Source organism: Mus musculus, chromosome 2 (assembly GCF_000001635.26).
Source record: "Mus musculus strain C57BL/6J chromosome 2, GRCm38.p6 C57BL/6J".
Classification (NCBI taxonomy): Eukaryota; Metazoa; Chordata; class Mammalia; order Rodentia; family Muridae; genus Mus; species Mus musculus.
Genome location: NC_000068.7, coordinates 168,859,370 through 168,969,783, shown reverse-complemented (window position 1 = coordinate 168,969,783; position 110,414 = coordinate 168,859,370). Strand labels below are relative to the sequence as shown.

The 110,414-nt window shown below is 48.1% G+C and overlaps 1 protein-coding gene, 1 long non-coding RNA gene and 1 other non-coding gene across 5 annotated transcripts; 2 read left to right on the top strand and 1 right to left on the bottom strand.

Moving 5' to 3' along the window:
- Positions 1-11,535: 11,535 nt before the first annotated feature.
- Positions 11,536-13,701, bottom strand: Gm39993. The gene is made up of 2 exons (XR_867023.3): positions 13,138-13,701; positions 11,536-12,046 (listed from the first exon to the last, which is right to left on the bottom strand). It is a non-coding gene; the product is annotated as a predicted gene, 39993 (long non-coding RNA).
- A 495-nt stretch (positions 13,702-14,196) lies between these two features.
- Positions 14,197-76,453, top strand: Zfp64 (zinc finger protein 64). Of its 3 annotated transcripts, NM_001369059.1 has the most exons (9): positions 14,197-14,665; positions 18,006-18,239; positions 28,886-29,047; positions 29,751-29,813; positions 34,322-34,573; positions 62,795-62,944; positions 63,638-63,700; positions 69,748-69,999; positions 75,251-76,453. In NM_001369059.1, the coding sequence occupies exons 1-9, from the start codon at positions 14,620-14,622 to the stop codon at positions 75,958-75,960; spliced, it is 1,932 nt and encodes a 643-aa protein (NP_001355988.1). In that variant the 5' UTR covers positions 14,197-14,619; the 3' UTR covers positions 75,961-76,453. The 3 variants fall into 3 exon arrangements, with proteins under 3 accessions (NP_001355988.1, NP_033590.2, NP_001357875.1); NM_009564.2 differs by lacking the exons at positions 62,795-62,944; positions 63,638-63,700; positions 69,748-69,999; positions 75,251-76,453 and adding an exon at positions 42,851-44,423; NM_001370946.1 differs by lacking the exons at positions 14,197-14,665; positions 18,006-18,239; positions 28,886-29,047; positions 29,751-29,813; positions 34,322-34,573 and adding an exon at positions 57,181-57,550.
- Positions 76,454-87,615: 11,162 nt separating this feature from the next.
- Positions 87,616-87,744, top strand: Gm25214. Its single transcript, XR_003954225.1, has one exon. It is a non-coding gene; the product is annotated as a small nucleolar RNA SNORA17 (small nucleolar RNA).
- The last annotated feature ends 22,670 nt before the right edge of the window (positions 87,745-110,414 follow it).

Genomic DNA, 110,414 nt, shown 5'->3' with positions numbered 1-110,414 from the left:
TTAATAGGAATTCGGGACCCTCGACGCATTATTTTAAACTATAAGTGATGTCAGTACAGTAAGACCTTGCTTACTTCAGGTGGCGGACTCATTCGGAGCTCTTTGCCTGTAGTGAGATCATCACAAATGTCTCCATGGCAACTGCTTCATCGCAGACCACCTTCTCCTACCCAGGTTGCTTCCTATTCCCAAGCAGAGGAAGAGTTTTACGGTTTATGTTTAAGGTGGGGTGTTTTTTTGTTTTCCTTTCTTTCGAAACAGGGTCTCACTATGTAGCTGTGGCTGGCCTGGAACTTTCTATATAGACCAGGTTGGCTTTGAACTCACAGAAATTTGTCTGCCTCTTCCACCCGAGTGCTGGGATGAAAGACATGTGGCACCACTCCCATCCTGAAACTTATTTACTTTTTATTGAATGATTGCTTGATCGAATGTGTGTATGTCTGTGTGTGTGTGTGAGTGTGTGTGTGTGAGTGTGTGTGAGTGTGTGAGTGTGTGTGTGTGTGTGTGTGTGTGTGTGTGTATACATTACTGAGTGAGCCACATGGGTGCTGGGAATCTAACCTAAGTCTTCTGGAAGAGCGGCAAGGGCTCTTTTCTATTTTATTGCTTTGGGTTTTTTATTGTTGTTGGTGGTTGGTTTGGTTCCCTCCCACTTTAGTTCTTTTGATTTTTTTTTTTAAAACAAAGTTTTCTCATGTGGCCCTGGCTATCCTGGAAAGGGTTTTGTAGACCAGAGTGGCCTCGAAAGCAGAGATCTGCCTGTGTCTGCCTCCCAAGTGCTAGGATTAAAGGTGTGCAGCACCATGAGAAAGGGCTCCTGAGTACTGAGTACTGAGTCATCTCTCCAGTCCTTTAAGGTAATTTCCAGGCTAGCCTCAAACTTACGATCCTCTTGTGTCTACCTCTCCAGCATATCCTACCAGTGTGGGCTACCCCAATTACCTTGAAACTTCATTCTTGCACATGTGTGTTTGTATGCATATATACATGTGAATGCTGGTGCCCCTGGAGCCCGGAGGGAGGAGTCAGATTCCTTGGAGCTGGAACCAAACTCTGGTCTGCTGGAAGAACAGCAGGGGCTCCTAACTGAGGAGCCCTCTCTCTAGTCCCCAGAGTAACCCCGGGTTTGTTTTGGCTTTTGGTTTCTTCATTTGTTAAGTACTATAACAAACAACTCTGAACACAGAGGCTTGAAGCAATACACATTTGCAGTTGTGTGACAGACCCAGAGGCCAGAAGTCCAAGATCTCACCTGCCTCAAATTATGGCGCTAGTGGGGCTGGTTGGTTCCTCCACCACGTGGTACTGGGTTCAATTCAAAAGCAAATCCAAATGAACAGACCTTCCTAGGTAAGAACTATTGAAATGTGAGTTCCAGAGAGACTTGTGTTCCCATCTGCGAAGCACTTGGCGGCTCATCACCTCATAGGTGCCAAGGGCAGAAGGCCAGGAGGCGTGCAGAATTCCTCCTGGCGCCCCGTAAGAAGTCTGCCTTTCCAGCTTCTACAGGCTGCCTGTGGCCCTTGGCTCCTGGTCCTTCAGCAGCTTCGAGTCCTGCATGGAAGCCCACCTCACCTCTCCCCTCTTCCCACCTTCCATCCTGCCCTCTCCCGTGTCTGGTCAGTCATCTCTCCTGCTTCCCTCACACACCCACGGAGAATCTTGTCATGGCACTGAGAGCGCTAGTTGATCCAGGGTGCTCCCTAGAGTCTTCATTTAATCACATTTAGCCTGACCTGGTCGGTCCTTTCCTCTTAGCCCACTGGGCTCTTGGGTTCCAGGCATGCACAGCTATATCCAGCCTTGCCAAGTTCATTTGGCCATGTGAGATAATATATTCACCAGTTCCCAGCATACTGACCTTTCTTTCTTCCCTTCTTGGAGAGAAGACTGGTAACAGCAAACAGTCTAACCTTTGATACCATGCCGAGAAGGGGCCGGGTGTGGTTTTCCATTGCCGCACTCCTCCTCCTTTCAGTCCTAAATCTTGTCTCCAAAGAGCCCAGCCTACCTCATAGGCTTCTAAAGTTTCAAAGTATACTTTAATTTGCTTTCCATCCTATTTGATTATTTAAACAGCAAAAAGCTGCCTTGTCCTGTGGGCGATGGGTCTGTGAACCATTGAGTAGACAGCTGTGGGATCCAGCATGGCTCCTATGCCTGGACTGGCTTCACGAACCTAGACCTGTAGCCTGTCTTTGGCTACTTTGTGGGGTTTTCTTTCTTCCACCCTTCTCCACTCCTTTTCTTCCACCATTTCAACCCCCTAACACTAGATAGGAAAGAAAAATGGATAAAGAGGAAAGGAGCATCTTATTATTACACTACTTTGTGTTGATTAGGGGCATCAAGTTTCTTGGGGTAAGTTTGATCTTCACTATCAAGATATCTAATTTCTTCCTTTTCCTTCCCCTCCTTGTCTTCTTCTTTCTCTCTTTCCCTCTTTCTTTCTTTCTTTCTTTGCACATGACTACTTAACAAACTGTGACCAACAGCAACCAACCAACAATCCACAATTAAACTCCACACCCACAATATTAGAAAGATGTTAACTCTTTTTTTTTAAGATTTATTTATTATATGTAAGTACACTGTAGCTGTCTTCAGACACACCAGAAGAGGGCATCAGATCTCATTACGGATGGTTGTGAGCCACCATGTGGTTGCTGGGATTTGAACTCAGGACCTTTGGAAGAGCAGTCAGTGCTCTTAACCACTGAGCCATCTCACCAGCCCCCAAGATATTAACTCTTAAAATTCAAATAGCAGGGGCTGGAGAGATGGCTCAGTGCTTAAGAGTGTTTGCTGCTCTTCCAGAGGACCTGAGTTCATTTCCCAGTGTGTTCCCATGATGGGTGGCTTACAACTATCTGTAACTCCAACTCTGGGGGATCCAACGCCCTCTTCTGGCCTCTGTGAACACTTGTACCCACATGGTACACATACATACATACAGGGCATCCAAACATAAATAGGAACTTCAGGGTGACGCTGAAAACAGTATTCCAGGGTAGTTGCTTCCCGACTGCCCTCTACAGACTGAGGAACTGTCTTTTAAAAAACACAAAACCAACCGATACTGGCTTGTGTTTGAATACACTGAGCTGTTTGCATAGCCAACAGTGAGTAATTCAGATAAATGGCTGCATCGAAAAGCAAGCAGTCACAAGATGAAAAACTCCGATGAAAACAGAAACTACCACACAAAGTGCAGTGATCAGAACACACTCTAGATCAGCTGGGACCACTGGTTGCCTGATACAAACACTGAATATTTGTCTAAAAACACCCTGTCAGTCTGATAAATGAGGGTAAAAGACTGCCTTTTCATAACATTCAGAGTAAATCTTAAAATCTGGTGTCCTTCAAGCACAGGTGAGGATTGAAACTAAATTCAAGTGTTGTACAGGATAGAGTCTCTTTGTTTTTCTAAATCAAAACTAAGAAAGGGCCATTCCTATAATGTCACACCTGGAACCGTCTCTGACACTATTAATAGAACTGTAAGTTCCTCCATTGTATGAAACCAGTTTAAATTTGGGCTTCTCTCTCTGGAGACCAAAAGAATCCTGCCAAACATATCCAAGGCTCAGAGAACTTAACCGATGAGGGCGAAGAAAGAGCAGAAGAGAGGAAAGAAGGCACACACCATGGCAGATGCAGACTTCTAGGTGTGCTATGGTCCTTACACCCTTCAGTACACAGCAGCTGTGGTTTCCTGCACAGGATTCGTCCCTTCACCATCTCAACATGGATGTGGGAGGAGCTCTCGAGGCCACATCTCTCCCTGAGGATCTTCGAGCAGTTAAGTTGCTGGGGATGGGAAGAGGTGTTTTATCCCGTGTTGTAGTCAATGGTGATGGGTACACACTCCTGTGAACAACTTCTCAGCCATCTGCTGTAAGCAACACTAATGATGGTCACTGGATGCTTCCCATCAATAATATGAGAGACAGGAAGGGTGGGGAGAACAAGAGAGGGAAATACAGTCAAGCCACAGATACATGTATGAAACTGTCTCGGCGAAGTCCACTATTATGTACAGTGATATACATTAATTAAAATATTTTAATTTTTTTTAAAGAGACTTTCACTGTGTACCCCTGGCTAGCCTTAAACTCACAATATAGACCATAGGTCTGCCTCCCAAGTGTGGGATTAAAGGTGCATTCTACTGTGCCCAGCTAACAAAAATAATAAGAATTTGGTTTGTTTCATCTTTCAGGACAGGGTTTCTCTGTCAGCCTTGGCTTCCCTGGAACTCATTGTGTAAATCCAGCTGGTCTGGGACTCAGAGATCTTCCTGACTCTGCCTCCTAAACATCTGGATTAAAGGTATGTGCCACCATCACCCAACAACAACAAAATAATATTGTTTGGCATTGTTGTTGCTAATGTTATTAAGCTACAATCTAGTCTCTCTTTTTTTTTTTTTTTTTTTTGGTTTTTCGAGACAGAGTTTCTCTGTGTAGCCCTGGCTGTCCTGGAACTCACTCTGTAGACCAGGCTGGCCTCAAACTCAGAAATCCACCTGCCTCTGCCTCCCAAGTGCTGGGATTAAAGGCGTGCGCCACCATGCCCGGCTCTAGTCTTAGATTTTTATAAGCTATAGATTTCTATAATGATACACCACATAAAGGTCAAAAAGTTCCCAGTTCTCCTTATGGAGTATGTTTATAGATTGAAGGGTTTTGTTCTGACGCTCGAGGAGCTTCAATTCAAAATTGTGATTTTTAAGGCTCAAACCTAACAGGTTCTAGTCTCAAAAGCTACTGTAACAGTTTCAGTCTCATCAAAGCTATTGTACTTAAGAAATGCAAGTTGGTAGCCAGTAACCTTATAAATGAACATATCCTTTAATGTGCTCAAAATTATATTTAAAGTCATGTTGAGAACTGATGCAATTAATTTTTTAGTTTTATTTTTAAGATTTATTTATTTATTTAATGTATATGAGTACACTGTAGTTGTCTTCAGACGCACAAGAAAGGGTATCAGATCACACTGCAGATGGTTGTGAGCCACCATATGGTTGCTGGGAATTGAACTCAAGACCTTTGGAAGAGCAGTCAGTGCTCTCAACCACTGAGCCATCTCTCCAGCCCCTATTTCACTTTATTTAACCTTTTACTTTATGTTTACTAGGTATAGTTTAGAACAGATAACTAGAAATAAACAAATATTGTCTAACCCAGATATACTTAGTAGGTGTTAGCTCTCAAACGTGTCAGAGATCTGTTGAGTATGGCATTAAATGTTTAAAATTACTATGACAGACAGAGACTCCTAGATTCTAACCTAAAAGTGACCCCCCACACACACACACAAGGTCTCCAAGAAGATATGAACACAGCCACAAAGGACTCCACCTGGATTGTGGTATGTCAACTACTAGGAAAGACTGCCTCAATGTCTTGACCACTGCCAGGGCCCAGCCTGAACTATAGACAGAGGACAACTGGAGAATTGAATGTCTCATGTTGCCTAAGACACAATGAGGTTATCTCTTCCATGTTCCTGCCCCACAAAAAAAGACTTCGCATCTTCTGGTCCTGATGGCCAGACAGCCTCTGGCCACAATGCAATGGAGACCACAGGAACCTGGGAGAACTTCCTGGGTAGTAGACCGTGGATTAATCTCCGTCATTTTAATTAATATATGACACTTAGGTTATTATTTATCCTTCTCTGGTCTCTGATCACATGACGGCTAAGCTGTCATAACAGCTAGAGAATAGGCAACTAGCTCCTTACCCCAAGGTTAAGTTAACACCATGTTAGTTCATTAGTTGATCCATCAGCTAGTTAAACCTACCAGCTCTCTTATTAGAAATGTGAACAGGTTTGCCTTGCTCACAGGCTTTGTGATAAAAAATAAACAGGTTTCAGATTGAATATATATGTATATATATATGTATGTATATATATATATGTATGTGTGTGTGTGTACATATATATATATATTTTTTTTTTTTGCTATTCCTTTATCTAAAGGAGCTCCCTTTGCAGTGACAGCTCCCAATGATCGCCTTACCTGTGTCTCGCAAATAATTGGATAGGAAAAGGTGTAAAGCTTATTAAGGTCTGAGGCTATGAAAGCTTCTACAAAAGTCTCTGAGGGCCTAAGAAAGTGTTTGAAGGTTTAGGAAGATGCTTTGAGGTTGATAAATGCAAGTTAGGAAGGATTTATCTTTTTTAAAGTTAAAAAAAAATTCTTGTAAGCTTCATTCAAATCTGCCTCCCACAGTCAAATGGACTCCAGATGAGTCCTGTTTTCCTTCCCCACCTGCATATTCCTGAGGGTGGGATCTATTCTGCTTGCTCTGGTTCTGAGACCCCACTAGCACCCCTCCAACTACCAAGACCACGGGCCTAAGAGTTTCAGATGAGCCGGGCAGTGGTGGCACATGCCTTAAATCCCAGCACTTGGAAGGCAGAAGCAGGCAGATTTCTGAGTTCGAGGCCAACCTGGTCTACAAAGTGAGTTCTAGGACAGCCAGGGCTACACAGAGAAACCCTGTCTCAAATAACCAAAAAAAAAAAAAAAAAAAAAAAAAAAAGAGTTTCAGATGCACACCCAAGAAAATGGCTGTCTCCCTAAACTCCTTAGCTTTCTCTTCTGCTCCTGACATCCAGCTGTTCTCTCATAACCTGCATCCAGAACAGCTCCAAAACAGTTACCCACAGGTGCTCTGGCCCAGCCTCACACTGCTTCTGCTGTGCCTGCACTCGCCTACCCTCAGACGGTCCCACAGCCTGGACAGCAGAGAAACAACCAGCTCTTCTCGGACTTGGCCAACATCCCAGCTTTTGGCCCACACCTCAAAACTGTACCCCAATGTCAGCAGGAAGTAGCCATAGACGATTACATCGCCCCTTATTCATTTATTATCAACAAAGGCTAGGATATTTGGTTTCAGACCAAGGGACTGAGGTACATATTTTACGTATCAAAACAGACCTGGCTTCCAGACTCTCCCAGCATCCCTTGGCCCCTACGCAGCATAAATCTAAGGCTAAATTATAGCTTTACAACATTAGCAAAAACATGGCAGTGATCTTTAAGTTTTTAATGTTGTAAACCTCTAAAACTTTAAGAATTTAAAATCTCTCCATTTTGTCTTTAGTACTATTAAAGAGTAAAGAAAAACATAGAGAGTGCAACAAATTATCAAGACAGGACAGAAATAGTTTGGAGACCTGCTTTCCTGATATGCTCATGTCATGTGTTGCTGCCCTTAGGCAAGATGGCAGTCAAACCATAATTTCCCATAAGAGATGGCTGCCAGCGTATGACTGCCCTTAACCAAGATGGCGGTGAAACTCTGACCACACCATCTTCATCTCAAAGCCAAGATGGCCACCAGCCTTGTGCTGCTTACCCACTGTGTAAACTTTCCTGCTGCCAAAATGGCAGGAGACTTAAAATGAGCTGCTTAGTCATTCAGTAACACTGTTGCAAAGAGAGATGGTTACTATATTAAGGGCAGGTTTATTGGGAAGCAGGCAAGGAAGTTCAGTGGTCTCAAGGAAGGAAGCCAAGGAAATTGCCATGCTAAGGGAAAGAGAAGAGAGGAGGAAGGGAAAGAAAGAAAGAGTGTGTGCGCAGGGGGGAGAGGAGAGAGAAAGCACAAAGAGACCAAATGTCTGGATTCTATAGGGAGAGCCCCTGCAGGAAGGGCAGCCCAACCAGCCACTGGGCTGGGAAGTTTAGGGTTTGGGCAGGGTATGCTAAACAGGGCCTGGAGGATCCTGGGAGGACCTGGAGGCCAGATCTGTTGATATGTAAATTTTGTTCTTAGGGCCCCTAATCCCAATCTGAAAACAATTACTTTAAAAAAAAAAAAATCCAATTCCCAGCAACCATGTGGTGGGCTGACAACCATCTGTAATGGGATCCAAGGCCCTTTTCTGGTGTGTCTGAAGATAACAGTGTACTCACACAGAATAAATAAAACTTGTTTTAAAAATTTCTGGAATATAAACTAACTACAGCCACTCCATCCAAACATTAGTATCAATCTTCGAGTGGGTCCTCCCCTGAACAGCACCAAGGATGCTCCCTACATTGGAGTAGTGAAAAGGTGGCCCACCTAAAGGAGAGGCCACAAGGAGCTAGCACAGGGCTCTCCGCTGGGTACAATGGCCAAGGTCACTGGAGTTGCTGGAGGTGGTTGGTTTCCAGCTGCAAAGGAAAATGGTGCACAGGCCAAGGAGACTTGGTTGGGGGTCTGGTTGGAATTGGTAATAGTTGTCCCAGTGTCTGGCTTGATGTTAGTTATTTCTGTACACTCCTGTTTGTGCCCTTTTAGGACACGGGAGCTAGCTGCGGAACATCACTGTAACCACACTGATGGCTACCAGCTCCAGCATCATTGCTATGGCAAACCTATGATGTTCTATCTTATAGGTCGGACCATTTGAAGGATCACAAGAAAGTTCAACATTCATCAGTGAAAGCATGGGACATGTGTGTCTTAGTTGTGAAGAGACACTGTGACCTAAGCAATTCTTTAAAAACAAAAAACCATTTCATTGGGGCTGGCTTACAGTTTCAGAGAGTTAGTCCATTATCATCATGGAGGGATACATGCAACGTGAAGGTAGATATGGTGCTGGAGGAGCCAAGAAATCCGCCTACCTCTGCCTCCTAAGTGCTGGGATTAAAGGCTTGCACCACCACTGTCCAGCCTACATCTTTATCTACATCTTGATCCTAAGGCATCAAGGAAGAGACTTGTGTTCCACACTGGGTGGAGCTCAAACATAGGAGACCTCAAAGCCCACCCCCATAGTGACATACTTCCTCCAACAAGGCCACACCTCCTCATAGTGCCACTCCCCGTGGGCCAAAGTTTCAAACCCCTGATTCTATGGGGAGCCATTTCTATCAAACCACCACATGCTTGGTTGTTGATCTTTTTAGTGAAATGTTTATACTGGATGTTAATGGAAGAGTGTTTCAGAAGTAGTTTGTCATCTTCCACAGCCTTCCCGTGCTAGCCCACCTCTCACCTGATGGTGCTCACTAAAGATAAAACAATGTAGTCAATAAAAGGGCCTAACCAAGTGCCCAGAGTCACTTCAAGTATCAACTCTGACATGAAAAGATGTGTCTGTGTGTCTGTTAAGGGACAGGCAACTCCATTTTTCTTTTTAGTTAAACAATGTTAGACTTTGATCATGTCTTTAGCTAGGGGTCACCTCCATCCCCAGACCAATAATACTGTGAATCACACACTTTAAAGTGTTTCCATTGTTCTGAGAATTGACTAACCATAAAATATTTCATGATATGTTAATGGTCTGATCATAAACCCATAACGCGTTCTTTTTCCATGATCATAGAAAATAACTGCAAAATTCTGGGTTTTTGGTTTTTGTCTTGTTTTTTTCTTTCTTCTTTCTTGATCACTTCCTCGTTTTCCATAGAGAGACCTTTGTTTCTGATCCGGGCCACTTCATATCCTTGCCAGTGGAGGGTGTAAGTCTGTCCAAGCCATGAAAATAAAATTTTACCTTGAAACATCTGTGTCAGCTCCTGGTTTTTGACACTGTAACAGTGTCCACTGGAACCAGACTGAGTTCTCATGGCAGCCTCCGGCACATACTGAGCGAGGTATGATGGTACCACACCTGTAAGCTTTGCCTTGGGGATGCTGGGGCAGAAAGATTGCACGTTTGAGGTTAACCTGGACTACGTAGTGAGACACTATCTCAAAAATAACCAAAACCAGATAATAACCATACTAATAATAACCAAGCTAGCATTTGGCAACTAGAAGTTCTGTGATGTGGCATTATGGACTCTTTTCTAAAACTTCCTCGCCTATGTTTTCTATTTTAAGAGAGCAGCACACAGCAAGCAGCACAGCAGCTGTGGCTCACAGCAGTAGGATGTGCTGAGAAGCTGGGGCAGGAGGATTGCAACCCTGAGGCGCAGGCTGGCGAGCTTGCGCAGTGGACCAGGGCTTGTGGTGAAAGCTGGTGGACGGGGCGTGGAGACCATTTGTAAATCCAGCAGGAAGGTGGAATCCTGAGATCCCACTAAGCCACCTGCAGGCTGTCCTCTGACCTCCAGGGTTAAGAGAATGTGAAAGAAAGGGGAATCTAACTGTTCCTTGAACCCTGGGAGCAGACCTAGATTAACCGGAAGTGTTTCTCGGAAGTCTGAAATGAAACCGGAAGTTTGCCCAGTCTCATTGTTATGCAAAAAATACACAAAGGGGATTCTCTCTGCTTTGTAGCCATTTGTTTTCATTTTAAATTCCTGAATATGCACATGCCCTTTTGTGTATCTATAAAACCGTTTTTTAGTGTACAAATAAGAAAAAAGCGAAACCGGTCCCAGCGATCGGTTCCTGGGAGAGGATCTGGGGTCCCAGTCAGAATAATACAGGGAAACGGGTAGAGGGGTGTGGGGATGGGACTGAGAAAGGTTGGAGAAGAAATGTGTCCTTTCATTGTGTGCCCCATGGTAAGGTTTGGAGGTTTCCATGTCCCTTTAGCTATGCAAGAGACGCAAACGTGTGTGCGTTTGCTCTGTGTGAAGTTATTCCTGAGCACTCAAGAGAGCCCCAGGTGTGTGTGTGTCACCCTGCGTGTGGTGCCAGGTGGGACTCCAGGCCAGCTCTCAGGAAAGGAAATGGTTGTGGCCACCCAGTCCCCAGCAGGTTCGGTCTTGAACATTCCCATTACAGAGGTTTAGCCAGGATTTTAAGTCTCAAGACCCGTCTTTGCTGACACTTAGGTTTACACAAAAGATTCCAAGCCATTGCTAAACATTAGTAAACCCATTTTAGAATGGGAATTCCCCTTGGTCCCAGTCCAAGATATCAGCTCGAGTCACCTGGGGCATGTCTGGACCACAGCCCTGGCATTCTGTTCCAGCACATCTGGGTGGTACCCGAACCATGTGTGGCCTTGGAAAGTTCCCTGGGAAAGTGAGAAACACCCATCCAGGTTAACACCACTTGTGGTGGGGATCTAGATGCAAAAGCAAAATGAAAACTCCAGCGTGCCATGCCCTCCTCCCAGCTATGTCCTTCAGGGTCCAGCAGAGAAAAGAGAAGCAGCTCAGAGGATGGCAGTCCTCAAAAGGTGGAAAAACTGATACTGAGTGACAAGATAGCCCAGAGACAAATGACATCCAGGAGCTGCTGCCCTCCCTCCCCTAGAAATTGAGGAAAATGGAGATAAAGGGAGATGATGGCGTTTTTTCTGAAACCATTGACCAAAGTTATGTGGGAGCAGTGAGGCTACCGTGGGTCCATCCTGGAGGAAAGGGAGAGATGCAGCTGTGGAGACCAGACTAGAGATAAAGAAATCATCATAGACTTCTCCGTTCTCCCCACTAGACAAACCCAGCAGGAAGGTGGAAGCCTGGGTCGCAGACATGAGCATAGGATCCCCAAGATGCCAAGGACCCAGCTGGCTCACCAGCCATGGCTCAAGCGAGCAATGAAACATTAGACCACCATTTGGCCACAGCTAGTCATCACTGATAGCCTTCATCTAGAAAAACAAGGGACATTTAAAAGCAACAGCTATATTTTTAACTGCTGAGACATGTTAGCCAGGGGCTTTGATGCTGACTCCCTCTTCTGGGCATCTCTGGGCACACATGAGGTACACAGATATGCATGCAAACAAAACACCCATACACATAATTAATTAAAAATAAGAACAAGAGCTGCCATCAACGTTAAATGGGATCTCCAGTGCTCCGACGCTGTCCCGAGGCAGTTTTGCTCTTTACGAGAAGTGAAACGAGCTTCCGCAGAACAAAGGCTTGCTGCTTCAGTTATTGCTGATTTTCTCATTGCTGTGGCAGAATGACAGACAGAAGCAACTTGAGGACCAGGATTGCTCCTGGCTCGGGATTTCCAATGGTTTAGCCCACTGTGGTGGAGAAGGCAGGTCAGCTCTGTGAAGCTCTCTTCATGGCACCAACTATGGGAGCTTGGGCTGTGTTGTAGCATCAGAGAGGTCTGTCCCCAGTGGTCTCTTTTCCAGCTAGGCCTCATTTTTCAGGAGTTCCAATCTCCCAAAATAAAAGCACTAGTGGGTAGGGGAAGGGTCAAACTGGGGACTGAGCATTCAAAATGACCTCTGAGCTCATGTACCGGTTCTGACTCCGTCTTTCATCCATACCCTCCCTATCCCACTCCCTCCATTGGAACTCTGACATATGGAGATTCAGACTCAAGACACCCTCACTTATAGCAAAGTCCCTCCAAATAGGGTCAGGAAATTGTTTCATAGCAGGCTCTCAGGAGCCAGTTAGAATTCCCATCACCCCCATATCCACCTTCTCCTTCATTTTAATGATGTTTTTGTCTGCTCCCTCTATGGCCAGGCCAAAAAAAAAGTTATTGTAAAGAGTGGCCAGGCAGATATGGAGGCCACCCATACTATTCATCATATATACAAGCTCATCCTGATTCCCTCAGCCACCTACAAGATGGGGGGGGCCATCTGCCTCTAAATCCGGGACCCAGAGAATCCCAGGTAGGAAATGCACATCGCTGGTAAACTACCATCGCTTCAACCCCAGACACCCAGTGAGCACAATTAATATCAGAGAAAATACATCCCGACTGAGTACCCAACCTCTGGAGATAGGTGAAGGAGGTAATTAAACACTCCTCCAAGGTGTGTTTGACATCTTTGATGTGCCCTCTCCTAAATAATACAAACCTGTCTCCTGCTTCAGATCTGGCCTCAGCCTACTGACTCCTTAATGTCACCCAATGTGGCAGCTTTGGAGATGGCTGGCTGTGGAGACGGCCTCCTGGGACTAGCTCACAACTGCCTCTTATAGCTTCTCCTGTGACCCTGTCAAATAACCCTCCCTCCCCATTCACCAAATTCACTGAGCCTGGGGTCACTCTGACTCCCTTTTTTCATATCATCCTCTTTGGTGTGACAAACTGTCTTATGGCACCTGGGACACGTTCCCTAGACTGCAACAAAACCGTAACCTTGCTACCTCATCTCAGCCCCAGTGCCTGCCCGTTCATATCCCCTCGATTCTTTGTGGCACTCTGGCCTACCACCCTAGTTGGTCAGGAGTTTGCATGCTAATATTTCTCTTCCCCAAGTTGGGGGTGACACACGGAGAAGAGCTCTTACCAATTCCTGTTGCACGCAATAGCTGCCAGACATGATGAAAGGGCAGTTCAAATCTTGCCCCTCCTGGCTGTCATCGAACCCTCTTTTATCAATTTCTTCTCCTCTGGCATTTCTTCAACAACAAACTCAAAAAACTCTCTAATCAAACAACTAATTTACTGTTACGGGACTACGGGCTGCTAGCCACAAAGCCTGAGTCTCATGGTTACGGAGTGTGCCCTGATGGTGAGGATCAGCAATGCCCGAACATGCGACAACCCCGGACAACAGGAAATAGTCCAAATTGCTCTCCGGCCTCAACATCACCCCTTCTTAGTTCCTCCTCTTTTATATTGAACGAAAGGGAGGGATGGTAGTTACTAGACATCTTCCACAACCTACCCAGGGACCCTGAGACGGCAATTACGTCATCAGTAGGAGCCAAGTTGAGCCACATTCCTCCCCTGCGCATGTGCTATAGTCCCTAAAAGGCGGACTTTCTTCCCGCCTCTTTTTGATCAACGCCCTTGCTCACCTCCACCCTTCCCAGAGGCAGCCACTCTAAGCCCCTCCCCAATAAACCTCTCAGAGTCTGACCCTTGGAGTGACTTTGTGGCTTAGATCATAACAGGAAATAAAAAGGGGCTGTGGAACCTTCTGGGTAAGCTCAAGGTTAGAGCTAAGGTCAGTTCTTCAGTGCAGGATTCTCGGGGAAGAGTTGCAAATAGTTGTGAGTCACCTAATGTGGGCGCTGGGATTCGTTGCAAGAGCAGCACAGACTCTTAGCCACTATGCCTTCTTTCCAGTTCACCATCCCCAAGCAATTCTAACAAACCCTCCATGCTGCGTGAAATACTGAAGCCCCCGTGGAGCAGAGCCCCAATGAATTCTCCCATCTACTACACACTAATCTCTTTTTTTTTTTTTTTTAAGTTACTTATATTGTACATGCAGATGCTTGAGTCTGTTTCCACCATGTGAGCTGGCTGGCAGGAAACCAGGCTTGGTGACGTGTGCCCTACCCCTGCTGAGCCATCTCACCGGCTCAACCCAGCAGCAGGGCAAAGGCCCCGCCCCGGTGTTACGCTGCCGGATCTGCCCTAGGGGAGCACCCCGGGATTTGGGGCTCCACTCTCCCAGGCCGGCAGCGCATCCTCCTGGCATCTGCGAAGGAATGAGCGTCTCCAGGAGGGCAAGATGCAAAGGCGCAAGGCGACCACAGAGTCCCTGGCATGCCTGGGATAGGGTGGAGGGATCGGTGTACTCGGGTCTTAGACTCCACGACCTTTCCCGGTTCCTCGGGAGAGCACCGCCTGGGAGTCGGGCTGGGTGCAAGGGGCCAGCGCCCTCTAGGCAGCGGAAGTGGCGCTGGTTGTACATCCGTCCCCGCCTCACAGAGTTGGGAGAAGACTGGCTGGTGCGGGAAATATGCAGGAGAAAAGTCTTTGCATAATGTAGAGCGAGCCGTGGGGCTCCGGGAGCGGCGCCCCAAGGTCTGGGGCCATGAACGCGAGCGTGGAAGGAGACACCTTTTCTGGATCGATGCAAAGTAAGTACTGAACAGACGCAGCTGGGGCCTGGCCCGGACAGAGCCAGCAGGCCCCGGGATCGGGGTGACGGCGCACCTTGCATGCCTGTCCCCGCCAGCCCAGTCGGCGTGTCAGGTCGGGAGCCGCCTGGAACTCTTGCAGTACCCCAGGGGAGGCAAGACCAGGGGAGGCCACGCGGCGAGGAGACTGTCACCACCTCCCCTGCCCCGCCGGGTGGAGTTTGGGGCGCAGAGGAGAGGAGAAAGTGGGGTGATCCAGGCCAACTGGTAGGGAAACTTCTGCTTCAGTGGCTCAGGTTGGAGCATCCCTGAGGGGCTCGCGGACAGGTTTGCAGAGCCATCCTGGCACTCAGGGTAGGGGATGATATGGGTGTGAAAGACCTGGCTGGGGGTGACTTGCAGTGAGTTTGAGGTTCTGCTATTTTCCTGACATCCTATAAGCTATTGCTATCTCCATGTGCCTTTGTTCCCCAAAGTACGGGCCACGGACTGAACCGTGGACCGGCCACCTGGAGCGCATGTGTTCAAAACAGGCTGCTTGGTCCATCCCCTGCAGGTCTCCGAGGGAGGGTGGGGCCGGAATCCCAGGTCTTTCCTTGTGCCTGGAGCCTCAGATGTTTGAAAAGCTGTGGACAAGGTTCGCAAACACCTGAGTCACTTTGCTAACTGCAGATATTATAGCCATTGGCTCCCCAAACTTGCCTGAGTGTCCTCTGAACTCTAAACCCAGTCCCCACCCACCCCATGTGTCTCAGTGTCTTCCAGTGCTGTGGACTTCGGGTTGTGTTTTAAAGAGGGACGACCCCACCAGATGACTTACTCTGGAATGGGAAATCAGTCCCCACATCAGAGAATTTATCTATAAGGATCCTAAGGAGAGATCTGTCTTTGTTTTGTTGTTGTTGTTGTTGTTTGGTTTTGTTTTTTGGTTATTCGACAGGGTTTCTCTGCGAAGCCCTGGCTGTCCTGGAACTCACTCTATAGAGCAGGCTGGCTCAGGAAGAGATCATCTGTCTTGTCCCCATTTTGCAGATGAGAAAGCCTTGGGTAAAGTGCCTGTTGACTGTGACAGTTTCAGGGTGCTGAGAAAGGTCCCCATTGCAACTTGTTCCTTTTGTGAATACCAGAGCATAACTTAGCACCGAACTCCTTCACTCTGGACCCCAGTCTCCCACCACCACGAAGACACCCTTAGCTATGCAAATATGGCTTCCTTCCTCCGTGTTTCTCTAGTCCTGGGGCTATTCTTGCAGCCACCTGGCAGCAGCAGTCCCGAGCAGGAAGGCCTTCTGTTGCTTTCTAACGCCCATTGCAAGGTGACTTACAAAATGTCGGCCCTAGCATCTTTGTCCTTGGTATGTCTACCACAGGACACCATAACACGCAGATGCCATGTCTTAGTCCGGGAGGAAACGGGACAGAATCAAAGGAGTCTACAGAAAATCACATTGTACGCCCAGCCCCATCGTGTTACACGAATGTGGTTCTGTAGTATTTAATTTCACGGGTTACAGACGTTACCTTATGATGTGTAGATACCGTGGAGTGATACGGTGTGGCACACGCCTGTGTGGTACTATGTAGGAGAAAGATTAGCTTCAGAATTTTAAGCATAAATAGTAGAAAGTGTTTTTGCAATGTCCATGAAAGATACAATGGAAATATTATAATGAGGGTTTTTTTTTTCTGGCAATTCTTACCATTTCTCCCAGATGTTTCTACAAGTGTCAGAAACCTATACTGTTCTTTTTTTTTGGGGGGGGGGTAAGTTTTATTATACAAGAGGAAAAAAATCCAGTTTTTATTTTCAATTATTTGTAGCTAGAGATGGGCAATTGTTTGCGGTTACAAGTGCTCATGGAGGCCAGAAGAGGGTGTCAGATGCCCTGGAGCTAGAGTTGGGAGTGCTTGGTTATGAGCCGCCTACTGTGGGTTCTGGGGCCAGAACCCAGATCTTCTACAAGATCAGTACATACTCCTAACCACTGAGCCACCCCTACATACTCCTAACCACTGAGCCACCCCTACAACTCCACAAAAGAAAATTTTAAGAATAAAAGTTAAATTTCTCACATTGAGACTCACTAATTGTTATCTATTTAACAAACCTTTTCACAGTACTTTCTACAGTACTTTCTTTTGCTGTTGGTCTGAGACGGGGCCTGGGTGCTTTGAACTGTCCAAGACCCAGGAGAAATCTTAAGATTCAGTCTTTGAGCCTCTACCTCTGGAGTGACTGGAATTGTGTTACTGGCCTGCATGCCCCCACTGGCCCATTTTTAGAAGGTTCTGGGCGTCGGACTCAGGGCCTTTGAGTATGCAAAGCCAGTGCTCTACCCACTGAGCAGCATCTGAAACTATATTACTTTCCGATAGAGAACCAGGCACGGTGTTAGATGCTTTGACAGTCTCAATGCTGTATTGAGCTTAGTTCGTGTTTCTGACACTTGTAGACTGAATTCATCCTTACCTGACTGGGGTACCATTTTCCTACAGCAATGAAACAGCATTGCTCAATTCCTTGGTCCCTGTTGTGTTCAGGGACCAAGGAAGTGAGAATAAGAATCAGGGATTCTGGAATTTTCCCCGTAGTTATGAAATGGCTGCAGAAGCGCCAGCGTTATATCTGCATCCACATGAAAAAGCAGAGGAAGGTACAGCTGGCCTTCTTTGCTTCCTTTGTGGTGTGTGTGCTGAAAGAGTTCACGCACGCGAATCACTGTTGTACCTAGTAGGTCAGGAGATGGCCTCGGGCCTGTGAGGGGCTACGCACCCTGTACTTCAAAGGCACTCTCTTTTTCTACTGATTGTGGGAACATGGACACACCAGTATGTACAGCCCTGAGAACACGCATGTGGAGGCCAGAGGACAACCTCCGGGTTGTTCTTCAGGCACCATCCACCTTGTGTTTTGAGACAGGCTCCCTCCCTGGCCTGGAGCTTGCCGAATAGGCTAGGCCACTTGGCCAGCAAGCCCTGGGACCCTCCTGCCTCCTCTTCCTCTTCCTCCCCTATGCTGAGATTACAGACACTCCTCACATACAACGTGTTACATGGGTTCTAAGGATTGAACTCAGGGCCTCCCTCACGTTGCAAGGCAAACAATTTGTGGACTGTCTCCCCAGCCCCTGTAAAATAAACCCCAAGCTCTCAGTGGTCCTTGGGAGCAACACTGCCTTGTAGGACGTGACTCACATCTCGGGACACAGCTGCTAGGACGGAATTTGGAGTAGGTTTGCAAGAAGAAGCAACATAGACCATCCATTAGCCATGTATGCCCCCTGCCAGGAAGCTGGGCTGTTTGGAATTAATCTGTAACTTTTCCTTTGTCTCGGCGAAGTCCCAGGAGGCACCACGGTGCTGGTGGAGCTGGCACCGGACATCCACATCTGCGGCCTCTGTAAGCAGCACTTCAGCAATCTGGATGCCTTTGTGGCCCACAAACAGAGCGGCTGCCAGCTGACTACCACGCCGGTGACAGCCCCCAGCACGGTCCAGTTTGTGGCAGAGGAGACAGAGCCTGCCACCCAGACCACCACAACGACCATCAGTTCAGAGACTCAGACTATCACAGGTACAGTGCGGGGAGCGGGGAGGGTGGTGAGGGGTGGACAGAGGAGGCTGGCTATATCCCCCACCTCTTCGGGGCCGGGTAGGAAGGCCTGCTCAGGGTCCCTTGGTTACTCGTCACTATTATTGAGGATGTTGGGACAGTGTTTCTCCATGTAGCCCTGGCTGTCCTAGAACTCTCTTAATGTAGACCAGGCTGGCCTTGAACTCAGAGATCTGCCTGTCTCTGCCTCTGCCTCCTGGTGGCTGAGACTAATTATTTTTAACCAGCACCTCTGGGAAACAGCTGCTGTAGAAACAGCTGCTGGACCAGGCCCGGAAGCTGCTAGTTCAGATCGTGTGAGTAATGAGAAATGTCACATGTTTAAGCAAAACAAAAGCCAGGTTTCATTTTTTCTTTTTTTTTTTAAAGATTTATTTTTTTAATTCATGTATGTGAGTACATTGTAGCTATCTTCAGACACATCAGCAGAGGGCATAAGATCCCATTACAGATGGTTGTGAGCCACCATGTTGTTGCTGGGAATCGAACTCAGACCTCTGGAAGGGCAGTCAGTGCTCTTAACCACTGAGCCATCTCTCTAGCCCCAAAGACCAGGTTTCTAAGCCAAACCTCTGGATTCCAAGAAGCAGGTCCTTGCAGCTGTCTAGGGGTGGGGTACGCATGTGAGCCCTGTCTGTATTGGCATTGGTGTGTGACAAAACAAAAACATTGTGTGGATTTCGGCCTTCATCTCGTCTTGATTTTTAAATCTGTAAATGAACATCTGTCTGCCCCCCTTTAAACACCCTCTTTTCTCCATGCAGACAACATTAATTATATAATTAAAGTCATCAAAAAGTTGAATATAGACAGTCTAGAGGGGGCAGGCATGTAATCCCAGCGTTCAGAGGCAGAGACAGGAGGATTGAGAGTTCAAGGTCATCTCTGACCACACAGTGAATTCAGGGCCAGCCTGGGGGGGAAATTAATTAAGAAAAAAATGTACAGAATGAAACCATGAAGAGTTTGGGGTCTGGGGCTGAAGCGATGCCTCAGTGCTTAGAAGTGGTAGATGCTCCTACAGAGCGCCCACTATGGGCTGTTTACAAATGCCTGTAATTCCAGCTCCTGGGGATCCAATCCCCTCTCCTAGCCGTTGAGGGCATCTGCACACACGTGTGCATACACACACATTGACACACATGTATTTGTAAATAATAAAGTAAGTCTGTTATGTTCTAGAGTGCATGTTATCCACATAGTGACAGATACACACCTATCTACACACACTTAACACATCTATAACCTTCATAAAGTGAACAGACAGCAGCTTTATAAATGTATAGATCTCCAATATGGCGGGTGCTGTCGGAATTGGATGGTACAATCCTTCCTGACTGGCCTACCCTCCCCAGAGGAAGAAAATCAGAAGTGGACTGCAACTGAGGTTTCTTTCTCTCCAGAAAAATAAAAGTCTAAAGATGAGCATGTTAAGAAAAAGTTGGCCGCTCACAGCTCTAAGCATTCTTCCTATATAAAGACCATCTAAAAACCAACAAAAGTGGCAGAAAAGAAGCAAGTGGAAGAGTCAATACAAGATAGCAGATGGCTTATAAGGGTGTACTGAGCACATGGGGGGGAGGGGGGAGGGGGGCACAGGGTGAAAGCCAGACGGATTTAAACCGGGCATATGTGTTCTGCATACAAAAAACGCCTGTGCCCTGAGCCTCAGAAAGCGGACCAGGTCTGTGTGAATGGCAAGACAGATGTGTGCGTGTGGAACAGTGTTAATAGAAGCTTCTAGAACAGGAAGTGAAATCAATGAAAGCCTATAGGGGGCTATTAGGGCATAGCAGGGGACTGTGGTAAAGTGGGAAAATCATGCGCAAAGCGGCTGTTCTTTGGGTCTGCCCAGTATGTGCCCCAACATGTATGCTATATCACACAGGCAGAGGCAAGAGTTGGTTCTCTCCACCATGTAAGTCTTGGGAATTGAACTCGGGTCATCAGACTCGGCAGCAAGCATCTTTACCAGCCGAGCCATCTCCACAGCCCAAATGTCCTCAGTGTTTGAGAGGTCACTGGCTAAACACCATCACTGAGCCTGACCGTGCCTACAGGCTTCTTCTAGCCTTCTCTCAGAGAGCGTTGACCAGCTAGATCCACTCAAGTGGACAGGCAGCCAGCTTGCACTTTATAAGCATCCGTGTGCTGTTTAGAACTTGGGCCATGAGGGCTGGAGCGAGAGCTTGGTGGTTAGAAGCACTGGCTGCTCTTGCAGAGGACCTGAGTTCAGTTTCCAGCACCCACGTGGCGCCTCACAACTGTCTGAAATAGTTCCGGAAGATCCAGTGCCTTCTCTCTGGCTTTCCGAAGGCATTGCTGGAACATCATACAAACTACACTCGGGCCACCCACGTGCACGAAAAACAGTTTGGGGCAATAGCAGAATTTCAGGGGTATTTTTAATGCTCCCAACGTTTGTGTCCGGATAGTACACCAAAAATAAATCTTTAAGGAAGAGATCAAGAAAATGTAGAGGCAAGAAGTCACCTTGGAGGTGGCCTCCTGAGACCTGCTGTGACCTGTTTGGATCTCCGCTAGACAAGGAGAAACTGCCTGTTGGGAAGAGACATGTCCAGGAAGGCCCCACAGATCCAGCCTGCCCTGGGCTGAGGGCTTTGTCCCTTCTCAAGGGCATCTCCCTGAAGAGATTTTTGACCTCAAAATACAAAGCCCCAGTAAGAATTGAAAAAGGGAATTGTGAGGGACTCCTCCACATGGAGGCTCTGAGCTGCGTACTGCCAAAGGCCTTGGCAACTCTGATGTCTGCCTGTCAGACGTCTGCTCCCTCTGCTGGAAGTGCCTTTCCCAGCTTTGCCTGGCTGACGCCACCCGTTGACAAGAGACAGTCTACACACACAAGGCTCTGGCTTCTCTAGCACACGCATGCCCTCTGAGTGTGCAGCAGGGTGAACTCCTTGCAGTTTCTCCGGTGAACCCCATTTCTTAGCACCCTAGAGCCCTGGCAGGAGGTATTCCTCTGCCTGGAACTCAAAATTATTCTTATGCTTATATCTGAGCTTAGCTTGGAGGCATTTTCTCAAAGAGCACTTCACACGCGCGCGCGCACACACACACACACGTGCACACACACACGCGCGCACACACACCCACACGCGCGCGCGCGCACACATGCACACACACACACACGCACGCACACACGCGCACGCACACGGGCTTCCTCAGGCCAGGTCATTTCCCCTGGTGCACTGATCACTGGAGAGGCAGAGTTCAGGTCCACCCATGTCTGCCCTGTGAGGTCAAGGTTGACGTCTTAGACTTTGCACACCCATTGTCGACAGTGACAGTGGCCTCTGATGGGAGAATTTGTTACTTTTTGGGTCCAAACATCTTAAAATGTCCCATCCATGGGAAGCTGGCCCCACAACCAAATAGCAGGCTTCTCTTCACCCCACCTCGGCTTCACGCTGCCCTGTAGCCCTGTGGGTTTGCCCAACAGGCCAGCCCTGGGGTCCTCTTGGTACTCAGTTCAGGAATGGTGCAGACATCAATCTAAACCCCAGAGACAGACTCCAAGTGTCATATCCCACCACAGTCTGATGACTGGCCACAGGCAGACCTCTTCATGCCTGGGCTGCCACAGGAATTCTGTGATAGGCCACTAGAGGGCAAGAATGTCTGCTGAGGGCATTGTTCAAGGTGCAGAGTCTAAAGTGTGCTAATCTCAGGTGTCTAGCCTCAAGTGTCTAAGTGACTTAGCTGCCCCTCTTCAAACAACCAAACAGGTAGAGTCCTGCCCACCATCTCTGGACTCTGCACTGACCCCCACGCCCAGTTTGGACTTAGCTGCTCAGTTAGCTGTCAGCTCTGAGACCCACTTGTAGATCAGGGTCCTTGGGGGAACATGTTAAACACCAGCACTCAGACAGCATCCCAGAAGGAATCGCCAGCATCAGTGTGATATCATCAGTATCGTCAGTGTGATCAGAGCTCCCAGGCCACCCAAGTCTCTGGCAGGTTGGAAAGTCACTCACTTGCCCAGGGCCTCAAGACCATAACCCCTGATGGCTCCCAGGTCTGACATTGCCCCTGATGGAGCCAGGCCTTCTCTCAGGCAGTCCTGTGAAAAGTGGCGAGTACATTAGCAGCTTTCCGCACCTCATCTCTAACCCTCACGGCCTCTCCAGAGACAGGGAGGAAAAGCCCCATTTCCCAGACGAAGAAACTGAGGCCAGAGCCAGCAAAATGGCTCCGTAGGTAAAGCCTAACAGCCTGAATTTAATCCTGTGGAGGACCCATGTGGCAGAAGGAGAAAACAAATGCCCACAAGCTGACCTCTGACCTCCCCATATGTGCTATGGCGCACACATAAATAAGAAATGTAACAAAGAAAGAAACCAAGATATGGGGGGGGGGGGTGAAGATTTGCTCCTCAGTGCGCACTTTCTCTGGCCTGTGATTCTGCCTCAGGGTGACTCAATGATCCCAGGTGATTAGCACTGTCCCTAGAATGACCCCAGCTAGTACCTGGGCGTCCCTGCTGGGTTTCACTCACCCACCCACCCACCTTGACGTTCAGAGCAGCAATGGCCACAAAAAAAAAAAAAAAAAAAAAAAAGAAAAAGAGAGAGAAGATACTCCAAGATGGGGGATCGTAGCTAGAATATCGCCATGTCTCTCAGTGGGATGCTTCTGAAGAGGATACAGGCAGGATGGGAGGCAGTCAGGAGAAGCCCACTAGAAGTCTGACTCAGGAGGCCCATGCTTGCCTTTCAAGATGGTTGTAGGCATTGAGTGAGCTGACCTGTGGAGGTCGGACAGACACTACCCTGCTTTTCTACCACAGGAGCCTCCCGGTTAGGACAGCTGTGGAACAGGACATGGAAGGTCACGTTTTCAAACCCCACCAACCTGGTTTGAGTCCCATGTCTCAGGGAAACCCTCTGTGCCACCAATGGGCATCATGACTCCTTTTGATCCTGAGTGTGACAGTCAAGAGTTCAGTGTGTAGGGGATTTCAAGTCCAGGTCAGGCCAGCTTTAGTGGCTGGAGTACTGGTCAACCCAGAGCCACTACATTTCCTCCTTCAGCTTTGTAACTTTATGAGGTAGGCATAGAGGTGATCCCACTGACAGGAGAGGAAACTGGGGTCATTGTCATAGTTAGGGTCACTATTGCTGCCAAAACAACTTGAAGAGAAAGGGGCTTATTGGCTTACACTTGCACATCACTGTTTGTCATCAAAGGAAGTCTGGACAGGAACTCAAACAGGGCAGAAACCTGGTGCAGAGGCCATGGAGGGGTGCTGCTTACTGGCTTGCTCCTCATGGCTTGCTCAGCCTGCTTTCCTTTAGAACAGTGATTCTCAGCCTGTGTGTCGCGACCCCTTTGGGGATTAAACAGCCTTTACAGGGGTTGCCTAAGATCATCGGAAAACACATATTTACATTACTGTTCACAACTAGCAAAGTTACAGCTGTGAAGTAGCAATGAAAATAATTTCATGGTTGGGGGTCACCACACCTCGAGGAACGGTATTAAAGGGTTACAGCCTTAAGAAGGGTGAGAGCCGCTGTTATAGAACCTAGGAGGAGCTGGGCTCTCTCACATCATTCTCCAATTAGGAAACTGCCCAACGGGCTTGCCCACCGCACAGTCTTACAGAAGCCCGTTCTCAGGTGACGCTCCTTGTCCTGATGACTCCAGCTTGTGTTGAGTTGACATAAAACTTGCCAGTACAACCGGCCCCTCGCCAGCGTGACAAGGTCATCGCTTGTCACTTAGAACCTTGCATTTACCATTTAACCCCAAGATGACATGCTAATATTATACCATATAATATAATATAATATAATATAATACCACAGTATAAAACACAAATAACTTTAAAAGTCCTGTAGTCCTTATGAATTCAAACACGATAAATGTTCTGTCCATTCTCTTTAAAATAACCAATGTCTTTGAAAAAAAATCCCAAATCGCTTTTAAAAAGGTAACATCTTTCAGCTGTGGGCTCCTGTAAATCAGAGTTAAGTTAAATACTTTAAGAGGGACGAACCAAGCCGGGCAAGGTGGCGCACACCTTTAATCCCAGCACTCGGGAGGCAGAGGCAGGCAGATTTCTGAGTTCGAGGTCAGCCTGGTCTACAGAGTGAGTTCCAGGACAGCCAGGGCTATACAGAGAAACCCTGTCTTGAAAAACCAAAAAAAAATAAAAAAATAAAAATTTTTTAAAAAAGAGGGAAGGACCAGTACGTAGTCACAATCTGAACGGAGCAAACCCAAACTCCAACAGTGTCAACTGCTCAGCGTTCAATAATCTGGGGTTCACTCACGATCTGACTCCTCCAGGGGGTTTCGGTGGCTTCTCCAGCTCCGCCCTCTGCAGCACACACAGCTTGTCTTCCAGGCTCCGACTGGCTCCACTCCGCTGCTGCTGCTGGTCTTGGTGGTCATTCCGTGGCACTGGCATCTCCAAAATCTTGGACCCCTTGTGCGCAGCACTGTCACCAATAGCCTCTCCCGGAGTCTCTTCAGGGACTCGAGCCCTGCCAGACAGTGCCAAGCCTCAGGTGCTCTCCAAGAGCCCTTTATTCCTTCAAACAAGAACCATCTGGTGACGCTTACACCACCAAGTCCAGGTGCCAGCACAAAGCACAACCTTGGCCGGGTCTGGAACACAGCATCTATGTGCTGACTCTTGAGAAACATCTTCCGGAAGACTTTACCTCAGTGATGCTGGCCTCTTGGTAATCACCGCTAACTTCTCAGCTCCAGCCAACCAGCATCCACTGCCCCAGCAGAGCGAAGGTCTCATGCTAGTGGTTCTGGTCTCTTGCGGATCACAGCTGATTCTTCAGCCTCAGCTGACCAGAACCACAGGTTCTTCACGCAAATGGCCCGGGAGAGTCTTTGCTTCCCTCTGAGACTCCACAAGCCAGGCCTCCATCTTCTGCACTGCTCCCAACATTGTTATCCTCCAAGCTCCCACAGAACAGCTCATTGAACTCTCAACAGGAATGGCTTTCCTAGCCCAGAGCTCCAAAGTCCTTCCACAGTCCTCCCAAAAGCATGGTCAGGTCTGTCACAGCAATACCCCATTATCATGGTACCAATTTATCTTAGGGTTACTCGTTCTGTCGTCACAGAGCACCACGACCAAAACATCTTAGGGAGGAGAGGTTTATTTGGCTTACACTTCCATATCGATGCTCATCATAGAAGGAAGTCAGGACAAGAACCTGGAGGCAGGAGCTGATGCAGAAGTATGGTGTGTACCCAGACAGGCTGTTCCAAGCAATGACTCATACCCAGCAGGTGTCATTTAGGATGCTTTTTAGAACCCAGATCCATGGAGACACCACAAATGTCTGATCCAGTAGGTCTGGCATTCAGGCTGAGAATCTGCCATGGTCATGAGTCCTGAGGCCCCCTCTGCTTCCAGCTGGGACTGGGCCCTGAACATGCTCCTGTGAGCAGGAGCACACAGGCAGGTGAGCTGCCCAGAGACTGGCCTTGCAGAGGAGTGCTTGTCAGAACCAGGCAGCTGATTTTGAGCGGTGAGACATCTCAGGACATTTTTTTTTTCCATTGAGAAAAGTGGAGGCTGGGTTTGGTTTGCTCACTTGCCAAAAGCCATCAGAAGTCAGGTGTCATCTGATGCAAATCAGTGACGATCCTGAGGATGCTAGAAAGGTGCAGGTGGGTACACCTGGGCAAACCAGAGATCAGAGTGTGGGTTTAAGAAGTGTGATAGAGGGCTGAAGATATGGCTCAGCGGTTAAGAGCACTGACTGCTCTTCCCAGGGATTCAGAGTTCAATTCCCAGCAACCACATGGTGGCTCACAACCATGTGTAATGGGATCTGATGCCCTCTTCTGGTGTCTCTGAAGACAGCTACAGTGTACTAATAACATTAAATAAATAAAACTTAAAAAAATAAAAAAAGAAGTGTGATAGTAGAAGAATTTGAAGAAATGCCTGCTGTTGTTAAACCTGGTTCATTCTCCCAGCCCCATGCTCTCAGAAATAAGACTCAGACTCAAAATAAATTTTCAGATACCTTGGCCTTATAGCTAGGCTCTATTCTGAATAGATCATAACCAAAATAACCCAATTATTTTAACCTACATTCTGCCACATGGTACCATTCTGTGCTCAGGTACCATGCGTGCCTCTTGTCACCTCTTTTCAATGAGTGACCCTCCTGCCTTCTCTCTCCCACAATTCTTTCTCATCTCAGATACCCCACCTCTCTTTCCTGCCTAAGCCATAGGCCACAGGCTTTTTAATGGACACGTGATGCATCCATACAGTACACAGGATATTCTCTGTACAATAGCATGGTAGTAGGTGATTCCTGCGTGCTCGGTCTTTACTCGTTTTTCATTTGTTTATGTGCACCTATGTGTGCCTGTGTGAGTTTATACCCTGTGCATACCTCTGGAGTTACGAATGGTTGTGAGCTGCCTCGTGGTTGATGAGAACCAAACCCAGGGCCTTGGCAAGAACAGCCAGTGCTCTTAATCATGGGGACATCTCTCCAACCCCTCTCATGATTAGTTTTAAAGGGGTTCACATGGGCTCCATATGGATAATTGGTCTTCCCCCGTGAGGAACCCAGAATGGGATGGGATGCTGTGGGCACTGGAGGTGAGGGTGTGGACTTTGACGTGATGTAAAGACAAAAATCAAGCCAAGGCAGCTGCTCTTCAAAAACAAAAAAACAAAAAACAAACAAGGGGGAGGGTGAGGAGGAAACCACATGTTAAAATCAATGTGTAAGGGGCTGGAGAGATGGCTCAGTGGTTAAGAGCCCTTGCTGCCCTTACAGGGGACCCGAGTTCAAGTCCCAGCACCCACATGGTGGTTCACAGTCATCTGTAATTCCCATCCCAGGGGTCCAATGCCTTCTTCTGACCCACAAGAGTTCCAGGCACACATATGATGCCCAGACAGACACATCCAGGCAAAACTCTCTCACGCATAGAATATAAATAAATCTTTAACAGGACACCACCCTCCTTACTGTGACAGTTTCTCAGGCTTCATGTTTGATGACCTGGATGGTTTCTGGGGTGAAGTCTTCTCAGCTGGGATTTGTCTACTGTGAGTTAGCTGGGTCTGTGGGTTGGCGGGAAATGACTTGTGGCGCAGATTTCTTTGGCAGCGCAGAGCTAAGTAGGGCTAGCAGGTCAGGGAGGGTGGCTGCTGCGTGCTTGAGGTCTGAGGCTTAGAGCAGACAATGATGGCTCTCAAGACCATCACGGGGCCTTTCCACCTTGCCTGTTCCTCATGAACATAGATTTGCATTCCCTCTCATCTGGAACTAGGCCTCCCATGGGCAAGTGCTGTCTTAGTGAAGGAGACAAGACCTTTGCAAACCCCAAACCAAGAACATAGTTCACAAAGTGAGCACAAATATGTATAGTGTATATATATATAATATATACAATAAATACATATTATATAATTATTATGTAATTATGTGTAATGTGTATGATATATTCTATAATATATTGATATATAGATAAATATTAAATGTATAATTATATGTAATTTTTAGATTTATTTATTTATTTTATGTATATGAGTACGCTGTAGCTGTACTGATGGTTGTGAGCCTTCATGTGGTTGTTGGGAATTGAATTTTTAGGCCCTCTGCTTGCTCTAGTCAACCCCACTCGCTCTGGTCAGCCCCACTCGATCCAGTCAACTCCTCTCATTCAGTCCCTGCTCGCTCCAGCCCAAAGATTTATTATTATACACAAGAACACTGAAGCTGTCTTCAGTTGCTCCAGAAGAGGGCGTCAGATCTCATTCCGAGTGGTTGTGAGCCACCACGTGGTTGCTGGGATTTGAACTCAGAACCTTTGGAAGAGCAGTTAGTATTCTTACCTGCTGAGCCATCCTGACAGCCTGTTCTTTTTTTTTTTTTTTTTTTTTTTTAAAGATTTATTTATTGGTTATATGTAAGTACACTGTAGCTGTCTTCAGACACTCCAGAAGAGGGAGTCAGATCTCGTTACGGATGGTTGTGAGCCACCATGTGGTTGCTGGGATTTGAACTCCAGACCTTCGGAAGAGCAGTCGGGTGCTCTTACCCACTGAGCCATCTCACCAGCCCCAGCCTGTTCTTATATGTAATTATATATATATGCAAAAAATTCAAGACGACTTCTGTCTTACTTTTTATGATATCTTATTTGATATTTTGATTGTGTTTACGTTTTTTTCGTTTCCTTTTACCTCCTAATTGCAGAGAGACAACAGGGATGTCTCTGCCGTACTCAGGGGAGTTTTGAGAGAAGTCTAAGACCCAAGGAAAGTGCCTTGTGCCTAGAGTTAGCATTGTCTACATGGGATCAGTTTTTAAAACCTTTACTGCCAAGAGATCTGAAGGCAGGGCTTGGGCGATGGCTCAGCACTTAAGAGTACTTGCTGCTAAGTCATGAGGACGGGAGTTTGGACCCCAGCACACTCCAACTCTTAGTGATGACCTCTGGCCTCTTCATGCACGCACAGGCACTTGATTTTCGAATGAGAAAGGAAGTCCTTTCCACAGACATTCTCTCGCGCCTCATTGGCTGGGGTGAGTTATGTCCGTCATCCTGTGGAGATTCATACGCTCTGTACTCTTCAGTTTCAGCTCCAGAGTTCGTCTTTGAACATGGCTACCAAACTTACCTGCCCACGGAGAGCACTGACAACCAGACAGCCACCGTGATCTCTCTCCCCACCAAGTCACGCACCAAAAAGCCCACAGCACCCCCTGCTCAGAAGAGACTCGGCTGCTGCTATCCAGGTAAAGGGAGCGCCATGCATCGCATGTGCAGAAAGGGGTTCTTCATAGGATTTGTTTTAATGGTGGGGAGACGGAGGCCCGGCAGTGTAGATGAAACAGACCTGGAATTCACTATATATCTTTGGTAGGCTCTGAACTTATGATTGCCCTGCCTCAGCCTCCAAGTGCTGGAATCAGGGCCAGCATGCCCGGACTCTTTGAAAATTCTTTGTTTGTTTTTTCTGAAGATTTATGAATGCTTTGCTTACACACAATCTACACCTCGAGTGTGTCTGGTGCCCATCGGGTCAAAAGAGGGCATCAGATCCCCTGGCGTTAGAGTTACAGGTGGTTGTGAGCCTCTGTGGATGCTGGCAACTGAACCTGGGTCCTCGGGAGGAGCAGCCAGTGGTCTAACTGCCACCCCATCTCCACCCCTCAGTATCCTAGTTTTCCCAAGTCGTTAGTTTCCTGTAAACAGGAGAGTCAGGCATTGTCTGTCTCGGTCTTTCATGACAGCATCTTTCTAGCCTACGGGCCATGTTGTAAAGTGTGAGTCTGTGTGTCCCTCTGCTGGCTCCCTGTGTTTTTTTGAGGTTGTGCCAAAGCAATGTTGTTGTGTGTCGGGCACAAGGCATCGTGTCCTTCCTGTGTTGCTAGACATCTCCATATGGTGAGGGAAGTCTGCCATTTCCATCTGAATTTCTTCCCTTGGCCTTTTCAGGTTGCCAGTTCAAGACCGCCTATGGCATGAAGGACATGGAGCGACACCTGAAGATCCACACCGGTAAGCAGCAGATGGCCATTAGCTAGGTTACCCTGAACAGCCAGCCAGTGAGGAGCTGGGGATGTCAGATATGTGACAAGGCCCAAGACTCACAGAGAGCAAAGGAACATGGGAACAAAGTAAATTAAGATACTGTTTGTACATGTGATTCGGGCAGAAACATATCTAAAGCAATGGGTAAGCGCTCAGCCGGGGGAGAGGGGGTGGGGAACTGCCGTGGGAACTCATCACGTTCGTAATTCATTAGCGTCAGATCCAGATGGCTTCCATGCTGGAGATGAGGTGAATGTCTGTGTCTGCAAATCACATTAAGAGAGAGAAGAGTCTTTGTCAATGCTGGGGATCAAATGAGAGGGTACACACGGTACAGCAACTTTAGATTGATTTTGCACATCTTCTGAAGGCACCACTGGCTGCACAGCTGGCCTGAGGGTGCCCTTACTGGCCACTTTAAGGAGGGTACTTAATAGCCAGCCCCCAGGGGTTGGTGGCAGGGAGGCACCAATGTGGCTCCTGCCCAGCACTGCCACTGGAAACCAGCCACCGCAGCACCAGCAAGAAACACCAGTTGGTGCAAACTGACAATCCTGTAGGCACAGGGAACACCAGACAGCTGAGAGATGACCCAGCCAGGAATTTATAACCTGACTGCTAACAGTTTCAGTAAAATGATTTTATTTTTGCCACGTTGAGGGTCAAACTCACAAGTCCTCTGCCCACTGAGTTATAGCCCAGCTTAATAAAATTATGTTTTCTTGGTTTTTGTTGTTGTTGTTTTGGGTTTGTTTGTTTGTTTGTTTGTTTGTTTGTTTTTGGTGACAGGGTTTCTCTGTAGCCCTGGCTATCCTGGAACTTGCTGTGTACAAGACTAGGCTGGTCTCGAACTCAGAAATCTGTCTGCAGATATATTTTTTAATCATTTATTATATGTATATGAGTACACTGTCACTGCTTTTACACATATCAGAAGAGGGCATCAGATCCCATTACAGATGGTTGTGAGCCACCATGTGGTTGCTGGGATTTGAACTCAGGACCTTTGGAAGAGCAGTCAGTGCCCTTAACCACTGAGCCAGCTCTCCAGCTCCTGATACAGTCTTAACTGCCTAACCTTACTCTCACATAATGGTGATCAGCTTTGGCTGACAGTGTGCCAGCTCGAGGCTCGTTATGTACTTGGTCTACAGAGTACAAAGTGAAAATCTCACTGGAGTGGTAACACACAAAAACTGTAATCCCTGCACTCAGGAGGCAGAGGCAGGAGGGTCAGGAGTTCAAGGCCAACCCTGACTAGGTAGCAAGTTCAAGACTAACCTGAGTTACGTGAGGCACTATCTCAAAAGAAAGAAAGAAAGAAAGAAAGAAAGAAAGAAAGAAAGAAAGAAAGAAAGAAAGAAAGAAAGAAAGAAAGAAAGAAAGAAAGAAAGAAGAAAGAAAAAAAGAAAGGAAGGAAGAAAGGCAGGCAGGCAGGCAGGCTAGGCTTGGTGACTCATGCCTTTAACTCAGGAGGCAGAGGCAGGTGGATCTCTGTGAGTTCAAGGTTGGCCTGGTCTACAAAGTGAGTTCCAGGACAGTCAGGGCTATGTAAAAAGATCCTGTCTCAGGGGAGAAAAGAAAAAGGCAGGATAGAAGTCAAAGTCCCTATGTATAACATCCCAAAGTCATGATGGTCCACTACGCAGCCTTCTGAATTTTTTGCATGCAGATATAAGGCCTAAGACAGACACACCTTTTTGTTCCTGTTTTTGTTTTTGAGACACCATCTCACTATATAGCTCTGGCTGTCCTGGAAACAGCCAGGCCTCCTACTCACATAGATCTTCCTGCATGCACCTCCGAAATGCTGGGATTAAAGGCCACTACACCCAGCTCCAGGCATGCAGTTTTATCATCTCTTACTAAGTAAATAAGGTGTGCATCTTCCTGTTTAACATTGTCCTTATTTTAAATTTTAGCGTGTGTGTGTGTGTGTGTGTGTGTGTGTACACTACTGAGTCCTTGTGTAGGTCAGAGGTCAACTGTCATACTCCCATGGTCCTGCCACGTGTGGGTCCAAGAATTGGACTCGGGTTATAACAGGCGCCTTTAACCATTTGTCTTAGTCAGGGTCTCTATTCCTGCACAAACATCATGACCAAGAAGCAAGTTGGGGAGGAAAGGGTTTATTCTGCTTACACTTCCACTTTGCTGTTCATCACCAAGGAAGTCAGGACTGGAACTCGAGCAGGGCAGGAAGCAGGAGCTGATGCAGAGGCCATGGAGGGATGTTCTTTACTGGCTTGCTTCCCCTGGCTTGCTCAGCTTGCTCTCTTATAGAACCCAAGACTACCAGCCCAGGGATGGCTCTACCCACAAGGGGCCTTTCCCCCTTGATCACTAATTGAGAAAATGCCTTACAGTTGGATCTCATAGAGGCATTTCCTCAACTGAAGCTCCTTTCTCTGTGATAACTCCAGTTGTGTCAAGTTGACACAAAACTAGCCAATACACCCTTAGAGCCCTCTCATCTTAAGATTGCATGTCTTTGTGCTGTTGTGTGTGTGTCTCTCTGCTTCGTTCTTCTTAGTGGTCAACTGGGAAACTGATTCAGTCTTTTATGGCTCATCTATAAAGTGAAATCGCTCAACCTTAGCTGTTTAATGACGTGGAAAAGACAGAAATAACTATATAAAACGAAGTCAACGGGGAATGGTGTAGAACCTTTTGGAAAAGCCGGAGAGTTCTGGATCCTAGTCCCAGACTTATTTGGCTTTAATATGTATTTATGTATTTATTTATTTATTATGTAGACAGCATTCTGCCTGCATGTATGCCTGCAGGCCAGAAGAGGGCACCAGATCTCATTATACTTATAAGCCACCATGTTGTCGCTGAGAATGGGAACTCAGGACCTCTGGAAGAGCAGCCAGTGCTCTTAACCTCTGAGCCATCTCTCCAGCCCCCTAGTCCCAGCTTTGTAAAGAGGATGAAACAAAACAATCCTCAGATAGGACCTTGGATGTCAGGGGCTGGGGGCGTGGTACAGGGGCGGGGCTCAGGCTGTTTGTCGCTAATTTGACATGCAGGAGGTTCTGGCTTCCATCCTTAGAAAGGCATCAATGGGACTCGATGGTCCACGCCTGAATTCCCAACGCCCTGGAGATAGATTCGGGACTGTCAGAAGTTCAGTGTCATTTTTGGATTCTTAGCAAATTCAGAGCCAACCTGAGACTTTGTCTCAAAAAAATAAAAAGACATAAGCTGGCAAAGTTTTTTGTACTAAATGAAAAATAAGCCCATATACAAAAGTTAATTAATTAAAAAGAGGTGGGACTGTAACCCAGTTATAGAACACTTGGCTAGCAATCCCAAGACCCTAGCTCATTCCCTAACAACACACACACCTACTGCACTGGGCTGGTGAGATGGCTTAGTGGGGCTTCCTGACAAGTCTGAAGACATGAGTTCGATTACAAGATCCACACTGGTAAGGGGAAAAGAACCAAGTTCTGCGAGTTGCCCTCTGACCTCCACACATGCCCTGGTCACACACACACACACACACACACACACACTAAATAGGGACGATACAGATCATAGCCATTGCTCAAGCAAGGGTCAATGTGTTAGATTAAGCTGCTGTAACAGAGAAACCTAAACAGCACCTAGACAAGATGGCTGTTTGTCTGTCCTTCACATAACTGCACGGAGCGATCAGGCAGTTGAGGAAGGCAGGCCACTGTGGCTCAGATCTGGGAAAAGCGAATGGATATAAAAGATGGCTGTTTCCCATTGCATTAACGTCCTTCAGTGTGTGTGTTTGTGTATGGCAAAAAAAAAATAGTACTTTAGGATGGGAAAGAATTAAATATCAAAATATGCAGTTAAAAACTGTCAGGTATGGTGGATGCACACATTTAATCCCAGCACTTGGGAAGGCAAGTCTCTGTGAGTTCAGGCCAGCCTGGTCTACATGGTGAGATCCTGTCTGAAAATGGGAAAAAGGGGGGGCGGGGAATAATATGATAACCAAAGTTAGGAAGATGATAAACGTTGAGCTAGGTGGACAGAACATTTATACCAGACCCTGTAAGGCTTAGGGAACATCGAGTATCGGGGGCAGAAATACCATCCACGCCAGAAGAGGAGCAGAAAGCTGCTTTGTTTTAAAGCCTGGGTAGCGAGGCACGCCTGTAATACCAGAACTCTGGACTCGAAGGCAGGGAAACTAAAGCCAGCCTGGATTACATAACAAGTTTGAGACGTCTGGAAACAACAAAATATTTTTGCTTATTTATTTAGTTGCTGTGTGCTTTTAATTAATAAGGAATTCATACTCATCTTAGGGGGGGAAGCTTGAAAATTCTAATAAGCAATGCAGCGTAGCCACCACCCTTGCCCCGTGCCTGTGAGGTCTCTAAGCAACCTCACAGCCTGCGGGTTAGTCCCCTTCTAAGGTTGGGAAGCAAATATTAACCTTTCGGTCTTGCTTCCCCGCCGCTGCCCGCGGCTCGCGCGTGCACCGGAAGGTGACAAACCCCACAAGTGTGAGGTGTGCGGGAAGTGCTTCAGCCGGAAGGACAAGCTGAAGACGCACATGCGCTGCCACACGGGCGTCAAGCCCTACAAGTGCAAGACGTGCGACTACGCGGCGGCGGACAGCAGCAGCCTTAACAAGCACCTGCGCATCCACTCGGACGAGCGACCCTTCAAGTGCCAGATCTGTCCCTACGCCAGTCGCAACTCCAGCCAGCTCACCGTGCACCTGCGCTCGCACACGGGTAAGCAGCGGTGCGCTTCCAGCGGGCTCCTGCCTGCCAGGGGGCAGAGGGGGAAGGAGCTGGGGCTGGGGCTGGGGCCTGGTGGGCAGAGCACTTACCCAGCATGCACCGGGCCGCATCCTCAGCACCTTTAAAGGCACACCGCCTGTAACCGTAACACTGGAGAAGTGGAGGCAAGAGGATCGGGGGTTTTAGGCCGATCTGCACTATATGAATACCTGGTCTCCTTTTGGAAAATATGATTTTTATAATTATTATTTTTAATTCACAGCCTGGAGGTGTGACTGCCTTGGCAGTACAAAGCCCTGGGTGCCATCCCTAGTTACCACATAAACCAGGCGTGGCCAACCTGGGCTGTAAGAAAACCCTGTCTCTATAAACTACATTTTTAAAAATCACTGTTACTGTTGTTACCATTTTTAATTCAGGGGCTGGGGATGTGACTCCGTTGGTGGAACACTTGTGTGAAGCCCCGAGTTCAGTCCCCAACACCACATAAGCCAGGCATGGTGGAAGGAGCCTCCCTACTCAAAAGGCGAGGGCAGGAAGATCAGGAGTTCAAGGCTTTCCCTTGGCTGCATACAGAGCACAAGGTCAGCCCAGGCTCCGTGAGACCCTGTCTCAAAGAAACAATTTAAAAGGAGCTACGGTGGTCGCCCATCCTCTTCCCTACCACACCGTCCCAGTAACGGCGGAGCCGTTGTCGAGTTGATAGTTTTCTGTGTGTTTTTATGTAATTGTATAGTGTGGGGTTGAGGGACTATATATAGTCTGTGGAATAGATGCAAACAATGTGCTGTTAATTCATAGTCGTCTGCCTTGCAGTCCGTCAGTTCAGGCATTTTTAGATGATGCGCTCAGGGGTTAAGAGCACTGACTGCTCTTCTGAAGGTCCTGAGTTCAAATCCCAGCAACCACATGGTGGCTCACAACCATCCATAATGAAATCTGATGCCCTCTTCTGGGTGTCTGAAGACAGCTAAAATGTACTTAGATATAATAATAAAGAAGTCTTTAAAAAAAAAAAAAAGAATAGTTAGTGCACCTGGATCGCAAAGCATACAACGAGGGCTGAGGACGGACGTCACTCCGTGGTGACACTTGCCTGCCTGTGAGAGACCCCGGGCTGTGTAGACTCAGCTCTGCAAAACACAAACACACACACACAGCAAAGCCAGTAGAGCCAGAGGCTCTGATTACATAGTAGTGCTTCTTTTGGCTTATGTATCAGTAAGGTAAGCTAATGAGACAGCGGGCCCTCCTCACAACCATGTCTGGATGGTGGGTCGCAGCAGATATCACTTACCTGCCTCAGGGTAGCAGGAGTTGCTATTGATGTTGACTCAGATTAGCCACACAGGTAAGAAGGCTGGCACGTCTGCCTGTCTCTGCTGGGGGCAGCTGGATTGTGGGCTGGGCAGGTGTGTGCTGGTCTCAGCTGGGGTGACCAGGCAGTGGCTGGCCCAGGCTTGGCTTCATCATCATCACCATCACTATCACCATCATCACCACCACAGAGGAACAAGCAAGCAAGCCCAGTGGGGAAGCCCAATGAATCTTGTGGTTGTATGTGTTCACAAGCAATACAGTGGGCCTAAAGCAGGACACAGGGGTCAGGGACGGGATTGAGCTTAGCCATGGGCCAGGCCACCATCAGATTACATGCCAAAGGCCAGGCCTCCATCAGATTACATGGCAAAGGCCAGGCGCATGAGAGGGGTTTGGAGCCATTCATGCGAACAGTCACGGTCACCTTTGTCCCCACCACCAGGCTCAGCTCTGACATCTATTACATCTTCAGGACCCCCATAAATCTCAGGCAGCCACAGGATCAGGCCAAGAGATGGAGACTGACCGAGCTTCTCGGGTCAGAAAAGGATAAGGAGTCTCATTCTGATACGCCATGACACATGGTGTCACATGACAATGAGCCCCGGCATTGACAGAAATCCTGTTCTTAGGAAAGGGGGGATGAGAGCCTTAGCTATGACTGGTTCTCTCAGGGCGTATCCCCCTGGGAGACAAGGGGCACTTCTCAGTTCTGGGGGTGGTCTAGCTCTGGCTCCTAAGTCTTCCCGCTTGGCCCATGCTTTCCTGTTCCATTCCTTGGGAGGCACTGTCTCCCCGTGCTTGCTGCCTGCAGAAGGGCATACGCTGATGTACGTGTATGCCAAGGCCAGCGATGGGTCCTTTTCTGGTTTTGTTTTAGTGTAGATTTGTGTCCTTTTGCTACCAGAGCCATCTTTAAACTTTTGAGTTTACTGAGCTGGTAGTAGTGGCACACACTTTTAATCCCAGCACTGGGGAGGCAGAGGCAGGTGGTTCTCTGAGTTCGAGGCCAGCCTGGTCTACAGAGCGAGTTCCAGGATAACCAGAGCCACAAGAGAAACCCTGTCTCGAAGAAGAAAAAAAAAACACACACACACTTTGAGTTTCCTGTATATTTGTATGATTTAAGACTATCCGGGCATCCCTCCTTTGTCTGGGCTCAGTTGTAGACATTTCCTCTGACAGTGACCTCCTGGCATGAGCTTAATTCTTTTGGAGATTTGACCAGAATCGTGTGTTTCCCCTTCTTATTTGGTCTTCATCAGAGGACATGATCTTGGTTCCCATGCTTTTTTTTTTTTTTTTTTTTTTTTGCCTTACTTTAAGAAGCTAGTTGGAGGGGCTGGAGAGATGGCTCAGAGGTTTAAGGGCACTGGCTGCTCTTGCAGAGGTCCTGGGTTCGATTCCAGCATCTACATGGCAGCCCACAGTCATCTCTGACAATATCCTCTTGTGGTATGCATACCTGCAGACAAAACACCCATATAGATAGAATACATACCTAATATTTATCTTTTTTTTTTTAAGCTAGTTAAAGTAGCTGGAAAGATAGCTTGGAGGTTCAGGGCACTCACTGCTCTTCCAGAGGTCCAAGGACCAGAACCCACAGCTTACAACAAACCAGCTATAACTGTAGCTTTGGGGTCTCCATAGTCCTCATCTGAGTTCCATGGGTTGGTATATACACACCCGCACACACTTGTGTAAAAAACGTGTTTCGTTTTGTTTGGAAGCAAGGTCTCACCGTGTAGAGACCCACCTCTGCCTCCCAAGTTCTGGGACTAAAGATGTGAGCCAGCACGCCTGACCAAAGTGAAATGTTTAAAGAATCAGTAGGAGGTTTTCACAGATGCTGGCTGGACATGGACGGACCATGTCTAGAAAACCGTTGTGTGTCCTCCGGGCTCTTCTTGGGAGCTGCTGGCTCTTTAGTGAACTTCCCCGCTGTACCGCCAGCCAGACGCCCCCTGCAAGCCCTGGCTGCCTGGCTGTGTGCACCAGTGCGCAGATGGACTGTGCTAAGTTTAGCTGGTACATGTTTGCTTTTAAGCGTGAGTTACCATCTTTGGAGTTTGATTCCCAAACCCATGGTGAAGATTTTGGTCCTCTGCTTGACAGACTCAGTTCCCGGACCCCGATATCCTCCCCTCCCCGAAACCCTCTTTAATGTAGCGGCATCTTTTGTTCTTCATGCGCTGGGGTCCGCTGAGGCCCCTGTAAGTAACTCTCTGTCCTCAGCTGGGCTTTAATGGAGAAGCTGTTGGCTGTGACGAGAAGTCCCTGTACCCTGGGCTGGAGTGGTCTAACCTGTGCTCCACATGGCCACATCCTTCTGGGACCAGGGGACAAGCCAGGTGCGCAGCCTTCTCACGATGTGTGTCTCACACAACACTATCAAAGGTCGGTTTTGCCTTACCTGGTAAACTTGGTCATATTCGTGGCATCTTTAGATGCTGTAAAGGTGGCTCTCCTAACAGTGTCACGTGTGTCATCTCCATGAAATGCTCATTTTGTGTTCTAGCTGCTTGTGACACTTGTACGACTTTAAGTTAGTAGTACTGTGCTTCAGCTGCCAGTCGGTCTGACGCTTTATGCCAGGCCACCGATCATCTTAACTGAAAGCTGTGAGAGCTCTGTTGGTTTAAATACACCCAGCAGCATTTCGTAAGCTCTGGGATGCTGGGGGCAGAGGGTGCAGTCATTGGCTACTGAAGAATTTCGACCACTAACGCTTCATTTAAGAAATACACTGAAGGCACCAGCCAGAAATACATTTAGGCGGTGGTGGTGCACACCCTTAAGTCTCAGTGCTTGGGAGGCAGAGGCAGGAGGATCTCTGTGAGGACAGCCAGGTCTACACAATTAGCCCTGTCTCAAAAAGACAAACAAGAGCAAATTTAAAAAAAAAAAAACAAAGAAAAACATTTAGGGGTAGAGAGAGAGCTCTGTGAGTGAAAACACTCTCTTCTTGATACCCTGAGTTTAGTCCTCAGGACCCACATGGTAAAAAGAGGGACTGGCGCCCACAAGTTGTCCTCCATTCACACACCAAATTAACCAGTTAGTAAATATACAATAATCATAAACACCGGGATGTAATTAAAAGAAAGTTAGACAAATATTTACAGGGCCAGAGTGATAGCTTGGCTCTTCGGAGGGCCCTTCAGAGGCCTGAGCTTTGATCCACAGCCTGCACACGTACGATGTCTCTCCACCATGGAACTCCGGGCCTGGGGATCTGTGGGCACTGCACACATGTGCCGCACAGACATACGTGTGAGCAAAACACAGAACAGTCAAAGTAATTTCAAAAAAGAAATGTTTGCCTTGGAAATAAGAGGGTAGAGGGTCACATTGGTGTGTGTATGCCTGTGATCTCAGCACTTGGGGGAGTGAAAACAGGAGTTCATGGCCACCTTCAGCTATATAGGGAGTTAGAGGCTAGCCTGGGCTACAAAGGAGCTTATCTCAAAAACAAAAACAACAACAAAACTCCTCAATCTCTAGGAAATCAATGTTAACTTTTTTTTTTTTTTTTTTTTTTTTTGGTTTTTTAGAGACAGGGTTTCTCTGTATAGCCCTGGCAGTCCTGGAACTCACTTTGTAGACCAGGCTGGCCTCGAACTCAGAAATTCGCCTGTCTCTGCCTCCCAAGTGCTGGGATCAAAGGTGTGCGCCACCACCTCCCAGCCGATGTTAACTCTTCAACCTAGCTGTGAGATTTTGTTATCGTTTCTCTTCCTCCCCCAACCCCCTACACCTGGATTTTTGTCGCTAATGGAATTGATTAAAGAAAAGAAAAGAAAAGAAAAGAAAAGAAAAGAAAAGAAAAGAAAAGAAAAGAGAAAAGAAAAGAAGAGGGGGAGGAAATGTTTGCCATTCTAGTTTGAGCACGTGGCATGAACTTGTGACCCAAGGATCTCAGGGTTTCAAAGCAATGGGTTGCAGGTTGTGCAAACCTGTCTAGAAGAAGCCGTAGTTCCGAGACCCACCGCTAGGTGGCTACTTACTCACCGCCGAGAAACGTGTTGCCAAGGACAATTCTTTCAGTGGTTTTATTTTTAATACCCGTCTCAGTATAATAGGTTTCTTCTGGATTCCTGTTGCTTTATTTTAGTTTGTGCTATTTATCTTCCTGTAGAAGGGTTCTGTGAGTTTTGCCAAACGTTTGGAAAGGTGGGGGACGGGGAGTATGGAGGCAGGGAAGAGGCCAATGTTTAGCAAAAACACCAGTTAAGGGCCCGGAAATGGCTCAGTCCATGTCTGCCACTCAAGTACGAGGACCTGAGTTCGATTCCCAGAACTCACATAAAAAGCTGGGCATAGCGGCAGGCAGTGAGGGTAGACGGCTCCTGAGCAACGAGACTGGCCTCTAGCCACCACATACACCTGCACACCTACATTTTTATTAATGAAAAAGACTTCTTAGGAAATACATTGGGCTGTAAGGGCCAAATAGCTGCAGACCCAGCAGTTCCTCTGTGCATAGTCGGTGTTCATTTTCTCTCAGTTGCCGGGTGAGCACCATAACCTAAGGCAGTTTGAAGGAAGAAAGAGCTTACCCTTATCCATCCCAAGTCACTGAGGAAAGTCGGGGCAGGAACTGAAGCAGAAACCTGGAGGGATGCTGCTCGCTGGCACACCTGCTGGCTTGTTCACTGCTGGCTTTCTTGTACAGCTCGGACTCACGGGCCTCGGGATGGTGATGCCAGCAGGGCTGGCCCTTCCACATCAATCCTCAATCAAGATATTCCTCACAGGAATGGCCACAGACCAGTCTGAGGGAGGCAGCTCTTCAAGTGAGAGCCCCAAGTGTCTCTGGGTTGTGTCAAGTTGAAGATGAAAAACTAAGCAGGGGAAAAAAAAAAACAACTAAGCAGGGGGGCTGGAGAGATGGTTCAGTGGTTAAGAGCACTGACTGCTCTTCCAGAGGTCCTGAGTTCAAGTCCCAGCAACCACATGGTGACTCTCAACATCTGTATTGGGATCTGGTGCCCTCTTATGGTGTGTCTGAAGAGAGCAACAGTGTACTCCCATAAAATAAATAAATAGATTTTTTTTTTAAAGCTAAGCAGGGACGTGGCCAGGTTTACACAACTGTGCTGCCCGGCATGCGTGAGCCCTGGCTTCAGTTTTCAGCACAGGAAGAGATAGCCCTGACCCAACAAGCTTTATGAATCAGCAGTGGTCGGGGTTTGGGCCACAGGCTGGTGCTCCCAGCTTTCGGCTCAGTTAGCTTGCCTGATGTTAGTAGCATTCAACCATGTGAAGTATTGTTTGGTTCCCAAATTGCTGTTTTCTGAAATCGAGTTAACTTGATCCCTGCTGCCTCTTGTCGGGTGCATTAGGCAGCTCAGGGTGACGTTGGCCTTCTACCAAGGAGTGATGCATGATGGTGGTCTCGGAAGCCTGAGAGTGAGCGTGGGTCACAAACCAAGCCCTGGCACATGCTGCTAGATGAACATGAATGTGTCGTATGTGCAACCTCAGGACCTGAGCCGTGTGTACAGTACTGCTCAGAGGCTGTTGCCAGAAGACCACCCTGTATTGTGCTTGGCATGACTCCTACCGTCTCAGAACCAACCTTAGACCCCTACTGGCTGTTAGCTCACTTGCCTAAGCAATCGAAGCAGTCCTGGGGAAATGCCTCAGCTGATCCTAGATTCCACGTAAAAACGTCAGCCATGGGGCATAGCTGTGATCCCAGCACTTGGTTGGCAGAGACAGACGGATCCTTGGGACTCAGTGGCCAGTGGGGCCCAGTTTGTGACCAGATCGTTGAGAGATCCCGTCTCAAGGGAGGTGGTCCTGGGTGACCCCTGAGGTTGTCTTTTTTGTTTTGAGTTTTTTTTTTTTTTCCCCTTGAGACAGGGTTTCTCTGTGTAGCCCTGTCTGTCCTGAGACCAGGCTGGCCTTGAACTCAGAAATCCTCCTGCTTCTGCCTCTGCCTCCCAAGTTCTGGAAGTAAAGGCGTGTGCCACCACTGCCTGGTTCTGAGTTTGTCCTTAGACCTGCACATACACACACTTACTGCATACATACACAGGCGCACACGAAAGTACACCGAGCTGGAGAAGAAGGTCCTTGCTTGATGACCGACCTGGCAGCGGTTGAGTGAATAATTTGGGAAATCACACCCACTCAGATGTTTGCAGTTTCCCTTCATCCTTCAACAAACACAAATTCAAAAAAAAAAAACCACCAAGCAGCTGGATTTTGTGACCTCTCCCCAAGTAGAGAACACAGCTGGCGGTAAATGAAAAATAAATCTTGTGCAATAAACACGTCTCTATTAATAAAAATCTGCAAGAATTATCCTCGGGTGTAGCCATCATGTGGGGGGTGAGAGGGAGCCTCACGAATGCAGCTTGGCACTGACCTGTCGGAAATGTGTTACTAAGTCTCTGACTGACACTCAGTCACAATTCAGAAGGATAAAGTTGTGCAACCCTCAGCCCCCAGCTAGCAAACTGTCTTAACTAGAATACAGAGAAGGGGCTGGAGAGGTGGCTCCGCGCATAAAAGCATTGGCTGCTCCTCTAGAGGACCTGGGTTTAATTCCCAGTACACACCCCAGGCTGCTCACAGGAGATCCAGTACTCTCTTCTGGCCCCTATGCAAAATTAGAAATGACATCATTTTTAAAAAAACAAAAAAACAAAAAACAACGTGGAGTAGATTTGTACATCCTATCTAGGACATCTAAATGGCTCTTTTCAAAAATTCCGTTTTTTCCTTCTGGGTTTTCTAGGGGTAGGGGTGTGCCAGCACTCGGTGATGGCTCAGGTTTGGGGACCGAAGAGAATCCCAAGGGCTGCTGGGAGCTGCACCGAGGAGGGAGACCACCTTCCTGCCTTGGTACAAGGCATTTTCTGGTGTGCGCTTTGGGGGGATCCTCTGTAGTTGTTAACCTACCTGTTCTTATGGAAACTCACCTTGTGTTGACAGGGGACGCCCCCTTCCAGTGCTGGCTCTGTAGTGCCAAGTTCAAAATCAGCTCGGACTTGAAAAGGCACATGCGTGTGCACTCGGGGGAGAAGCCTTTCAAGTGCGAATTCTGCAATGTCCGCTGTACCATGAAGGGGAACCTCAAATCGCACATCCGCATCAAGCACAGTGGGAATAACTTCAAGTGTCCGCACTGCGACTTCCTGGGTGACAGCAAATCCACCCTGCGGAAGCACAGTCGCCTGCACCAGTCGGAGCACCCGGAGAAGTGTCCCGAGTGCAGCTACTCCTGTTCCAGCAAGGCTGCGCTGCGCGTGCACGAGCGCATCCACTGCACCGAGCGCCCGTTCAAGTGCAGCTACTGCAGCTTCGATACCAAGCAACCCAGCAACCTGAGCAAGCACATGAAGAAGTTCCACGCCGACATGCTCAAGAACGAGGCTCCGGAGAAGAAGGAGAGCGGCAGGCAGAGCAGCCGGCAGGTGGCCAGGCTGGATGCCAAGAAGACGTTCCACTGCGACATCTGTGACGCCTCGTTTATGCGGGAGGACTCGCTCCGCAGCCACAAACGGCAGCACAGTGAGTACCACAGTAAGAACTCGGACGTGACTGTAGTACAGCTTCACCTTGAACCCAGCAAGCAGCCGGCTGCGCCCCTCACCGTAGAGCAAATCCAGGTCCCCCTCCAGTCCAGCCAGGTGCCCCAGTTCAGCGAGGGGAGGGTCAAGATCATCGTGGGGCATCAGGTGCCTCAGACGAACGCCATAGTCCAAGCGGCCGCAGCTGCCGTCAACATTGTGCCCCCCACCCTGGTAGCCCAGACCCCAGAGGAGATCCCAGGGAACGGCCGGCTACAGATCCTTCGCCAGGTCAGTCTCATTGCCCCTCCTCAGTCCTCCGGGTGTCCCGGCGAAGCAGGTGCCCTGAGTCAGCCAACTGTCCTGCTGACCACCCATGATCAGACGGCAGGGGCCGCCCTGCAGCAGGCTCTGATCCCCACCACCCCGGTTGGGACCCAGGAAGGCACGGGAAACCAGACATTCATTGCCAGTTCGGGCATCACGTGCTCGGACTTGGAAGGCCTTAACGCTCTGATTCAGGAGGGAACGACGGAAGTGACTGTGGTGAGCGATGGGGACCAGAGCATCGCAGTGGCCACCACGGCACCCTCTATCTTCTCTACCCAGCAGGAACTGCCCAAGCAGACTTACTCCATCATCCACGGGGCGGCACACCCCGCCCTGCTCTGTCCCGCTGACTCCATTCCTGATTAGTCTGGAGGGAGGGGTGACAGACAAGACAAACTGCGAGAGGAGTACTGTGAGAGGCTCCTGGTCCCGTATAAATAATTGTATTTTATACAGTTTATGTAATTTTTTAACAGGGTATCAACGTGGAGACCATTCTCCCTCAAGCTCTTGTTGATTGTGTCTTAATGGTTACCAAGGCTGATTCCAATGTGGAGTTGGAATTCACCACAGTAGGACTGAATACATTCGTTTGTTTTTCCATGTTTCGGATTTAATTTTTTTCAACTGGAATAAAGGTGTTTGGGTTTGGGTTTTTCATCGTATAGTTTGTATTGTATAGTTTGTATGTACACAGTGTGTGTGTGTGTGTGTGTGAGAGAGAGAGAGAGAGAGAGAGAGAGACTGTGTGTGTGAGTTGGGGGAGCGAGAGAGACTGTGTGTGTGTGTGAGAGAGAGAGAGAGAGTGACTGTGTGTGTGAGTTGGGGGAGCGAGAGAGACTGTGTGTGTGTGTGTGTGTGTGTGTGTGAGAGAGAGAGAGAGACTGGGTGGGTGTGTAAGAGAGAATGTATGTGTGTGTGAGAGAAAGAGATTGGGTGTGTGGAGGGAGAGAGAGTCTGTGTGAGAGAGACTGAGTGGGTGTGTGTAAGAGAGAATATATGTGTGTGTGTGTGAGAGAGAGATTGGGGGGAGAGACTGTGTGTGTGTGTGTGTGTGTGTGTGTGTGTGTGTGTGTGTGTGTGTGTGTGTGTGTGTATGTCTGTTTGTCTGTGCCTGTGTGGACTACTTATGTCCCTACATGGATCCCTACTATGATGGACCATTTTCTAATGAGTGCTGGAGATGAGCCAAAAGGAACAGTGCCCTCACGCCTGGCTAAAACACACGGAACAGGGCTGGAGAGATGGCTCAGTGATTAAGAGCACTGACTGCTCTTCCAGAGGTTCTGAGTTCAAATCCCAGCCACCACATGGTGGCTCACAACCATCTGTAATGGGATCTGATGCACTCTTCTGGTGTGTCTGAAAACAGCTACAGTGTACTCAAATAAACAAATAAATCTTAAAACACACACACACACACACACACACACTGAATAGAGATACTTTGTTGCACTTCAAAATATGAGTAGAGAGGGTGAAGGATGAAGTTTCTTTTTCATTACGTATGTGCATGCGTGCACATCAGTGCAGGTACCCACAGAGGCTAGAAAGGATGTGAGATGCTCCTGGAGCTGGAGTTACCAGTGATTGGCTTGGGTGCTGGAACATAAACCTGGGCCCTCTGCAAGAGCAGTGCACACACTCTTAACTGATTAACCATCCCTCCTATGCTTTGTTACAGAATCAGGGAGCTTCAGCAGCAGGGGCTTGGGCTCATCTCATAAACACCTCCCTCCTTAGCAGACACCTACAGCCACCCAAACTGCCCTGTCTTTATTTTTGTTTTGGAGACAAAGTCTCTGTAGGCCAGGATGACCTTAGATAAGATCCAGGAGAATCAGCCTTCCTTCCGCCTGCAGGGATTATAGGGTTACAAGCTCGAGTGCCACTTGCCACATCTGGCTCCCACACATTTGAAACTTCGGACTTGAGGATTCTGACGTTTCTGCTTAGATGTTAATAAGATGTTGGATCCTATTAAGACTTGAAGGGGCTTTCTCAGACGTGGTTTCTTACATGTTCATCAAGCTTGGGGTCTAGAGGAGACCTTGCTCAAAAGCAAAAGGAAAAATTCTAACCGTTCCCTTTTGAGTCGGTCGTTAGGTGGCACCAAAGAGCAAGCCAGAATGCCCAAGAATGTGAAACAAAAGTCTAGGAGTGTCTCTCTGGTTTCCAGTGTCTGCCAGGATTGACAGATGAGAGCTGTCCGTTACTATGAACAACAACAAAAAAAATCGTCTTAGAATGTTGTGGGACTGCCTGGTCACGTCTTGGCCACAATGGCCTGCCTTCATTCTTCAGTAACATGAATTTATTTAATGAAAGTAGTCATGCAATCATCTCACTTTTATATGAAGAGATGATTTCTGCTTTGGGTAATAAACTGGGTGAGTCTAAAACAATTGTTCAAAGCTCTGAGGTTGTAGGCTCTGTCAATAAGAGTGCTTGCCTAATGTGCAAGAAGACCTGGGTCCCATCATACACACACACACATACAACCCCCACGGTGCATGCTTGTATTAAAAAAAAAAAAAAAAAAAAAAAAAAAAAAAAACACCTTCCAGTAGTCTGGGACTAAAGGCAGGAGGATCAGAAGTTGAAGGTTAACCCCAAATCTGTAGCAAGTTGAAGGCCAAACAGGGTCACAGAAGGAGGCTGGGGCTAAGGGATCACACTCAGGTCTTACCTTTGGAAAATGTGAAGTTCAAGATCCTGGGATCGCTGCCTTCTGAATCTGTCTCCTTCCTCTGTTTTCTTTTATCCTTTATCTGAGTGCAATTCTTATGATGTCACTGTCTCCACTCTTGGCCAGAAATTCTCTCTTTTCATATGAGCAAGAATAATGACTCGCTTACTTCAAATTGGGTAAAAATCAGAAAGCCCCACAGCATACAAGGTTCGTGGGAATCCGTTTGCCTGCTTGGACCTCCACCTCTGGGCTTCTGTCGTGTCCCTCCCCTGCACGTCCAGCTGCGTTGCTGTTTCTGTTTTAGGAAGCTGTTTAGAGGAGCTGCAATCCGGGGGCTAAAGCTGTGTTCCCTGGTTTTTAAGTAGCTCGAATTTGGGAAGGCATATTTTGTCTCTGCTCTCTAACGTTAATGGTTTGAGTCTGAGGATGTGACCTGGAAAATACATGGCATTTGTAATGACTTATTTTGTGTGTATACAGGTGGTTGTTTTGCTTTCCAAGATGGGGTTTCTCTGCGTAGCTCTGACCAGGCTAGTCTCAAACTCACATGATCGACCTGCCTCTGTCTCCTGAGTGCTTTGCACCACCACCTCCAACTTTACTCAGTTTTATTTTGTATGTGTTCTGACTGCACGCATGTCTGTGCACCATGTGTATGCAGTGCCTGTGGAGACCAGAAGAGGGCGCTGCATTGCCTGGAACTGGAAGCTGTGAGCCACCATGTGCTGCCAGGAACTAAACTGGGGTCCTCTGCAAAAGCAATAAGCATGTTGGTCACTAAACCGTCTCTCCAGCCCCCAAATCTGTCTTTTATACCAAAGTGCTTCCAAAGTATTTTCCTGTATGGTGATTTTATGCCCACTAAAATCCATACAATTCACAATCCTTTTTCTATTTGAAAATAGTCACAGGAAGTATTATAGTGCAGGAAGAGGAGGGGTTGGTTTCCCACAACCAGAATGGCAACCAATATTCTGAGTTAGTTACTGTCCGTTGGTCCTTTACACACATTTTCTCTTAAGCAATTTATTTGTATTTTTATTTTGTGTTTGTTTTGCCTGTGTATGTTTGTATACTGTGTGCGTGTAGTGCCCGTGGAGACCAGAAGAGGGCATTGGATGCCCTGGGACTAGAGTTACAAATGATTGCCAACTGCCATGTGGGTGCTGGGAACGAAACCCAGGGCCTCTGAAAGAGAGGCCAGTGCTCTTAATTTCTGAGCCACCTCTCCAGCCAGACACAGTTCCTCTTACTATCTGGAGAAACAGCTCACAGCTTAGGAACCTGGGGTTCATGGAGGTTGTGCGAGAGAGCTCAGTGGTCGAACCCCTGCCTAGAATGCACAAGGTCCTGGGTTCAATTCCCACCAGCATCAGACACACACACTCACTCATGCACTCATGCACACAACCAAAGTGGATGTTTCAAACCAGCCTTGCTGGGCATGGTGGTGCACGCCTTTAATCCCAGCACTCGGGAGGCAGAGGCAGGTGGATTTCTGAGTTCGAGGCCAGCCTGGTCTACAAAGTGAGTTCCAGGACAGCCAGGGCTATACAGAGAAACCCTGTCTCGAAAAAACAAACAAACAAACAAACCAGCCTTAACCCACAATGAGCCTCCATAAGTGTTAACTCTTTCCATCCTCATAGGCATGACCACTCTGACATTGCTAATTAGTCCTGTCCCTCAGGCTAGGGGCGATTGGGTCACCTTCCCAAACCTGGTGAGAGCCTATGTCTAGGGTTCAGCAGGAGATGAATGGTCGCCTTAGTCTGTTTAGGAGCTATAATCAATTGCCATAGATGGGGTGCTTACAGACAACAGAAAATGGTCTCTTGTCATCCTAACGACCAGGAAGTCAGAGTTTGAAGCATCAGAAGGTGGACTTCGGCACCTGAGCCAGAACTTTCCTCGCAGACATCTTCCAGTGTTGTCCTCGCCCCATATTTCTGAAGTCTCGTATTTATTTTAAATGATTTTTTTTATTTATTCCTTGAAAATTCCATTCACGTTTAAAATGTGCCTTAAGTATATCCACACACACACACCCTCCCATGGAGTCTCCTTTATAAGAACACAAGCCCATCCATCCAGTTGGACCCCATCTTTGTAACATAAACACTTCCTTCTCAAAATACGATTTTGAAGGGAAACAAACAGATCAAGACAGACGGGACAGAAGAGAAGGCAGTTTAATGACACTGAGCCATTGATCCAGCCGCACAAAGTGCCACCCATCCCATGCCTGCTCCTGACTTTGTCCCTTATCCACTAAGACTGTTCCTTTCTGCTCTGTTAGAGTCTGTGTTGCTTAGGGGGTCCCAGGGCAGGCATTTTTTGTGTCTTTTTTTTTTTTTTTTTTTTTTTGAGACAAGGTCTCAGGTAGCCCAGGTTGACTTTGAATTCTCTGTGTAGCTGAGAATAACGTTGAACTCACGATGTCCAGTGCTGCATCTCCTCCGTGCTGGGCTTGGACTCACAGCTGTGAGGCTCCGTTTCACGGGCTGCTGGGGACTGAACCCAGGGCTTCGTGCGTGCCAGGCTAGCACGCTGACGACCGCGCTACATGCCCAGCCCAAGCAGCCACTTTTAAAAATTCTTTGTTATTGTGTGGGAGTTTGGGGTACACGTGTGCTACTGTGTGTGTGTGGCGCTCACTGGACACCTTTGTGGGGTTGGTTCGCTCCTGTTACTGGGTTTCCTGGGGCTTGGGTGGCAAAGACTTTTTACTAAACTCCTAACTATCTTGTCAGCCCCCTTCCCCGATTATTTTCTTTTTAATCTAATAATAATGTGCAGATGGGAATGTAGAGTGGTAAAGCAGAGTTCTAAGCGGGTTTAACGTTTCCTAGGAAGGCTGAGAAGGACCTCGCGATCCTGCCGATCCGTGCCAATGTGGCGCTCTGGGGAACTTGTTAAAACTCAGATTCTGATCTCAGCGCTTCTCCGGTTTGAATCCCCTGGGGAGCTGGTTCAGCGCAAACTCTGGGTATGGAGAAGCTTTCTATACATGGACCAAGAAACCTGTTCAGGAATGTACATACCTGCATTGCTCATAATTACCAAGCTGGAGAGCGAGCGCCCTTTGGCTGGGCGCGGCGCGACTCCCAGTGCAGTGTATTCACGTACTGGATTATGGGGGGAACGAAAACAGACTAGGCTGCCTGTGGCAACATGTTGAATCACAGACTTCCAGATTCCGGGGAAGGAGGGACACTCAGTGAAGAGGCAAGACTGTGCAGTGTGTCGTGAGGTGATGAAATTTGTAAGTAAAGCTTACCTCCCCACCCCACCCGCCCCCCAAAAAAGGAGGCAGTGGAAGAGGCGGGCAAAGGAGGGAGAAGCCGATGGATTTGTTAAATCCAAGAATGTGCCACACCTCAAGGTAGGCGGCCTCTCCAGGGAGGTTTAGTTTTTGTTTTTAGACTGGGGGCAGGGGTTGCCCTGAACTGACGAAGCTATCATTTTTACATGTTACCAAGTTTTATTGTTTAAACTTTTGAAAATAATGTAGGGCCTAAAGAGATGGCTCTTGAGAGGACCTGAGTTCAGTTCCCAGGACCCAGATGGTGTTTCTCCCTGCAGCCTGTAACTTCAAGCCCAGGGACTCTGACACCTTCTCCTGCCCTCCATGGGAACCTAATTCGTGTTTGCATACCCTACACAGACATATAGACAGACATAGGCGCACAGTTAAAAATAAATATTTTTAATTAAAATTTTTTGAAAAATATTTCCTGCTTGTGGATGTTTTGCCTCTGCATATGTTTGTCCTGCACATGCACTTGGTGACCGTGGGGGACAGGACAGACAAGGGCATCAGCTCTCCTATAACTGGAGTCACCGATGGTGTGAGTAACCAACCATGTGGATGCTGGGAACTGAACAGCAGCCCATGCCCCTGACCACTGAACCATCTCTCCAGCCACCTCTGCCTTTTAAAAAGTTCTTTTTAAAAACTTAAAAGATTGTGAAACGATTTATCCCAACATGCCAGTCGTCAGTCAATCACACCCTGAATGTGTGTTTTTTTTTTTTTTTTTTTTTTTGGTCTGTCTTTGTCCCCAGAGACAAGTCACAGGCCACCTCTCGGGCCTCGCCTGCAGTTCAAAGTTTCAAAGTGTCTCTAAATACGCGTGCAAACTCTGTGTTATGCTGCATGCCCTATTGCGTGTGTATTGACATGCATACGTAGGGTCACAGCAGCGTCCCACACGTCTTGACCTTTGGATATCCCACTTGGTACAACCTGAAGCATTTTCAGTATCTGTGAATATAGAAACCTGCTAGTTCTGTGTTCTCCTAAATGTATACGGGCTGCAGCTGGTGCAGAAATAGGTGAGTTCTGCCACTCAGAAGATTAATGTCATCCCATGCTTGTTTGCTTCGAGTGTGTTTCCATGGGAAGACAGTGTCTTGTCTAGTTAGAGTGGACTGAGTGCTCACTATTGCTGGAGATAAGTGTAACACGAATCCTATCGTTATCAATAGTTAGCAACATGTAGACCACGGCCTCGGTAGCAGACATCATCTGTGCCCACACATAAGGTTGCTCATCACCGTCCCCCAACTGTAGCGTCATCGCTGTTTCATTGAGGAGAAGTGGGAAGCAACTGGCGGCTTTCAAAAGACCACACAGGGCTGGAGAGATGGCCCAGTGTGTTGGGTTTGGGGTGGAAGCCGAGAAAGTCGATTCAGGTGCCGAAACTTAAAAACGAAAGCTTCGTTTTCTGAGCACTCAGGGAGATGGCCAGTTCTGGATCTGAAGGGAGACTGTACAATGTTTTTTTAAAAGGATGGAAACACAGAGCGAGGGGTGAGCTGCAGTGTTTGCCAGTTGTGTTTTGCCATTTATGGGTTAAACAAGGGAGCACCCATTGGAGACTGGGCTGTATCCAGGGACCGGGCTTTAGGGTCCTTAATTCATTCTCCTAGACATTAGGTCCACAGCTCATAGTGATATGCGGACAAGGGATCGGGTCAGCTATATGTAGATAATTAGGGCATACAGGTGATTGGCTATGTATTCTTTTATAACTTATGCACCTTGGTTTAGATAATAGCGATTTCTATATTCTTTACTGGTTAACGGACAATTAAGAAAACATTTGGAGAAGTGGGATAGGTGTTCCTTCCTAGGCCTGAGAATATGAGCTTGTTTAACCCTGTCAGCAGGATGGAGAAGCTGTCCCTGAGATGTCAGGACTCAGACAACCGTTTGCAACAGACGCCGTTCAGCTGTAGGGGGGTCCCCAGCTCCCCTAGGTCCTCGGACCGTGAGTTTAGTTTCTCCCTATGAGGACTGGAGTCTGAAATGAAATAGTAGTATTTAGAATAACTTTCTTTTGCTTGTTCCTAACAAGTGGTAGGAGAGGCTGTTCTGCAAGCAGAAGGGTTCCCTGTACCCACATAAAAAGCTAGGACCTGCAACCCCAACACTGGGGGAGAGACCGATTGACCAGATGGACGGTTGTTTGTTTGTTATTAATTTATTGAGAGACCCAGTCTCAAGACAAGATTGTCAAGGGTGATAAAGGACGACACTGGGCATCCTGTTCTGGCTCCACGTGCTCCTGAGTGCGTGTGAATAGTCACACACTAAGGTGTATGCAAAACACATGCGCACGCATGCGGCATCCTGTTCTGGCTCCACGTGCTCCTGAGTGCGTGTGAATAGTCACACACTAAGGTGTATGCAAAACACATGCGCACGCATGCGCACACCCGCGCACACGCCACAGAGGGACCAGGTACATCTTCTCGTGAGTCAGAGGTGTACTGTGTAACTTGGATTTTGAAAAGTCATAGGATCCCAGCATTTCACTTTGACCAGCTGCTCATTCCACAAGATGCCTTGACTGACTATGTGAAGGAAGTGGGCAGGCAGCCTGAGAGCCTTTGAAGAGGAAGGCGATAGATCTGTCCTGGAGGAAGTAACCCCTGAAGTGGTCCAGAGTGCGTAAATGCAGGCTTGGGAAGGGAAGAGCACAGTGTCACCTTAAAGAGGACACCCCCACCCCCACCCCACCCCTGCAGCTTGGCTGTCATCTCAAAACCTTCAGGGCTTCAAAGTGACTTCCTTTTCAGTTGAATTTGCAAAAGCTCCTAAGGTTCAAAACTTACAGTTTCTGACCGGCCTCAGTGGGGAAGAGCCGGGAGGGGGGCAGGGATTGTTCCTTCGAGGACCTGAGTTCAGATGCAAGCAGTAGTGCCAAGATGGGCATGTTCCATGCACAAATCTGTAACTGCAGCCTTGAGGAGACGGAGATGGAGACACAGATGGACTGCTTGCTGGCTGGCCTAGCTCGGGTTCAGTGAAGGCCCAGTGTCGAGTAAATGAGGTAGAAAGTGGCAGAGCAGAACACCTAATGTCCTCCTCTGGCCTCTGACCGTATGTGCACATGTATCCCCTTGTGAGGATCACCACACACACATACCCACACACTCCTCAAAAGTTATCAGCTAGATCTAACCACACAAAAAACCCAGCTGACGTGAAAACTGGAGGGAAGGTGACAACCGTGGTTCCCTAACACAGGCCCTGCCTGGGGTTTCTTTCCCACAATTTTTAGTCATGGTTCTTGAAATCATGAACTCAGAAATAAGATTAGTGATTAACATAGGAGTAGGACTTTGAACAGGTGTCAAGCAGGCTTGTAATCCCAGCACTGAACACTGAGGCAGGAGGATGGCTGCATGTTCCAAGACAGCCTGGGATAGATAGGGAGACTCTTATTGGAAGAGAGAGGAGAGGAAAACAGATAGGAAAAAAGGAAGAAAGGCAGGCGGACAGACAGACAGACAGGCTAGAACTTTAAATAGGTACTTTGTAAAATAGTACAACCTAGACACCAGATGTGGCTACACATACCCTTAAAGCTTTTTGTTATTTTTATTTTATGTATATGAGTGTTTCTCCTGTACATGTCTGTGCACCAGAGTTTCTAGTACCCAAGGAGGCCAGAAGGTATCATCAGATCCCCTGGAACTGGAGTTACAGGTGGTTGTGAGCCATCAGTAGGTGCTGGGTATTGAACCCAGGCCCTCTGGAGAAGTGGCCAGTGCTCTTAACTGCTGAGCCATCTCTCCAGCCCTGGTACACCCAGCATCACCTAGACACCCAGTCTAAGTGAACTGGCCACTGAGAAACCAAAGGGCACTTTTTTCTTGTCACTTGGGAGGCAGGGGCAGATAGATCTCATGGAACTTAATCAAGGTGAGCCTGGTCTAGGTCTAGATTGTGTGCTCCAGTCCAGCCAGGGCTAGAGAATAAGAACCTGTCTCAATAAAGAAAGAAACGAGTACTAATCAGTTCTTGCCCTATTGTTGGTGAAAAATATAATTTCCGTTTTATTCTTTGTTGGAATCCTAGATGCAGGGGAAATGCAAATCATGATGGTACTGAGAGACTGTTTGCATTGATATGGGTCCCAGAATGAAAACAGTTGGTCACACTGTGTGTGGGAGATGACGTCAGGTCACGGTCTCCTCTCCCATGCTGGGATGGAGGGACATCGGCATGATCATGTTCTCACCCTCTGTTCCGACATACTCACGTGGCACTTGCATTCAGAAGAGACCAGGACACTCCTGGGGAAGATCACGTATGCAGGCAGCCCAGGCTACACCAGCGCACACTTGGCAGTAGTACAGCTGCCCAGGAGAACAAAGAATACATTATGGTGCTTTCGTCCCATGATTATCCTACATCCCTCAAATGGATGAACAGTGGCAATAATCTGAGAGATCCAGTGGGACATGGTGGCACGCGCCTTTAGTCCCAGCACTTGGGAGGCAGAGGCAGGCAGACTTCTGAGTTCAAGGCCAGCCTGGTCTACAGAGTGAGTTCCAGGACAGCCAGGGCTACATAGAGAAACCCTGTCTCGAAAAACCAAAAAGAAAAAAGGAAAAGGGATTCCTCGGTCCTGTGAGATGGTTTGGTGGGTGATGAGCTGGCCCATGGTCAAGTATAATGTGGTTTCAAGTATCTCTGAGGTCACCCTCAGTGTACCCCTTTTCAAGTTTCTGAGAGGGATTTTCTGTTCCCAGCTTCTTCTTGATCCTGAGACAATCTGGGAGACACTAAACCAGAGCATATGTGTATGTTCAAATGTCTGCGTACAGGGCAGGGAGCAGGGGTTAGGGTCTAGTAGGCACCCACTAACCACTGTCTGACAATCTGACTTGGGTTCCTAGGACCCATGGTAGAAGGAGAAAACTGACTTCCATAGGTTTTCCTCTGACCTACACACATACACACACACACACACACACACACACACACACACACACTCACACACCACATAAATTAATGTGCAAAGAAAAGACAAGATGTCGTTTTTTAGACCTAGCTGGCCTAGGTTGGCCTTGAACTCAAGAAAGACTCTCCTCCTCTGCTGGGATTAACTAAAGGCGTGCCCCATACTCAACCTGAGAAACTTGTAAAGGGTATGGAGAGACAGCTCAGCAGGTCAGAGCAGGTCCAATTCTTCCTCAGGCCCAGAGTTCGGTTCCCAGTACCGTCATCAGACAACTCAGGACTCCTTGTGACTCCAGCTCCAGGGGAACCAACGTCTCTTGCTTCTAGAGACACCTGCACTCAAATGCACACAAGATGCACACACACACACACACACACACACACACACACACACACAGGATTTAAAGTAAAAGCTTTAAACAACCTTTAAATCATCCCGGATAGGCATGGCTGCACACATGTACCAAAGAACACTTCTGTTAGAATAGCTCTCTGAGTGTAACCTTGTGACTTCACTCAGCATTACCTACAGATGCCTAAAGAGAGTGACAACTGGGAGCCCAAAGGGAAGTTTAAGAAAGCCAGCCCAGGGGCTGGTGAGATGGCTCAGTGGGTAAGAGCACCCGACTGCTCTTCCGAAGGTCAGGAGTTCAAATCCCAGCAACCACATGGTGGCTCACAACCATCCGTAACAAGATCTGACTCCCTCTTCTGGAGTGTCTGAAGACAGCTACAGTGTACTTACATATAATAAATAAATAAATCTAAAAAAAAAAAAAAAAAAAAAAAAAACTAAAAGAAAGCCAGCCCAGGGGAGTGGGCAGGTGGGGGGGGGGTAATCCTTAGAAGCAGGGGGAGGGGGATGGGATAGGGGGGTCCTGGAGGGGAAACCCGGAAAGGGGATAACATTTGAAATGTAAATAGGTAAAATATCCAATAAAAAATGCATCCTTTAAAAAAAGAAAAGAAGAGGGGAGGGGAGGGGAGGGGAGGGGAGGGGAGGGGAGGGGAGGGGAGGGGAGGGGAGGGGAGGGGAGGGGAGGGGAGGGGAGAGGAAAGGGGGAAAAGGGGGAAAGGGGGAAAAGGGAAAGAAAAGGAAAGAAAAGAAAGCCAAACCAGTTAACTGGAGAAATGGCTCAGTGATTAAGAGCACTGACTTGTTCTTCCAGAGGTCCTGAGTTCAATTCCCACAACCATCTGTAATGGGACCCCAATGCCCTCTCGTGTCTGAAGACAACTATAGTGTGCTCATATACATAAATAAGAAAGCAAGCCCCGCTTGTGCACACACACACACACACACACACACACGACCTGGCCCTAGGTCCGCCCGGCTGCGGCACTCAGAACCTGTAATGCCATCTTTCTCTAACGTGTCACATCTGCCTTAACTTAAAAATACAGAGTCTCGGGTCCCCACCGCAAGAACTCGCAGCCGGGCAGCGCTGCGTCTTTCTGAGCTGTAGTCACCACGTGACTCTCAGGTTTGGGCAGGCTTGGAGCACAGCCCTGTTTAAGTAACTTCCCAATCTGAAAAAAAAGTAAACACCTTAGGGGGACTAGATGGCTTTGCCGATCCTTGTTGGATGTCGTTCAGAAGGAGGGGTCCCCCTCTGGTCTCGTAAGGTCCCAGCTAGTCTGAGCACGAAAGATCAATTAGCCAAAAACCCCCGGGATGGGACCGCGCCTCAGTCACACAGTGGGTGGGGCCTGTGCCCAGGCTGGCCCCAAAGGCCTCTCCTGTGTGGTCCTAGACCTCGAGTCCCCGGGCAGGAACGGAAGACGGGATAAAAGAGTAGTCACAGGCCTCGCTTCCTGAATCCAGGACTTTCAGCTTCTACTTTTAAATTTGTGTGTGTGTGTGTGTGTGTGTGTGTGTGTGTGTGTGTGTGTGTGTGTTGTCCCATTTGAGACTAGAAGACATCTTACAGGAATGAGTTCTCTCCCGCTGAGCCCTCTTGCCAGCCCAAACCTACTCCACACACACACCCCAACACCCCCTCCAGACTGTAGGAAAAAAGAGTGCACCAGGCAAACTGGAGACACCCTTGTTCTTAAATTGTGTACTCTGACGCGCAGGTGAGAGGACGCGCCACGATCCTCACCCTTCTCCACCTTCGCCTGCGCGTGAGAAAATCCCTGCCAGTTTTTGCGAGAAATATCCCAGTTACCGCGGTCCGGGGCTGGACCAATTAAGAGAGAATGTAAAAGCTCTCCAGCCCGCGTGGCAGCGGCCGCGGCCTCACGTGGGAGCTCGTTAAAAATGCAGACGTTCGGGCCCCACCCCAGACTCACCGAGTCAGAATCTGCATTTTAACGAGCTCCCCAGCGACTCCGGGGAGCACATTAAAGTGGGAAGAGGGCTGGCGCTTCTGCAATTTTAATGAGCAAACGAATCACCTGGGATCTCGTTAAAATGCAGACCGGGTTTCGGCGACCTGAGCGTGCGCGCGCATCACCTGGGGAGCTTGTTAAAATGCAGATTCTGCTGTGGCGGGGCCGGGGTGGAGCTGGAGCTCGTGCGTGGGAGCGGGGTTCCCGGGACCCCTGAGGTCCTGGCTGCCGCCCAAGCGGCTGTCAGGACGCTTGATAAATCGCCCTACCGGGCTGACGGGCGGCGGGGCCGGGACATGCGCGATTCGGCCCGCTGTGGGGGTGTGCCTCCAAAGTCGGGAAACGCGCGCTGTTCTGGAGGCCACTCTTGGGGACCCTCCGGGAGCCTCATCTTCGCGCCATGTCGCGGCGCAAGCAAGCCAAACCCCAGCACCTGCGCTCTCAGGAGCCGCAGCTCGAGCGCAATGAGCCCGGCGGAGTGGTCCCGCGCGCAGCCCGGGAGCCCGGTGAGTAGCCCGGGGACACCAGGGACAGTGGCTCCGACGTCCCAGTTACTCTGGTGTACTCCCCACCCCGGAAATTGTGTAGGTGTCGGGTCTGGACAGGAAAGGGGGCGCGTGTAATGGTGCTGGGAGCTTCTAGACCCCATCTTGGGATTTAGGGACAGCTCCTCTGATGTCCCCCCAACACCCTCCAGTCCCTAGACCTCCCCCAACGGGTGTCAGATCTAGGAAGAGGGAGGTTGGAGTGCGTGAAGTGCTGCAAACCCCTTCCAGTTCCAGCCCAAAGACCTGAGGACAGCTTCTCTAATGTCCCTAACCCTGTACCCCGATAGGTGTCAGATGAGGGGGGTACGTGAAATGGTGCACGAAGCTTCCAGCTCCAGTCCTGGGATTTGGAGACAGTTGCTCTGATGTCCCTATCCTCGGACCTCCATAAGTGTCAGATCTGGGAAGGGAGATCTGTACGATGGTATGCAAAGCTTCCAGCTCCAGTATTGAGCCGCAGACCTGGAAGGGTCAGCGGGTGTTTGTGAATTACGCGTGGTGTCAATTACACCTTGGTGGTGGGGGGCGCTGCTACTCTCCAGGAAAGCGGGAAAACGTTTAGAGAGGCCAGTTCGCCTCCCACACTTGGCAGGGGGATGCTTAGAGTCCGGAGGCTGTCTGCGGGGTGCGCGGAACCCACCTGGGCTCCTGCTTCCGCTGCGTTGCTGGCCAGGTGGACATGCTGGGAACACACTTGCGCTTTTACGAGTGATATCCAGGAAGGGACGAAGCAGGAGCCAAGGACAAGACATCAGCTCTTCATCCACCCTCCCCCCCCACTCCCAACCCCCCCAAAAAACGGTGTGGGATGAGTTTCAAGTGCGTTATCCACCTCCCAGAGAGGGAACCTTCCAGGGACCTGACGGATGCAGGAGGGGGGTGAATGTCTGGGAGAACGGAGTTGTGAGGCAGAAGGTCAGGGCAGCTGCGAGGCGGAGGCCTGTCAGAAGTTGGGGTGCCTCTAGGAAGTTCGTGGAGCCATAGGGGAGGGGTAAGGGAACCACCACGTTTGGAACTAGAAAGCTCTCCCTTCCCGCCTCCGCCAACCCCGTGGACCAGTTAGGAGCAGTGGAGTAACGCCTCCCCCTTAGAGTACCTTAGGTGGAGTGCCGCCTTCCTACTGGCAGATCCCCCACTTCTGAAGAGCCCGGGGAAGGGGGATACCTTTATATGTCTACACATTCCTCCGTCATCTTCAGCTACTTGCCCCCAGGAAGACTGGCCTTTCTAAGGCGCCTCCCTTTGATTTTCTTTCCCTTCAGACTTTGTAGATTCCTCCTGACCCCTCTTTCTGAGGCTAGGGGGTGGGAAGACGGTTTTAAACGGACTTTACACCCTTCTCCACCCGTGGCTTCCCAGCAGGAGGGGGAGGGTGGGGTACTCTTTGCTTTCCTGGACTCAACTCCATTTCCATATCCCCCATCCACATCTGGGCAGAGACCCCAGTGGGCTCCGGTGAGCAGATCTCCACTCTGAGAGTGGAGGGGCTTGGTTTGAGGGCTCTTCTAAATAGTTCATATTCTAAAACCTAGTAAGGGTGTTGTGGGGTCCACTTAAACCCAACATAATTCAAACACCAGGTCAATGCAGATGACAAGAGTTAGTTGTAATCAAGCCACTACTGATCAATCAGGGCCACAGAACAGACTGGGGAGCTGAATTACTATGACCCCGAAAGGACGCTGTAGAACACGTTTAAAGGATAAAACCATAGAGAGGGGGAGCTGGGTGGGCTGTAGCACTGTCCAATCATGTTTTGACATAAGGGGTCGAGCACAGGAGTTTCCATCAATCAGGGCAGGAGTTGGTTCCTGGGCCTGGGAACATGAACTTAGTTTGACCCTGCCAGCAAGATGAAGAAGTTGTCCTTGAGATGGCTGGACCCAAACAACTGTTTCTTTACAACAGATGCCGTTCAGCTGTAGAGAAGTCCCCAGCTCCCCTAGGGCCTGGGACCTAGAATTTAGTCTCTCCCTATGATTAGTGGAGCCTGAAAATGAAACGGTACTATTTAGAATAAATTCTTGTGCTTGTTTCCAACAAGGGTACATAAGCCAGCCACCATGAAGTCCATGCATCACAGGCTTAGCAAAAGCTGGGTGACTTAGAGGGACAGAAACAGAACACCGCAGGAAAGAATTCCAAATAACCCAGGCTAGACTTCAAAGTCTAGTGTGGTAAGCAGAGGTTTATCCATCCCTGCAGACAGCACTGGGGGAGGCAGAGACAAAACGATCCCGGGGCACACTGGCCAGGCTGTCTAGCTCACCTGGCGTGCTCCAGTTCCATTGGAGACCCTGTCTCAAGGAAATAAGATGGAGAGTGACTACAGAAGAAACAGTCATCAAGTTCTGGCTTCCACATGTGTACACACCTTTACACGCATGAACATATGTGTGCTGTATGCACACCTTCATACACATGAACACACGTGCACTGTGTGCATGCCTTCACATGCATGAACACATGTGCACTGTGCACACACCTTCACATACATGAACACATGTGCACTGTGTACATGCCTTCACATGCATGAACACATGTGCACTATGTAAACACCTTCACATACATGAACACACATGCACTGTGTACACACCTTCACACTCATGGACACGTGCACTGTGTGCACACCTTCACACTCATGGACACATGTGCACTGTGTACACACCTTCACATGCATGAACACATGTGCACTGTGTGCACACCTTCACATACATGAACACATGTGCACTGTGTACACACCTTCACACACATGGACAGGTGCACTGTGTGTACACCTCCATACACTGTATACACCTTCACATGCATGAATACATATGTGCACTGTGTATACACCTCTATACACATGAACACATGTGCACTGTGTACACACCTCTACACACATGAACACCTATGTGCATGCACACAAAGCCATGTGGGTTCCCCACACTGTTCTGTATTCGGGAGAGTTATACCCAGTTACACGCAGGCCCACTAGTCAGGTTCTGCTCAGGGCCAGCCATGTTTCTCCTCCCTGCTTTAATTGTGTTTAAACCAAAATGTGGTACCATTCAGCTTGGAAGCATGTCACCATCCATCCCTAATCTAAAACCCAACACAGGATATCTCACCATCTCAGGTGGCTTTTGTGGCAAGCTTGATTCAGGAGTCAGATAAGGCCCCATGCGTCAGGTCTCCGCTCATGGTACTCTCTGGTTTCTTTCTCCATCTCCCTTCCTTCAAGCCATTTGTTGAAATGTTTTATCCTGGAGAATGCAATGCTTCAAGGGTGGCCTGTGACCCATGGTTGAGCTGAAGCAAAGCATTGCTGGAGTAAAGCAAGCCTAAGCATTGCAGAACGGCTGTGTGGGCTGTGTGGGCGGGCTCTGTGCATAAGGGCATGTGCTGCCGAGCCTGAGGGTCCTGGTTCAACCCCCAGAGTCCACATGGTGGAAGGAGAGAAGCGACTCCCACAGCTTATCTTCTGACTTATCCATGAACCCCACATAGGCACACACACACAATAAATGTGAAAGAATAATAATCACAAAGCAGTTCGCTGCCTTCAGTGTCCTGCCGTACCTTGTAAGAACTCTTGGGCTGTCCTAGAGTGCCGGGGTTAAATGTGCCCTACTACTGCCCAGCTGGGAAGTTTTTTTACACTACATCTGTAGGAGAGGCAGAGACGGGCAGATCTCTGTGAGTTCGAGGTCAGTCTTATCTACAGAGTGAGTCCCAGGACAGGCAGGGCTACATAGTGAGATCCTATCTCAAATCAAAGAAGAAGAAGAAGAGGGGGCTGGAGAGATGGCTCAGTGGTTAAGAGCACCGACTGCTCTTCCAAAGGTCCTGAGTTCAAATCCCAGCAACCACATGGTGGCTCACAACCATCTGTAACAAAAATCTGATGCCCTCTTCTGGAGTGTCTGAAGACAGCTACAGTGTACTTACATATAATAAATAAATAAATAAATAAATAAATAAATAAATAAATAAATCTATCTTTAAAAAAAGAAGAAGAAAAAGAAGAAAACCTACATCTTTAGCAGCTAGAAAGATGGCATTGGTGGTTGGGAGACTTGCTGCTCTTGCAGGGCACCTGGGTTCTGTTCCTAAGACCCACACAGAGGCTCACAACTGTTTGTGAGTCCAGTTCCAGGAGACCTGCAGTCCTCTTCTGGCCTGGCAGCTCTGCATACACTCGGTACACGCGTGCATGTAAGCTAAATACTCGTACACATAAAATAAAAGCAAGCATACCTTTTACAAACTCAAAGGGAAAGAAAGCTACTCCATCTTTGAGACTTGGTGGAGCATGGCTGGAGTCCTAGTACTTGGGAATCAGAGGCAGGAGGATCACTACAGTTTCCAGACCACAGTTAATCGAGGCTGGTTGGCTCTGGCTTGATGTTTGAGAAGTGCCCTGCGGACTGGTTAGTTCTTTAGAGGTATTGCTACATTGTTCTTTTTGTCTGTCTGTTCTTGGAAACAGATTTTTGGTTTTGTTTGGGGTTTTTTGGTTTAGTTTTTCCTTCTGGTTTGGTTTGGTTTGGTTTGGTTTGGTTTGGTTTGGTCTGGTTTGGTTTGGTTTGGTTTGATACAGGGTTTCTCTGTGTAGCCCTGGCTGTCCTGGAACTCCTTCTAAAGACCAGGCTGGATTTGCCTGCCTCTGCCTCCCTGGGTGCTGAGATTGAAGGTGTGCAGCACCACCACCAGGCAGCAACAGGTTCTCATGTAGCCAAGGCTAGCCTTGGATTCACTATGTAGCCAAGGATGTTCTTGAACTACTAATCTAGCCTCTACTTCCCAAGCGCTGGGGTCACATGCCTGCACCACCAGGGCTCCCGGCATATTAGGCAAGCACCCTACAACTGAGTCCCAGCACCAGCTCTGGCTTTTGGGATTCATTGTATATTTATATGTATGTGTGTAGTTGTGTGTTTGTGTATGAGCACGGGGGTCCAGGTGTCTGCGGAGGCCAGAGGATCCATCAGATTTCTTCATGCAGGACAGGCTATTGTAAGCAGCCAGACCTGGGTGCTGGGACCCCAGCTCCAGTCCTCTACAAGCTCATCTAGAACTGTCTCTCCAGCCCCTGGTTTTTGTATTTTAAAGTACATTCTGGGAAACTGGCAACAGATGAAAGCAGCTCAAAGCTCCTCTCAGGCTCACCGTGACAGCTGTCGCTCAGCAATCAAGCCAAACTTCCTGTCTCCATTTCAGCCTCTGTGCTCGAAAACGATGTCCAGAAACCGGCGGGCCTCCCTGCTGAAGAAAGCGATGCCCAGCAGGCCCCTGCAGTCACTCTGTCCTTGGAAGCAAAGGAGAGAACGGCCACCCTTGGAGAAAGGACCTTTAACTGCCGCTATCCAGGTAAAGGGTCAAACATGGTGGAAGGAGCCCAACCCTGGCTCGGACAGTGCAGGGAGTCTCCACACCTGCACTCTATTACCCTCCAAGGTACTCACAGGATTGACACACGTCATCTTGGGGGTGGATTCCGTGAGACCCGCACTGGCAGAGCTCCTCGGGAGACTATAATTAAGTTTGTACCTGGTCCTTAACTTAGGGTGTAATCAGGCCTCCATAAAAACATTTTAAGTTGAAACATCTAGAATCTCTGTACTCAGGAGGCAGTGGCTGGAGGATTGCTGCAAGTTTGACAACAGCCTGGTGAGGTAGTGGGTTCCAGTGTTGCCAGATGCTGTATAAAAAGAGAGAAGGCAAGTGTGAGGGCCAGGGATGTGTTCCAGAGACACAGTGTCGCTGAGGATACGAAGGTTCTGGGTTTTGTCCCTAGCACCGCCAGGCAGAAGAAAAATGAGAGATGCACCTGATACTCTCGCCCACCAAACCTCCAAGCCACGGACAGGACACCAGCTTTATACTGCAGCTGAGCAGAGCCACCTCACGCTAAGCCTGTTTCCTGATAAAGTGTTGGCGGCTGCTGTCCTCGGCTGTCATTTGTTGACAGCAGGAAATGGAGGCATGGGTGGGCTTCCATTAGAGGTAACCATGGCGACTCTGGGGCTGGGCGGTTAAGAGCGAGCTTTCCTTCTCTTCTAGGTTGTCATTTCAAAACCGTTCATGGCATGAAAGATTTGGACCGCCATCTAAGAATCCACACAGGTATGTGTCCATTCAGAAAGAAAGAGAGAGAGAGAGTGTGTCTTTCTGCCCACTAGCTTCTAGTTTAGTGGGTGGAGTGGGCTTGGAGGAGGAAGGCAAGGGGATGTGAGGTGCCCTTGATAGAGCTCTGGATGCAGCCATGCTATTTCTTCAGGACGCCCCTGGTTAGACAGTTACAGAGCATCAAAGAGAGTTGCTAAAACAAAGGAGGGTCTGGGTCTGACTTACTGGAGTGCCCAACATTTTGGCATAGTGGCAGAGTATTTATTGTCTATAAAGTTCACACTCCAGAATCAAAGGCTCAAATTACCAGGGTGTGGGGGAGGGGCATCTCAGAATGTTTTGTCTGGACCAAGTTCATAGCTCTCTCCTGCTGTAGGATAATGGGCCCTGGGATGGACCCACCTCCCCACCCCCACCCCGTCTCTGAAACAGACTCAGTTAACTTCAGCCCAAGCCCTCCCAGCCACTGCCACACTCCTTTGTCCGATGATCTTCTGGCTGACGCGGCTCTAGGGTGGTGGAGCTGAGGGCAAAGAGGGGTGCCCCCCAAATCCCTAAACAGCTACTGCCTGAATTGGTTCATTTACTGCTAACGGAACCAAGTTGAGGAGCAGGCTCTAGGTCAAAAGCTTCCAGAGTTTGGCCAGACAGTTTTGTTTTTTTTTTTCCTTAAGCCTTTAAATATCGTAAAGCTTTGGAAAGAAGGTCTCCACAGTTATCCCAACAAAGCTCAGGACACTCCCTTAGCAAAGCCTCAGGAATCCGGGCCTGGGGAGGAGGGATTGTGATAAACATAAGGATGGATTCTAAGGATGGATGCAGAGTAGTGGAGCCTCTGAATAAAGGAAGGGCTCTCTATTTGCAGAGAGACAAAAGCTCAAAATTAAGGCCTAAGACTGGCTCCTCAGAATAGGGAAAGGTCACCAGGTTGTTAGACAACATCCTCTCCAGCCTTCCGGGTGGACATTTCTTTCTTTGAAGGAAAAAAAAAAAAAAAAGGCCTGTATGTACACCTGCAGGCCAGAAGAGGGCACTAGCTCCCATTACAGATGGTTGTGAGCCACCATGTGGTAGCTGGAAATTGAACTCTGAACCTCTGGAAGAACGGTCAGTGTCCTTAACCACTGAGCCATCTCTCCAGCCCCAGTTCTGCTCTTTCTAGCGCTTTCTGGAAGCTGTGCTTCCTACATTAAATACAACCTGATTGTCTCCTGTACAGTTTTAGAGGCTCAGCCATCTCTGGGACCAAGGCAATTGGTCTCAATCTGTGAATTCCTTCAGTAGAAAATAAGATACCTACAGCACCCCTCCCTCTGCCTGCAGCTCAGGAGCACGCCCCTTCTGATTTCATGAAATGAGCAGATTTAATGATGTTGCCCCAGCATCTGGAGGGGCACAGCCTGACTCCAGAGACTGTCGTCGGTCGCTGGCCAGCTTACCTATGGAGCTACAGCATGGCAATCACAGAGCCTCTGAACCTCTGTTAGTTTCTATTGCTGATGGGCAGGGCGGCAGGGTGCCATAGGAGGGCAAAGCATGAAGGAAGGTCAGCTTTCTCCTCTTAATGAGGAAGATTGCACCTCACCCCAGCAGATGAGGCAGCCGGGCATCCCTGGAAACATGCAGGGGTCGGGTCGTGGGGACACTAACAACTCAAGGCCTGTAAGTGTAGCCAGGGTAGCTGGAGCACTCGTTAGGAGCTGGGGGCGTGCTGCTGCCATCTAGTGGGCAGAAGGAAATTACACTCCCAAATCGGTTGGCCCTGGGTGTTCATTGCACCAAGGGTGACTTAGAGAAGTGGACATTCTGACGGTGTTTACCTGCTTGATAAAAGCATGCTGGGAATCCAGGAAGCTGGAAAAGCCAGGCCCGACCCTTGAGGTAAGAAGATAGAGCTGCTTCCTAGAGTTCACGGCATCTGGTTTGCCTCTTGGCATCTCTTAACTGACAGGATGTAGGAGGGGACAGGGCATGGTGGTGGACTCCTGTAGCCCAGCACTCAGAAACTGAAGTAAGAGACTCAAGAACTCAAGGCTTCAGTTTGGTGGTGGTGGCACACGACTTTCATCCCCGTACTTGGTTGGCTCTCTGAGTTCAAGGCCCCCCTAGTCTACAGAGGACAGCCAGGGCTACACAAAGAATGCTGTCTTTTAGAGAACGAGAGAGAGAGAGAGAGAGAGAGAGAGAGAGAGAGAGAGAGAGAGAGAGAATATGAATGTTAGTTCAAGGCCTCACCTACAATAAGAATGTGAGCTGTTTGATGGTGTCCCACAACTTTCATCCCAGCACTTGGTAGGCAGAGGCAGGTGTATCTCTATAAGTTCAAGGCCAGCCTGGTCTATAGAGCGAGTTTCAGGACAGCCAAGACTATACAGAGAAACCTTGTCTTGAAAAACAAAACCAAAGGAATTTGAGGACAGCCTGCTCTATGTGAGACCCTGCAGTGGGGAATAGAGAGGGCTTAACAAATAAAGTCAGTTGCCACCAAGCTGACCATGCGGTGGTAGAAGAGAGCCGGCTTCCACAGATTGTCCCTTAACCTCCACACACACACCATCACACACACACTCACACAAGAGGGGTCGGTGAGAATAAATGAATGTCATTTTTAAAAATGAGAAAAAGCTAGGAGGTCCTGGGGAGCTTGCAGAATCCCTCCCTCAGGGGACCTGGGCAATGGTGGCCTAATGCTAGAATGCCAAGTAGTTGTGAGACCCTTATTGAGGACCCAACTGCACTTGAACGCTGAAGGCTCTGTATCCGTTACTTTTCTGAAGCTGTGATAATTTACAACCAAGGTAACTTATAGAAAGAAGGGTCCATGGGGGCTTACGATTTCAGAGGAATAAGAGGTCTGTCCTGGCAGGAAAGCCTGGCAGCCAACAGCAGATGTGGTGGCCCGAGCATGAAGCAGGGAGCACACTGCGAATAGCAAATAGCACGTAAGGGCTTTAGTCTCAAACCAGCCTCCAGTGAGCTCTCCTCCAGCAAGGCTACACCACCTAACCCCGCCCCCCAAACACCAACGCCAACCCAAGACCAAGTGTTCTCCACCACAAACCACCACAGCCTCCAACAAGCTGATGTCCTCTTGTGCTTTCTACATTAGAAATTAAAGCTGAAACATTAACTACTCATTTTATAATAACCACAGACCCATCAACTTAATATGACATCTAACTGAGCAATAACTATCTAACAAAGCAAAACCTGATTTGAAACGTAGCCCACGCCGTGGAGCGCCCCCTGCTGGAGAGGACTGGTCAGCAGGTTCCTATACCTACGTCTGCATGTGTCTTCTTGCTTGGGGCTGACACTCCGGCCACGGGTGTGGTTGGAAATGAGAACTCCCGACCATTTTACATTAACAGAGCCCAGACTCTTTTTTTTTAAGATTTATTTATTTATTCTATGTGTATAGTACACTGTAGCTATCTTCAGACACACCAGAAGAGGGTATCAGATCACATTGTAGATGGCTGTGGGGAATTAAACTCAGGACCTTTGGAATAGCAGTCAGCGCTCTTAACCACTGAGCCATCTTTCCAGCCTGAGCCCAGAGTCTTTTGGGGGGGGGGGGGGTTGGGGCTTTGGGGTTTTGGGTTTTTGGGTTTTTGGTTTTTTGGTTTTTCAAGACAGAGTTTCTCTGTATAGTCCTGGCTGTCCTGGAACTCACTTTGTAGACCAGGCTGGCCTCGAACTCAGAAATCCGCCTGCCTCTGCCTCCCAAGTGCTGGGATTAAAGGTGTGCGCCACCATCTGCCCGGCGAGCCCAGAGTCTTGTGTATACTAGGCGAATACTCTACCCCAGAGCTACACAACCAGCCATGACCATGGTGGTGGTCGATTCTCTTTCCTTTTCTTTTTCTAATCCATATTGCTTCTCAGAGCAGCTTTAAGTGCACAGAAATGGAACCAAAAGCAACTCCCAAATATTCCTAGTCTCTACTTCCCACAACGTCTCCTGCTCAGGACATCCCAAATGAAAGGTGCCTGTTGTCACAGGCAAGTCTGCATGGGCACAGCATTATGGCCTGAATTCCTTAGTGAACATGTTGTAGGATATCTGATCACACTATGAATGCCAAGATTGTATTATTTACTGAAAATACCTGCTGCTGCTGTTACTTGCTGTGTGGCTCAGCCCTCAGCACACACATTTGATTCCAAACAATGAAGGTAAAGTTAGTTCGTAGAAGGAAGCACCCGTGTTTGAAAATGATGTCCAGTTGAGTTGTGGACAAAGTGACGGATCAGAGAAGGCTTTGGGAGTGTGGCCCTGCCCAGTTCTCAGGAGGAAAGAGAGGATAGAGCGGTGCTGGCCAAGGAGAAGGACGAAGACTGACCGGGACATTGTGCAGAGACAGGGAGAAGACAGAACAAGCTAGGCACAGGTGAAGGGAGAAGATTAGAACAGATTGCCAGAGTTAGTGTGAGGCCAAGCAGAACAAACAGTTCAGGAGAGGCCGAGAGAAAAGCCAGATTGAATCAGTGAGCTTGGAGAAGAGTTTGAGCCAGAACAGCTGAGTTGAACCAGCCAAGTCAGAGCTCAGAAAGAACTAGAAAGGGTGCGCTTACTCAGCAGCAAGTCTCAGGGGCCGAAAGCATGCTGGGCCTGGATTAGATTGTATGGAGACTAGAAGCTTCCAGGACTGGGCCTAGGTTGTCAGACAGAGGCAGAAAGCCTGCAAGAGGATTCTAGCTACAGAGAATAAAAGTTATACCTTACCATAACATGGCCTCTGGGTAGGGCACTTTCATGTTTTTGAGACGGGCCATCATGTGTCCCAAGCTAGCTTCCAGCTAACTGTGTAGTGAAGAGTGATCTTGGACACTTGATTTTTGTCTCTTTCTCCCACAGGCTAGGATCACAGGAGTCTACAATCATGCCTGACTTTTAATAGCATTATTATTATTATTACTATTATTACCAAAAAGAGCTAATGAGGTGACTTAGTAGATAAGATTCTTGGTGAACAAGGCTGCCAATCTGTTTGATCTGTGGAACCCATAGTGGATTGAGAGAAATGACCTCCAAAAGTTATCCTCTTGACCCCACACCACTCCTGTGTCATAGTGCTCGCTTGCTCTCTCTCTCTCTCTCTCTCTCTGTGTAATAAAATAAAAGCTCAAAGGTGAGCAACTCCAATCCACACAGGATATAAAGGCTGGGTGTTGTGGTGATGCACACTCTTAATCCCAGCACTTGGGAGACAGGCAGGTGGATCAAGTTCAAGGCCAGCCTGGTCTACATAGAAAGTTCCACAACAGCCAAGATATACAGTAAGACCCTGTCAGGAAGGAAGGAAGGAAGGAAGGAAGGGTGTAAAGGCTCCTGGTACTCAGGAAGAAGGAAGCGGAAGGGTCAGCCCCAAGTTCAAGGTCAACATAGGCTACATGAGGCCTATGTTGAGATGGGAGTTGCAAAAGGTCACCCTCTAAGTACTTCCTCATCCAGGGGCCAGAAGCTGTCCCCTACACTTGTCACTTCTTACCTTGAGTCCTTCTGCAACCATTTCTTTTGTTCTAAATGGGATTTAGCCTCTCATTTGTGCATAATCTGTCTCTCAAGATTCCTTAATGTTGAAGCCATCAATGCACAGCTCTCTCTCTTGTTCCCCACTCTGGCTTTTGGTTTTCTTCTCTGTGTGGTACTGGACAGAGGAGGAGGCAGGCCCATCTGCTCACACTATCACCAGTGATGGTCAACTTGACAGAATCTAGAGTCGACCAGGAGACAGGCCTCTGGGTGCATCTTTGGAGCATTGTCTTGATTGATTAACCGAGGTGGGAAGGCATGCCTACCGTGGGAGGCAGCATTCCCTAGATGGGATCCTGGACTGTTTCAATAGAGAAAGGGGCTGAGCAGCAGCAGGCATCCATTCCTCTGTTTCCTGATTGTGGATGCAATGTAACCAGCCACTTCAAGCTACTTCCCCATTGTCATAGACTAAAGCTTGAACTGTGAGCCGAAAAAGAAAAAGAAACCAAGACGTCACCCTGACCAAGACACCCTGTAACCTTGACTGCTTTTGTGTTTGAAGGCGACAAGCCACACAAGTGTGAGTTCTGTGATAAGTGCTTCAGCCGGAAGGACAACCTGACCATGCACATGCGCTGCCACACGAGTGTGAAGCCACACAAGTGCCACCTGTGCGACTACGCGGCCGTGGACAGCAGCAGCCTCAAGAAGCACCTTCGCATCCACTCGGACGAGCGGCCCTACAAGTGCCAACTCTGTCCCTACGCCAGCCGCAACTCCAGCCAGCTCACAGTGCACCTGCGCTCGCACACGGGTAAGTCCCTCGCCCAGGAGCCCCCTGCTTCAATTATCCTACTTATTCTCCTATACTTCCTGAAGTCACAAGCAACTGCCATGAGTTGCTGGTAGAAATAAAGAAATTTGTAGTCTGACCCAATGTGGTTTGTTTGGGTCTTCTTTTGCCAGAATGACAGTTTTCAGTAGAACAGTGTGACACCTGTGATCTAAGTGATCACCACGTAGAGTACCGGTGGGGGTGGGTGCCCATGTGTCAAAGTGTGCGTCTCAAATAAAAGTGACCCCCCAACTAGATGTCTTTAGTGTTTTCGCTTACTCTCCACTCTCCTGGCTTCATTCAGGAACATAACAAGAGTCAGTTGGATGTGGTTGCAAACCACACACATCTTGCTCTGGAAGGTTCCCCTTCCCTTCTTTGTGGGATTCCACAAAATTAATGTTAGCTGGGTAAAAATAACCCATTATCCTACACACACACTGGTTCATACCCAAACAGGGAGAGTGTTGAGGCATTCCCAATGAGATACAAGCATTTCAAAAAGCTCATAGAGGACGGCAAGCCAGTGTAAACATGCTAGCATTTCTAACTTAGCTGAATAGAGAAATTACTTAACATACATAAAGCATGGGTCCCATCCCTAGTGCCACATAAACCACACCTGTAGTCCCAGCACATGGGAGCTAAAAGCTGTGGAGATCAGAAGTGAAGATCAAGGCCAGGCTGGGATCCATGAGACCCTGTGTCACAAAGTGCTTGACTTTGAACATATAATTCTATAGCCAGCAAAACTATCCCATGGGCAAAAGTGAGGGAGTAGGTCTGATCTCAAGTCCTTGAGTAAAGAAAGCTATAGTCAAGCTGTATTCAGCAGACAGAAGGAGCTAGCCACGGTCCTGGTAGCCAGCCTTCCCTGCAGACGTCTGAGTACCCTGAGAACTGTGAACTTGGACCTGGGGTACAGATATCTAGGGCCTCACTGAGCTCAGGGGAGAAGCTAGTACCCAGTGCCTAGGCTGCACAGCCTGCTCAGTTTCAGGTAAAGCCATGCATCCGTGCGTCTCCTGCTTAGGGCACTCACCTCCTCCCAGGTACATCAGCCAAGGACTCTGACCCACTCGGTTAAATGCCATGAAATATGCTGTGTGGAGCCACAGATCCTGGAAAGTCAGAGAGGAGCTGGGAATTAGAGGAGTTTGCCTTCGAACTGATGTCTCCTGCCCGCAGAGATGCACGTAGGATTCGTGAAGAGACAGTGAAAAGAAGAGGTGTGAATAAGAACCGAGTTGCTAGGGGTTGGAGGACACCGGTCCAGGAAGACCCTCTACACTAGTGGTTCTCAGCCTTCCTGACCTGTGTGCCCCCCTTATATAGTACTTCACGTTGTGGCGACCCCCAGCCATAAAGTATTGCCATTGCTACTTCATAACTGTAACTTTGCTACTGTTATGAATCGCAATGTAGAGATTTGTGTTTTCTGATGGTCTTACTTGACCCCCGTGAAAGGGTCATTTGACCTCCAAAGGGGTCATGACCCGCTGCTCTAAATCAGCAAGGTCAGTGTACACACATCTCATGGAGATGAGGCAGAGAGTAGCGTGCAGGGGGCCTGACCTGCACAGGGTCTGCATGAGATGGAGTCCTAGAGACGGAAGGAGAGGTGACTCACACCCCTGGCCCTAACCCAGGAGCTGTTGCCTATTGATAGCCACTTGCAAATGGAAACTTAGTTTTCTCCAAGGGAGTCCCCTGGGAACACAGACTTCTCTTAAGGGCAGGCTGGGCGCCCACAAGGGAAAGCCGACAGAAAACAAAGTCAGCAGCTTCTTTGGAGGGTCCTTGTCGCATAATGGCATATTATTTTAAAAGAATTATTTAATTATTCTCTGTATGTGAGTACACTGTCGCTGCCTTCAGACACACCAGATGAGGACATCGGGTCCCATTCCAGATGGTTGTGAGCCACCATGCGGTTGCTGGGAATTAAATTCAGGACCTCTGGAAGAGCAGTCAGTGCTATTAACCCCTGAGCCATCTCTCTAGCCTTCATATTTTCTTTATCTTACTGTTTTTTATTGTTTTTGTTTTATTTTATAGTTTTTTTTTTCTCTTTTTGTTCTGTAGGTCCTTTACACACACACACACATACACAGATAGATAGATAGAGATAGATATAGATATAGACATAGATATAGATGTAGATATAAAGTATATATATGAAATAGCTTCCAGTTTAGCGTTTGTGTGGATTCTTCAGTGAGTGAGTCGTGGGCCTCTGTTCCTCAGACCTTCTCCTAGGCTCTTTTTCTTCTGCTTGTTTTGTCATGTTCCAGTGTATTGGTTTTTTGTTTATCTTATTATATTTACTTGTATTTATTATTATTGTTGTTGTTATTATTATCATCATCATCATCACCATCATCCCTTAGAGCCTGTTTGTTCTCTAGTAGGAAGTGGAGGAGGGGTAGACCTTGGTGGAACGAAGGGGTGAAGGGAGGAGAGCTGTAATCAGGTTATAATTTGGGGTGGGGGGAAAGTGTCTATTTTCAATGAGATGGGGAGGAAGAAGTAGAGTTGGTAGTTATTTAACAAAACTTCCCAATTTTTGAAAAAAATAAGTGGGCTAGAGGATAAAAAAAAACAGAAATTAGAATTAGAATTGTTAGAAATTAGAATTGTTTTTGAATAGTTGAGGAAGAAAGTTAAATGATAAAGAAAGAATCTTGGAAGGCAGTCCGTGGTGGTCCACACTCTTAATCCCAGCATTCGGGAGGCAGAAGTGGGCAGATCTTTGAGTTCAAGGCCAGCCTGGTCTATAATAAGAGTCAGGACAGCCAGGGCTGCACAGAGAAACCCTGTCAAAAAACAAAAAAAGAAGAAAGGAGGGGGAAGAGGGAGGAGGAAGAAGAGGGGAGGAAGGAAGGAAGGAAGGAAGGAAGGAAGGAAGGAAGGAAGGAAGGAAGGAAGGAAGGAAAGAAAGAAAGAAAGAAAGAAAGAAAGAAAGAAAGAAAGAAAGAAAGAAAGAAAGAAAGAAAGGACCTTGCCCTCTTCCAGTGTGTCTGAAAAGAGCTCCCGTGCACTTGTGTAAATAAAGTAAATCTTTTTAACAAAAAGGAAAAGAGTCTAGTTGAAGAAGCAAGCTCCGGTGCCCCCAGGGGAGTGCACACAGGAAGAGAATCATTCATCTGGCAATAGTAACCCCATGCACGGTGGCCTGTGGGGTGCCCCTAGTCTTAGGTCAGCGAATGACTCTAGTGGTTGCGCATATTTTGTTCTAACCTAAATCAAATACTTTAATTCAAAAATGGAAATATGATAACAAACCAGGGCAAATCAAATCACAGACAGAGTGGAAATCTTGTGCCTTTTAAAATATGTGTATGCATATGCGTGTGTGTGTGTGTGTGTGTGTGTGTGTGTGTGTGTGTGTGTGTGTGTGTATGTGTGTGTGTATTTACTCATGAGTCAGGATGAGGCTAGAGGGGAGTAACTGGGTGTCTCCCTCCACTGCTCCCCACCAATGTTTTTATTTTTTTTTTTTTTGAGACTGTGTCTCCCACTAAAGTTAGCACTTGCCAATCAGCTGCCCTGGAGGGTGGGGGCTCACGGTTCTGCTCCCAGCACTGGGATCCTGGGTGCATTCCCTCACAGTCAGCCTTTTACCATGGAGCCAGAGATGCAGACTCGGGTCCTCCAGGTACATCACCCACTGAGCCATCTCCCTACGCTGTTTTTTTGTGATCTCCTGAGTGCTGGGATCACAGACATGAGCCACCATGCCTGGTAAGAATGAAACAAATGTGCCAGGCCATGGTGACATTCACCTTTAATTCCAGCATTCAGGAGGAAGAGGCAGGAGGAGCTTTGAGTTTAAGGCAAGCCTGGTCTAAATAGTGAGTTCAGTAACAGCCAGAGCTATACAGTGAGACCCTGGGAGGGAGCCGGGAGGCGAAGAACAATGAAAATGTACTTGAACGTACGTGTATAAATAAAGAGACTCCTGGCAATTGGAGAGCTGGTGGGAAGAGAAGGGATATTCAAAAGAAGCTCTCACTCTGGTGTGGGCTGCTGTTTGCCTTAGATGGCAATGCTGGAAAATCAGGCCGTTGCCATGGGTACACAGCTGCTAGGTAGGGTGAGCAAAGATGACTTACGAACTTTTAGCCAGCCAATAATGACTATAAAATCGCCACCTCCAAAGTTACCAAAACCTCTGCGAGGCCTTCAGAGAAAAGACTGAAAACTGAGCCACCATAGAAAGCTGTGACTCTTCACTGTCCCCAGTGCATGGTGCCGCCTCTGTATGTTAACTTTAGAGATAACTTCCATTCTGAGCCAGGCAGAGCGGTGTTTGTCCAGAACTTAGGAGGCAGAAGCAGGTGGATCTCTGTGAGTTCCAGGCCACCCAGGCCTACATAGTGAGTTTTGGACAGCCAGAGCTACATAGTGAGACCTTGTCTCTGGGAGACAAACAAGATTCAAAAGAGTCAGTGTGTACTTAGAAAATTGAAAAGGTTAAGACATGCTGAATAACTGTTGCACACTAAACACAATTGTAAGCATCTCTGTAAGCATTTCTAGTTACTGTTTTTTGTTTTGTTTTTGTTTTTTTCCGAGACAGGGTTTCTCTGTATAGCCCTGGCTGTCCTGGAACTCACTCTGTAGACCAGGCTGGCCTCGAACTCAGAAATCTGCCTGCCTCTGCCTTCCAAGTGCTGGGATTAAAGGCGTTGCCACCACCACCCGGCTCTCTAGTTACTGTTTTTAAGGTTTATTTATGTGTATTTTATGTGTACGGGTAGTTTGCCTGCATGTATGTCCTTTCACCACATGTGTGGAGTACCCGTAGAGGCCAGAAGAGGGCATCAGATTCTCTGCAACTGGTGGTTGGTTGCGAGTTGTCATGTGACTTATGGGAACTGACCATGGGTCTTCTGCCAGACCAGCCGTTGCTTTAACCACCCAGCCATGTGTCTTTAAATGTCTTTGGAGAATTCATATGCAACATATACTGCATTTCTAGAACTCAAGTGCCATTGAGTGTGGATTTTCAGGGTGGAGGGTGGTACAGGAGTTTGGGCCCCACCACTTGAGCCCTCTGAGCACCAGCTGTCCCATCTATAAATGGGCTAACAGTATGAGTGATTATACATGGTAAGTGTTATCCTGATCAAAAGACCACCGGTCTCCTGACAAGGTATGTGATACAAGTCTAGTGGAGAATTCTGTTGCCTGCCCACTCTAATGTAATCACGCCTTCCGTTGCTAGGGGACACCCCCTTCCAGTGCTGGCTCTGTAGCGCCAAATTCAAAATCAGCTCGGACTTGAAGCGGCATATGATCGTGCATTCAGGGGAGAAGCCTTTCAAATGCGAGTTCTGTGACGTCCGTTGCACCATGAAGGCGAACCTCAAGTCCCACATCCGTATCAAGCACACCTTCAAGTGTCTGCACTGTGCCTTCCAGGGCCGGGACCGGGCAGACCTGCTGGAGCACAGTCGCCTGCATCAGGCCGACCACCCGGAGAAATGTCCCGAGTGTAGCTACTCCTGCTCCAACCCAGCCGCCCTGCGCGTACACAGCAGAGTCCACTGCACGGACCGGCCCTTCAAATGTGACTTCTGCAGCTTTGATACAAAGCGGCCCAGCAGCCTGGCCAAACACATCGATAAGGTGCACAGAGAAGGCGCCAAGACTGAGAACAGGGCCCCTCCGGGCAAGGATGGTCCCGGGGAGAGCGGTCCCAACCACGTGCCCAACGTCAGCACCCAGAGAGCCTTCGGATGCGACAAGTGCGGTGCCTCCTTTGTCCGGGATGACTCTCTGAGGTGCCATCGGAAGCAGCATAGTGACTGGGGCGAGAACAAGAACTCAAACCTGGTCACTTTCCCCTCAGAAGGCATTGCTTCCGGACAGGTTGGCCCCCTGGTCTCCGTGGGGCAGCTGGAGAGCACTCTGGAGCCCAGCCATGACCTCTAGAGGTGGATGGGTGGCCTCTCAGGAGTCTGACAGCGCCGATGCCAGCCCGTCACTGTAGGGAGGACCTTGCCTTCTCTTCTAGAGCTTGGCAGCCCGTCCTCCCCAGCCTCCAGCAGTGGAGCGGTTAACCGAGGGCATAGGTGCCAACGCAAGGTCACAGGGATGACTGAACACAGCTCAGTTCCTTCTCTACAAGCATTCCCTGAGTGCCCTGTGGCCTCAGCCATCCAAAGGTGGGCTCCACTAAGCACAAGTCCACCCCGCTGGGGAAAGCCGCTGCCTGGGAGTTGAGATTGGAAAACTGACTCGTCTTAACTGCACTGCATCTGAACTGAGCTGTGTGGGGGAAGAAAGGAGCCCGTGCTCTGTCAGGATGTGTGGTAAAATCCTGTCTTAACCTGGGTAGCGGCTGCTAGTGTTAGCCTTAAATATTTGTGTGGTTTCTTTTCTCTGATTTTTTTTTTCCAATAAAAAAAGCAAACTTCTCCCTGGAGGGATGTGAGCGTCATTTCCCAGTGAGGAAGAACACAGTTTGAACTAATGGTGGCGCAAGATCAAGCTAGCCCTAACTCAGCCTCCTGTCTGTTGTTACAGAATTTGAAATGCAAATTGGGAAAGAAAAGTCTGGGGCCCAGTGAATCCTGGGGGGGCTTCCGAGGTGTGTAGTGAGTGGAAGGGCACTCAACTGGCATCTTTCACGTCATACCGAGTTCCCAGCCTTGGCTCACCACAGTAACTGAAAACCTAACCTAACCCTCCAGTCAGATCTGTTATTTGCTCTAAAGCCTGGAAGTTCCAGAATCCAGATTGACCTGTCAGTCATCCAGAATTTTGTTTTCTTCAAACACCGCCCTTGTTTAATATAAATTTTTGTGTGAGCTGGGCATGGTGGTGTACTTCTATAATCCCTACACTTGGGAGGTGAAGGCAGGAAGATGGGGGGGGGGGGGAGTTGAGACCAACCCTGACTACGTAAATCAAAACAAAACAAAACTGGGCCTTCTTAGCTACATGGTTAGGCTTTTGGAACTGGGCTAAATAGATCTGGTGGTGGGAAAGGAGACAGGATGAGAATTTTCTGTAGGCTGAAGAACATTTTACTTAGGAATCACTAAGAGATGGGCTGAGGGTGTGGCTCAGTGGTAGAACTCCTATCTAAAATCTCCCAGTGAGGGGCTGGGGGTGTGGTTTAGTGGTAGAGCCCCTGTCTAGAATCCCCCAGTGAGGGGTTGGGGGTGTGGTTTAGTGGTAGAGCCCCTGTCTAGAATCCCCCAGTGAGGGGCTGGGGGTGTGGCTCAGTGGTAGAGCCCCTGTCTAGAATCCCCCAGTGAGGGGCTGGGGGTGTGGCTCAGTGGTAGAGCATTTTCCTAGAATCCCCCAGTGAGGGGCTGGGGGTGTGATTCAGTGGTAGAGCCCCTGTCTAGAATCCCCCAGTGAGGGGCTGGGGGTGTGGCTCAGTGGTAGAGCATTTTCCTAGAATCCCCCAGGGAGGGGCTGGGGTGTGGTTCAGTGGTAGAGCCCCTGTCTAGAATCCCCCAGTGACTCAATGGTGGAGCACCTGTCTAGAATTCTCCAGTGAGGGCTGGGGGACATGGCTCAGTAGTAGAGGCCCTGTCTAGAATCCCCCAGTGACTCAGTGGTGGAGCCCCTGCATAATTTGTTCTAGGATGGTGGCACTGTAATTGGATGCGTTCTGCAGCAGCAGGCAACAGCACACAGCTTCTGTGGAACAAGACAGCAAGATCAAAAGGCGCAGACTCCATCAAGTAATTCCTCAGCGCTGTCTCGCGTGTTGTGATTGTCTCACAGGGTTGCTGTAGTGTGAGCATCCAGGCCACTGTGTGGATTCTGTTTCTCTCACCCTTTGTCATGAATCTCATCTATGTTTCTAGAAGCAGAAGGTTGTGGACTTTTCAAGTAGCAAACCATAGAAGGAAACTTATACAGTCACCTTCCACCAAATGGGAAAGAAGTCAGAGTTTCCAAAGCATTTGGGCTGATGTCTTTGTGGATTGCCAGGGCCTTAGACCCAACCTGAGATCACTCAGCAAGCTTGGTTTTGCTTTTGTCTTTGAGACAGGATCTCAAAGAATAGCCCTCACTATAAAGACCAGGCTAGCCTTGAACTCAGATATACCTGCCTCTGCCTCTGCCCCAGCCCCTCCCCCATTGTCACCCCCACCCCCTAAATGCTGGGATCAAAGGTATGTGCCACCACATCTGGCTCCCTTAGCAAATTTGGATTCACAGTACACAGAGGGAGCAGAGAGTTCGGGTCAGGTGTTGAGTGCTTTAGGCACTGAGGACCTGCAATCATTTTTTTCAGATTTTTAAATTTTATTTGTAGATGTACAGTGTTTTGCTTGCATGTATGTCTGCATCACATGTGTACCAGGTGCCTACGGAGGTCCAAAGGCATCAGACCCCCTAAACCTAGAGCTACAGATGGTTGTGAGCTGCCATGTGGGTGCTGGGAAGCAAACCAATGCCCTCTACAAGAGCACCACATGTTTTGAACCGCTGGCCTGTCTCTCCAGCCCCAGCTCTGCCATGTTTACACAAAAGCAACCAAAGGCGGCAAGACCAGGGACAATCTAGTCGTCATGGAAACGGGTAACTAACTCCCTGCCATCCATCCAAGGTCATCATTGCATAGACTAAGGCTAGCCCAGGCTACCCACAATCGTAGCATTAGGTGGAAGGTGGATGAATTCAAGGCCAGCCTGGGCTACAGATCGAGGCCCTGTTCAATGTGAGGAGAAATACAAGGAAGGGCTGTTGAGCCTTGGCAGTGCTTAGGGGGAGAGCTGCAGTGGGCAGCGAGGGTCGAGAGGGTCCAGACTTCATGCTGGAGGACTGGCCTCCTTTGGTCTTATCTACCTCAGCTGTGAAGTCTTCCAAGGCAGAGCTGGTACTGAGCAAACCTTCCCTCCTTTGACCACGGTTTCTGGCTGCTTTATAGACAACGTCCAAGAAGGAAGCTGCCTCATCTCTTTCTCCAGTTGTCCTGGCTGCCCCTGTGCTCTGGGGTCCTCTCCAGAGCTAGAACCCCAAGAGGTTAACACCTTAAGAAATATTCACACACACACACACAAAAGATTTCATTTTTACTTATCTCATTTGTATGTGAGAGACAGAGAATGCATGTCATTTGAATACAGAGCCATGGTGGCCAGAAGGCATTGAATCTCTCCGGGATGGGGGTCTCAGGTACTGTGAACCTGACATGGGTGCAGATAACTGAAGGTGGATCTTTTGGAAGGGTGTGTCAGGTGCCCACTGGGGGGCCTCTCCAGCACTGCACTCCTGGTTTCTTTGGGCTCTGGGGACCGAGCTTGGGTCTCCGGACTTGTGCAGTATCACTTCCAACCCAGCCATCTGTGCTAGTTTGAATATGCTCATCCCATGGGGAGTGGCACTATTAGGAGATGTGGCCTTCTTAGAGGAAGTATGTCACTTTGAGGTCTCATATATATGCCCAAGTCTGGCTGTAGAGTCTGAGCTCTTTCTCCAGCACCATGCCTTTCTAGATGCTGCCATGTTCCCACCTTGATGGTAATGGACTGAACCTGTAAGCCAGCCCCAACTAAATGTTGTTCTTATAAGAGTTGCTTTGGTCAGGCCAGGCAGTGGTGGTGCACGCCTTTAATCCCAGGACTTGGGAGGCAGAGGCAGGCAGATTTCTGAGTTTGAGACCAGCCTGGTCTACAGAGTGAGTTCCAGGACAGCTAGGTCTACACAGAGAAACTGTCTCAAAAAAAAAAAAAAAAGAAAAGAAAAGAAAAATTGCCTTGGTCATGGTGTCTCTTCACAGCAATGAAACCCTAAGAAAGACGCTATCTTTCCAGCTCCAGCTCCTAATTTTGGTTTTTAACAGGTTTGTGTTACATGGTTTGTCTTAATCGCTGGGGTTTCAGCCCCACTTTTACCATGTGCCTGAGGCAGGGCTCAACCCACACTCCAGCCCATCCCTGCTCTTATTCACAGGGAGCAAGCTCGAACCCAAGTACAGTTGCTTTCAGTCCCTGCCCAGAGCTCCCCAGTTTGTCTCTACTTACAGTGGTAGTATGTCTGTCTGTCTTTCAGCAGTAGTATATCCCCCACAGTGGTCATATGTCTGTCTGTCTGTCAGCAGTAGTATATCCCCACGCCCCTGTCTGGCTTTGTGTGTCTGAGGAAAACTTTGAAGAGTTGATTCTCTCCTCCCACCACATGCTTCCAGTGACTGGACTCAGGCTTAGCTGCAAAGCTCCTTCATCGCTGAGCCATCTCATCAGCCCCTGATGCATTTGTTTTAGCCTCCATGAGGCCCTTGGAGTGACAGATCTCCGTAGTAGTTACAAAACTATCCCAAAGAAACTTTCTTAATCTACTCAACAGAGAGTGTGTTCATCACGCCCAGCGTGGCAGCCATGCACCTGTGTGACCGGTGACCCCGCTCTGCTGTGCACGCCTTCCATGCTGGAACCTGTCTATCTCCTAGCTAAACATCAGTGCCCTCTGACCAGCAGCTGGCTTGCCTCAGGCTCTGGGAATCCCTGCTCTGCTCTCCAGAAGACACCTGTTGTGATAAGCTAGTTGAAGGAACACAGGGGACACCCTGCCTTTGGAGAGTTCACCTCTGGCTCCGGGCTGTCTGCCTCGGGGCTCTCTGTCTGGTTCGGGGGCTCTCTGTCTGGCATGGGGCTCTCTGTCTGCCTTTTTCCTGTTCTGAATCTTCCACACCAGGGCCCAGGTGACAACCTAAACTCTGAGGACAGAGGGTGCGCCTCTTCCCCTGCACACAGCTTGAAAGTTGCGCTTCGTATTAGCCTGCCTCCATCCAATCTCACAGCCATTGTGCCACAAAGGATGCTGGGAGGCAGCTCCCGGTGATGTGTTAAAGCCTGGAAAGAGATTCTAGATTCGTGCATGTCATCTACACTCTGAGGGCAATGTGGGCTTTGTAAGGTTGGAAATGGCCTTTTCCTGTGTGTATCTGGGAGTCCATGTGCACGAGGCCGTCCCTGGGGGAGGTGCGCACGTGTGCACGCTTGTGCACCTGGAGACCAGGGATCAACCCTTATTCCTCAGTCTGTCCATCCTTTTGATTGATTGATTGATTGATTGATTGATTGAATTTTTGTTATATCACCACTCCTGTCTGCTTCTGCATTTTTGGGTTTCTGAGTCTGTGTCCTTCTGTCTGTCTCACTCCTTTGTTGGCTCTGGGGGGGAGGCAGTGAGTGCCACCTCATGGGTGAAGAGAGTTGATTCTCTCTTCCCACTGGGTTTGAACTCAGGCCGTCAGCCTTAGCTGCAAGCTCCTTTACCAGCTGAGCCATCTCATCAGCCCCATCTGTACTTGTTTTTGCCTCCAAGCTCGGAGGCAAACGTGATTTGGGTTTCACTGATGACTTCTGAAGATGTCACCCCCAAAAAACATATTCAAATCGTGTTCCTGGCTAGGGCTCTTGCTGCCCCCTCAGCTTCCTAAGCAGGAATTCTGTCTCTTTCTCTTCTCCAAGGCAGACGTTAGCTGTCATCCACTTCTGCTTCTGGGTTGGTTGCCGCTGGCATCTCACACATCACTGTCAACCTTCTGGGGATGCACAGCCTGCCATGTTCATGTCTGCGAGCACACAGCACCTCCTGATGTGAGCATAACCTGGCAAGGAACCCGGTACAGCAAGGAAGCTTGAGGCTTAGCCTCTGGTGTCTGCGCGATCTGGGGTTTGATGTAACAAACTCTCCTGATGCCACCAGTGTGATGTGCTAGACCTGACAGGGAGGGGATGAGCTGCCTATTAATTAATTGATTAATTAATTAATTAATTAATTTTAAGAGACAGGGTTCCTCTGTGTAGCCCTGGCTGTCCTGGAACTCACTCTGTAGATCAGGCTGGCCTCGAACTCAGATCCCATCACCTCTGCCTCCCAAGTGCTGAGACTAAGGTATGTACCATCACTGCCCAGCTATGATGAGCTGCTTCTTAGTCCAGGAAGTGAGTCGTCCAAAGCCAGGTATGATACCTGGAATCACATAGTACCCAGGAAGCTGAAGCAGGGGCTTTCTATGAGCTCCAGGCCAGCCAAGACTATCTGGATAAACTCTGTCTAAAAACAAGATAGGTGTGGGGTAGGGGGTAATTCCAAAGTAATGAGTTTATTAAAATTTCTAACTTTGGTCTGGCAAGGTAGCTCATTGGGTAGAGATGTTTGTTGCCAATACTAACAACCTAATTCCAATCCTTGGGACCCACATAGTGGAAGAAGAGAGCCAGGGCCCTCAGACTGTCCTCTGATCTCCACATGTACCCCACCATACATGCAATCAATCATGTTGTTTTATTGTTGTTTCTTTTTAGCCAGGTGTGGTAGCACACACTTTTAATCCCAGCACTCTGAAGGTAAAACTCACTTTCAATGAGTTCAAGGCCGGCCTGCTGTACATATTGAATCCTAGGCCAGCCAGGGCTATGTAATGAAACCCTATCTCAAAAAAACAGCTAAACAAAGCAAAACCACAAAACTAAGTAAAGGCTGTGGGAATAAGTGTGCATAAGGGCCACACAGCATTGTCACACTGTGGAGGTGACAAGCCTTACGAGGAACAGTTGGCCCACCTGTATTAACATTGAGAAGGACTAACACATGCTGTGGCCCCGAACTGCTCTAAGGTAATCTCTTCCAGTCTGTTATTTTTATTTTTTCTACATTTTCGTGTGTTTAATCTATGTGCACGTGGGTAGGTGTGTTAGTGCGCCTGTGCCATGGAATGTGTGTGAAGATCAAAGGACAACCTGTGGTCGGTTCTCTCCTTCTGCCACATGGGTCTGGGGATCAAACTTGGGTCGTGAGGCTTGGCAGCAAGAGACTGATTGTCGAGCCACCTCACCAGCAGCCACACTCTTATGCTTTAAATACGCAGATGGGGCAGTGACAGGGGCTCACTGCCACAGCACCTGCCTGGACTCAGTCAGTCCCCAAACTAGCAAAACTGTGTGTGTGTGTGTGTGTGTGAGAGAGAGAGAGAGAGAGAGAGAGAGAGAGAGAGAGAGGAAGAGAGAGATAGCATTGAGTTAAAAGTTATAAATTAGTGGCTTGAGATGGCTCAGCAGTTAAGAGCATTCACTGTTCTTCCAAAGGTCCTGAGTTCAAGTCCCAGCAACCACCCTGCAGCTCACAACAGTCTGTTGCCATCTTCTGGTATGCAGAGCACATGTAGATAAATATCTGATACATAAAAGATTTAAGTTTAATAATGATGGCTACCTCTAGTAAATGAAGCAGATGTGAAGAGAATTTTTTTTTTGAGACAAGGTTTCTCTGTGTAGCCCTAGCTGTCCTGGAACTCACTCTGTAGACCAGGCTGGCCTTGAACTCAGAAATCCGCCTGCCTCTGCCTCCCGAGTGCTGGGATTAAAGGCATGCACGGACCACTGCCTAGTCAGTGCCCACTTTTAACTATTGAGTGACATCTCTTTCTGTCATCTCTCAAACCCCTCATTGAACACAGAGTTTGGCCACACCAAGGGCCAGGGGTTCTCCTGTCTGCACACACCCAGCACTGGGTTACAGATTGGTGCTGCTACATCTGGCTTTTTATGGATGCTGGGATCAAATTCAGGCACATCTCACCATCCCCCTAGTTTTTAATACATAATTAAAGGATGCTGCACTTTTTCATCTGAATGCATGAAGCTCTTTCTGTAGACCGGGCATTGCCTTGGCTGGACTCCCCAAACTTGAATTGCTAGGCCAAAGGCTCTGCATTTGCCCATGCCTCCCTCCCACAGAGCTTGAGCCCCCCCCCTCCCCCGTCCCCTTCGTTCTCCCTGTGGGTACCATTTGGTTAACTTCTTTGCTAGTTTAGACAAGCTGACTATCACCATAGCATTAGCAAGTCACAGAGTATTCTTTTGTGAGACAACTTTGGATATGGGAATGCCTCACATAGGCTAGGTTGTCCTGGAATTCACCATATAGATGAGGCTAGCCCTGGACTTGTGATCTTCCTGTCTCTACCTCCAAACCACTGGAAATGCAGGTGTGTGCCACCGTGCCCAGTGCATGCCTAGTAAGGTCCCGAATGAGGTGTCAATAGACAGCTGTCAAGGCCACCAAGTCTAAAAAATACAGCAAGCTTTCTAAATGTCAGCTTGTTTAACACTTTGTCACTTTAATGCAGAACCATTATAGTAAATGTCCAAAGGGCAGGCTGTTAACATGTTGGGCTCCTCACACCAAGAGTGTTGAAAATTTATCCTCCGTTCCTTGATTTGCTCAGTCCACATAAAGTTATCACTTGTCTATAGATCCCAGGACTCAGCAAACGCTAATGGGACCTGCTAACGGGACAGGATGCTCCCAGCGACCCGAAGCTGCCAGCACAATTGGATTTTGGTGATGTCCCTCCTTGCAGTTGGCCAGGAAGGAACCATTCCCCATTGATTACCTCTCACGGCTGCTCAGACTCCCACATTTCAGTGTCATCTCGACAGTGGGAAGAGATGGGGAACCGGAAGGGCTGAGAGAGCTGGGGACCACCTTGAATAAAAAGTAGACAGATCTGCAGAGCAAGCTCATTGTGTCAGAGAGAGAGAGAGAGTGAGAGAGGGAGAGAGAGAGAGAAAGAGAGAGAGAGAGAGAGGGGAAGATTATTGCATGCTTATGATTTTAAATAATTTTTATAATTATTGTTGCATCTTATTATTTTGAGGTAGTTTCACTATGTAGCATTCATTGGCCTGGAACCCTATGTAGATCAGGCTTATCCTTTGCATCCTGCGTGCTGCGATTAAAGATATAAGGCATCAGGTATACTAGGCAAACACTGCCTGCTAGGCCACAACCATGGCCTCCTGAGGCACCATGTCATGCTTACTCAATGTCTAGCCTCTGAATTCCCCGTGGCCACGCCCCATGGAGGGCACTCTGAATGGAGAAGTTTCTTGTGAGGTTAGCAGCCAGTTCTCCACCTCGCCTTAGGGTGTCACTAAGTGACCTAGGCCGTGCCCCTCTAGCTGGGTGGTCAGGAGGAAATGGCCCAGTGTTATGACAAATCTCCCACTTCCCCTAATGCCTGGTACACAAAGGGACAAGTGTGCTGATGTGCCCCACCTGCTCGGCCAGCTGGCCTGGCGCACCTGATCCTCGGAAGCCCTGGAACTTTCTGTTTGAACTTTCATAAGTTGGGCCGCACAGATAACCTCTTCCCATTGTTATTGATCCTCATACCCCCCACACACACACCTGCTGTGTACCCAACACTGTCACTTGGGCTCTAGGTAGACTTCAGAGAAATGGCCCATGGTAGTTCTGCCCTTATGCTAGTAGGATGGTGCAATGGAAATTATAAATAAATATATACATATACATATGCATATACATATACATATACATATACATATACATATACATATACATATACATATACATATACATATACATATACATATACATATATATATATGCTGCCTGCTCTTCTGGAGGATGTGGGTTCAGTTCACTGCACCCACATAGTGGCTCTTAACCACCTATGACTCCAGGGAATAAGGGGAGATCTCTGGTCTACTCCACAGGCAGGCGCACAAGCATGCGCGCGCGCACACACACACACACACACACACACACACACGTGTGTGTGTATGCCTGTGTCCAAGGGGGCCAGTTGAGCGCATCCGATCCCCTGGGACTGGAACTGGAGTCATGACAGTAGGGCGCCGCCGTGTGGGTGCTAGGACACAAGCCCAGGTCCTCTGTAAGAGCAGCCAGTGCTCTTAACCCCCGAACTTCTTTCCAGTCCCAGGTTTTCCTTTATACTGTTAATGTCTTCATTTTGATAAATTCACTATGTTATACAGGATGCTGGTGTGAGGGGCAGCTGGGGGAGCGTGCCTGGACATCTTGCCATCCATCGTAATGCCTGAACTCTAACAGTAGGGTCTGAATCGTTTTGTTTGGGCTTCTGTGGTTTGGTTTTCTTGGTGACTGAGGCTTTATTTTCCTAGACCTTGGCCTCAGACCCCCACATGCACAAGGCAAGCATTCAAACCCTAAACCACACCCAGCCTTTTTCTTTAATTTGTAAGTAGGGTTTCTTTGAATTGCCCACCTGGCCTTCAACCCACCTTGAGTTGACTTGACTCCATCTCGTGGCCTCCGAGGCACCAGGCACATATGCAGTGTCTCATTGCACATGAAGGCAAAACACCACACACATAAGTCAACAAAAATGCTCTAAAAGAAGGAAAAAGTGGCCCTAGACAGTTCCAGTCTTCTGGGCTTTATCTGTGTCTTAGGATCTAAAACTGTTTTAATTAGGCACCCAGTGGGGACCCCTCTTTCAGCTTCGGGTGTACCCAACTTAGAGGGCCACCTCTCTGAAGGACAGGCCTCAAAGGTCTTTCATTTCTGTTCACTGTGTCAACTGAGTTCCTCATTTTATCCTCTTCTGGCCTTTTTTAAAAAAATTTTTTTTAATTTATTCTTTTTTGTGGAGGGCAGACTCAAAATAAGTTTGGCTGCCTAGGTGGTTTTGCTTAGAAACAATAAAAGTATGGCTACTGGTGGGTGTTTCACAGTTCACACCTCAGGGAGGAAGAACAAGAAGAGGAAGTAGCCAGCGCCTGCACCCACACCCTGTAACAGTTCCTCAGTGCCACCAGGATGCCAGCTGAGGAATGGACATTTTGAGGACACTAGACATTCTGACTGCTTCTCTTTGGTGGGTGGAGGGAGGGGACTGTCACAGGGAAAGGCTGCTCAGGCTGCAGTGATTCCCCTTGTGCCCTGTCCTTAGTTTAGATCCTTCCTTGTGGAGCCAGGCCTGGAGGATGGCTTCTGAGCCAACCCCCTCCAGTAGCATAGCCATGCAATGTAGGATTGGCAATGACGCCCACCACACTTATCCCCACCCAGGGTTTGGGCTTTTCAGAAATTCTCACATTGTTAAAATTGGCCCCCTCCCCACTGAGATGCCACGATGGGTGGGATTCCCTCAAAGACACTGGGCTAGCCTAGTGTGATGCATAAAGACGAAACAAACGTGGGGCTTCTCTAGGATAGAAGTAGCCAGGGTTCTTAGTTTTGAATCTGTAAAATTCCGTCTGGAGTTGGAACATAACTGAGCTTGGCGAGAAAGTAAATTCTCCAGATGTCATATGAACCACCCATTGTAATGATTTTATAGGAATCACACACACACAAAAATAGCTTGTTTGTGTTTAAGAAGGAATGCCAGAGCAAGCAGAAACAGAAACACCTTGACGCCTTCCCCAGTCAGCACCGAAGCATTATTAAATAGTGTTGGCTCTAACATTCTTACTAATTCCTGCATGTGTGTGAGTGTGGTGCACACGCCTGGTGCATGCGGCCGTCGGATGAGAACTCACAGGAGCTGGTTCACTCCTCCTCGTCTGTGGGGCCTGAGGATGGAGCTCCAGGTCTTCAGGCTTCCTGCTAAGCTTCCTGAACTGCAGAGCCATTTGCCAGCCCTGTTTTCAGTTTTGATTTATTATTTGTTTAGGTTTTTTTTTTTTGAGACAGGGTCTTGCTATGTAGACCAGGCTAGCCTAAAATTTTTAGCAATCCTCCTGCCTCTGCCTTCTAAATTTAGCAGTTACGAACATGGGCTACCGTACCCCACCAAGCTCAACTTAAATAAAATTGTTACCTGCCCCTAGAGGCTGCAGGTGTGGCTGCTGTGTAGCCTGTCCGTCAGTAGGTGGCAGTAAGGAGAGAGGCTATGTCTATGATCAGTGTTCTGCTATGAACATCTGATTGATTAGTATAGCTGAAAGGGGAGAGCCTGAAATGACCACTTGTCTAGCTCCAGGTAAGCCCAGACAGGCTCCCAAGATGAGGAACAAGCTGGCGACTAGAAGGACCCCTCCTGGGACCTCAGGCCCGGGCAAAACTGAGCCCAAGACAGACAACCGTCACAGGGGACCACTTGCACAGGATGAATGGGGAGAAGCCTGAGATGAAGAACAGGCCAGATCCAGTGCTTTGAGTTGGTCCGCCCCAACATCTACCCCATGGATAAACTGCTGAAATGCATGAAGAGGCGTGACCTACAGATCCAAAACTACAGGATCTCCATGACGCAGGACAACAGCAAGATATCCGAGAGGAGTCCCAGTAAGGATCCAGTGTTGATAGAGTAGCAGACACCAGAGGCCTCCTACCAGACAGAGGGACACTCAGATCAGACACAGACCGCTCCTTGGATGACTCGCCACCTGACCCTACCTGTCCTTAGGTTGGAGTGGAGGTGGCACAGAGTCCATGACACAGACTCCAGGAGCAGGTGAGAAACTCTGCAGCAAGCTCCTTTAATGCCCTCCACCCTGCTGGTCCCAAGAAAGCATCTCTTCTAAACAGCAGTTCCTGATTGGCTGGCATTGTCTGCGTCAGCAATCCCTGGTCCCCCTGCAGCAGATGCTTTTGCACCTGCGTGGTCCCAGAGTTTACCTAGAGGTGGCCCCGCCTGCTCCTGCCACAACAGACCTGCACCCAAAGCAATAATCAAAACAATAAAAGAAGTGAACTGGCCTGGAGAGATGGCTCAGCGGTTAAAAGCACCGACTGTTCTTCCAGAGGTCCTGAGTTCAAATCCCAGCAACCACATGGTGGCTCACAACTATCTATAATGAGATCTGACGCCCTCTTCTGGTAGCTGTCTGAAGACAGCTACAGTGTACTTAGATATAATAATAATAAATAAATCTTTAGGCCAGAGCGAGCAGAGGTCCTGAATTCAACCCCAGCAACCACATGATGGCTCACAACCATCAGTACAGCTACAGTGTACTCATATACATAAAATAAATTTTAAAAAGAAAGAAAGAAAGAAATGAAGCTGGTCATGGTGATCCATGCCTGTAACCCAGCACTTAGGTCACCGGAGACCTTGACAGCAAGTGCCTTTACCGCTGAGCCATCTTGCTGGCCCACTGACCCAGTCTCTTGAATTGTTGCTCTGATCTGAAGCTTTATGTAGAGCCTAGGTGACATGTGCCTAGGTGACGTGTAAAGACTCCCTGGCACTTCCCAGTCCAACAAATGACATACTTCCAACTGTGTGTGTGTCTGTCTGTCTGTCTGTGTCTCTCTCTCTCTCTGTATGTGTGTTTGTGTGTGTGTGTGTCTGTCTGTCTGTCTGTGTGCCTCTTTCTCTGTGTGTCTGTCTGTCTGTGTGCCTCTCTCTCTCTCTCTCTCTCTCTCTCTCTCTCTCTCTCTCTGTGTGTGTGTGTGTGTGTGTGTGTGTGTGTGTGTGTGTGTGTGTGTGTGTGTGTGTGTATGTGCCTGCGATACCAGGGAACTGCAATGCCTGAGAGCCCCATTCCCCAGGCCCCACGTAAGAGAAGAGAGCCACCTCCTTCAAGTTCTCATCAGACAGTCGCATGCACCTGGCATGTGCACCACACTCACACACACACACACAGAGTGTCCCTCCTGAGGTCCCCTCCTGGGGTCCCATCCTGGGGTTCTCAGTCTCACTGATAACCCAAGAATTCCAAGAAGAATTCAGTATCTTCCTGCGGGGCTATTTTTTCTGCCCAGCTCTTCAGAAAGTCTTTCATTTTTCTTCAGCTCAGATTGAAACACTAGGTGACACCCACCCCTTAGTACCCATCAGGGCTGAGTTTCAGAAGGATACTGTGGACTGCTTACATTTGCCTAGAATATATACATGTGTATAAACATAAATGCATGCATGCATGCACACACATATAATTTTTGCAGTGATGGGTATTGAACACAGCCTATTCCACCCTTAAGTTATTTCCCCACCCCACCCCTGCCCGGCTCTTTTAAATTGTGCAACCATGTCTCCCTATGTTGTCCAAGCTGTCTTTTGTACTTCAATCCTCCTGCCTCAGCTTCAGCCGAGAGTACAAGCTGAACCACCAGACTCAGCGCTCGCTGCCTCTTCTTTCTCTCCACTTTCCCCTCCACTCCCCTGTCTTGAGTTTAGTTTTTTGAAGATTTATCTATTTTTATTATTGTACATGTGCGTGAGTGCAGGTGCCTGTGGAGGCCAGAAGAGGGCGCCATATCCCACAGAGCTGGAGTTGAGAGCTTCCCCGTGTAGGCAGAGAGAACCAAACTTGCTTGCTATTTCTGTTGCATCCCGTGGACGGAATGCAAGGGAAGAACCCTCCTCCAGAACTCTAGTACCCACGAGGCTGAGGCAGGAGGATCACAAGTTCCAGGCTAACCTGGGCTACTGTGATGACGACTCCTTGCCAACTTGACTGGATCTGGACTCAAGCAACAAGAAATGGCTGAGGACACCTGTAAGGGATTTTCGCCATCTCTTTATTTAGTCGGGAAGACCCGAGCCAGGCGGAGGCAGAGGCAGGCAGATTTCTGAGTTCGAGGCCAGCCTGGCCTACAAAGTGAGTTCCAGGACAGCCTGGGCTACACAGAGAAACCCTATCTCCAAAAAAAAAAAAAAAAAACACCCCTCCCCCCCAAAAAAGAGGGAAGACCCACCCTATATGTGGGCGGCACCATCCAGTGGCTGCCCAGATAAGGGAAGCCTGAGCCGGGCGAGCTCTGCTTTTTTCCTGGTGCTGCAGTAGCCTACGCTGCCATTCTCACTGTGGAACCCATTCTTGTGGACTGAGCAGCTTCAGGGTTCTCAGCCTCTCCAGGAGGAGACAGCCATTGTTGGGGAGTCCTAGACGGTATTATGTAAGCCAATTGAATACACCCCTTTAACACAATCTCATTCTATTGGCTAACCCAGCTACATAGAAAGACCTGATACCAAAAGACCAAGCAAGCCAACAAAAGGCTCTGCTCCCGAGCGTTCCCCGTGTTCCCAGACAGAGGCTGGTTTCCAGTTCTTGTCTCCAGCTTGGGGCTGCATGTTTGCATTCTCCACTGTTTGATTGATCACTCTCTGGGTAAACAGCAGCGGTGCACGCTCCGGGGAGGGAGGCTTTCTTATGTACAGCAAGGTTCACATGTGTCCGTCACTCCTACATGCCCTGCCCTGGGTCATCCTGGAGTCCCTTCTTCATGATCTCCCAGGATCCTTCCTGTTGCACACAACCCCAGCTTTAGGGAGGTGGCTCCGTCAGTAAAGTGGACCTGAGTTCACATCTCCAGCACCCATGAGAAAGCGGGGTACACACATATCCCACCTGTAATCCTAGCACCAAGGAACAGGCAAATTCATGAACCCCACTGGCCAGCCAGCGTAGCCAAATCCATGGGCTCCAGGTTCAGTGAAGGACTCTGGCTGAAATGATAAGGACCAAAATACAAGCCTGGTGGCGCAGGCCTTTAATCCCAGCTCTCCAGAGGGCAGAGGCAGGAGGATCTCTGTGAATTCAAGGCCAGCCTGGTCTACACTACAGAGTGAGTTCCAGGACAGCCAAGAATACACAGAGAAACCGTGTCTCAAAAACCAACCAAACCTTCCTCATGTGTATGCAATGCCTAGAGAGGTCAGGAGAGGGCACCAGATCCCCTGGAGTTGGAGTTACCAGAAGATGGGAACTGGCTGACATGGGTGCTGAAAACCAAAGCCCTGGGCCGAGAGATGGCTCAGTGGTTGAGAGCACTGACTGTTCTTCCTGAGGTCCTGAGTTCAAATCCCCAGCAACCACATCCCACAACCATCTGTAATGGGATCCAACGCTCTCTTCTGGTGTGTCTGAAGAGAGCTACAGTGTACTCATGTATTTTAAAATCTACGAAAAGGGGCTGGAGAGATGGCTCAGCGGGTAAGAGCACTGACTGCTCTTCCAAAGGTCCTGAGTTCAATTCCCAGTAACCACATGGTGACTCACAACCATCTGTAACGAGATCTGGTGCCCTCTTCTGGTGTGTCTGAAGACAGCTACAGTGTACTTACATATAATAATAAATAAATAAATCTTAAAAAAAAAATCTAAGAAAAGAAAACCAAAGTCTAATCCTTTGCAAGAGCATTTTGACCATAAGCCATTTCTCAAACCCTGTATACACACACACACACACACACAGACATACACACAGGTTTTTTGTTGAGACTTGGCCCATGTGTCCCAGGCTGCCCTCAAATTTACATTGTACCCATGGATGAATCTGAAGTTCTGATCCTTTTGTCTCCACTTCTCAGGTGCCGCGGTTACAGGCCTTTACCCCCATGCTCAAGCTAACAGCTTCAAGTGTGTGTGCACACAAGCGTGTGTGTGTGTGTGTGTGTGTGTGTGTGTGTGTGTGTGCGCGCACGCGCGCGCGCGCACGCGTACATATTACATGCATGCAGCGCCCGTGATCATCAGAAAAGAGCATGGGATCCCCTGGAACTGGAGTCACAACTGGCTGTGAGCTGCCATGCGGGTGATGGGACCCAATATCGGGTCCTCTGGAAGAGCAGCTAGAGAGAGGGCTTAACAGCTGAGCCATCCCTCCAGCCCCAGCTTCGATTTTGAAAAGAAAAATCAAATAACTTTGCAGTTTCCTTTGCGGTTTTGTCAGATTCCCTCTCAGGTAACTAGCGTTAGCTCCTATATTCTGCTAGTTTGAATGTTTATTATTTCAAACTGGGGGGAGGGGTGTGGGTTGAAAATTGTTCCCTTCTTGGTAAGAGAAAAATAAAAAGTAAGCTGTCACGAAAGAAGGAAGGGGCCATTCCTCTGACGGCTCGTATCAAAGCTCTTGTGGTAGGCCAAGGAGACCCCGTGCCTCTGATAAGTAGCCCATGCCGGAGGAGATGCCAACTGGAACAGGTGACCCCAGAGCTTTGGATGAAGTGTCGGAGGAGTGAACAGCGAGCCAAGGAGCCCTAGATGAATCGGTGGGGACTGGAATGCCATCTAAACTTGTCTTTCCTGGTGACAAATGGTACCACCGGGTGAGATGGGATCATCGCCTTTCTCCAAAGGAAGCTTGACACGTGGTGACTGGGGGCTGGACACACTGCAAGTCAAAGCCTGGTCCAGAAATCTGAGATGTGCCATCCCTGGATCCGTGTACGAAACCATGCTCCCCTGGCCAGGTGCCCTTTGGAAGGGGCTGCTGCTGCCCCACCCCCATGCCATTCCTTGTGCTCTCCGGGCAGCCGGTCCTCCATATGTACCGGTATTTTTCCTTCCAAATTATCCAAAGGGAATAAACTGGATGATGGTGGTACATGACTTTAATTCCAGCGCTCAGGAGGTCAGGCAGACGAATCTCTGAGTTCAAGGCCAGCCTGGTCTACATGGCAAGGTCCAGGACAGCCAGGGCTACACGGGGGAAAACAAACAAACAAACAAACACTGTCTCAAACAATAAAAACAAACAACAAAATGGACTAACTGGACCTGGCAAAAACTGTATACGATACACGTGTATGGGCAGGCAAGATGGCTCAGTGGGCAAGGGCGCTTGCTGCCAAGCCTGGTGACCTCACAACATATGTGCAAAGAAATACTGCCTGAGTCTTAAAGTGGTTTTGGAGAGAACTAGTGATTTTTTTTTTTAGATTGTTTGTTTGTTTGTTTCGAGACAGGGTTTCTCTGTGTAGCCCTGGCTTGTCCTGGAACTCACTCTGTAGACCAGGCTGGCCTCGAACTCAGAAATCTGCCTGCCTCTGCCTCCCGAGTGCTGGGATTAAAGGCGTGCGCCACCACGCCCGGCATGATTTTTTTTAAGACTATATTTTTATGCTTTTAAGTTTTTTGGTTTTTTTTTTTAAGATTTATTCATGTATTTGTTTGTTTGTTTGTTTGTTTGAGTACACTGTAACTGTCTTCAGACACCAGGAGAGGGCATCAGATCCCATTACAGATGTGTTGTGAGCCACCATGTGGTTGCTGGGAATTGAAGTCAGGACTTCTGGAAGAGCAGTCAGTGCTCTTAATGCTGAGCCATCTCTCCAGCTTAAATTACATTTAAAAAAAATTCATCTATTTTTAATTTATGGCTGTGTTTGTGGGGGTTTTTTTTTGTTTTGTTTTTTTGAGGGTTTTTTTTTGTTTGTTTTTTTTGGTTTTTTTTGACAACGTTGGGCCTAACTCAGCCAAAAATCTACAGCCTAGTGGAAAGACCTGAGCGGGGCTTGAGTCCAGGAACCTGCCTCGCTCACTTCCGTACTGAGTGACTCAACAGGACCTGCTTAAGCCCGCCCTTGCCTAGCTACTGCTGATATAGAATAACTTCTTTGGCCCTGTCAGTCACCCCATACGACGGAGTCACCCTTCCCCACCTCCTACATCATCTCAACCCACCAAAAATTCCTCACCTCCTCCCTCAACCCTATTTAAGCAAGAGGCTGAGTTAATAAAACAAGTTCCTGCTTCAACAAGACTCCCGGCCCGGTGAGTTTCTTTTGGGCCGTCGACACTGGCCATCCAGCTCAGCTCCGGACAGACCGGGTTCTCTCCTCTTGCCTAAACTTAACGGCAAAGAGCCAGCAAGACAAGGTTTCTCTGTGTATCCCTGGCTATCCTGAAATCTGCTCTGTAGAGCAGGCTGGGCTCAAACTCAAGGACACACCTGTCTCTGCCTCCCATGCCGAGATTAAAGGCCTGTGTCACCACCACCCCGCACATGTGAATATTTTATCTGCATGTATTTCTGTGGACCATGTGTATGCCTGGTGCCCACAGAGGCCAGAATCGGGTCACTGATAACTTAGAACTGGGATTATAGACAGTTGTGTGCTGGGAATAGAACTCAGGTCCTGGTCGGGGCAGGGTGCAGAGGAGCCCACAGTGCTCTAACCACTGAACAATCTCTCCAGCCCTGGTGGTCAGTTTTTATTTTACCCTTAGTACTGGAGATGCAGCCCTGGGCAGTGCTTGTGTTAGACCAGGGTTTCCCTCTGAGCCACACCCCCAAGTCCCAGAAGGGAGGGATGATAGATAGGCAAGTAGACAGTAGATAGATAGATGACAGATCAGACAGACAGACAGACAGATAGTAGATTTGTGTGGATGTGGGATGTGTGTACATGTGTGCCCATGTGCGTGTGTGCTTGGGTGTATGTTTGCACATGTGCAAGTGCATGTGAAGGCAGAAGTTAATATCAGTGATTGGTCGATGAAGATCAATCATTCTTTACTTTATTCATTGAAACCAGAGCTCTCCCATCTGGCTCAGCTAGCTGGCAGCCAGCCCACCTCAGGGCACCTGTTTCTACATCCTGAACACAGTCATGGCTGCAACTCGCCCACTTTGTATGTGGGTCCTGGAAAGCCTGACTCCAGCCTCAATGCCTACGCGAGCTCATTCACTCAGCCATCTGCCCAGCCCCACACGCTTCCTTTTTATGACTTTCAATAATGATCAAAGCCACCAGCCTCCCATACATCTTTTATTTTGTTTCCCATATGTGTCTATGCATGGGGGTTTATGTGCCACGGGGCGTGTGTGGAAGTCAGCTCTCCTTCTGCCATGCGGGTCTCGGGATACGATACAGGTCATAGCCTGGGCAAGAGGCTCCTTTACCTCCTGTGCCAGCCCCACCTGTCCAATCCATCTTCAACCCATAAGAACACCAAGAGCCACCAAGACGAGATTTTAATATGCTGCTCAGAGAAATGACCGGAAACACAGTGACCTGTGCAGCCCTCACTGGCAGCATAACTAAAATCCCAACGCCCTTTTCCACAGCCTTGCTATGTGGCCCAGGCTAGCACCGAACTCACTGTGTCGGCCCTGACATCATGGCTTGCCCGCTTCAGCTTCCTAAAGGCTAAGCTGAGGTGACAGGTGTGTGCCACAATGGTATAACTGCTCTGTCCACTGCCAGAGATTCAAGCTGTGTCCCACCGCCCCCCAGACATCTTAATGCGTCTGCATTGTTTCATACCAGACTTCATGTAAAACAGACCAAGAAACAGATAGATCTAGGAAGTGCTTTCCCACCTCCTCCCCTCTTCACATATGTGTGTGTGTATGTAGTGTGCTTGTGTGTGCATGCAAGTTTCCATGTGTGGGGGAACATGCCTTTAAAAGGCCCAAGATGACATCAGGTTTTACCCTGGGTCCTCTCTCCTAATTCACTGAAGCAGGGTTGGTCAATCAAATCCAGAGCTTGTTGTCACTAGCCAGCTTGCTCAGAGGACCTGGTTTCTGCTTTCTGAGACTGGAATTGCTGGTGGTATGGATATATATATATCACCACCCCAGCTCTGGGAGATCCAGTGCCCTCTTCTGGTCTCCACAGGTTCTACATGCATATAATATATAGACATACATGCAAGTAAAATACATAAAATATAAATATTATAAAATGGTAGCACTTAGCCTGGATGTGGTTCACTGGCGGAGTGCTTGCCTAACACACACAAGGCCTTGGCTTTGAACTCCAGCAATTGCAAAAAGGAAAAAAAAAAAAAAAGAGTTAACTTTTCCTTTACATTTTTTTATATTATGATGAGCAAACTAGAGAGTCCCAGGAGAATTTCCCAGGGTGACAAAGAGACTCCTCACAGCCTGATTCTCCACCACAGGGCATCCCCAGGTGCTGGAGAAGGTTCGAGAAGTGCTTCCTCCTGGGCCAGTGGGGCGTGCTGGCCTCCACATCTACTTCCTCCCAGCCTGAAAGCTGGAAAGATTGCAAACAAAACAAAACCAAAAAAAAAAAAAAAAAAAAAAAAGTCTACTGGGAAGTGTCTCAAAGCTGCTGTGGGTGAGCAGACATCACCATAAAAAAACAGTGGCTCCGCCCCCACCCCAATAATTCTCCAAGATTTCCAGCAAGACCATGTCTCCTTAGCCCTTTACAAAAAAAAATCCCATGAATGAGCCATCCAAAGACCTGTTACTCGGCTACTGTACTCCTGAAGCCAAAACACTATAAAGATTTATTTATTTTATTTTATGTATATAACTACACCGTAGCTGTACAGATGGTTGTGAGCCTTCGTGTGGTTGTTGGGAGTTGAATTTTTAGGACCTCTGCTCGCCCTGGTCGGCCCTGCTCACTCAGGTCAACTCTGCTCGCTCAGGCCCAGATTTATTTATTATTATACGTAAGTACTTTGTCGCTGTCTTCAGACACACCAGAAGAGGGCGTCAGATCTCGTTACGGGTGGTTGTGAGCCACCATGTGGTTGCTGGGATTTACACTCAGAAACTTCGGAAGAGCAGTCAGTGAGTGCTCTTACCCGCCCTTACCATCTCGCCAGCCCCCAAGACCCTATAAAAAATCGAGTGGCTCCCTCCAGAGTTCTGGCTCAAGCAAAAAAAAAAAAAAAAAAAAGACGCTAAATCATCTTAAATCCCCATCTGCCTGAGACCCCCTCTGAGAAACACAACCATAAATATGCGTGGCTCTGTTGCCATTCACGCCGGAAACAACCGCGATGTTGCCTGTTTTACTACCTATGGACCAGAAAGACAGCAGCGGGGATTTTTGGAACACTCCAGGCAAAGCTATGAGCTTCCTTCTCTCCCAAGGGAGAGGGTGCTCTCTCGATCAGGGACAAGTGCCCTGGGATAGGGCCCGAGGCATGGCCAAAAAGCCTGGCAGTGGCCGGGAAAGCCAAAGATGGGAAGAAAGCATCGGTGACACAGCCCTGCCTCCCTCTCCTCCCCCGCTCAGGTTAGAAATATCAACAACATTCCTGCCCACTGTAATCAAATACTTACGCAAAAAGCTATGGAATGCGCAATAATTTGTCAGGCATCCTTTTAGCCCAGTCCACTGGAGCAAACTCTGCCCGGGCCCCTTGACCCTCAGAGGGTGCCCTTTGACCTTACTTGGACCTCTTTTATGCGCAGCTTCACTCTGACCAGATGGCTAAACTATCAAAGGATTTTATGAGTCAAAACTACTGCTTTCTCAATTCACAAGTTGCGTATTTCTATCCGTGTTTGTGTGACCGGTCTACGTGAAGCTTTAAATTGAAAACACAAGAGGGGGCCCCCGCAGCTGGGGCCCGCCTCCCCGTATTGTGTGTGAGCACGGGGGTTAGGGCTGTTTGCAGAGAAAACAGCTGACACACAGATGCAGACAATTTCAGCTAAATATTTAAAATAGCCATCAAGAAAAGGATGGCTGATTATTTTTCTCCCTCCTCTGGTTCCACCCATGATCTTTTGTGGCGCTCGAGGCAAGCACCGTTCTTACGCAAATCAAAACCTCATCCTTTCCTCCTTCTAGCGGAGGCCGGTGGGCAAAATGTAAAAATAATAAGAAAAGGGGCTGAGATATAACTCTGTAAATAAAAGAGCCTGATGCCAAACTTGATGATCCAAGTTCGAATCCCAGGACCCACAAGGTGGAAAAGAGACCTAACTCCTGAAAGTTGTCCTCTGGTGCACGTGCGCGCGCGCACACACACACACAGACACACACACTAAATTTTGATATAAAAATATTTCACAGCTGGAGAGCTGGCTCATTGGGCTACTCGCTGCTTTTGTGGGGGACCCCGGTTTTGAGTCGCAGTCCCCACATGATGGCTCGGAAGCACTTGTGACTCTAGTTCTAGGGGATCTGCTGTGCTCTTCTGGCCTCTGTGAGCACCAGGCCTGCATGAGAGGAATAGACACACACACACACACACACACACGTTTGTATGTATGTATGTATATATGTATGCATATATATAATGCAGTATTTACTTAAAACCTTGTCTGGTAAAAAGAAAAGGGTTCCAGCTTTGTTCAGCATCTGAAGGTGTGTGTGTTTGCACATGCACGTGAGTGCACACCCACATTTATATGTATCTATTATATACATATACATGTGTACACACACACCTACATATATAATGCAGTATTTATTTAAAGCCTTTTCTGGTAAAAAGGAAAGGTTTCCGTTCAGCATCGGAGGCTGTGAGTGCAAACGGCACAGAGGAGGGTCAGGGGACAGTATGTGCATGCATAGGCCAGAGGACAATGCGAGGTGTCATCTTCCCTCAGCCGCTTCTCCGTGATATTATTACAGGCTCTCACTATGTAATTAATCCTGGAGACCAGGCTGGCCTCAGGCTCACAGAGACCTGCCTCCCTCAGCCTCCCGAGTGCTGGGATCACAGGTGTACACCGCCATGTCTGGCCATCCACCTTGTGGTTTTGAGATGTGGTCTTCTACTAAGCCTAGAGCTCATCAACGGTGGTGTCCAGTTTTCTATCAACCTGACCCAAGCTGGAGCTATTTGGGAAAAGGGAAACTCAACTGAGAAAAATGCCCCTACCAGATTGGCCTGTAGGGGGAGCCCCTGGTGCATTTACTTGATACAGGATTGTTTGGGAGAGCACAGCCCACTTGGTGGGGGAGCCATCCCTGGGCAGGTGGTCCTGAATGAGCAAGCCAATAAGCAGTAAGTATCCTCTGCATCAGCACCTGCCTCCTGGTTTCTGCCCCAGCCCCGCCTCTCCATCTCTATTCCTCAGTTGCAAACGTCTTGGCTTCACTGTAAACTCGAGCAACTATGGAAGCAGGGAATAGAGGTGGCTTCTTTCTAACACTTCTAATTCACCCAGGGTTTGTCCAGCCTTTGATTTCAGAGTTGACTCGGGCTCTCATGTTTTCCTGACTGCATTAGAGAGGCCCCTTAGGGGTCAGAGGGGATCCCCAGGTCCCAGAGTCGGTTAGAAGTAGAGACCCACACATGTGATGGTGTAGAGAAAGATGGCCTTTACCGGCTCTCAGCTTGTGACCAGGGGACCAGATAGTGCTAACTTCAGGGACACCAGCCTCATGGAGTTGTAGTTTCAGAAGGATCTGAGCTGTAACCGGCATGAGACGTTTCTCAGTATGTTTCTGAGAGAGTTGTGTGTGTGAGGGGGAGGGAGGGAGGGAGGGATTTGTGTGTGGGTGTTGGGGGTGAGTGTGGAGATGTGTGAGTGGGTGTGAATATGGGGTGGGTGTTGGGATGTGGCTATTTTGTTTTATTTTTTCTCTTCCCTTTCTCCCTCTTGCTTCGGCCCTGCTCGCTTTGGCCCATAGGTTGTTTGTTTGTTTGTTTCTCATTACAGATGGTTGTGGTTGCTGGGATTTGAACTCATGACCTCCGGAAGAGCAGTCAGTGCTCTTAACCGCTGAGCCATCTCTCCAGCCCGCCAAACATATTTTTTAAAGAGGCTTCTTTATAAAGATTTATTACTTATTTTATTTTATACGCGAGTGTGTTTTGTCTGCACATGTGTCTGTCCACCCTATACATGCCTATGACACTAGATGAGAGCGCCAGATCCCCTGCAGTTAGATCCGTCAGGAGCCGCCATGTTGTAGATGCTGGGACTCTAACTCCAGTGCTCTGGAAAAGCAGTTCATGTTCTAAACTGTGCTGGAACCGTCCTCAGCCCTCAGATCCCATCTTTAAAAACAAGAGACAACAGTGCTGGAGAAATGGCTCAGCAGTTAAGAGTAGTTGTTCTCCCAAAGGACCGGGGTTCAAGCTCAGCACTTAAATGGCAGCTCACAAACTATGTAACTCCAGTTCCAGGGACTCCAACACTCTCATGTGCAGGTAAAAACCCACCAATTGGAAGCAGAGCTGGGAAAGTGACTCAGTCAGAAAAGAGCTTGCTCTGCAGGGGATGGAGTGTACTGGACACACATACAGGACGTGCTTGAATGAACATGTCAAGAGCTGGGCCATGGCACAGTCTTTAATCCCAGCACTTGGGGGGCAGAGGTAGGCAGATTTCTGAGTTCAAGGCCAGCCTGGTCTACAGAGTGAGTTCCAGGACAGCCAGGGCTGCATGGAGAAAGCCACTTGCAATTGTGATCTTGCCTTCGCTTCTCAATGCATTGCGTGTTTTCCGGAGCTGGAGAGACAGCTCAGCAGTTAAGAGCACTGGCCTCTCTGGCAGAGGATCCAGGCTTGGCTCCCAGAACCCAGGTGTAGGCTTACAACCATCTGTAACTCCAGGAGATCTGATGCCATCTTCTGACTTCCAATGGCACCAGGCTCCAATGCGGTGCCCAGACACACATGCACGCGAACATGAATACTTGTGAAATAAAATGAACACTTAAAAAAATAAAATCTGTTTTCTTTTTATATGTATTTAATGTATATATAGTGAGTGTGCCCAGATGGACCCCAGCCAGCCATGACATGGAAGTGGAGGTCAGAGGACAGCTTGTGGGAACCCATTCATTCCATGTTTTTCAAGCAGGTACCGGATCAAAGTCAAGTTCTCAGTCTTGGCAGCAGGGGCTTCACCTCGTGAACCATCTCTGTGTCCCCATCCCACTGCTAACAGGCACATGTGAGTCACTCGGGATCCGAGGGCACTACTGTTCATAAAGCTGCTGTGCGTCTTAGAATATGTGTTTGTGTATAGAATATATATGCAAGTCTCATATATAGATGCATATATACACATATACACACATGAGAATGTGTACACATATACACGTGTACATATATACATATATGCATATATGCAATACACACATACACATATACACATGCACTTGTATGCACACACACATATATACATACATACATAATACATACATATATATACACACACACACACATATATATATATATACATATACATATATATATATATATATATATATATATATATATATATATATGGTTTCATATAGTTAAGGCTGGCAACAAATTTTTAAGTAGCTGAGTGTTGTTTTTTTAACAAAATTTCAATTGTTGGGTTTTACCAATGAAGCCTCAAGAACCAGAAGCTAGGGTGAAAGCCTGCTAGCTCAGAGAGTCAGAGCAAGCACTCAGCTGACCTTCTTCCTCAGTCGGATGTCCCAGAAGCAATGCCCCTCCCTCATACCTTAGCAAAAAAACTCCTACAATCCAAATGTCCCTCCCTTCTACTTCCTGTGTGTCTCTCTATCCGTCCTCCTGTCGGCCTCGTACTCTCTATGTTTTTTTTTTTCTTAGTAGTCCTATGTTCACTTTCTGTCAACCGGTTGCCTGTCCAACCTCCTGACCTGAGGTTGACTTTATTTAATCCTGTTTACAACCTTCAATCGGAAAGCTCTTGAGTTAAAGGTGTGTGCTAAGGCTGAGCCACACCACAACTCAAAACAGATTTTTCCAGTAAATAACACAATCTCGGGGTTCACAGGGTGATCACAGCCTAGGGTGACGAGAGTTGCTTGTCCTGCGACCTCCAGTTTCGCTGTGGGGATTACTGGTGTGCACCATCATGTCTGGTTTATGCAGTGCCAAGGATCGAACCCAGGGCTTTGTGAATGCTGTGTAAACACTCGACCACCTGAGCGACAAGTCCAGCACCGCACAGCACTCACCCCGTCCTGCAGACTTCTAAAGCCCAGGAGAATTTTATGAGCATGGAGAAGGTGATCTGGGCTGAGTTAGTGATAGCTGCAGCCCTTCCTGAGCGCCTCCACGGTGGTAATAGAATCCTTCCACTTTCCTCTGTTTTCATTCTTGGGAAATCATTTGAGTGTATGCCCTTGAAAACAGTATGCCTCACACCACAGCCAAGTAGTGGCCATCGTAACCATCAAAGATCTATGTCCACATCTTTAAAATACGGAGAGAATGAAGCCTTGGATCACCAGGTATGTCCCTAAATGTGAGCTAAGGGCACCACTATTAAAAACAAAACAAAACAAAACAAAACAAAACAAAACAAACAAAACAAACAAAACAAAACAAAACATCGTGCCCATAGGTGTCTACTTTAACTTCCAACAATCCTTTTGTGATGCCCGGAACTGAGCCAGAGCACGCTGGGTAAGCATTCCACTGAAGAGTTGCACCCTGGAGCGCCTGTGGTGTTTCATGTACAGGTCTACAGCCACGGGACGAACCTCTCACTTCACAAACTGCCACGACTACCTGTTGCTATTTGGGGAGTGAGACAATCAAGCATAAAGTTCACCACAGAAAGCCCGGAAGCTTCTGGAATCTCTGGCCCCTGAAAAACAACCTCCTTGTAAGTCAGTGTGAGGTGAGAGGGGCTACCCTCAGGGCAAACTGTGAAGTGGTACCTGCATCCTTGCGGGCCTTGGCTTGAACACTTTGGGTTGGCAGATGAACCATGGCTCAGCTGGGCCCTGACTGCCAGGGTTTCAGCTTCAAGGTTAAACTGTGGGCCTCTGTACTGTTGCCGGGATCTGACACCCGCCTGAGACAGTGTTGAGAAGCAGGGGGCTAGGGATCCCAGGTGTGTCTCTCTGGTCCTGTCACAGTTTTCTGGTTGGAATCGTCAGTTTCACCCTTAGGGTCATCTGCTGTGATGATCTGAATATACTCCGCCCCGGGAGTGGCCGGATTAGGAGGCGTGGCCCTGTTGGAGTGGGTGTGGTCTTTTTGAGTGGGCGTGGTGATGTGGGCGTGGGCTTTAAGATCCTCCTCCTAGCTGCCTTGAAGCCAGTCTTCCACTAGCAACCTTCAACTGAAGATGTAGAACTCTACCAAACTCCGACACCATTGTGGATGCCAAGAAGTGCATGCTGAAAGGAGCCTGATATGGCTGTCTCCTGAGAGGCCCTGCCAGAGCCTCACAAATACAGAAGTGGATGTTCACAGCCAACCATTGGACTCTATTGGTCCCCAAGAGAGGAGTTAGAGAAAGGACTGAAGGAGTTGAAGGGGTTTGTAACCCCATAGGAAGAACAACAATATCCAACAACCAGACCCCCAAGAACTCCCAGGGACTAAGCCCTCAACAAAATGCACATGGCTCCAGCTGCATATGTAGCAGAGGATTGCCTTGTCAGGAATCAATGTGAGGAGAGGTCCTTGGTCCTATGAAGGCTCCATAGATGACCCAGTGTAGGGAAATCGAGGGTGGGGAGGTGGGAATGGGTGGGTGGGTGGAGGAACACCCTTATAGAAGCAGGGGGAGGGAGGATGGGATAGAATGTTTCCAGGAGGGAGGGAAAATGAGAAAGGGGATAACATTTGTTTTTGTTTGTTTGTTTTTTGTTTTTTCGAGACAGGGTTTCTCTGTGAAGCCCTGGCTGTCCTGGAACTCACTCTGTAGACCAGGCTGGCCTTGAACTCAGAAATCCGCCTGCCTCTGCCTCCTGAGTGCAGGGATGAAAGGCATGGGACACCACTGCCCAGCTGTGTCAGCGAGTTTTATGTCATCCTGATACAATGTAGAGTTCTCTAAATAGAGGCAACCTAGTTGCCTGGACCAGACTGTGGGCAAGCCTGCAGTGCATTTTCTTGATTGATGATGGATACAGGGTGGAGGGGCAGCCCACTGTGGATCCTGGGTGCTGTAAGCTGACAGGCCATGAGGAGCAAGCCAGTAAGCAGCACTCCTTCGTGACTTCCTTAACTCCTGCCCTGACTCCTGCCTCGCGGATGCAGTGGGACCAGAGAGTTGTGAGCTGAAACCCTCTCCTCCCCAAGTTGCTTTCGGTTACAGTGTACATCACAGCCATAGAAACCCTAACTAATGCAGTTATGAATGAGGGAGTGGGACAGGGTGTGTGGGGTTCCCTGCCTCCTGTGTGCCTGTGCCGGTTTATACAGCGTGCACCACAATCCCTTTGTAAAAATCCCTTTTCACTCAACTTTGGAAATCTAAGATTTCAAGTTTTGGGTGAAGGAAAGTCATCACGCGTCGCATGTTCTATCGACTGTCAATATTCAGTATCACAGTGGAATTGCGCCTAGCCACCCCACCCCACCCCAAATCTAATTTTTTGGGTTGCAGTGACAAAGAAATTGATGTAATGAGATATATTTTAAATACTCATTTAACACCTCCCACCAAATTTATTTATTGCTCTCTCTACGTGTGTCTGTGTGTGTTTGCACGAGTTTCTATGCACTGCATCTATGCGGGAACCCCTGGAGGCCAGAAGAGGGCATCAGATCCGCAGAAACTGGAGTTGCAGGTACTTGTAAGCCACCATGTAGGCTTGGGAACCAAACCTAGGTCCTCTGCAAGAGCAGCCAGTGATCAACCACTTAGCCTCTCTCAGCCCTGTGTTGGGCTTTCTATGAAGTGCCAGTCCTTCCACATACCACCAGCCTTTTCAGAAGTTCTGAAAGGAGCCAGGCGACTGCTCTAACCTTCAGTGAGCACATGTTAGGTACCATCCCATAACGCTGGAAAGTACCATAAAATTAAATCCTAAATGCATCATCCAGGCGGGTGGGGCACACCGGCAACAGCAGCATCGGGGAGCCAGAGGCAGAAGGATAATGAGTTGGAGACCAGCCTGGTCTCTCTATCTATCTTCAAAAACCAACCAAACAAACTAGACAGACAGACAGACAAAACAGATCCACATACTTAGAGATAAAGTCCAGTAGGGATTTTTCTTTGGTTAGTTTTGCTTTTGAGAGAGAGTCTCACTACGACAGTCTTTGGCTGTCCTGGCACTCACTTTGTGGACCTTTACTCCCCAGTGCTGAGGTTCAAGACCTGTGCCATGATGCCCAACAAGACTCGCTAGGGGCTGGAGAGATGGCTCAGTGGGTAAGAGCACTGACTGCTCTTCCCAAGGTCCTGAGTTCAAATCCCAGCAACCACATGGTGGCTCACAACTATCTGTAATGAGATCTGACGCCCTCTTCTGGTGTGCCTAAAGACTTATTTATAATAAGTGTACTTATTTATAATAATAAATAAAATCTTTGGGCCAGAGTGAGCGAGGCCAACCAGAGTGAACAGAGGTCCTGGGTTCAATTCCCAGCAACTACAGGATGGCTCACAACCACCTGTACAGCTACAGTGTACTCATATACATAAGATAAATAAATAAATTATCTTTTAAAGTAAATAAATAATTTTTTTTAAAAAAAGAAAGGCTTTTATCTTTAATGTATATAAATGTAATCACTAGACAAACTGAATTCATTTGTTGGCTGTACAATTAATTAAGATTTGCTTCTCTGGCTTGCCAGGTAAAGATACTGATACCCTCTGATGCAAGCCTGATCGTGTGGGTTTGCTCCCCAGGCAAATGAAAGAAGATACCCAACTCCACAAAGTTGCTCTCCGACATCCATACAGGCATCATGACGCTGGCCCTCTCCTTACCAGCCCCAGTAAATTACCACCATAATAAACACAGCTTCTTTTTTTTTTTTTAATTTTGCTTTTTAACTTGTAGACAAGATGGGTATGGTGGCACATGCCTTTAATCTCAGCACTTGGGAGGCAGAGGAAGGCAAATTTCTGGGAATTCCAGGCCAGCCTGGTCTACAGAGTGAGTTCCAGGACAGCCAGGGCTAGATAATGAGACTCTATTTGAAAATAAAATTAGGAAAATAAAATAGTAGCCAGGTAAAGGTGGCACATGCCTTTAATCCCAGCACTTGGGAGACAGAGGCAGGCAGATTTCTGAGTTCAAGGCCAGCCTGGTCTACAGAGTGAGTTCCAGGACAGCCAGGGCTACACAGAGAAACCCTGTCTCAAAAAACAAATAAAATTAAATTAAATTAAATTTAAAAAAAAATAGTAAGACTATCATGTTTAAAAAAAAAAAAAAGCATCGGCAGCCATAAAAATTTCAACCAAGCACCTTAGTTTGATATTAACATTACCACATTTATATTTATTTTACAAGGGAATATGCCATGCTCAGGCTTCTTTGCATAAGTCTTGAAGGGTTGAGCATCAAAATTTAGCCATGTAATTTTTTTTTTTTTTATCTTTAGCACATATTAGAAACCCTTGTCATTCAGAATACCTCCTCTACCTTCCTCCACACAATACCAAAAAAAATCAAACAAAACTAAGTTCTAGGTTTTGACCAGTGAGAAACTTACAGAGAAAATGACCAGACCAGGCTACTTAGTGCCGGTAACTGCTCCTGCATCCAGGACTCCAGGTACTGTCTGTTTGAAACTTCCCTGACAGAGGTCTTAGCGGATCAACAATGATTTCTGTTCAAGAAAAGAAAATTCCCCATTTCCCATCCAAAGAAGGGGTGTCAGTCCTCGGTGGCTGTGACTGGCAGAGGGTCACGGTGTGTCTGTGGGGATAAGGGGAGATAAAATGTATCAAAGGGACTTTGAGTCGTGGATGCTATGCAGGCCTGGCTCCCAAAACATCCCTGCCATGACTGACAGGGGATTAGGTTCAGGCGAGGGCAGTAAACAGTGAGGGACTTGAAGGCCCAGCACCCAGGAGGTCAGGCTAGGCCAAAATGAGGCTCACCTTTCCCAACACACAGTCCACAGCTGTTCTCAAAGGCCCTCTGGCTTTTCTCTTGAATAAACAGGATTGGAAAAAATCAGTAAAGAGTTTGTTTGTTTGTTTATGTTTTATGCTTAGGGGACAGGGTGCTGAACACTGGGAATTCCACAGTTTACCACCCCCGCTGGCCTCATGGTGACTTCTCACACTGAAAGTCTCAGATAACTCAACACTACAAGTAACCTTCTCAGGACTTGATCCTAATAAATCTAGGGTAAGCGGGCGTCCAAGGCGCTTGCCGTTGTTTGTTTTAGTACGACGTATAACCTCGTCTAGGATGAGCTTTGAATACTTAGAGGAGAAAGGCATGCTGTAGTGTGCCGGTTATCCCAGGCCTTGAAAGTCAAAGGCAAGAGGACTGCTACAAGTTCAAGGCCAGCCTTGTCTGCAGAGAAGGCTACCTACATAATGTGAGACCTCGTCTCAAATAAGCCAAAAATAAAACATGAAACTAATAAAATAATCTCATGGCAGCGAGATGGCTCAGTGGGTAAAAGCACTCACCACACAGGCACAAAGCCCGATGTGTAAAATATGTCTACAGACACATACACATATACAGACACACACACACATACATACATATACACATATATACATACATATACCTATACACACACATACATACACAATACACATCTACACACATACACACATATAAGCACACATATACACATATACACACACATATGTACACATACGTACACATACACACGTACATACATGCAATACACACACATACATACATACATACATACACAGACACATACATATATACACACATACATATACACATATATACACATGCATACGTACACATATACACATATATACATAAAAAACATATACATACATATATATACACACATACATATATATATACATACACACATACATACATACACATACATACATATATACATACACACATAACACATATATCCATACACACATGCATATATACATACAGACACATACATCTGTAACTCCAGCGCCAAGGAATCGGACACTTTCTCTAGCTTTTGAAAGGTACCCATACACACACATGAATGATAAATAAAAATAAACCTAAACAATACATATTTACGCCACATGTAGTGCTGTACGTCTTTTATCCACTCAGGAAGTTGAAGGAAGTGGGTCTCCGTGAGTTCTAGGCCAGCCAGGGCTACGTAGTGAGACTCTGTCTCAAAGCGGGTGAGGAAGGAGGAAGGGGGGGGGGAAGGGAAAGAGGATAAATCTAATCAGAACAAGCTGGGTGGTGGTAGCTCATGCCTTTGACCCCAACACTTGGAAAGAATCTGATCAAGATACATTATAGTCACACATATATGTATAATAATGAAGCCCGTTATTATACTGTATTATATAACGCTAATACACATTCATGAAATCCGTAAAAGAGAAGCTAAACTGATGCGTCTCTGCCCTATACGCTGGCTATCCCTAGTAAACCAGTAGAGCATGGTTTGGTGGGACCATGGAGCACACTTAGTTTTCCATATGGGCCGGCAAAAGTTTTGTGTCAGCTCCGTGAGGCCACAGCGCACAATAGCCTGCGTGAGCCCTGTGTATCCGTGGAGAACCCCTTGAACTCCTCTGGAAGGAACAAAGGGTCTCCAGGACGCATCCGAGTCGCAGATGTTGAGTCATCTCAAGGGTCAGAATGCCAATTAGATATTGAACATGGCAGGGGGAGGGTGGAGTTTCCCAAACAGACGAAGGATGAATGCAGGCGGCCCCTGCGCCCCGGCTTAGGTCCTGCTGTTCTTTTATACGATGATTTGTGACAAATTTGTTTTGGTCCTGAGGCACGGTCTCCCTGGGTCTTAGAGTGATTTGGGGATCACTCAAAGAATTTTTTTTCTTTAAATATTCTTTTCTTAATCAAAACTAGATACAGCACTCTTACCTAAAAAAATAAACTAACAGCAGCTGAATGTGTTTAAAAAAACACATTAAAGAGGGGTGGGGGGAGAGAGAAGGGATCTTGCTATTTCTTTTTAAATGGCTGGAAATCTGAAATTACAAGCTATCAAATTTAGCATATATTTTAAAAAGAAAAGCCTATCACTTGGTTGAGACAAACAGAAGTGTTGCCCCAGATTTCCATTTCCTAAGATAAGGGTGTAATTGTCAGTCCGAGCAAGCAGGGCATGAAGATTTGATGGAGTTAGTTACGGATCCGTCATAAATGATTCCTGTAGCATCCATGCCAGGCGTAGGACCACAAGGGGCACTCTGTTTACATAATTTTATTTGACTCCTGAAACACTGCTGGCGATTTTTTTTCCTCTTGAAGCCATGCACACGACGTGAAGTTCCATGGCAGAGGGTCCACGCCTGTCCCCTGCCCTAAACCTCCAGGTCTCATCCTGGAACGCCAAGGGTACAGCCTCGGAAAGGAAATTGAGGCTGCAGAGACTTAAATCAGTCACTGCTGGGACCCAGTTATTTAGTTCTCCCTGACCTTCAGAGGTCAGGCCTGACTATTTATGCTATCTGCTAATGCTTCGCTATTTTTCACTGCTCTGCCTGTTAACAATTCAGACCCACAGCCTTCCAGCCTGCGGGGTCCTTGTATTAAACAAGCACTAATTACTCCCGGAAACATATGCTCCTGTTTTAAAACGGCATTAGGATAAAAGCCAGGGTCTTGCTTCGAGGATGAAAGCCATAGGAGAGGGGTTTGGCTGGAGAGCAAGCCCAGCCTGGGGCCGAGGTGAGAAATAATCCATTTGGCTCTAACTGGTAACTTGCAGATTGCTTAAAAACTACTTCTAAAAAACTAGTAAAAGTGGGCCAGGCAGGACTGGAATGTTTAATCACAGTATGAAAATGTTACCTCTGTCCTCTTACACTGGCTCTGATATTTTGTTGTCCTTGTTCTCTTTGCTTGCTTGGAGGTTTGTTTCACTGGTATTTGAGACAGGTTCTCAACTGTGCTGCCCTGGTTGGTCTGGAATCCAGAGAGCTCCTCCTGCCTCTGCCTCTCAAGCAGAGACTAACATATAAAACCACAGACAGATTGTTACGTTGTTATTTGTTTTGTTTTGTTTCGTTTTGTTTTGCTGTTTTTTGCTTATTTGTTTTGCTCCTTTTGTAGCCCTGGATGGCCCAGAACTCACAAAATAGACCAGTCTTACTTTGTATATATGATGAGCCTCCTGCCTCTGCCTTTGAGTGCTGGAATTACAGGTGTGCACCACCACTCCTGGCTTGTTCTTATTTTTATATCTCTCTCTCTTTTTTTTATTTATTATATGTGAGTACACTGTAGCTGTCTTCAGACACACCAGAAGAGGGTGTCAGATCTCATTTCAGATAGTTGTGAGCCACCATGTGGTTGCTGGGATTTGAACTCAGGACCTTCGAAAGAGCAGTCAGTGCTCTTAACT

Excerpts from the sequence above, each read along its gene's own strand:
- Zfp64 (NM_009564.2), top strand. The coding sequence starts at position 14,620 with ATGAACGCGAGCGTGGAAGGAGACACCTTTTCTGGATCGATGCAAA. Across the intron at positions 18,240-28,885 it reads AGAGACTCAGACTATCACAG|TTTCAGCTCCAGAGTTCGTC; the intron begins GTACAGTGCGGG and ends TGTACTCTTCAG. Across the intron at positions 34,574-42,850 it reads GCACCTGCGCTCGCACACGG|GGGACGCCCCCTTCCAGTGC; the intron begins GTAAGCAGCGGT and ends TTGTGTTGACAG.